At 41.3% G+C, this 126244-nt stretch overlaps 2 protein-coding genes across 4 annotated transcripts; one reads left to right on the top strand and one right to left on the bottom strand.

Moving 5' to 3' along the window:
- Positions 1-8484: 8484 nt before the first annotated feature.
- dus3l (dihydrouridine synthase 3-like (S. cerevisiae)) lies at positions 8485-55965 on the top strand. 2 transcript variants are annotated; one of them, XM_078538464.1, is made up of 14 exons: positions 8485-8529; positions 9283-9393; positions 19725-20058; positions 28059-28754; positions 34743-34784; positions 38556-38708; positions 39315-39431; positions 39892-39957; positions 40054-40164; positions 45424-45520; positions 47905-47983; positions 54876-55064; positions 55168-55296; positions 55657-55965. In XM_078538464.1, exons 2-14 carry the CDS (start codon positions 9317-9319, stop codon positions 55727-55729), a joined length of 2163 nt encoding a protein of 720 aa, XP_078394590.1. In that variant the 5' UTR covers positions 8485-8529; positions 9283-9316; the 3' UTR covers positions 55730-55965. The 2 variants fall into 2 exon arrangements, with proteins under 2 accessions (XP_078394590.1, XP_078394589.1); XM_078538463.1 differs by having other exon boundaries at positions 8517-8737.
- A 14748-nt stretch (positions 55966-70713) lies between these two features.
- sri (sorcin) lies at positions 70714-115885 on the bottom strand. 2 transcript variants are annotated; one of them, XM_078538461.1, is made up of 9 exons: positions 115733-115801; positions 98878-98967; positions 96596-96760; positions 86789-86858; positions 84945-84988; positions 77888-78035; positions 75666-75779; positions 72682-72740; positions 70714-71096 (listed from the first exon to the last, which is right to left on the bottom strand). In XM_078538461.1, the coding sequence occupies exons 1-9, from the start codon at positions 115754-115756 to the stop codon at positions 71070-71072; spliced, it is 741 nt and encodes a 246-aa protein (XP_078394587.1). In that variant the 5' UTR covers positions 115757-115801; the 3' UTR covers positions 70714-71069. The 2 variants fall into 2 exon arrangements, with proteins under 2 accessions (XP_078394587.1, XP_078394588.1); XM_078538462.1 differs by lacking the exon at positions 98878-98967 and having other exon boundaries at positions 115733-115885.
- Between the last annotated feature and the right edge of the window lie 10359 nt (positions 115886-126244).

Genomic DNA, 126244 nt, shown 5'->3' with positions numbered 1-126244 from the left:
GAAGTATCTGGTTTCACAGACTCATAGAGTTATATAGCACGGAAACCGGCCCTTAGGCCCATCATGTCCGTGCCAGCCATCATGCACTTATCTATTCTAATCCCATTTTCCAGGACTTGGCCCGAATCCCTGTATGCTATGGCATTTCAAGTGCTCATCTAAATACTTCTCAAATGTTGTGAGGGTTCTTGACTCTACAGTCCCTCAGGCAGTGTGTTCCAGATCCCAAACACCCTCGGTGTGAAAAATTTTTTCCTCAAATCCCCTCTAAACCTCCTGCCCCTTACTTTAAATCTAGGCCCCCTGGTTATTGACACCTTCGCTAAGGGGAAAAGCTTCTTCCTATCTACCATATCTATGCCCCTCATAATTTTGTATGCCTCTATCAGGTGCCCCCTCAGCCTTATCTGCTCTAAGGAAAACAACCCTAGCCTATCTAGTCTCTCTTCATAGCTGAAATGCTCCAGCCCAGGCAACATCCTGGTGAATCTCCTCTGCACCCTCTCTATAGTGTGGTGACCAGAACTGCACACAGTACTCCAGTTGTGGCCTAACTAGCGTATTATACAGCTTCAACATAACCTCCCTTCTCTTATATTCTATGCCTCGGCTAATAAAGGCAAGTATCCCATATGCTTTCTTAAACACCTTATCTAACTATGCTGTTGCTTTCAGAGATCTATGGACATGTACATCAAGGTCCCTCTGATCCTCTGTACTTCCTAGAGTTCTACCATTCATTGTGTATTTCCTTGCCAAGTTAATCCTCCCAAAATGCATCACCTCACACTTCTCAGGATTAAATTACATTTGCCACTGCTCTGCCCATCTTACCGTCCTGTAATTTAAGGCTTTCCTCCTCAACTATTTACGACACTACCAATTTTTGTGTCATCTGCAAACTTATTGATCATACCTCCTATATTCATGTCTAAATCATTAATGTACACCACAAACAGCATGGGTTCCAGCACTGATCCCTGCAGTACACCATTCGTCACAGGCTTCCAATTGCAAAAACAATCTTCAACCATCACCCTCTGCCTCTTGCTACTAAGCCAATTTTGGATCCAATTTGCCAAATTGTCCTGGATCCCATGGACCCTTACTTTCTTGACCATTCTCCCACACGGGACCTTGTCAAAAGCCTTACTGAAGTCCATGTAGACTACATCAACTGCACTACCCAAATCTACACAACTAGTCACCTCCTCGAAAAATTCAATCAAATTTGTTAGACATGATCTCTCCCTGGCAAAGTCATGCTGACTATCCCTGATTAATCCCTGCCTCTAAATGGAGATTAATCCTGTCCCTCGGAATTTTTTCCAATAGTTTCCCTACCACTGATGTTAGACTCACTGGCCTGTAATTGCCTGGTTTATCCCTACTACCCTGAATGAATAATGGTACCACATTTGCTGTCCTCCAGTCCTCTGGCACCTTTCCTGTGGCCAGAGAGGATTTGAAAATTAGTGTCAGAGCCCCTGCAATCCCTCACCTTGCCTCCCATATTAGCCAGGGATACATCTCATCTGGGGCTGGGAATTTATCCACTTTTAAGCCTGCTAAAACCGCTAATATCTCCTCTCTTTCAATTCTTATTTGTTCAAGTATATCACAGTTCCCCTCCCTGATTTCTACACCTACACTGTCCTTCTCCATCATGAACATAGATGAAAAGTAATCATTTAAAACCTCACCTACATCCTCCAGCTCCACGCACAGATTGCCACTTTGGTCCCTAATGGGCTCTACTCTTTTCCTGGTTATCCTTCTGTTCTTAATATATTTATAAAATGCCTTGGGATTTTCCTTTATCTTGCCTGCCAGTGTTTTCTCATGCCCTCTCTTCACTCTCCTAAATACTATTTTAAGTACCTCCTTACACTTTCTATACTCCTCTAGGGCTTCCACTGTCTTCAGCCCTCTGAATCTGCCATAAGCCTCTTTTTTTTTCCTTATCTAACCCTCTATATCCCTTGACAGCCAGGGTTCCCTGGACTTGTTGGTTCTACCCTTCACCTTCATGGGAATATGATGGCTCTGAACTCTCACTATTTCCTTTTTGAATGACTCCCACTGGTCTGATGTAGATTTTCCTACAAGTAGCTGCTCCCAGTCCACTTTGGCCAGATCCTGTCTCATCATATTGAAATCAGCCTTCCCCCAGTTCATTTATTTCCGGTCCATATTTGTCCTTTTCCATAACATAAATGCTCCCCGACTGACACTCTACCAATTGCCCAGCTTCATTCCCTAAGATTAAGTCCAGTACCGTCCCTTCTCTTGTAGGATTTTCTACGTGCTGGCTCATAAAGCTCTTCTGGATACACTTTAAGAATTCTGCCCCCTCTAAGCCTTTCACACTAAGACTGCCCCAGTTAATATTGGAGAAGTTGAAATCCCCTACTGTTATTACACTATTATTTTTACACTTCTCTGAGCTTTGTCTATTTATCTGCTCCTCTATCTCCCCCTGACTATTTGGGGGTCTACAGTACACTCCCAACAATATGATTGTCCCCTTTTTGTTTTTAAGTTCTACCCATATGGCCTCATTTGAGGAACCTTCTAAGATACCATCCCTCTTTACTGCAGTAATTGACTCCTTGATCAATAGTGCAATGCCACCTCCTCTTTTACACACCCCCCTGTCAGGCCTGAAGGTTCTATACCCTGGAATATTGAGCCGTCAGCCCTGCCCTTCCCTCAACCATGTCTCTGTGATAGCAACAATATCATATTCCCAAATGTTAATCAATGCCTTCAATTCATCTGTGTTACTTGTAAGACTGCTTGAATTAAAATAGATGTAATCTAGCCTTTGCATTATTCCCTTGTGCTCTAACAGGTCTATATTTGCTCTGCCTTCCAGACTGACTTAGTTTCTCTTCTAGATTTGGCTGTGCATCGCCCCCGCCAACACTGTACCTCCACTCTGTACCCATCCCCCTGCCAAATTAGTTTAAACCACCCCCACCCCCCCCCCCCCACACCCCCCCCCCCCCCCCCCCCCCCCCCCCCACCCCACCTATCCCCCCCAAACAGCACTAGCAAATCTCCCCACAAGGATGTTGGTCCCATTCCAGTTGAGGCAACCCGTCCGACTTGCGCAGGCACCACCTTCGCCAGAAACAGACCCAGTGATCCAAGAAACTAAAGCCCTTCCTCCTGCAACATCTCTTCAGCCACCCATTCATCCTCTCTCTCTTCCTATTCCTGTACTCACTAGCACATGGCACAGGGAGTAATCTAGAGATTATGACCTTTGAGGTCCTGCCTTTTAATCTGCTACCTAGCTCCCTAAATTCTTGTTGCAGGACCTCATCCCTACCCATGTCGTTGGTACCAATGTGAACCATGACCTCTGACTTTTTGCCCTCCCCCTTCACAATGCCCTGCAGCCATTCTGTGACATCCTTGACTCTGGCACCAGGGAGGCAACACAACATCCTGGAGTCATGTCTACAGCCGCAGAATCACAGCTCCTTATTCACACTGTGCATGGTAATATCCGGCCTCACAACTCCTTATTCACACTGTGCATGTCAGTATCTGGCCTCACACACCTTACTCACACTGTACATGGCAGTATCTGGCCTCACAGCTCCTTATCCACATTGTGCATGGCAGTATCCAGTCTCACAGCTCCTTATTCACACTGTGCATGGCAGTATCTGGCCTCACGGCTCCTTATCCACATTGTGCATGGCAGTATCCAGCCTCATAGCTCCTTATCCACATTGTGCATGGCAGTATCCGGCCTCACAGCTCCTTATCCACATTGTGCATGACAGTATCCAGCCTCATAGCTCCTTATTCACACTGTGCATGGCAGTATCCGGCCTCACAGCTCCTTATCCACATTGTGCATGACAGTATCTGGCTGCACAGCTCCTTATTCACACTGTGCATGGCAGTATCCGGCCTCACAGCTCCTTATTCACACTGTGCATGGCAGTATCCGGCCTCACAGCTCTTTATTCACACTGTGCATGGCAGTATCCGGCCTCACAGCTCCTTATTCACACTGTGCATGGCAGTATCCGGCCTCACAGCTCTTTATTCACACTGTGCATGACAGTATCCAGCCTCACAGCTCTTTATTCACACTGCGCATGGCAGTATCTGGCTTCACATGCCTTATTAACAGTGTGTGTGGCAGTATCCGACCTCACAACTTATTCAAACTGTGCATGGCTACATCTGGCCTCACAGCTCCTTATTCGCACTGTGCATGGCTGCAGATAGTCAGCAGGTCAGACAGAATCTGTGGAGACATGTAATCAAAGTTAACATTTCAGATCCATGACCTTTCCTCAGAACCCAGGCCTAATGTGTAAACAGCATCATCAGCTGTTTCTCTCTTCACAGATGCTGTCTGACCTGCTGAGTACGTGCAGCATTTTAATACTGAGGTCCTGCTTTCCCATTGGCACCCACACTTCAGTTGATTGTAACATTAACTGATAGCACTGTACTGGTCATACCAGGTACAGGCAGAGACCCAAGAATCAGATTCTGACTATTGGACGGTATAATAGTCCAGCATGGTGGACTGGGATAGGGTGCACAGGATTCTTTGCAATTCCTACGAAGGTGTGGGCGGATCAAAACCAAACCTCCCATATATTTAGCCCTGATCATGGTGATATTCATTTGTTTTGCTCGACTCCAAGGCCATCAGCACCTATCTCTGAGACAATCCTTATATTCTGTTGCCCATACGCTCACCTATTTATGTTTGGCAGCTTAATGATTTGAATGATCAAAGATAAAACAAAAGAACTGGCTATTGATGGAAAATTTTGAACTAGTCTGAACTGGTCTCCTATTCCTCAATATGGAACTCTGGCAATATTGGTTTCCCATAAATAATTTTGACCTGGTCTGAACTGACTTTTCCTCCTTCATCATAAATCGGGCCACAAACTGTTAATCCTTGCCTCTTCCAGATTGGCTCAGGCTTTTGATTGATCGCGATTCAGAGTCAGGAACTGGCAGGATCTATTGTCCTAATAATAGTGAGCCAGAAACTGTTTTTCCTGCCTCAAGTGACCATTTGAAAAGAATCCGAATCATTCTGAAGATTTTTATATTGTCCTTTTCTGGTGGGGAATTAAATTGTATGTGATATCCAAAGTATTTATATTTTCCAATCTATTGTTCACTTAAGGTCTGCTGCCTAACCGGGCTATGGGCAGCCATTTCAGGTTAACACCCTGCTTTGATTTACAACTTGATAGGAGAACATGGAATGGATAGCAGTTTGAGGATGTTGGTAGGCCAGAGGGTGGCCCTAGTATCAGGGTGCATGCACTGCATGTGTACTGTAGTTAGGAAAACAGGAAAAAATCTGGTCAGTGCCTACATGCCAATCAGTAGCAGTGTCCACACAAACTTGAAAACAAATGTAACTATTTCTTCACACATTGATTTGCATCTAACAACTGACATGATTTGGGGTCATTGTAAAACTGATGCCAATACACCAATACTGAATATAGCAATACAATAAAACAATGGATGGAAATACATCTAAAAATAATGGAAATAGGTGGGAAAAGAAAAATCTATATAAATTATTGGAAAAAAGGGGGATCGGAAAGGGAGTGGGGATGGAGGAGAGAATTCATGATCTAAAATTGTTGAACTCAATATTCAGTCCGGAAGGCTGTAAAGTGCCTAGTTGGAAGATGAGGTGCTGTTCCTCCAGTTTGCGTTGAGCTTCACTGGAACATTGCAGCAGGCCAAGGACGGACATGTGGGCATGAGAGCAGGGTGGTGTGTTGAAATGGCAAGCGACAGGAAGCTCTGGGTCATGCTTGCGGACAGACCAAAGGTGTTCTGCAAAGTGGTCACCCAGTCTGCGTTTGGTCTCTCTAATGTAGATGAAACCGCATTGGGAGCAGCGAATGCAGTAGACTAAATTGAGGGAAGTGCAAGTGAAATGCCGATTCACTTGAAAAGAGTGTTTGGGCCCTTGGATGGTGAGGAGAGGGGAAGTAAAGGGGCAGGTGTTGCACCTTCTGCGGTTGCATGGGAAAGTGCCGTGGGAGGGGGTTGAGGTGTAGAGGGTGATGGAGGAATGGACCAGGGTGTCCCGGAGGGAATGATCCCTGCGGAATGCCGCCGGGGGGGTGAAAGGAAGATGTGTTTGGTGGTGGCATCATGCTGGAGTTGGCAGAAATGGCGGAGGATGATCCTTTGGATGCTGAGGCTGGTGGGGTGATAAGAGAGGACAAGGAGGAACCTATCATGGTTCTGGGAGGGAGAGGAAGGTGTGCGGGCGGATGCGCCGGAGATGGGCCAGACATGGTTGAGGGCCCTGTCAACCACCGTGGGTGGAAAACCTCAGTTAAGGAAGAAGGAAGACATGTCAGAGGAACTGTTTTTGAAAGTGGCATCAACAGATCAGATGCAACGGAGGCGAAGGAACTGAGAGAATGGGATGGAGCCCTTACAGGAAGCGGGGTGTGAGGAGCTGTAGTCGAGGTAGCTGTGGGAGTCGGTAGGCTTGTAATGAATATTGGTGGACAGTGTATCACCAGAAATTGAGACAGAGAAGTCAACGAAGGGAAGGGAAGTATCAAAGATGGACATGTGAAAATGATGGAGGGGTGGAAATTGGAAGCAAAATTAATACATTTTTCTAGGTCCAGACGAGAGCATGAAGCAGCACCGGAGAAAGAGTTGTGGGAGGGGGCCGGAGTAGGACTGGAACAAGGAATGTTCCACATACCCCATAAAGAGACAGGCATAACTGGGGCCCATGCGGGTACCCATAGTCACACCTTTTATTTGGAGGAAGTAAGAGGAGTTTAAGGAGAAATTGTTCAGTGAGAGAACAAGTTCAGCCAGACGGAGAAGAGTAGTGGTGGATGGGGATTGTTCGGGCTTCTGTTCGAGGAAGAACCCTCAGACCATCCTGTTGGGGGATGGAGAGCCCTCAGACCATCCTGTTGGGGGATGGAGGTGTAGAGGGATTGGACATTCATTATTTTTAAATGTATTTCCATCCATTGTTTTATCTCTACCTTTTAGCCTATTTTGATCCCTTCCCCCACCCTGCCCCCACTAGGGCTATCTGTACCTTGCTCGTCCTGCTTTCTACCTTTAACGTCATCTATTAGCTCATTCCTTAGATAATATCACCACCTTCAACACCTCTTTGTCTTTTTGTCTATGACATCTTTTGGCTATCTCCACCTATCACTGGCCCTCTATCCAGCTCTACTTGTCCCACCCCTCCCTTAAACCAGCTTATATTTCACCTCTCTTCTTTTTTTCCTTAGTTCTGTTGAAGAGTCATACAGACTCGAAACGTTAACTGTGTTCCTCTCCGCAGATGCTGTCAGACCTGCTGAGATTTTCCAGGTATTTTTATTTTAAGTTTACTTACAATGTTGTTTCTATTACTGACAACATTTGTTTCCATATTGAAACACGTAAAGACTTTTGCGAGATTCAAGCATTTTTGTGAAACAAAAATCTTATTGGGACAGTTTAGTTTTGGCTGCCTCAATATTTTTTTTAACAGTCCTGGACCTCATGGATAGGATGTTAAACTGAGGCCTTGTGTGCTTTCCCAGGCGGATATTGTAGAGACGTGCTGTGGGAGGCTTCTTAGTCAAACAAAACAAACTTTATTTACATGAAAGCTTCTGTGGCTACTTGTATCTAGCCAGCCCCTCATACAACAATTTTCTAAGAAACTCCACCCCTAGAATTTATTCCTCCTGCGCTAGCTACACATTGGTTGAACAAATCAGGTGACCCTCTACTCAGTCCAACTGATCTTAAAGTGACAGTCATCACAGATATAAAAGTTTTGTGGCATTATTTGTAGAATAGCAGAGAAGTTGTCATTGTGTTCTGAACAAGAGTTATTTCAAATCGCATAAAAGCAGATTAGCTGGTCATTTATTTCAATGCCGTTTGTGAAACATGATAGCAGCATTCTTCCCTGCTAAAATTCAATGAGATTCTCAGAGTTTCAGGTTTTTATTTGTACAGCAATGCGTAATGAAAGTTTATTATAACTAGTGGCTAGAGTGAAACTAACCTTGAAATACCGAAGATACACACCCAGAATAAAAAGGACAATTTTTAGAGAGTTAACAAAGGAATGGTATATGAGATAATAAACTCCTGGGGATCTCTTGGTTGTTACATTTTGAATAATAACTGTTGTTGGAGCGACTGTTAATCATGTTGGTTCAAAAAGTGCTGAATGTCAATGAAGTGATCCAAGTGTTTGGATCTTTACTGATTAAAATTATCATCCCAGACATTCATCATTAAACTGTGACACTAACATTTTTCGAAATGTTTTAACACACACACAAAAAAAATCTCCTAAAGAAACAAAGTAAATGAATGGAGAAGCTGCGGTCTCTGCTCTGGTGAGAAGTTCAGCAATGCGACATGTCTGCGGAACGGGAGTAACGCTCCGGAGTTGCAGCGGGAACCTTTGGTGCTGCACCCGGAGAGTGAGTGCAACACGTGTGCCTCCCGGGCTGGAAGGTTTGTCTCTGTTCGGATTGCTCCCTTCAACTTCTTGTAAATGTTTCCTACCCCCCCCCCCCCCCCCACCTCGCGAAAATAAAACAACACGAAGCATAATATTTAAGCAGCTGATGGTTTCTTCTCACCGCCTCTTCGGACGAGTCGGTGTTTGATTTATGTCATTTGGTTCGAACACTCAGTCAGTGTTCGGCTGCTGAGGGAGGAGGTGAAGCTGCTTTCTGGTGAAGGCCGTTTGACTGCGAGGGGCAGAATACCTCTGGCGATTTAAATTCGGCTCTCCGCCGCCTGCCACAGGATTTTGTGTTCGCTTTCAGAATGCGGAAATAATATTTAAAACGCATTAATGGTTAAAACCTGCGCCTTCATGCGGCGCTGAAGAATGGGCTGGTGTTTTTTTTTTGCAAATTGTGCTTATGGGATAAAGATCACATTTTAGAAAATTCCGGTTAGTGGGCCTGTAGTGTGTGTTGGTCTCTTTCCATCCATCAGAGATGATGGACACGCAGCAAACAATCCATTTAGTTGGGGGTGTTTTCATGAGGTGCACCTTTGCTGATGGCTGTGAAGGCCCAACCTTGAGGGGCAGGTTCTGCCACAAGCGCTGCACATGGAGTTGTCAAGCGACATTGCGGGTGGTTGCTTTTGGAGTTGGTGCCTGCTGCCAAGCTGCCGTAGGGCCAGTAGGAAGTCTGATTTAAATGCTGGTGTGATGTCAAAAGGTTGTTGTTAATACTACTTTTTGTTCCCTAGCATTTACAAGCCTAAAACTTTAACCCGGTTAACTATGGCTGAAGGAGGAGATGCCAATAATTCTACCAATTATGGTGTGACTGGCCCAGGAGTAGCAGCCATCAAGCCTCAGTAAGTCTGGTTCTTGTAGCCACATTAATTATGTGGCTGGTCCAGTTCAGTTTCTGGATGTTGATAGTGGGGGGATTCAGTGATGGTAATGCCATTGAATGTTAAGGGGAGATGGTTGGATAACCTGAGGAACTCTTGCAGTGATGTCTTGGGGTTGAGATGATTGACTTCCAACATCCACAACCATCTTCCTTTGTGCTGGGTATGACTTGGAGGGGAACTTGCAGGTGTTGGCGTTTCCATGTGTCCGCTGTCCTTGTTCTCCTAGGCAGCAGAGATCACTGGTTTGGAAGGTGCTGTTGAAGAAGCACCTTATAGGTGGTACACACTGCAGCCACAGAGCCTGAGTGTTGGACTGTGAGACGTAGGAGCAGAAATAGACCATTCGGCCTATCGAATCTGCTCCACCATTCAATGAGATCATGGCTGATCAGATAATCCTCAACTCCACTTTCCTGCTTTTTCCCCATAACCCTTAATTCCCTTACTGATTAAAAATCGGTCTATCTCAGCCTTGAATATACTTAATGACCCAGCCTTTACAGCCTTCTGTGGTAAAGAATTCCACAGATTGACTACCCTCTGAGAGAAGAAATTCCTCTTCATCAGTGTTTTAACTGGGTGCTGTTTTGATAGGGTGAATGCTCAAGGTGCTAGATGGGCTGGCCATCAAGTGGGCTGTTTTATCTTGGATGGAAGTATAGTGAACTGAGTAGGATAGTGATAGACTTCAAGAGGACATAGGCTGGTAGAACGAGTGGATATGTGACAGATGAAATTTAATGCTAAGAAATGGGAAGTGATACATTTTGGTAGGATAAAAGGCGAGGAAACATGAAACTAAAGGATACAATTGTAAAGAGTGTGCTGGAATAGAGAGACCCGAGCTGTGTGTGCACAAATCATGGACGGTGGTAGGTGGTTGAGAAAGTGGTTAAAAGGAAATATGGGATCTTGGGCTTTAAAGAGAGGCATAGATTATAAAAGCAAGGAGGTTATGATGTATCTTAATAAAACACAGGTTAGACCTCAGCTGCAGTGCTGTGTCCACTTCTGGACACGGCATTTAAGGGAGGGTGCAGAAAAAGTTTAAAATAATTATTCCAGGATGATGGACTTCAGTTATGTAGGTGCACAAGAAGTAGGAGTTGGCTATTTGGCCCCTCGAGTCTGGTCGGCCATTTGATAAGATCATGGCTGATCTGATTGTGGCCTCAACTCCACTTTCCTGTCTGCTTCACCTCCACCTGATGCTTGACACCTTGCTGATCAAAAACATAACTAACTCAGCCTTGAACATATTCAATGACCCAGCCTCTACTGCTGTCTGGGGAAGAGAATTCCACAGACTAATGATCCTCAGAGAAAATATATATATTTTTTATTCATTCATTGGAAGTGGGCAACACTGGATAGGGTAGCATTTATTGCCCATCCCTGATTGCTTGAGAAGGTGGTGGTGTGCTGCCTTCTTGAACTGCTGTAGTCCATGTGTTGAAGGAACACCCACAATGCTGTTAGGTAGGGAATTCCAGGATTTTGGCCCAGTGACTGTGCAGGAGCAGCAATATTGTTCCAAGTCAGGATGGTGAATGGTTTGATGGGGAACTTGCTGGTGGTGGTGTTCCCATCTGTCTGCTTAGGTGGTGGAGGTGGAGGTTGTGGGTTTGGAAGGTGCTGTTGTAGGAGCCTTGGTGAGTTTCTCCTTATCTTAGTCTTAAATGGGAGATCCATAATTTTTAAACTGTGTCCCGTAGTTCATGACTTTCCCACAAGGGTAAACGTCCTCTCAGCATCTACCCTGTTAAGTACATTTAGGATCTTGTATGTTTCAATAAGATCACACCTTAATCTCCTAAACTCCAGTGGGTATAGGCTAAATCTGCTCAACCTTTCCTCATAAAATAGATTGCAGAAGCTGGGATTGTTCTTCTCAGAGTAGATAAGATTGAGAGGAGATTTGATAGAGGTACTCAAAATCAAGAGGGGTCTAGACAATGTAAATGAGAGAGATTATTCCCGTTGACAAAAGGATTGAGAACCAGAGGTAACAAATTTAAAGTGATTGGCAAAAGAATCAAAAACAACAGGAAAAACTTTATGTAATCAGCAGTTATGATCTGGAATGCACTGTCTGTAAGGATGGTGGAGGCAGATTCAGTCCAGGTTCCAAATGGAATTGGTAAGCACCTGAAGGAAAAAAATACAGGGCTATGGGGAAAGGACGGATGAGTGGGACTAGCTAATTGCTCTTGTATAGAGCTGATACAGGCTCAACGGGCTGAATGTCTGCCTCCTGTCTTGTAACCGTTCGATAATTCAGACATGCAGTTTAGGGCTTTGATCTATTTTCATTACCTTAATTTCTATGAAACGTGCTTCTTGGTCTGTTTCATTTTTTTGGCTCTGTTCTTGACTTTAAATTGTGTTCCTATCTTATGTTGCAGAGTTATACATTCAGGTAAATTTTATTAAGGTTGTTTAAAGGGATAGGGCAGGTGCATGGAGAGGAGATGCTAGGGTCTTTTTAAGATTGTGATGGCTCCAAGTATCAGTAAATCCATACCTGAACCAGAGAGATCTACAGTATTCCAGCAATCACTCAACAATCCAAGTGCAACTGGTACACAGTGGAATTACTGCAAGTTTGAGCCCAGGCAGGTGGAAGGCGAATCAGTAAGGGAGCATTTTGGAGATAGTGACCATAACTCAGTTAGATTTAGGATAGCTATGGAAAAGGATAAGGTTGAGCCAGGAATAAAAGTTCTAAACTGGGGAAAGGCTAATATTACTAAGATGAGATACGATTTGGCCCAAGTGGACTGTCAGCAGTGGGAGGCATTCAAGAAGGTAATAGCGAGAGTACAAGGCAAATATGTTCCCGTAAAAACAAAGGGAGAGGACCAAGTCTGGAGAATCCTGGATGTCAAGGGACAGAAAGGTTAGGATTAAGAAGAAAAAAGAAGCTTATGATAGATACCAAGGACTCAATACACCAGAGTCCCCAGAGGAGTATAAAAAGGTGCAGGGGGGCAAATTTAAATAGGAAATTAGGAAAGCTAAGAGAGAGAGTGCATGAGAAAGTATTAGTGGGCAGAATAAAGAAAAACCCAAAGGGTTTTAAAAAAACTATATAAAGGGCAAGAGAATAATTAGGGAAAGAGTAGGGCCAATTAGGGACCATAGAGATAATCTGTGTGTGGGTACAGTCCTCAATGAACACTTTGCGTCGGTCTTCACAATGGAAAAGGACAGTGCAGGTATAGACATCAGGGTGGAGGACAATGAAATATTAGAGGAAATTAACAGAGAGAGAGACAGAGAAAACTAGCAGGTTTAGCGGCCTTAAAAGTGGATAAATCCGCAGGCCCAGATGAGATGTATCCCAGGCTGTTGGGGGAGGCAAGGGAAGAGATATCAGGGGCCCTGGCAGTAATTTTCAAATCCTCTCTGGCCACAGATGAGGTGCCAGAGGACTGCTAATGTTGTCCCATTATTAAAAAAGGGAGGAAGGGATAGACCAGGAAATTATAGGCCAGTCAGTCTAACCTCGGTACTAGAAAGAATTCTGAGGGACAGAATATATCTGCACTTGAAGAGACAGGGATTAATCAGGGATAGTCAGCACGGATTTGTTAAGGGAAGATCATGTTTGACAAATTTGAGGAGGTAACCAGGAGTGTTGATGAGGGTAATGCATTTGATGTCTTTAGCAAGGATTTTGATAAGGTCCCTCATGGCAAACTGGTCAAGAAAGTAAGAGCCCATGACATCCAAGGCAGAGTGGCACATTGGATCCAAAATTGGCTGAGAGGTAGGAAGCAGAGGGTGATGGTAGAGGGATGTTTCTGTGATTGGAAGTCTGTTTCCAGTGGGGTTCCGCAGGGCTCAGTGGTGGGGCCCTTGCTTTTTGTGGTGTACATAAATGATTTGGCCTTAAATATAGTGGGTATGATCAAAAAGTTCACGGATGACACGAAAATTGGCAGGGTGGTAAATAGTGAGGATAGCCGTAAACTGCAGGAGGATATCAATGGATTGGTCAGGTGGGCAGAGCAGTGGCAAATGGAATTCAACCCAGAAAAATGTGAGGTAATGCACTTGGAGGGCTAACAAGGTAAGAGATTACCCTATGAATGGTAGGATCTTGGAAAATACTGGAGACCAGAGGGACCTTGGTGTGCATATCCACAGATCCCTGAAGTAGCAGGGCAGGTAGATAAGGTGGTTAAGAAGGCATATGGGATACTTGCCTTTATTAACTGAGGCATAGAATACAAGAGCAGGGAGGTTATGCTGGAATCGTATAAAAGGCTAGTTAGGCTACAACTGGAGTACTGCGTGCAGTTCTGGTCACCACATTATAGGAAGGATGTGATTGCACTGGAGAGGGTGCAGAGGAGATTTACCAGGATGCTGCCTGGGCTGGAGGGTCTGAGCTATATGAGGAAAGATTGGATAGGGGTTGTTTTCATTGGAGCAGCAAAGGTTGAGCGGGGAGCTGATAGAGGTGAGTAAGATTATGAGGGATATAGAAAGGGTGGAGAGGAAGGCGCTTTTTCCATTAGTAGAGGGGTCAATAACCAGGGGGCATAGATTTAAGGTAAAGTGTAGAAGGATAAGAGGGGAGTTGAGGATATTCTTTTTTCACCCAGAGGGTGGTGGGAGTCTGGAACTCACTGCCTGAAAGGGTGGTTGAGTCAGAAACTCTCATAACATTTAAGAAGTATTTAGATATTCACTTGTGTTGGCATAGCTTCCAGGGCAATGGGCCAAGTGCTGGAAAATGGGATTAGTGTGGTCAGATCTTTGTTGACTGGCACGGACAAGATGGGCTGAATGGCCTCCTTCTGTGCTGTAAACGTCTGAGTCTATGAGTCCCTGGTGCCAGGGTCAAGGATGCAGGACATTCTTCTGGGAGAGGTTATGGTCCACTTTGGTACCAATGACTTAGGTAGGAAAGGGGATGAGGTCCTGAAAGCAGATTTTAGGGAGCTAGGAAGGAGATTGAAAAGCAGGTCCTCTAAAGCAGTAATTTCAGGATTACTTCCAGTCCCACGTGCAAGTGAGTATAGAAATAGGAGAATCGAGCGATTGGACACGTGGTTGGAAAGCTGGTGTAGGAGGGAGGGCATCGGATTTCTGAAGCATTGGGACCGGTTCTGGGGAAGGTGGGACCTGTACAAGCTGGACGGTCTGCACCTGAACAAGACAGGGTTGAATATTCTCCCAGGGAAATTTGTTAGTGCTGTTGGGGCAGCGGGGGTGGTGGGCGGATGTAAACTAGATTAGCAGGTGGGTGGGAATCTGAAGGCAAATTCAGAGCAGGGAATGAGAGATGGAGAATTAGTGCATGACTCTGAAAGACAGAAGCAGCACAGATGTTAGTAAGTGTACAGCACAGGAATTTGATAATGTTAAAAGATGTATATGTAAATGCAAGGAGTATAGCAAATAAAGCCGATGAGCTGAGGGCACAGATAGATACATGGCAGCATGATATCATTGCTATAACTGAAACTTGGCTAAAAGGGTGAAAATGGCAGCTCAACATCCTTGGATATAGTGTTTTCAAGCAGGATAGAGAGGGAGGTTAAAGAGGTGGGGGTGTAGAATGAAAGCAAAATGCAGATGCTGGAAATCTAAAATAAAAACAAAATATACTGGAAGAACTCAGCAGGTCTGGCAGCATCTGTGGAGAGAGGGTGATGGTGTTAATGTTCTGAGACAGTAGCATCGTTGGTTAAAGAATCAATTACAGCTGTGAGGAGGGATGATATACTAAATGAAGCGTCAAATGAGGCTATATGGATTGAGCTCAGAAATAAAGAGGCAGCCACATTGTTCGGAGTGCACTATAGACCCCCAAATAGTAGGAGGGAGGTGGAAGAGCAAACATGTAGGCAAATTTCTGAATGAAGTTGTTAGAATCCATCATTAGGGAGGTTATATGTTTAACCAATTTGTTGGAGTTTTTTTGAAGGAGTAACGTGCAGTGGGTAAAGGGGAGCATGTAGACGTACTGTATTTGGATTTCCAGAAGGCATTTGATAAGGTGCCACACCAAAGGTTATTACGGAAAATAAAAGTGCATGGTGTAGGGGTAACATATTAGCATGGATAGAAGATTGGCTGGCTGGCAGAAAGCAGAGAGTATGCATAAATGGGTCTTTTTCTGATTGGCAGGATGTGACGAGTGGAGTCCCACAAGGGCCTATGTTGGGGCGTCAACTTTTTACAATTTACATCAATGACTTAGATGAGGGGAGTGAAGACATGGTAGCTAAATTTGCAGTTGACACAAAGATAGGTAGGAAACTATGTTGTGAGAAGGACATGAGGAGGTTGCAGATGGATATAGATTGAGTGAGTGGACAAAGATCTGGCAAATGGAGTTTAATGTGGGAAAATGTGAAAAGTTGTTCATTATGGCAGGAAGAACAAAAAAAGATTATTACTTAAAAGGGGAACAGCTACATAATTCTGAGGTGCAGAGGAATCTAGGTGTTCTAGTACATGAGTCACAAAAAGTTAGTATGCAGGTACAGCAAGTAATTAAGAAGGCTAATGGAATGCTATCCTTTATTACGAGAAGGATTGAACATAAAAGGAAGGATGTTATGCTTCAGTTATACAGGGCATTGGTGAGACCGCACCTCGAATAGTGTGTGTAGTTTTGGTCTCCTTATTTAAGGAAGGATGTTAATGCATTAGAGGCGGTTCAAAGGAGGTTTACTAGATTGATACTTGGAATGAGTGGGTTGTCTTATGAGGAAAGGTTGGACACACTGTGCTTGTTTCCACTGGAGTTTAGAAGAGTGACAGGTGATTTGAATGAAGTATACAAGATTCTGAACGGCCTTGACAAGGTGGATATCGAAAGGATATTTCCTTTTGTGGGTGACTCCAGAGCTAGGACACTGTTTTAAAATTAGGGGTTGCCCCTTTAGGACAGAGATGAGGAGAATTTTTTTCTGAGTGTTGTGAGACTTTGGAACACTTTGCCTCAGAAGGTGGTGGAGGCGGGGTCATTGAATATTTTTAAGACAGGAGGTAGATAGATTCTTGTTAAGCAAGGGAATCAAAGGTTATCGGGTTAGATGAGAATATAGAAATCGCAACACAAGATGATCAGCCATGATCTTATTGAATGGCGGAGCAGGCTTGAGGGACGAATGGTCTACTCCTGTTCCTATTTCTTATGTTCTTATATTAATAGAGCAGTAATAGTTGAGGACTTCAACTAACCTAATATGAATTCAGATATGAAGAGTATGAAGGGTACCAAGGGCACAAAATTCTTTAACTGCATTCAAGAGAACCTTTTCAGCTAACGCGTAACAAGCCCAATGAGAGGGGGTGCAATTCTATATTTAGTCTTAGGAAATGAAGCTGGCCAAGTGGATGAAGGAGCAGTGGAGGACCATTTTGGAGGTAGTGATCATAATTCAGTTATATTTTGCACCATTGTGGAAAAGTAAAAAGATAGAACAGGAGTAAAAGTTCTAAATTGGGGGAAGACAAATTTTACAAAGCTGAGGGGTGAAAGTGGACAGCTACTAGAAGGGGAAACGGTGTCAAATCATTATGAGGCATTCGAAAGAGATTCCATGGGCAAAGCGTAGACATGTTCCCACAAAGAAAGAGGGTTGTACTGCCAATCTAGAGCCCCCTGGTTATCCAGAAGCATAGAGGGTAAAATAAAGCAGAAAAGGAAAGCTTATGACAGTCACAAAAAGCTTAATACTGTAGAAAGCCCAGAGGGAGTATAAGAAAGTACGGGGTCAAGCAAAGAGGATGTGAAAAAATATGACCGGATGGATTATTTCTCTTTCTCTGTCTTCACTAAGGAGAGGGATGACACAGACATTCTAGTTAAAGAGGAGAAGTGTGAAATATAAGATACAGTAAGCATAACCAGAGAGGAAGTACAGGAGCTTCTGACATCCTTGAAGGTGGATAAATCACAAGGACCGGATGGATTATATCCTAGGTTGTTAAAGGAAGCTAGGGATGAAATAGCAGATGCTTTGAGGATCATTTTCCAATCCTCACTAGATACAGGCGAGGTAATAGAGGATTGGAGGTCTGCAAACGTTGTACCATTATTTAAAAAAGGGTGTGCAGGATTGTCCAGAAAATTAGAGGCCAGTCTGTCTGACTTTGGTGGTGGGCAAATCATTGGAATCAATTGAGACACAGGATAAACTGTCACTTGGAAAGGAACTGATTGATCAGGGATAGTCAGCATGGTTTTATTAGGGGAAGATAGTGTCTTACTAAATTAATATTTTTTGAGGAAGTAATGAGGATTGATGAGGGTAGTGCAGTGAATGTTGTTTACATGGATTTTAGTAAGAGCATTTGACAAGGTCCCACATGGCAGACTGGTCAGGAAAGTGAGATCCCATGGGATACAGGGGAAGGTGGCAATTTGGATCCGAAATTGGCTCAGCAACAGGAAGTAAAGGGTAATGGTCGATGGATGTTTTTGCGAATGGAAAGCATTTTCCAGTGGCGTCCCACGGGGCTCAATGTTGAGGCCCTTGCTGTTGTTTGTACATAATGATTTGGACTTAAATGTGGGAGGCATGATTGGGAAATTTGCAGATGCCACAAAAATTGGCCATGTAGTTGATAGTGAAGAGGATAGCTGTTGTCTCCAGACTGATATCAATGTTTTTGTTGAGTGGGTGGAAAAGTGGCAAATGGAATTCATCTGGAGAAGTGCAAGGCAATGCATTTGGGGAGGGCAAACAAAGCAAGGGAATACTCAATGAACAGGAGGATATAGAGAGGGGTTGAGGAAGTGAGTTGGAGTGCATGTCCACAGGTCCCTGAAGGTGGCAGGACAGGTGGAAACAGCGGTAAAGAAAGCATATGGAATGCTTTCCTTTACTGGACAAGGTATTGAATAGAAAAGCAGGGATGTAATGATGGAACTGTGTAAAATGCTGGTTAGGCCACAGGTGGAATTTTGTATACAGTTCTGGCAATCACATTACGGAAAGTGCAGAGGAGATTTGCAAGAATGTTGTCAGGGCTTAAAAATTGCAGCTATGAGGAAAGATTGGATAGGCGAGGGTTGTTTTCCTTAGAACAGAAGAGGCTAAGGGGTGACCTAATTGAGGTGTACAAAATTACGAGGGACCTAGTTAGGGTAGACAGGGAATATCTGTTTTCCCCTAGCGGGGGTGGGGGGGTACCATTACCAGGGGGCATGGATTTAAGGTGATTGGTGGAAGGATTAAAGGGGACGTGAAGAACTTTTTCACCCAGAGGAGAGTGGGCATCTGGAATTCACTGCCTAAATTGGTGGTTGAGGCTGAAACGCTCAACTCATTTGAAAGGTAACTATATCTGCACCTGAAGAGCTGTAACCTGCAAGGCTACGGACCAGGTGCTTAAATGGGTTTAAAAATGAGTGGCTAGATGGCCTCTTTCTGCGCTATAACTTTTCTATGGTTCTATGCTCTGCCTTATTTCTGGAACCTGAAGCAATAGATTTGTCACTGGGAGCTGGAATTCTTCTCTCTCGCTTCCTGGTAACCCAATATCCAGATGTTTCCTGGCTTCTTCCCATTTGCTTCCAGTTATTTCTTCTTCATAACAGGTAGGATGCTCCCATTTGAATGAGCAGTGGGAAATTTTACCAGTGCTGTGTTAATAAGCTGTATGATTTAGTCAGTTAAATTTTAGCAACCACTGTGCATGCTCTACAGTTGCTAAACCTTAGCTCATGGCAACGTGTGCCTAAAATCTCTATTTGTATAAATGAAATGTGTCCATTTGGGAGGGAGTACACACTGCATATTGGGCAAACAGATTCAACTGACATGGGTTTTTCATGAGCTTAATTTGGAGACTCTTGCACATGGTTTTCAACACATTTTAGGCAACTTGCTCACAAAAGTGCTTTTCAAACTTTGGCATGCGTTTACAAAGAATACAGCACAACAGGCCACGAGGCACAGCCTGTCAATGCCAGTGTTTATGCTCCATTCAAACCTCTCCTGATCCTTCCTCATCTAACTATCAGTATAACCCTTTATTCCTTTCTCCCTCATGCATATCTAGCTTCACATTAGATGTATCTATATGACTTGTCCCGACCACTCCCTGTGTTAGCGTGTTCCACATTTTTGCTACTTTCTGGGTGAAAGAGGCTCTTCTGAATTCCCTATTTTGGTTTCTTGGTGACTATCTTGCCTTTGCTTCTAGTTTTGTTCTTTCCCACAAGCAGAAACACTGTTGTCTAGTTTATCAAAATATTTCATAATTTCAAAGACTGCTGTTACATAATTTAATCTGTGAGGAATTTTTTCTTTTAGATATTGTGCTACCAAAGATCATTTTCATGAATACCTTAATAGTGGAACGGATAAAGACCTGAAAGCTACTGACAAAGATCATCTGAAAGATGGAGAAGCTATTGAAGGTGCTGCAGACTGTGACTTCCCAGAGCATAAAGCAAAGAGAATTAAACTGGATGAAAGTGATGAAAATGTTAAAAATGAATCTAAAAAGGATAAAGGTGAATTATTTCAGAAAGAAGGGGAACACAAACAAAGTAATAAGAAAGCAAGGGGCCAAAATAAAAACAGGCCTCATATGAAGCCCAAGCACTATGAACATGATCAAAAGTTATGTACCTCAGTATGCCAGGTAAGCATTTGAATTTAATCTATTTAAGAACATCAATCGGAGTAGGAGTAAACCATACAGCCCCTTGAGTCTGCCTTGCCACTCAAAAAGATAACAGCCGATTTTCTGCCTCAACTCTTCAGGGTAGTGCTCTAAGCCCAACATTCTTCAACTGCTTCATCAATGACCTTCCTTCCATTATAAGGTCAGAAGTGGGGATGTTCACTGATGATTGCACAATGTTCTGTACCATTTGTGACTCATACTGAAGCAGTCTATGTCCATATGTAGCATGACCTGGACATCAGTAAGGTTTGGGCTGATGTGCGGCACAAATGTTACTTGCCAATTAAGTGCCAGGCAATGGCTATCTCCAACAAGAGAGCATCTAACCATCACTCCTTGATACTCAATGGTATTACCATTGCTGAATCCCCCACTATCAATATCCTGGGGGTTGCCATTGACCAGAAACTAAACTGGACCAGTCAGTGGCTACAAGAGCAGTTCAAAGGCTGGGAATTCTGCGGTGAGTAACTCACCACCTGACTCCCCAAAGTCTGTCCACCATCTATAGGGCACAAGTCAGGAGCGTGACGAAATACCTTATACTTGCCTGGATGAGTGCAGCTCCAATAACACTCATGAAGATTGACCCTATCCAGGACAAAGTGGCCTGCATGATCGACACCCCATCTGCCACCTTAAATATTCACTCTCCCACCACCAATGCACAGTGGCAGCAGTGTGCACCAGATAAAAGATGCACTGCAGCAAAACACCAAGGCTCCTTTGACAGCACCTTCCAAATTCTAGACCTCTACCACCTAGAAGGACAAAGGCAGTAGGTGCATGGAAACACCACCTGCAAGATTCCTACCAAGACAGGCACCATCCTGACTTGGACTATATGGCCATCCCTTCACTGGGTCAAAATACTGGAACTGCCTTCAGAACAGCACTGGGGTGGGGAGGGGGTATGGTGAATTGGGGATGTGGTGAATTGAGGGAGGAGGGGTGGTTAGCTATGCACATGGACTGCACCGCTTCAAGAAGGTGGCTCATTACCAATTTTCTCAAGGGCCAATGTGAACATATAAATTACGAGCAGGAGTAGGCCACTCGGCTCCTTGAGCCTGCTCTGCCATTCAGTAAGATCGTGGCTGGTCTGATTGTAAACTCAATTCCACATCCTCCACTGAAGACCTTTCACCCCTTTGCTTATCAAGGATCTATCTAGCTCTGCCTTAAAGATATTCAAGGACTCTGCTTCCACTGCCTTTTGAGGAAGAGAGTTCCAAATACTCATGACTCTCAGGAAATTTTTTTTCCCCCTCAACTGTCTTAAATGGGCAGCCCCTTATTTTTAAACCGTGCCCTTTAGTTCTCTGGATGAGGCAAATGTTGTTCTTGCCAGTGATATTCATCCCATGAAGTGTTTTGTCACTTCTTAACAATTAAGAATACACACACAGCTGTCTGCTTCTGAACTCCAACAGAAGGTTCCTTTATTCCTTCTTCTCCACCAGAAGGCAATACATCCAGGACTTAGCACACCCTACTGGTAGGTTTTATATAACATTCTTTTTAACTTAAATGTTCTTTTACAAAAAAAAGGATAAATATTAAATACAAACATCACATCTCCTCCCCCTTTAGCCAGGAACAAATTGGTCAGGTGGCATGCAGATTTGTTTTGGTCTGGAGAGGAGTGTTGGCTTAGGTATCTCAGTTGTTTGCTTAGAATTGAAAGGTTCTGCTGTTCCACTGGTTTCTGTTCAGGTTCAACAGTTGCAGCTACAGGATTGTCAGTTGAATCAAATTGGGTTTCACCAACTGGGGATGATGCTTCTCAGAAATTTGGTGACTGGAGACCCCTGGAAATTTGGTTCCTTGGATTTGGCTTCTCTAATCTGGTCAGTGTGTTTCTTCCAGATCCCACAGGAAGATTCAATATCATAGGTCAGTGGTCCTCGATGCTTGATGATCCTTCCCAGGACCCACTTTGGTGTCCCACAGTAATTTCAGACCCAAACAGACTAATCCAGATTAAACTCACGAGCTGGTTTACTTGTGTCATGTGACCTTTCCTGATCAAATTGCCACGAACCAATCTTTGCTTTCAAATCCGGACACAGCAAATCCATCCTGGTACGCTGTTGTCTTCCAAACATCAGCTCAGCAGGGGATATGCCTATTGTTGAATGTGGAGTGTTACGAAACATCATCAAAAAGTTCTTCAGCTTCAACTTCCAATCTGTTTGCGTCCTCCCCTTCAATATGGCAGCTTTGAATGTCTGGACAAAATGCTCTGCTTCACCATTTGAGGATGGGTCATAAGGTGAGATGAGAATCTGCTTGATCCCTTTGTTTTTCAGGAATGTTCAAAATTTACATGTGAACTGTGTGCCATTGTCAGATGTAATCTGATCCGGCAATCCAAAAGTAGTGAACACGTTCCAGAGAGCATCAATGGTCTTTGCTGAAGTAGTCGACTTCACGGAAATAACATGAGGCCACTTTGTGCGGGCATCCACCATAATCATAAGATCTAGGAGCAGGAGTCGACAATTCAGCCCCTCGAGCCTTCCCGCCATTCATTACGATCAAGGCTGATCTCATTTTGGCCTCAACTACAATTTCCCGCCCTCTCCCCATAACCTTTCAACCCATTGCTAATTAAAAATCTGTATCTCCTCAAATTTATTCAGTGTCCCGGCATCCACTGCACTCTGAGGTAGTGAATTCCACAGATTCACGACCCTTTGAGAAAAGTAATTCCTTCTCATCTCTGATTTAAATCTACCACCCCTTAGCCTAAAACTGTGGCCTCTCATTCTCAAATGCCCCACAAGGGGAAACATCCCACTCCACGTTTACTTTGTCTATTCCCTTTAGCATCTTATGTACCTCAATTAGATCTCAATCAGGAACATATGTCCAAAAAGTGGTCCAGCAAAGTCCACATGAAGTCTCTGCCATGGGTGGTCAGGCCAAGCCCACGGATGCAATGGGGCAGGTGCAGGGGAAGACATCATTTCTTGGCATGGAAGGCAATCACTGACCATGCCTTCAATGTCTTTATCCAGGTGTGGCCACCATACATGGAGACGAGCTAATGCTTTCATTTTGATGATTCCCATGTGACTTAGGTGAAGTTCTTCTAACACACCGTGTTTGGAATTTGAGGAATAACAACTCTGAAACCCCATAACAAACAACCGTCTTGCGGAGTCAGCTCAAATCTATGCATGTAGTAAGGGTTTAAGCTCGGTAGTCACTTCTTGAGGTACACACCAATGCCACAGCATCCCTCTGCATTTCAAGTCGCATTTGATCCGCTTTAACAGGCATTGTGGAGTTGTGATGTAACAGAAGTCTGGAAAGTATGTTTGCATTTCCATGCTTCTCAGTAGAGTGAAATGTAATCTTGTACTGGTAAGCAGATACGATCAGTGCCCACCTTTGTAGGCATGCAGTGGCAAGTGTCGGGGTTTGAGACTTCTGGCTAAGCAACCAAGTTAAAGGCTTGTGGTCTGTAATTAACATGAATTTACGCCCATAGAAATATTGGTGGGGCTTATTGACTCCATAGATTAGTACAAGAGCTTCCTTCTCAATTTTTGCATAATTTTGTTCTGCCTTGGACAATGTGCGTGAGGTGCATGCAGTGGTCTTTTCACTGCCATCAGGAAATGTGTGGGAGATGCAAAAATGCCTGATAGATCAAGCTTTGTGACTAATTCCCCTTCATTCAGAGCAGCGAACAGGTCCTCAATTTTTGGTAGCAGGTACTGATGCACTTCCAGGGAAGGATTAATGGTGATTTTGTAGTCACCGCAATCTGATAGACCCGTCATCCTTCACCACTGGGACTATTGGAGCTGCCCACTCTGCATAATCAACTTTCTCAATTATCTGAAAGTTTTCACGTCTTTCTAGTTCCTGCTCAATTTTGTGTCACATTGAGTAGGGAACTGAACTATCAAGGCTATGGGCCAAGTGCTGGTAAATGGGATTAGGTAGGTAGGTCAGGTGTTTCTGTCATGTCGGTGCAGACTTGATGGGCCGAAGGGCCTCTTCTGCACTGTGTGATTCTGTGAATGTGATTTGAAGAGCCTTGGAGAAGCTTCGGCCTTCAAGTTTGGCTTCAATATCTTTAATAACTCCAAAACCTTCTTTGAAGACATCAGTATGCTTGTCTAACAAGGACTGCAACATGGGATTGCAATGCGCTTTATTTATTTCATTCCAGTGCAGCCAAATTTCTTATAGCTAGTTTCTGTCCATAAGCGACGGACGATCCCCTTTCACAAAGGGTGGCAACCTATTTGATCTCCATATTTAGCCTGAACGGACATTTTTCCAAGATTATTCACATGCTCACCAGTGTTAATGTTAAGCTGAAGGAGGGTTTTCTCCAATGGGCATTTCTTGAAAATTTTCTCCCATGTCTTCTCTGAAGCAATAGAAACAGATGCTCCAGTGTCAACCTCCATTTCAACCATTTTACCATTTAAGGCAATGCCAACTTTTGGTCCTTCATCTTGTTTCAGATCAAATTGAATGCAATACAATTGCTCTTCCTCATTGTCGCTGTTATTTTCATTTTCTGTCTCGTCTGGACTCGTATTACTTTTGCATTTTGTTTCCAAGTAATGCATCTTTTTAAACTGCCTCTTTATTTCAGGTGCGACTTGTCTGTGCTCCTTGTGATGCCCTTTCTTGACAGTACTGGTCTACTGTGATCAGCCTTTGATCGACATACACGCTCTATGTGTCCTTTTTTCCACAGTAGCGACAATCAGCGATTTTTCACTTACAGACTTCTGCATTATGCCCTATTCCATTACAGCAGTAACATGTTTGAAAGCGAGTATACCCTGACTTTACTATTTTAACTTTGGCATTATTAGAATGTGTTTTGAAATCTCCAATTTATTTCTCTGCCATTGCTATGCTTTGTGCAATCTCGAACACTCTCTTCAGTGTCAACTCTTGCTCTGCTGAAAATCTAGGCTGAATTCTTTCATTTCTTAGTCCACAAACCAAGTGATCACGCAATGCTTCTTCCAGGTAACTTTTAAATTTTCTCAACAGAGCCAGGAACTGGGAAACTGATTCACTTTCATGCTGTTCACTTCGGTGAAACTTGAATCTCTCGGTAATAATTGCTGGTCTGGGATCGAAGTGCTTTTTCAAAATGTCCACAAGCTCTTTAAAGCTTTTATCTGCTGGCTTGTCAGGAGCAATGAGATTTCTCAGTAAAGTGAAATTTTTAATTCCGATAACTAAGAAACACCGAGGCCTGCTTTCCGTCTTCAATCTTATTCGCAATTAAAAACTGTTCCATTTGCTCAAAATAAAACTACAAACATAAGAACATAAGAAATAGGAGCAGGAGTAAGTGATTCACCCCCTCAAGTCTGCCCGCCATTCAATAAGATCATGGCTGATCTGCCCCAGGCCTCAACTCCTCTTTCGTGCCAGCACCTCATAGCCCTCAACTCCCTGATATTTTAAAAATCTATCCACCTCATCTTTAAATCCTTTGTGATCTAGCCTCCACAATGCTCTGGGATAGAGAATTCCAGATATTCACTACCCTCAGAGAAGAAATTCCTTTGCATCTCAGTTTTAAATGAGTTTTCCCATATTCTGTAACTATGTCCCCAGTTCAAGATTCCCCCACTAGTGGAAACATCTTCTCAACATCTACCCTGTCAAGCCCCCTCAGAATCTTGTACGTTTCAATAAGATCACCCGTCATTCTTCTAAGCTATAATGAATAAAGGTCTAACCTGTTTAGCCGTTCTTGATAAGCCAACCCTTCATCCCAGAAATCAGCCTAGTGAATCTCTTTTGAATTGCCTCCAATGCTAATGTATCCTTTCTTAAATATGGGGACCAAAACTGTACATAGTACTCCAGGTGCAGCTTCACCAGCACCCTGTAAAGTTGCAATAAGACTTCCCTATTTTTAAACACCAACCCCCTAGCAATTAAGGCCAAAATTCTATTTTCCTTCTTAATTACTTGTTGCACCTGCATGCTAACTTATTGCGTTTCATGCACAAGAACATCCAGATCCCTCTGTGCTGCACTTTTTTGGATTCTCTCTCTATTTAAATAATAGTCTGCCTTTTGATTCTTCCTACCAAAGTGCATGACCTCACACTTTCCTACATTAAACTCCATCTGCCCAAGTTTTTTGCTCATTCATGCTACCTGTGTATATCCCCTTGCAGATTCCTTATGTCCTTATCACAACATGAGAATTAATAGGCAGGTCCTTAAAAGGTATATTCAGCAACCCTTTTCACCACGAGCATAATTTTATAGTTCATCCAAAAATTTTGCAAATACCACTAAAAGCCACAGAGACAGACAACAAGGCCATTACACATTGAATAGTGTTGAAACCCACAAGTTCTACCAACTTTTTTGTTCAGCCATGCAGTATATGCAGACAAGCAAGCAGAGAGCCTGGTCTCTTTTTAATTAACGCAGCTCTTCATTTGGTCACAAGGAAGCATGTACCAGGATAAATGAGTAATAAAGGTAAAAAGTCAAAGATTAAGGCTCTTTATCTGAATGCACGCAGCATTTGTAACAAGATCGATGAGTTGATGGATGAACTATAAAATTATGCTCGTGGTGAAAAGGGTTGCTGAATATACCTTTTAAGGACCTGCCTATTAATTCTTATGAAATCTTGAAGTGCAAACTTTTAGGCAAAAATTGCGCATTATGCCTTTATGAAGAAGAATTAACTGGAAGCATCATGCCAATGGAGGACACTGTGGGAGGAAGAGAGTGTACAAATATGGAGCTAAACAAAGTATGACACTGAGCCACATAAGGACCACATTAGGTTAGATGACCAAAAGGTTGGTCAATGAGTTTGGTTTTAAGGAGCACCTTAAAGAAGGAAAATGAGGTGGAGAGTTGTAGGGAGGAAATTCTTTTGGGAGCCTAGACGACTGAAGGCATGGCCACCAATGGTGACCACCATTGGGAATGCACAAGGTAACACAATTAGAGAGACAGATATCTTGGAGGTTGTGGAGTTGGAGGAATTACAAAGGGAGAGGCAAGGTCATGGAGGGATTTGAAGATGAGGATGAGAATTTTAAAATCAAGATGTTGCTTAACTGGGAGGCAGTGTAGGTCACGGAACACGGGCGTGATGGGGAATGTGATTTGCTGTGAGTTAAGACACAAATGTACAGCTCTTTTCTAACATCTGTCAACTACTGTCTAAACTTTCAAGCTAAAATTAAGGCTGATGCTTTGTTTCATGTTTTAATGAAATGCTTTGTTCAGAACCTAGCTGATTTTAACATTCAAAACACCTCAACCCAGATAAAGATGTCAAATGGGATAAAGAATTGAAGCTTTCAAAAATTCTGTTGAAAAGGAATTGTGTACAAAATGAAGTGGAAGAATGCACCTTGAGTAGGATGCATCTTGAGAACCATTTAATCATTTGGAAAATAGCTGGGATTTTGTTGAGGCTTCTGAGATATTGGCACTGAAGCCTTCTATGCCACCTTAATGATGAAAACAGAGGTCTAAATAATCAGCCGACACATTGATCAGTAGATCCACCAATATAGAAAGGCTCTATGTAGCTCGTTGATAATGCACAAGGAACCCCATGGGTCTATTTACAGTAAAATCTTCTGAACTAAACACAAGGACATAAACATATGTCCAATTACAGTTTATAGACATATTGCATTATTAGGTTTTACTGCTTTCACAAAAATACATTGTTTAAATAATTATGGTTATTTTCTACTGTTACACCATGGTGACTTGCTTTTAAGAGTTTGCAGGCATGTTCTATTTTTAGTTTGTAGTGTTTCACAACTTGAGATTGCTAGACTGCCCTGTTGGTTTTCAGTCTTTTTGTTCTCATAACACTGTTGTAACCCTTTATACTGTTTGTAAACATGCTTAATAAATATGCTGAAGCATACATTAATTTTTGTTTTTCCTTCCCCCATCCCACGAAGGAACCTCCGAGGAAATGTTACTTTGGTGACAAGTGCAGATTTTTGCATGATGTTTCAAAGTATCTGGAATCTAAGCCTTCTGATCTTGGTGACCATTGTTACATATATGACACATATGGGAAGTGTCAATACGGCATTACCTGCCGGTATGCAAAATCTCACATTGGACCAGATAACAAGAACTTGGTTAATGAGGATCTTATGAAGACATGGGAGAAGACAGTGATTGTGAAAAATAGTCTCAGCAAAGAACTGCAGCAGGTCCTACGCAAAAAAAAGTTCTACTTTGGCAAATCTGAGCAATACTTGAGCAAAGATAACAAATTTGAAAACCAAGGCGATGCAGAAAAGAAAATTACCCAATCAAAATGTGTTGAAGATAATGCAGTGGAAATGAAGTTGCCTATTGGTGGCTCAAGTACCGCAGTGGAAGAAAATTGTTCTTCTGTAGGATCACAGGGTAATATAACGACAGGACCACAGAGTGTATCTTGTACAGAAAACACATTGGATAATGGTCATGTATCTGAAGAAAAACAGAAGATTGTTGAAATAAAAGAGACAGCTGTTAGTTCTGGAACCGATACAGTCATAGCCAAATCTGTTAAAAATAACAAACAAGTAACTTCTGCAAAAACACTGGGAGTTGTGACTGATGAAGATATTATAAAACTTCGATCCTGTGAGAAGAAACAAGTAAGTCTCCTTATTAATGTGTATTTAGGAAAATAACCAGAATTTGTTTCCTTAGCATTGTATAAAATATTCCATGATGAGATATAACTGATCGTTTTCCTGACGAAATATGAAATGTGTTGAATCATTCTGCTCCACCATCTCACTCATATAATTCTTGTGATGTTCTCTGCATTTTATTTCTACTTATCCCAATGCAGCCCATGCACCTTTTTTCAATAGTTTCTTCTCCCTTCCCTGACTGGTCACTTACACTGTGTTCCAAGGCATCATCCCTTTCTATTCCTCATCCACATGGTACCCTTCAGTGACATTTGCATACATGAGACCAGCTTCCATACCTGCACTATTGACGTCCAAGTGCACCCCTCCGCTAGCATGTTTGATTCCACATCTGATATGCTGTCTGACATCAGGTACTGGATAGACTGAACTTTCTGGGGATAGGCATGCCTCACATTATAATGTTATAGTGCACATTGGTGAAATTTGGTGATCATTTAAATCATGCCATTAAAATTAATGCACTGAATACAATAATTGCAGTTCATAATTTGTGCTGCAAAATTCAAATTCAGCATCAACTATTCAATTTCAGTCAGACTGGGAAAAAAATTCTTGTTCACCCTACAATGACATTAATATGCAACTTACATTTTAGCAGCTAATGTTTTAATACCTCGTCTGTTCACAAAAACAATGTATGTATTTTTCTGCTAAAATAGCTTGATCATACATTATATTTGGAATTGTTACTGAGGCCTATCTGAACTTGATGAAAATGATGGGTTGTCATTTCACTTAGCTATGAGCCTTTTGCTTGTTTTCTTGTGGTTATTAAAGTTTAGGATAAAAATTGATCTGTAATCGCTGCTTTGATTATACAGGATTTTTGGGCTCTAGTTGTTACTCCTGTTCTTTTACAATTTTGATGCTAAAATAAAAAATAAAAACCTATGGTTTTTATTGGGCAATAAAATTTATTTCAAAATTCCTTATGGCTGTAATAGACTGATATGGTGATGGTGTAAAGGGCAGAAAGGGGAAAGAGTTTCTGACGTGTTCAGGAGAATTCCCTTGATTAGTTTGTATCTGACCCAATAAGGAAGGAGAAATTGCTGCATCTGTTTCTATGTCAAGTCCAACAAGAAAGGATGCACTGTTGGACCTGGTTCTTGGAAATGAAGTGGGCCAAGTAAATCAAGTGTCAGCGGGGAAACATTTAGGAGACCAAGATCATTGTATCGTAAGGTTTTGGAAGATGGTAGCAAAGGATAATATGCAATCCAGAGTAGGAATAATTAACTGGGGGAGAGCCGACTTCAGTGGGGCAAGAATGGAGCTGGACCGGAAAGGCTGGAACCAAAGGTTGGTAGGAAAAACTAGCTGAACAGTGGGCTACCTTTAAATACTAAATGGTTTGGGCACTGTCAAGGTATATTCCCTCAAAAGGGAAAGGTAGGGCAAACAAATCCTGAGCTCCCTGGATGAGAAAGGAGATAGAAATTAAGATAAAAAAGAAAAAGTACACTTATGATAGGTGTCAGTGGAAAATACAACTGAGAACCAAGCGGAATACAGAAGGTTCAGAGAGGAAGTGAAAAAGCGAGTAAGAGAAGCAAAGCAGGATCATGAGAAAAGACTAGCAGCCAACATAAAAGGGAATCCCGAAGTTTTCTATCGGCACTTAAAAAAATAAGAGGGTGGTAAAAGGAGGAGTAGAGCCGATTAGGGGCCAAAAAGGGGATTTACATATGGAGGCGGGGGCATGGCTGAGGTGTTAAATTAATACTTTGCATCTCTCTTTACCAAGGAAGCAGATGCTACCGAGGCCATGGTGAGGAGGAAACTCTGAAACTAGAAAGGTTCAAAATTGTTGAGGAAGTGTTGGATAAACTGTCAGTATTTAAGATTGACAGGGCACCGGGACCGGATGAGATCCATCCAAGGATATTGAAGGAAGAGAGATAGGAAATTGCAGGGACATTGGCCATAATCTTTCAGTTTTCCCTAGACTCAGGAGGTGCCAGAGGACTGGAGAATTGCAAACATTGTTGCAAGGATAAGCCCAGCAATTACAGACCAGTCAGTTTAACTTCAGTGTTGGAGAAGCTTCCAGAGAAAATTAGTCAGGATAGAATTACTCACATTTTATTTCTTTTTTCACTTTCTCCATTCAGCCTGGTTGTTGCTTGTGTTATCAGCTGGATGTGTATCATATGTGCCCTTCTCTCTCTCTTGACATCCAGGGAGCTCTGGTTTTCTTTGTCCTACCTTTCTTGCTTATGGGAATGTACCTCAACTGTAGTTGAACCATCTTCTCTTTATAGACAATCCATTGGCATGTTGGAATGAGGTGGCGGCGGGGGAGTGGGGTGTCAAGTAGATCGGTATTGGTAGGGGAACGTTTATGGGACAGTGATCATATCATAAGACTTAAGTTAGCTGTGGAAAGGGCCAAAGAACAATCCAGAATAAAAATAATGGATTTGGGGAGGGCCAACTTCAGTGGGGTGGAAACGGATTTGGTTCAGGTAAATTGGAAGCATAGATTGGCAGTAAAAACTGCAATTTAACAATGGATTGTCTATAAAGAGGGGATGGTTCAACTACAGTTGAGGTACATTCCCATAAGGGGGAAAGGTAGGACAAAGAAAACTAGAGCTCCCTGGATGACAGAGCGAGAGAGTAAGATGGAGATGATAAAGGGTATATGTGTTATCAGCTGGATGTGTATCATAAGCAAGAACCAGGCTGAATGGGGAAAGTGAAAAAGAAATAAAAGATGCAAAAAGAGAGTCTGAGAAGAGATTGAAAGCTAGGATTAAGGGGATCCAAAAGTCTTCTATAGGCATATAAACAGGAAAAAGGTAGTAAATGATGGAATGGGGTCGATTAGTGACCAAAAAGGGGACTTGCACATGAAGACAGAGGGATTGGCTGAAGTACTGAATGAGTACTTTGCATCTGTCTTTACCAAGGAAGATGCTGCCCAAGTCATAGTGAGAGAGGAGGTAGCTGAGACATTGGATGAGCTTAAAATTGATCGATATGAGGTATTAGAAAACTGGCTGTCTTTCATGCTGATAAAGTGAAGACGACTGGATGGAGAAGCATTTTAGAGCAGTAAGGGTAAAAAGTGTAGAAGCAGCGGTCATGATCTTCCAATTCTCTTTTGATACAGGAGTGGTGCCAGAGAACTGGAGAATTGCAAATGTTACACGCTTATTTAAAAAAAAGTGTAAGGATAAGCAAAGCAACTATAGGCTAGTCGGTTAAACCTGGTGTGGGAAAGCTTTTAGAAACAAAAATCTGGGACAAACAGTGACTTGGACAAATGTGGATTGGTTAAGGAAAACCAGCAAGGATTTGTTAAAGGCAAATCATGTTTAACTAATTAGCTGGAGTTTTTTTTTGAGGTAACAGAAACTTGATGAAGGTAATGCTGTTGATATGGTGTACTTGGACTTCCAGAAGGAATTTGATAGGGTGCCACATAACAGGCTTGTCAGCAAAGTTAAAGCTTAAGGAATAAAAGGAACAGTAGCAACATGAATACGAAATTGACTGAGTGACAGAAATCAGAGTAGTGGTGAGCGGTTGTTTTTCAGACTGGAGGAAGGCATCTTGGGATCCCCAGAGATCAGTATTAGTACCACTGCTTTTCTTGATCCATATTAATAACCTTGACTTGGATGTGCAAGGCACAGTTTCAAAATTTACAGATGACACAAACTTGGAAGCATTGTGAGGGGGATAGTGATGGATTTCAAGAGGACAAAGACAGGCTGGGGGAATGGGCGAACACGTGGCAGATGAAATTTAATGAAGAGAAGTGCAAAGTGAGACAATTTGGTAGGAAGAACGAGCAGGATCAAAATAAAAAAAGGATTCAATTCTGAGCGGGTACGGGAGCAGAGGATCCTGGGCACATATGTGCACAAATGGTTGAAGGTGGAAGGGCAGGTTGAGTGTGGTTAATAAGGTACACAGGATCCTGGAATTTATAAATGGAAGCATAGTGGGTTTTTTTTTTAAAAGCAAGGAAATTATAGTGAACCTTCATAAGTATTGTATCCAGTTCTGAATGTGAAGGCATTACTGAGGGTACAGAAGAGATTTCAGGGAGTAATTCCTAGGGATGAGGGGCTTCACTTCTGTGGATTGGGGAAGCTCGGATTGTTATCCGTAGAGGAAATTTAATAGGCATGCTCAAAATCATGAGGGGTTTAGACAGGATAGATAGGAAGAAACTGTTCTCATTGGTGGAAGGGTTGAGAAGCACAGGACACCAACTTGAGGTGAATGGCAAAAGAGCCAAAGCGGAACAAGGAAAATTTTTTTTATACAGCAAGTGGTTAGGATCTGGAATGCACAGCTTTGAGTGTGATAGAGGCAGATTCAATTGAGGCCTTAATGATAATTGGATAATTATCTGAAGAAGAAAAAATTGCAGGGAAAAGGTGGAGGTAATATTGTGATTGTGGAAAAGCAGAACTGGTTTTAAAGGAAGAGTGCTATCATTTAAGAGTTGATTAAATTTGTAATTGTTTAACACATTGCTTCTCATTAAATTCTGAAAATTAAAAAGTATACTTAATTTTCATTTTGTATAATATATTCAGCTTATACCCAGTTCCCAAGCTTGTCAGGACTTTTATATTCATTCTTAATGCATCCTTGAAGCACTTGGAATTTTGGCCCCCAAGTGGATAAAACTTTTAGACTGGAAGCCACAATTTCATGGTTTTAATTCCAGTTCATTTAAGAAAATATATTATGTAGAAGGAATAGTGATGAACTCCAACACAAAACATCCAATAAGAAATGTTTCAGCAAACTGGCCTGATTATCCTTTTGCAAAATGTTGTTTTGCTGTGATTATCTTAAAACAATGAAAAAGTGATCCTAAACATTTTCAAAGATGTTGTGCTACTGTGCAATTGAGAGAATTCTGTTCAGCAAAATGTCATCACATTGAAATCTGTCAGAAACACAGCTGTGATAGATTGTGCTTTTAACCCAGTCAGATATTAGCAGCTCCTGAAATCTACTTGCACATGAATTCAGAAGCAAACATAGCTTTTTTTTCTGAAATAGTATTCTTTTTGCAGAAACAGTGGATTATATTGTGCTGCATTGCATGTCAGAGCCCGAATGACCCATTCCTGCATTGTTTAAATTTCCTATCTGCATCCACATTTTAAAATCTCTGCAGCTTGAGTTGTTCCCAAACTTGAGTTATGATTATGATGATCAGAGTTATGTTCTCTAACCTTAATACAAAAGAAAGACTGATCAAAAATGTTTCAGTTTTTTTCTTTATCTACCAGACAAGGAATTTGGTAGGAAAATTTTGAGGTGTATTAGTCAGCATTTGGTACAAAAGAGCCATCAGGCAATAGCTGGAGTGAGGGAGGATCAAAATGTAGAAGGAAATTCCACTTTAAGGAGATATAAAGTTGTGTAAACTGTGGTGGTGCTGGGGGCGGTCTAAGTAAAGCTGTAGGATGATGGAGAAAGAAAGAGAGTGAGGAAATGTGAACATAAAATGAAGTATAAATATTATTTTTAAAAATCTTCTTGTATACACAGAGACTCAAAAAAAATTAAGGACTTGTTTCATTACTTACGCACTTCCTTGTTCTTTTCTCACCTGTGCATTCATAGAAAAATAGATTTACACGCAATACACTTTAATCTGTAAAATATTTGTAAAAAAGCCTTTAACTTCAAACCAAAATGTAAAATAAATATACTTTGTCTGTGTTGGGGGTGGGTGAGTAGGCAGGAGGGGTTTTATAAATCATTGTCTACACTGATCAACATTCTAGCATTACCACAAAAATCACTATTTCTGCAAAGTTAACAGTCGGTAGTTGAAATTTGCAATGTAACAGCACTGCTATGCATTATCTTGTTTCTTTTGTATATATTTAATCTTCAAGTATTTTTGTGGTAAGTAAATATTTTATTTTTATTTTGCAGCTGAACTTCAGGGATAAGCTCTACCTGGCCCCACTAACAACAGTAAGTAGGATGTTGTAATTGTTGTTGATGCCAGATAAATCAAAAGAACTAAAATTCTAGACAGGGATCACAACTGGCGTTATTACCATCAACTAGGCTTTCATACCAAGGCATGAGTAAGTTTGCCAGACCTTGTCCATCCCTGAAGGGAGCATAGTGGTAACGTTATTGGACTAGTAATCCAGAGGCCCAGACGATGTTTATTCAGATCCCACCATAGCAGCAGGGTAAGGTATGCCTTTTGTAGTTTCTGGTGCCTAGCTCAATGTTGGGTGGCCTGTTATTCTTACTTGACTTTTCTGTTGATACAACTGTGGCTTTCTAGACCATCTCACGGGACAGTTGAGAATCAACCACATTGCCAAGGGTCTGGTGTCACATGTAGTTCCAACTTGGTAAGGACATAGATTTCCTTCCCTGAAGGAAACCAGAACCGGATGGGATTTTACAATAATTTCATAACCATTACTGAGACAAGCTTTTACTCCATTAATTGAATTTAAATTCCACCAGCTGCTATGGTGGGATTTGAGCCATGTTTCTAAAGAATTAGTCTGAGTCTCTGGATTATTAGTCTAATAATATTACCACTATGCTACCGTTTCCCTGCATTGTTCTGCATATCAGGGATGGACAGCGTCAGGCAAACTTAGCTATGCCTTGGTATGTTGAACGCTACTTGGAAGAAGCACTGGGTGTAACAAGGGCACAGCATGTACTCTGGGTGGGGGACTCCAATGTCAATCATCAAGAGTGGCTCAGCTCACTGAGTCCCGAGGACCTATCTGCCAGACTGAGCCTGTGGCAGGTGATGAACGAACCAATAGGAGGGAAAAACCTAATTGGTTTCCCTTTCCAATATATCTGTTGCAGATGCTTCTGTCCTTGACCATTATTGGTAGGAGTGACCACTGTACAGTCCTTGTGGAGACCAAGTCACATTTTCACACTGAGATACCCTTCAATGTCTCCTGTGGGTCATTAACAGCAGCAGGATTGTATTCAACCACAATCTGTAACCTCATGTCCCAGCATATTTCTCAATGTATCAATACAGGGATCAACCCTGGTTCAATGAAGGGTATGAAAGAGCATGCCAGGAGCAGCACCAGGCATTCCAAAAAAATGAGGTGCCAATCTGGTGAAACTAAACAACTACATGCATGCTATAGACAGCTAAGTGACTCTACAACCAACAGATCAGACCAAAACTCTGCAGTCCTGCCACATCCGGTCATGGACAATTAAACAACTAAAATGAAACAACTAAAACATCCCTACCCTCAATTGATGGCAGAGCCCAGCACATCAGTGGAAAATATGAGGTTAGCCTTTGCAACCATCTTCAGCCGAGAAATGACAATGGATGATGCATCTCAGCCTGCTCCGGTGGTCCCCAGCATCACAAGTGCCAAGCTTTAACCAGTTCAATTCACTCCATGTGATATCAAGAAGCTGCTGAAAACATTAGATACAGCAAAGGCTATGAGCCCTGACAATATTCCAGCTGTACTACTAAAGACTTGTGCTCCAGTGCAGCTACAACACTGGCATCTGCCTGACAAAGTGTAAAATTATTCAAGTATGGCCTGTCGCAAAAAGCAGGACAGATCTAACCCGGCCAGTTACCACCAGACCTATCTACTGTCAATTATCAGCAAAGTGATTGAAGGTGTAATTGACAGTGCTGTCAGGGGGCACTTGTTCAGCAATAACCTGCTCACCAGTGCTCATTTTGGGGCCACTGGGCCCCCAGACCTTGTTACCCTTTATCAAAATATGGACAAAAGAGCTGATCTGAAGAGGTGAGGTGAGAGTGACTGCTCTTCACATGAGGGCAGCATTTGATCATGTGTGGCATCAAGAAACCCTAGCAAAATTGAAGGCAGTTGGAATCAGGGAAAAGTCTCCTCTGGTTGGAGTCATACCTAGTACGAAGGAAGATGGTTATGGTTGTTGGAGGCCAATCAGCTCAACCCAAAGACATTGTTGTAGGAGTTCCTCAAGATAGTGTCCTAGGTCCAACCATCTTCAGTTGATTCATCAGTGATCTTCCCTCCATAATAAGGTCAGAAGTGGGGATGTTTGCTGATGATTGCATAATGTTCAGCACCATTCGCAACTCCTCAGATACTGAAGCAGTCCATGTCTAAATGCAGCAAGACCTGGGCAATATCCAAGCTTAGGCTGACAAGTGGCGAGTAACATTCATACCACACAAGTGCCAGGCAATGACCAACTCCAACAATAGAGTATCTAACCATAACCCCATGACATTCAATGGCATCACCATTGCTGAATCCCCCACTGCCAACATGCTGGAGGTTACCATTGACCAGAAACTGAACTGGGCCAGCCATATAAATAATGTGGCTACAAGAACAGGTTGGAGGCTGATGGTGTGTAACTCACTTTCTGACACCCCAAAGCCTGTCCACCACCTGCAAGGCACAAGTCAGGAGTGTGATGGAATACTCTCCACTTGCCTGGTTGAGTGCAGCTCTCTCAACCATCCAGGACAAAGCAGTCCCTTGATCAGCACCCATCCACCAACTTTATTGTTCACTCCCTCCACCATCAATGCACAGTGGCAGCAGTGTGTACTAAATAAAGATGCAGTGCAGCAACTCGCCAAAGCTCATTTGACAGCACCTTTCAAACCTGCAACCTCTACCACCTAGAAGGACAAGGACAAGTAACTCACCTCCTGACTCCCCAAAGCCTGTCCACCATCTACAAGGCACAAGTCAGGAATGTGATGGAATACTCCCCACTTGCTTGGATGAGTGCAGCTCCTACAACACTGAGGAAGCTGGACACATCCAGGACAAAGCTGTCTGTTCGATTGGCACCACATCCACAAACATTCACTCCCTCCACCACTGACGCACAGTAGCAGCAATGTGTACCATCTACAAGATGCACTGCAGGAATTCACCAAGGTTCCTTAGACAGCACCTTCCATCCCACGACCACTGCCACCTAGAAGGACAACGGCAGCAGATACATGGGAACACCAGCATCTGGAAGTTCCCCTCCAAGTCACTTTCCATCCTGACTTGGAAATATATCGCCGTTCCTTCACTGTTGCCGGGTCAAAACCCTGGAACTCCCTTCCTAACAGCACTGTGGGTGTAACTGCACCACATGGACTGCAGTGGTTCAAGAAGGCAACTCACCACCACCTTCTCAAGGGTAACTAGGGATGGGCAATAAATGCTGGCCTGGCCAGCGAAGCCCACATCCTGTTAATGAATATAAAAAAAATATGGGAACACCTATCACCTGTAAGATTCCCCTCCAAATCACACACTATCTTGTATTGGAACTAAATCATTGTTCCTTCACTGTCATTGGGTTAAAATCCTGAAACTCCCTTCCTAACAGCACTGTGGGTGTACGTGCACCAAGTGGACTGTAGCAGTTCAAGAAGGTGGCTCACCACCACCTCGATGAAGGCAATTGGGGATGGACAACAGATGTTAGCCTTGCAAGCAATTTCCACATCCCATGAAAAAAAATTGTTTCATGGAACTGTTACAAAGGAACGCTTTGAGTTAAGAACTGGTTTGTTGGTTTATCTAATTTTTGGATTAGTAGAAGTATATGTTTTCGGCTCTTCATATGTTATTCCTGTTACATTGTATTTGCAGCATTACAACACTGACTCAACTCACAAGAAGTACCTCATTAGCTTTCAAGTGAGTGCTTTGGGGCATCCCTAGACTGTGAAAGGCATTATGTAAATGCAAGTCTTTTGTTTCATTACAGTGTGGAAATCTCCCTTTCCGTCGAATATGTAAAAGGTTTGGAGCTGACATTACTTGCGGAGAGATGGCAATGTGTATAAAGCTTTTGCAAGGTCAGTCTTCAGAATGGGCATTGTTGAAACGCCATTACACAGAAGACTTCTTCGGAGTGCAGGTCTGTTCTCATAAGTTCCTTATCTTGAAGCATCTTAAATAATGGTATTTAAGACTAGGATTCATTATCTAGCATTATGATTTACATCTGCACCATCTGAGGCAAGGGCTATCGCTTAAGAGTTGAGCTCTTCAGCTACTTACAGTGCTTTGGTACAGCAAAGCAACTGAACTGCTTTAGCACTTAGACAATTGTTGTACTACTTGTCCAAATGGAGATAGACCATTTTGCACCTGTAATTCTCTTAAGTGTGCGAAATACATCCACACCCGTTTGTAATGTCATTTTACTGGGAAGTGTCAAGTGGAGAAAAAGCAATTCAATTTTGTTTCAAGCACTTTACAGGTGAGGTGCCTCGACCAATTTCCCAGATCTTAATGCCATCCATTTTTATAAAAAGGCTTCAGGAATAGTTATCTTGATCATTTATTTAATTAATTATTTAATTTAAATTAATTTAATTAAAACTTTATTTAAAGTCATCTTATGTTTATTGTAAAAATCAAATACATTTTTAGTAAGATCTGTTGGAATATCCTTTTGTTCCAACAAAAGTATATGGAATAAATATCTTTACTTGCAGTTAAAGTGTATTACATTTTACAGCTAGAGGGAGCGTTTCCTGACACCATGACAAAATGTGCTGAGCTTCTGAACCAGAACATAGATGTAGACTTTGTTGACATTAATGTGGGTTGCCCAATAGATCTAGTATATCACAAGGTGAGTTGTTTTACTCCTCCCTGAGATATTTTGACATGAGGGATGTTTTATATAAATATACATTTCTTCATTTTTGTTTTCACAAAATATGTAGGTAACCTGTAATCTGGCAAAGCAGAATGTCTGCTCAAAACACAACACATTCAATTTTCATGCATCCATTTTGGAAGTGAAGATGTACATTTTATCTCTTTTAGTTTGCAAAATTATTCTGCAACTTTTTTTTAACAAACCTAATATTGTTCAATAGATGTAAATTTTAAATCTTAAGTGATCATCTGTGCAAGTAGAGTTGAGTTTTAGATTAATGTTTCCAGTTTGTTTTTTTTAATCTAACCTGTAAACATGCACCATGCTTTAGAAATTATGGATAAATTTTGCTTCTGACCTCAAGTTTGTGAATATTTTAAAAATAGTTTTAAAATATTCTTCAAATTATCCACTTTTAAAAATCATCCAGGGAGGTGGTTGTGGTCTAATGAATCGTTTGAACAAGTTGGAACATATTGTGAAAGGAATGGATTCTGTAAGTAGCTTCTATAGACCTACAATTCATTAATATCAATATGCTTCCCACTTTGTTACATGAAACTAAAGTTAATTGTGCCTTAACTTGCTGTAGGTATTGGATGTTCCATTGACTGCAAAAATAAGGACTGGTGTACATGAAAAGGTCAACATTGCCCACAAAATAATACCTAACCTTAGGGATTGTGGGCTTTCCCTCATTACAGTAAGTGTTATCAAGCACTCTATTCTTTTGCCAGTTATTTTGTATCTTCTGTTTACTAGTTAGCAGCAAGACTTTTAAAGCAGAAGATCAAGTACACAACATAATGGCCCAGATCTTCTGGTCAGCAGCAATGTTGGGGTGATTGGCACTGCGAAGATTGCATCCTATCTTTTTTGGTGCCCTTCCAGCTGGGTGGTCTTGTCCTGGCTATGGCAGCAATGCTTCAGTACAGCCATCCACGGGGAGCGCTGGTGAAGAGGAGCAGCGCAGAAGGCATGCCCCCTTTTAATGATATCAGCTGCTGTATTTGGTTAAGTGTTTAAAGATCTCAAAGGTTATCAGTGAGTGGGTGGGGTGCGGGAAATTGGAGTGAGCTGTCGGGTTGGAGGCTAGGTAGTCTGGTTGGGCAGTAGGTTGGATTGTGTTATGACCCGGATAGGAGGAGTGCGCAGTTGATCTAGCCCCACTACTCCACAGTTGCAATGTTAGTTTAAATATTCAATTCACTCACCAAAATGGCCAGAATAAAAGAGACTTTAACCAGGCTTCTTTCAATAAACAACAAACTTATTCGTTTATTCTAAAACCAGTCTTGACAAATAGAAAGGCAAAGCTTACCAACCGAGAGTATGGAATATGAAATTTTACTAATTACTCTTTGAGATACCGTAAGTCTCTCTCTGTCTCTCACACAGGCACAAACAGACACACATACTAAAGCAATGAAATAAAAATAGAAATGGAGGAATTCTGCCAAAAGGTTAGAAGTCAGTGGTGTAAAGGCTAGATGGTGGAGATCTTGAAATGGCATCCAGTTTGTATGGTTGGTCTCTCAGCAGTGCTCCATGAAACAGTCAATGACTTGGACTGCTTTTCAGGTGGGCTCGAGGAACACTCGCAGGTGCTCTAACCCAGCATGTGGCAACTTAGGAGCAGCTTACATTCACTTTCAGCTGTGGACTGGCTCTGGACTGCAAAAAAGCTGCTGCCATCCTTCTTAAGCAATTGGTCCTTCTCTTAAAGCAAAACCAAAGCTCACTTTTTAAAAACACCGTTCCAGGCATTGTTCTTTTTCAGAGCCATAAAACCAATATGACCCCCAGGGTCAAGAGGTTTACCTTTTTTTTTACAACTGCTTAATTACCCTTTCTTATAAAAGGATGCTTTTTCCAGGAATAGCAATCGGAGTCCTGCATTAACCCTTCAAGGGACAGTGTCTTTTAAAACACACATTACAGATCACGTCAGGACTTCGTTGGGTTGTAAAGTTTAACAGTGATGGACACATCAATATTTGCTGCTGTTGGCTTCGGAAGATCTGACCCAACATCTCAATTTGCCATGTGGTTATTAGTAAATTTACAGTTTGAGGCTGTGAAGTCAATTACTTTGTTAAAACCTGATTAACAGTGGCCATAAATATAATTAGATAATTTATCATTTGCAAAGAGCAGTGTTACTAATTTACTATTGCAGATCACAGTCTCAACCAAATATTTCGCTTAAGGGTCGTGCTGAAGAATGCTGCACCATGAGCGATAGAATGCAGTGATATAGTTTAGGCTGCTTTTGCTGGCAATGACATGCATGTGAAGTTGTGCTGTTTTACTCATTGCAAGCGACAGAGTTGTCAGTGGTCAGGAGCAGAGATGCTTATCAAACAGCTGGTGGGGCGGAAAGGAGGCAGGGATTGGGATGGGGAGGTTTCTGATCCACCCGGTGACGGCCGCAATCCCAGATTACAACCTTCATATCCCATGTTTGCAGCTCTGGGGCTTCTTCTGGTTGGATCTTATTTGGATTCTGAAACCGTTCATCCAGTTTCTGAACCCCACGGCGACCAAGCAGTTGGGGCGCAGCCTCCCTGCAGTTTCGGAATCTCCAACTCTGGAGCCTCTTCCCCTTAATCCAGGCCTGTCACCGGGAAGAAGCCCAGGAGCTGCAAACGCTGGATATGGAAGTTGTCATCCGAAATTGTGCCCATCACGGGGTGGCAGAGAAGCCTCTCCCCCTCCCCATTCTGCTCTCTGAAAACTGTGGGAAGGCAGAGCCTGGACTGTCTGGCTGCAGCGGGGCTCAAACTGGGTGAACGGCTTCAGGATCCAAATAAGATCTAACCGCCACTGTGTCTCCTCCAAATGATGTCATTGGTTTTCTGCGCATGTGCAGATGGGTATCGGCAGCCATCTTGCATTAGCAAAAGACATCCTGTGTAGTTTGTTCACGCAGTAAATTCTGGATTTCAGTCATTTCAGTATGGACAGCTGCCTGGCATTTTCACACACGCAAAAAAGAGGGTAAAACAAAACCTGTGGGGCTATTAATTTATTCTAATAGGGTCCTTCTACTTGCTGTGTGGAAGCAAAACTAACCCTGATCTTTGGAGAATTCTTCTGCTATTTTCCACTGGAGAGAAAGAAAGCTATAGGGAATCCTTCTAAATCTCAGTTCAGCTAACATCTCTCAGACAAGCTATGAATGCAGCCCAGAGGCACATGGTATAGCCAGTCTACTGAGAACCTCAGCTGGCGAAGGAAAGCTGCAAATAGCCCCCTAAATTGGATTGTGAGGTCAAATGACCGGTTTAATTTGGATTTTTTTTTTCCCCTTAGCTTATTGGCTTGTCGATTTGGAGTGAATTGGCTTGTTGATTTGTCCTAAATTTGTAAAATTAGTTATTTTTTCCTAAACAAAAATTGCATTAACTGTTAGAATCTCCAGTGTGTTCCTCCCATTCATTAGCATTTTACTTTTAATCAAGAACCTATTTAAACTGCTAATGTTGTCCATTTCCTAGCTATCTTGAGCATGGAAGAAGTTACCACAATCGGTCCTGCAGTCAACATATACTCTGCTCACTGACCCTTGAACTCAGGCTTTAATTTCACAAGTGCCAGGGAGCCAAGCAGGGGATATATTGACAGAAATTTGGGAATTGCAATTCTAACTAATGTTTAGCTTGAGGGCAACTTATTCAACAGCTAGGCAGGGAAGAGACTCATGATAAAAGTGCCAGAGAGATACTTAAACACAATTGGAAGATTATAACTTGATATTACATGATATTACTTGCATGACCAGAGACTCCAGGCTGAAACAAGGTTAAAACAAAGCAACTTGTGTGCTTTCACTGCTTGGTTCCTTAAAATACTACAGATGTAAACATTTCCAACTGTTCAGTAAATTACATAAAAATTACATTGTCAAATAATATTTCCATTACCCAACATTAGTAAAGCCCAGATGCTAATAAGCTACTGAGGCCCTACTACTCTATTCTTATTGGTGTATACTGTAGTGAACCATTTAAATTATATTCATTATGTGATTGGTGTTCAGTGAATTGAAAGTTTAAAAGCTGCAACTAGAAAAAATATAAGTAGTTTTGGTTTCCTCATTGCAGAGAAGCTATATAATCAGTACTTAAGATGGTGAACTAATAGCTTTTGCTTAATTGTACACTGTAATCATTAGGCAAAGTTTGCCTCCATCCAAATTGGAAATGAGTTGAAGGCCTATAATTGCTCCCTGTATACCCTCATTTTCAAATGAAGGAAGTATCCTCTACATGAATAACAGAAGGTAGGATTAGTGAAGAGAAGAAAAGTGAACTTTTGTTTGTAGGATCACCTACAATTGATGCCTTCCTTAACACTATAAAGTGATTTTAAATCTAAGCTGGATAGGCCCTGAAAATGGGGGCAGCGATCGCGATATGCAATTGACTATTGTCTGTTGATTGCAGTGCAAACAGCATTTCAGCTTTGTGCTGCCTGCTTGTTTTAATGATTCCTGCCTCTAGCCAGCACTATCCACACTGGTCATGGGTGGATGCATCATGCAGAGGTCAATATCGTGAGTTACTAGCACTGCTTAGAACTACCTTGCACTTCTTAAAGAGGAGGCGCATTGTGGCTGGAGCAGGCATCGAAGTCATGGTGGAAGAGAATCTGATCTGCAAGGAATGGCACAGCAGGGTGGAGAGTGGGCTCCAAGAGGTTTTCGGACATTGGACTGAAGGGAAAAGGGGCCTTGAAGACTTAGTCAAAAGGCAGTGGGAGCTGATAGCAATGGAGGTCAATGCTAGGAGTCAGGCTGAAAGTACCTGCATGGAGTGCTGCAAGAAGTTAAATGATCTTACAGAAGTAGCCAAGGCAGTGGATACATCGTCAAATGCCATATCCTACCAACTGTAACAGTAGCCTCAGTCATTGCCCAAATCAGCACACCCCACTCAGTTACCAACAATCTCTAGCAAACAGGATTCTTATTTAATATGCATTTGCTTCACTTCAGCCTCATGCACTGCTGCAAATTTAACACACTTATATCTCACACAAGGTGCTAGCTATTCAGTCATGATGGGCATAACAGCTAAACTGTTTGCACTGACACACTTCTGTCTCCTGCAGGAGAAGTGGCACAACTGGGGTAGGAGGAGGATTTGAGTGCTTGCATGTTCTAACACCCATGGAGAAGATGGAGCTGGGCGAATATGATCTCCTCTGGAGAGCAACTTGTTTTGCTTTGCATTGTTCTGTTCATCCAACAAGCCATGCAGTTTTCCAAGGGAAATGCCTGCTAGTGCACCTATACCTGGGAGCAACTGGTGCAGAATCCTTTTAAGTCAGAAAAATTTCCTTCAGCACCTGACATACCTCTCATTGTAGAATTTTATAAATTGAAGCAACTCTAGAAAGCCCTAAATACTTGTAGAATTGTAGCAACAGCCATAAGAAGTCAACTAGCAACAATTACTGTAAGTAGTTGTTGATCTCTTCCACCTGAGTCACTGCCCTCGGTTGCGGTTTCCTCACTGCCCTTGGATGTGGTTTCCTGGAGTTAAGACACAACGTGGACGAGCCACGTAAACACTCAGATTGGACGCTACAAAAATTTGTGCGTACTAAATTAGCACTGGTGGGATTGGTGGGTCCATCTTGCATGTTCTGTTGTGTGATGTTGGGAGGGCATTAGCTGGTGTGTTGAACGTCAAAATGATACCACTGCCTTCAAATCAGTGTTGCACACTAATTGCTGTCATGACCTAACTGCTCTACATTCTTCCAGTGGATGTTCACTGCGTGTGTACAGATTTACCCCATAACTATGCGCACATGCGGATTTTGGAGCTTTGACAGCATTTGTAATGCCCAAAAACATTTTTGCACAATGTGATTAAAATAGTTGCTTACTGTGCATCAGAAGTATGATTATGGCATTTCCTATTGTTAAGATCTTCTGTTCACGTTCCTTTAGCTCCATGGCAGATCTAGAGAGCAGCGTTACACTAAATTATCAGACTGGGAGTACATAGATTACTGCGCTCAGTTGGCTAATCCAATGCCATTGTTTGGTAAGTTTAGATAATTTTTTTTAATTGTCTAGTTTTTACAGTTCCTGTGGTCAAACTGCATTTGTTCCTGAAATGACAAATATAAGAGCAGTCCAGAGTGACACTTCCTTTTCACTTGTAAATAATTGAGATGAGGAACATCTCGTATAGGGAACTACAATAAAGGTAGGCATCTATCCCTGGATAGGGGTCTGTGATCTGACATGCAGACTCCAGATGACATCCTCTAGTAACTGTCATTGCAATGTTTAAGAATTTCTTCATTAACTGTACAATGAACACCTGCCTTCAAAATGGTGGAAGGACCTACATAGCACTTGTAGAATTGTAGGAACAGCCATAAGAAGTCAACTAGCAACAATTACTGTAAGTAGTTGTTGATCCCTTTAAATAGCACTGGTGGGATTGGATAGCTTGCATTGTCCCCCCTGCCTTTGATTTTGATGTCTAAGTTTACTGCTGCAACCAGCCTTGCTCATCACCAACTGTTTAATCCATAGCTATTTTGGTAAATGGGCTTGCCCATTGACTCTCTCTGTGGAGTACTTAGTGGCATGTTGGTGTAGGCTGCAGCCCTTTTTTCTCTGCAGCTGCTGCCCCCTTAGTACCATATCTCACACACATGCTTGAGAATGCCCTAGCATGGCATGTGTTGGAGTTCTAAAGTATGAAGGAGAACTATTTGGGCATGTCTTGTATGCCACAAAGTGACTTGTTCTGCTGGTGCTAAATAAACATCAAAGAACTCTTTTTTTCCTCCTTTTTAGTGTGGTGCCAAAGGACTGTGTTGAGATTTAATTTATGACACCCAGGTTCAAATGTGAATCAACAACTGCATCAGAGCTCCCTTGTATCTTCTGATCAATAATTTGGATGTCAATTCTTGATCTACCAAGCTGTTATATGCTTTGGAGCATCCGCTGCCAATTTCCACACCAAGGCTGCTTAGACAGCACCTTCCAAACCCACGACCACTACCATCTAGAAAGACAAGGGCAGGAGAAACATGGGGACACCACCACCTGCAAGTTCTCCTCCAAGCCACTCGCCATTCTGACTTACGAGCATATGAATTAGGAGCAGGCCTTTCAGCCCCTCGAGCCTGCTCTCTCATTCAAGATGATCATGGCTGATCTGATTGTAACCTCAATCCCACATTCCTGCCTACCCCCGATAATCTTTCACCCCCTTTTTAAATCAAGGATATATCTAGCTCTGCCTTAAAAATATTCAAAGACTCTGTTTCCACCACCTTTTGAGGAAGAGAATTGCAAAGACTCACGACCCTCAAAAAATTTCTCCTCATCTCTGGCTTAAATGACTGACCCCTTGTTAAACAGTGACCCCCTAGTTCTAGGTTCTCCCACAAGAGGAACATCCTTTCCACATCCACCCTGTCAACATTCCTCAGGATCTTAAAAGTTTCAATCACATCACCTCTTATGCTTCTAAACTCCACTGGATACAAGCCTAACCTGTCCAACCTTCCCTTACAAGACAACCTGCCCATTACTGGCATTAGTCTTGGAAACATATTGCTGTTTCTTCACTGTCACTGGGTCAAAATCCTGGAACTTCCTCCCTAACAGCACTGTGGGTGTACCTACACCACATAGACTACAGGAGTTCAAGAAGGCAGCTCACCGCCACCACCTTCCCAAGGGTAATTGGGGATGTGTAATAAATGCTGGCCTAACCAGCAATGCCCACACCCCATGAGTGAATAAAAAAAAGTTAATTGTTTAAGTTAATAGTGCACCAGCTCGTCTGAGTTTGCCAAAAGCACAATGTAATTTATGTAAAGGAGCACTGAGTACTTTCAGAAATGCCTCAATCAAAATCTGATCCTTGTGATGCTCTCCAGACACAATTAATGAACCTTAACTCAGATGACTGGCAATGTGCAACATGCTTTATTCAGCTTTCAATAGATTCAATTTAGTTTTCCAAATATCCTTGCATAGATCAGCGTGTCCACCTCTTCATAGCTGAGACTCTATAATTTAGTATAGTCCCTGATTTTTAGAAATTTTCAGCCCTCAGATGTACAATTGTCTCCTCCAAACCTTCATTTAACAAATGAACAAAATACTAATTCAGTAGTATGTGTATATTCTGTTTAAGATGGTGACATGGCATCAAGAGTATACCTATATGGGAGCTTTATCTGAATGGTGAGGGGAAAAAATAATTTTATGCCAGTGTTTATAGATTTCTGGTTGCAAAATTAAGTTCTTTATAGGTGACAGTAGTGGTTCCATCAGGCTTGCAATCTGCTGTAGCAGTTACTACAGTACTTTGCCAGTGCAAACTAATTAAAAAGCTTGCATTACTTGTTTATAGATCAGTTCTCTGTATGTAACCAAAATATTAATTTTTCACAGGAAATGGCGATATACTGTCATTCGAAGATGCCAACAGAGCTAAGGCAACAACTAATGTTTCTGGAGTTATGATTGCAAGGTGTGTAATCTATGCAGAAATAGAATGTGTCACTTTTCTGCATTAGAATTTCAACTAAAGTTCAGATGCACGTTATTTCCCTTGCCCTTCTGAAAGTACCATTTCACCACTTTCATTAAGTGTGTGCGCATGCATTACAGAAACTATGCTCATCCATTTAGTGTGTTTGGAATTCAGAAGTTTCTGTATGTAGAACACAAAGTACCAGGCCACATGATTTGGTTTATTTACAAGTTGGGAATAAAGTTGAAAGCTTTCAAACACCTACTTCTGACAGGGGAAATTAATTGAAGTTATCAGAAAAATATCAAATAAATTGAGTAGGAGGTTATCCAAGATGGTTAACCTTATTAGGAGCTGTAAGGAAGAGTTAGGCTGCCTTGTTAAATTATTGTAAGGCTGTTCATGCAATTTTGAAATTAGAAGAGCTTCTTTCCCATTAAAATCACCCCAAATAAAGGTGCCCATCTTCCTCCACACTGGCAGTTCTGAGTGAGCAAGATTTGATGCCAGAACCTAGTTAGGAGCTGAGATTGTTGTTGTGTCTCATAGTTGAAAGGACTAGACTATTATTTTCCTCTGGGTATGTGGGTTAGAGGAAATACACAAGTACTAGCTACTTTAAGATTTTTTTTGTGATATCAATGAGCCTGGTCCCTTATACATGAACTCGAAAGCCTGGCAGAAGAGTTTTGATGGCAGATAAGAGCATGAGTCCCTGCTCTAATTGATCCAATTAGTATGTTGGCAGGTCAACTCCTGGTTTGTATAGTTCTTATGATGGCTACATTGACTTGTTGGACCTCAGATGGAATTGCTTTCTGTTCTCAACTATATAATGCATGCATTTTTATTAGTACACAGAAATATTCCACTCTTTTAAGGTGAGAGCAGAGGCCAGAAGAAGTGATGATATTTTAACATAAAATAGGAGCTGAGTAGGCTGTACATCCCCTAAGCCTGCTCCATCATACAGTAAAAATAAAAACAAAATGCTGTAAATACTCAGCAGATCATGCAGCATCTGTAGAGAGAAACAGAGTTAACATTTCAGATTGATGGCTTTTCATCAGTACATCAACCTGAAACGCTAACTCTTTATTGCAGATTTCTAGCAAATGTTATTTTGCTTTTAGGATTAAAAAAATGTCTTGGGCAGCTGCATCACTTTCTTTCCCACCCCACCCCACCCCACCCCCTTTATCCCATGTTTCCTTTGGAGTCCAAAAATGTATCAATCTCAGCCTTGATATTACTGAATGACTGAACATCCATAGCTCTCTGGGATAGAGAATTCTAAGGATTCACAACCCTCTGAGTGAAGAAAGTTCTCATCATCTCAGTCCTAAGTGACTAATTCCTTATCTTCAGACTGTGACCCCTAGTTCTAGGTTCCCCAGCCAGGGTAAACAGCCTCTCTGCATATTCTGTTGTTGTTTTCCTACAATCACCCGTGACTCACTTAGTAACGTCTTCAATCAGAAGGTTATGGCTTCAAGTCCCATTCTAGGGACTTGAATGTGAAAATCTAGGCTGACACTCCAGCAAAGTTATTCCGGGAGTGCTGCACTGTTGGAGATATCATCTTTTGGATGAGATGTTAAATAAGATTTTGCTCCTTTTAAATGGTTTGTGGACTTTAGGATTTATAAAAAAAACAAAATTACATAGACAGTGTTTAGAAATATAGAAAATAGGAGCAGGAGTAGGTCATTCGGCCCTTCAAGCCTGCTCTGCCATTCAGTATGTTCATGGCTGATCCTCTATCTTAATGCTGTACTCCTGCACTCTCCCCATACCCCTTAATGCCTTTGGAGTCCAGAAATCTGTCTGTTTCCTTCCTAAATACGTTGTGACTTGGCCTCCACAGCCTTCTGTGGTAGAGAATTCCGCAGGTTCACCATCCTCTGAGTGAAGAAGCTTCTCCTCGTTTGTCTTAAATGGTCTACCCCGTATCCTCAGACTGTGACCCCTTGTTCTAGACACCCCAGCCAGAGGAAATATTATCCCTGCATCTAGTCTGTCCATCCCTGTCAGAATTTTAACACTTTCAATGAGATCTCCTCTCATTCTTCTGAACTCCAGTGAATACAGGCCTAGTCGGCCCAGTCTCTCCTCATATGATAATCCTGCCAACCCAAGAATCAGTCTGGTGAACCTTTGCTGCAGTCCCTTTATGGCAAGTATATCCTTTCTTAGGTAAGGAGATGAAAACTGTACACAGTACTCCAGGTTAACTCAACCAAGGTTTTTATATTTTATTGAACCCACTATTGTCCCTAATACAGATACTTTTATGATTAATTAAAATAACACAAGCACAGAAAAAATCCCCAAAGTTAAAACAACGTGCCCTCAGTACAAAGCTGCCTGCGGCTGATTGAAATTGACACCCCAATTCCCAGCTAACCCACCATGAAGTCACTACGACTCGGTTTAAAACTTACAAAATACAGGCAAAGCACTACGTCTTGTCCTGAAACCCTCAGACCAATATCACTACGATTTGGCTGAAACCACGTAGAATCCACAACACGGCTGGTCTGTCCAGAGCTGATTGTAGATCCTGAGTCGAGGTGACCAACCCTGACCCTCCTTTCGACTGCAGCAAAAAACTCTGATATGCCCTCCTTTTTATAATAATTCAGCTCCGATGTATCAAACATATTTCCAATGTCCTGTAGTTAGCACTCTTAGTTTATTCCATGCATAGTTTCGACGAATGTGATCAAATCTTGCTAGTTGAAACAATACAGGGTTTTTCCATGGGAGATATATCCCAGATGAACATTACCAGTTCTCATTGTATGAACAATTCTGCTGCTGCTTGAGGTAACACAGCAATAGCACCTGGCTCCAGGGTTGATGAAGGTTTGAATGACCCTATTCCTCGTCTTGGGAGGAACCAATCGTAGTTGCAATGCCAGATTCCAGTATTATTGTTTGTTTGTGGTGCAGACCTTATTGGCACCATCATTCCCTGTGTATATTGTATTGATGACATGTTCCTTGTGCCATTGTATTGGGTAATCAGACTCTTAATTGCTTGAGTCAATGGCAGGTAATGGCATTTCCCTGGTACTATAAACACTCTGATAGCAATCAGTCAATGTCCAAACCCTTTTGATGAGCCACTGGTTTTACTAAATGACTGAATTAACCCCTAAATTCTGCCCAGCCCTGTGCTGGTGGCTGCAGCTGGGCTTTTGTACTTTAGATTTCCAAACATGAGGTCAAAACATGTCCGTGTGTCTGGATTTGTTATTCCATAAATTTCCCAGTTGGATGGGATTCCGATCCTACTCAAGAGGACGTAAAAGATCAAATAATACTTTTGAAGAAGAGCAAGGAAGTTCTTCCTAATGCTCTGGCACATTTATTTCTGAGTCAACATCAGTAAAAACAGATGATCGTGATCACATTGCTATTTGTGGAAGCTTTCTGTGTGCAAATTGGCTGCCACATTTCCTGTAACAGTGATTACATTACAAAAGTGCTTCATTGTTTGTAAAGCACTTTTACAGTGTGCTGGGGACACACAAGGTGCTGGATAAATGCAAGTCTTTTCTCCCCCTCCATCAATCCCCAGCCAGGGGAAATAACCTCCGTGTCAACCCTGTCAAGATCCTCAATCTTATATGTTTCAATGAGATCACCTTTCAACTTTTAAACTTCAGAGAGTATAGGTCCAATGTAGTCAGCCACTCATCCCAGAAACCAATCTAGTGATCCTTCACTGTACTGCCTCCAAGACAATTCTATCCTTCCTTAAATAGGGAGACCCAAAACTGCACACAGTACTCTAGGTGTGATCTGAATTGTGGCAAGACTTCCTTATTCTTGTACTTCAATCCACTTGCAATAAAGGTCAGCATGCCATTTACCCAATTGCTTGCTGTACCTGCCTCTTAACTTTGTGTGAGTGCACTCAATTCCCTCTGAACACCAATATTCACAAGTTTCACACCTTCTAAAACTACTTGGTTTTTCTATTCTTACTACCAAAGAGAGAATAACCTCACACTTCCCCACATCATGTTCCATCTACCACCTGTTGCAAGCTTACTTGATCTGTCTATGTCTCTTTGCAGCCTCTTTGGGTCCTTTTTATGGCTTACATTGCCACCTAGTTCTGTATCATCAGCAAACTTAGATACATTACTCTCTGCATCTTCATCTAAGTTAGTAATATAGACTGTAAATAGCTAAGGGCCCAACCCCACTTCTTGCAGCTCTCCACTAGTTACAACATGCCAACTTGAAAATACCCCATTTATCACTACTCTTTGCTTCCTGTCCATTACCTAATCCTCTATCCATGCACACATTACCCCAACTCCATGAGCCCTTATCTTGCATATTAACCTTATTTTTGTGGCACCTTTTGGAAATCCAAGTATGCTACTGGTTCCCCTTTATCTACTCTACTAGTTACATCCTCAAAAAAAACTCTAAACATGAGTTTGTCTTTCTCAAAACCATGTTGACTTTTTGTGAACATATATGACTTTAAGAGCAATTGGGGATCAGTGTCAAATGCTAGCATTGCCAGTGACACTCGCATCCCATTAAAGAATGGGAAAAGAGCATTTTTAAGACTTCCTTAATAAATTAGAGCATTTTCCAGATAACTAACGTTAGGCCAACTGGTCTATAGTTCCCTGTTTCTCTCTCCCTCCTTTCTCAAATAGCAATGTTACATTTTCTAACTTCAAATCCACTAGGACCATTCTAGGATCTAGAAAATTCCACAAAATCATAACCAATAAATCGACTATTGCCTCTTTTCAAGCCCTAAAATGTAGGCTATCAGTTCCTGAGGAATTGTTGGATTTTAGTCCCTTAAGTTTTTCCAATACTTTTTCTCTGCTAATATTAATGACCTTAAGTCCATCACTCTTTTTAGACTTTGGTTAGCCCCTATTTCCCCTATGCAACTTGTGTCCTCTACTGTGAAGATGCCCCTGCCATTTCCTCATTCGCAGTGATAATTTTTGCCCCATAGGGATGACCTTTTTATATACCTGTAAATGTTCTTACAATTTGTTTTAATATTTCTGGCTAGTTTACTCTCTATTATCCTTTTTTTAAAAATCAACCTTTTGGTCACTGTTTGGTTTCTAAAATACTCCCAATCCTCAAGTTTATGACTAATCTTTGCCAAATTATAAGCCTTGTCTTTTAATTTAATACTATCTTTAACTACTCTAGTAAACCATGGATGAATACTTCATGCTGAGTTTTTGTTTTTTAATGGAATGTATTTTTGTTGAACATTTTGAAACATTTTGTTAAATGTTTCCTACTGTTTATTTTTCACCATAACTTTTAGTCTGTTTTCCCAATCAACCTTAGCCAGGTCTCCCTTCATACCTATGTGATTGGCTTTAACTTCAGGATTCTGGTTTGGGATTGGAGTATGCCTCTTTCAGACTTAATTCAATTGTATTATGAACTCCATTTCCCAGTGGATCTTTTACTGAGAGATTACTAACTAACCCTGCATCGTTGCACAATACTAGATCAAAAATACTTTTAAAATACTTTTAGTTCCACAACATATTATTCCAGGCAACTGTCACAAAAGCATTCTACAAACTCATTTTCAAGACCATCTTTGCCAATTTGACTGGTTCAGTCTGTATGAAGATTAAAGACCCCACAATTATTACATTGCCATTGTGCTAAGCTCCAATTATTTCTTGCTTAATACTCAGCCTAGTGGCATCAGTACTATTGGGGGATCTATAAACTATTCCTATCAGTATTTTGTGCCCTTTGCTGTTTCTAATCTCCAGCCATACTGATTCTTCTTTCTGATTTTTTGAGTCAAGTGTTATTCACAATAAGAGTATGTGGTGAAAGAATTAATCCAGGCATATCTCTTGGTTAAAGCTGGTTTTTTCCAAGACAACTCCTCAGTGCTAGTAACTTACACACGAAGTGTTCCAGCTGTACCTTTTTATTCTATTCAGTTGGGATAATTAATGCCCATCACCTGTTTAACTACCAATTGGTTTGAATAAGATGATTGCCATATTAACACCAAGATCCTTTCTCAATACTTTCCTTATGTCATCCTTTACAGAATAGGATTCCATCATTGTTGTGGTGATTGATGTCAGACTAATTGGCCTTCAGTGCCATTTCCTCTCTCCCCTCCTTTGTGGATAACACTATTACATTGTTATCTTTCAACCCACTGGGACCTTGCCAGGATCTAGATCACAACCAATGTATCCACTTTTTCTACAGCCGTTAGTGAATAGAATGGAGCTTTTAAATGAAAAATCCATGAATGAGGATTTTTTCAATTTATTGATTTCAATTCTGAGCACAGAATACATTGCAGTAAAATGTCACACAGTCGTAGACAGTAGCAGATACTGTGAAACTGGATTTTTATCCAGTTAACTATTCGCTACCGCTAAAAATATTATTGAAGGACCCTTGAGGTGCAGTACAATTGGCTGAAAATCTTTTTATTCACTTATTCAAAAGTTTACTATTTTGGTATCTAACATTCCCAAACTTTTGTCAAAATTCAACCCCAAATCAAGTATTTTGGGCTGAATTTTAATTTGGTGAATGAAAAACAAATGTCAAACTTCGAACAATATGCCACTTTTACACGTGAGGACAGCTTGGCATTATCTAACATCGATTATAAAAACAAAGCTGATTTTAGTTTAAACATTAGTTTTGACAGATTCTGAACTTATTTTTTCTAAATTACAATAGACCATAATAGGTAGCTTGCATAAATGATGGAATGGAGATAAAATATCTGCTGATCATGAATTTTCTTTCCTGCTGCATAAGTGAATTTCTATGAGATGCAAAAGAAGCAAATGCTATAAAATTCACATGATGTTTGACTTTTGAATTACAGAGGGGCACTGATTAAACCTTGGATATTCACTGAGATCAAAGAGCAACGGCACTGGGATATTTCCTCTCGAGAAAGATTTGAAATTCTACAGGATTTTAGGAATTATGGGCTAGAGCATTGGGGATCTGATACTCAGGGAGTGGAAAAGAGTAGAAAGTTCCTCCTTGAGTGGCTGTCATTCTTATGCAGGTAAAAGGAAAGTCTGCAGAATTGAAACATTGCCTTCAATTGTAGTATGTTGGGCATTAACAAATATACCACAATTTTCTTCTTGGTTTATTGTTTGTTCCAGGTATATTCCAATAGGTCTTCTAGAACATATACCACAGAGAATTAATGAAAGGCCTCCTTATTATTTAGGCAGAGATTATTTGGAAACTCTAATGGCTAGCCAAAATGTGTCTGATTGGATCAAAATAAGGTAAGCTCGTATGCTCTTTAAATGTTAAAGACTTAATCAGTTACCTTTTTATAATGACTTTTTGACATGTAAAGTCCTTGCCTGGATCATTTTAGGTTGTGATCTAATTATAAATGCTTACTATAGAAGTGGAGTATATCAATATATTGCTTAGCTCCAGGTAATTTTTTTTTTTAAACTAGTTGTCTCAACAGTAGCCTGTCATCTTAAAAAAAAAGTGGCACTGTAATTTTTCTCATTTGGCTCTTGCGGAATTATCATTTTATAGAAGATGCTTGAACGTTTGTGTTTTTAAAAGCATGAACTTAACAGCTACATAATCACTTATTCTAAATGTTGTGTATTTTACCCTGATTTTAGTGAAATGCTGTTGGGACCAGTTCCTCCTAATTTCACTTTCCTGCCTAAACATAAAGCAAATTCCTACAAGTGAAAATGATGCTCAAGAGCAGAAGCTGCAAGAAACTTGATTTTTTTTCCTAACAACTTCTATATTGAATTCATATTGTAATTATTTATAAAGCCATGTGAAAATAAAATGCACCAAATTTGGACTGGAGGGATTGGACAACCACTGACAAGGTATGGGGTCTATTACTCTTTGGCCTGTTGTAAAATCTATGTATTCTTGGCAATTTTTAATAAATATTGATTTTTAGAACTTCTCCATATTTTTGTTTTCCAGAATTCTGCTCATGATTTACTTAGTGTTTATGGCTATTTTATATTCTTTTTGTACTGCACAATCCATTGAATTTTATATTTTGCTTCTTTGAGTGGGCGTGGAATGAAGATCTCCTGCTTCCAGTATGGCGTCAGGGGTGGTTCAAAATTGACACACTTGTAGTCATTTATGAGGAATGGAGATGGAGTTACCTTCTGTGTTTTTGTTTGAACAATGTTGGTACACTTGTAAGGTGTGGAAATTGTTAAAATTGGAGGAACTGATATGCAGTTGCTGCTGCTTCCTTTAATGTTCATTTCATTTCCTGGAGAACTTTGTTCAGGGGACCTAGGAACTTCTTTGCTCGTGAGAACATCCCAGAAAGAGGGATAGAGTGGTACTGGCAATTCATAATGGAACCATTCTAAATGTCCGTAAGTTCTCATACCAGGGAGCATCTGGGTTGGATGTCTTTCAACATGAGCTGAACATATTAATGATGAATTTGCAGATACTCTTTCTTCATGAAGATTGCTGGTGTTAATGCTGTCATCTGGAAACTTTGGAGAATTAAATTCTTGTTCAGACACAGAGGGATCTCTGTGTTTCACCAGTGTTGATAGACCAAATGCACTATTTGTTTCCTTCAGTAAAATTGGTAAGAAACCCACCTTAACTTGTTTGTGAAGAAATCTTCTGGTTTGTGAATAGGAGTGATTCAAGAGCATTCTTCTTGTGTCCATATTTCTTTTCCACAAATGCTTTACGACTTCATGAAAGGATGGTGGAAGTTGATGATGTCTAGCTTATTTTTTTTCCAGGCATTCATTTCTTAGATTTTCTCTGGATATTTATTTCTGTTTCTGCAGAGGTGGCTGCAGAATCAGTTCTGGAATATAGAATGGTTACTGCAGAATTTTGTTCATGTTCTTTACAGCTATTATGTCATAGAAGTTGTGATTCTGTATTGAATCAAACTGTAGCCATTCTTTAAGTCTAAGTTAAGAGGGTGGTACCTGATGAAGTTGACTAGGTTTTGGGTTCCTCCATCATCTGGTAATTACAATCGACTGTTTTACACTAGTAGAATTATTGAGAGAAGGATGTGTTTTTTTTAAGTCATTTTGTTTTCCCCAGCTGGATTTAAACTAACTAGTTCTGTGAATCTGTATTAAGCTAGGTCCACACTATGCCATTTACCTACAGAGATCAGAACCTAATAGCTTAAATAGCGGGAGCCTGAAATACATTTTTTTGTTGTTCATTCATAGGATGTGGGCCTCGCTGGCCAGGCCAGTATTTATTGCCCATCGCTAATTGCCCTTGAGAAGGTGGTTATAATAGTGACTTTAATACAGACCTGTTAATGCATACTTTAGAACAAGAATAAAACATGGACAGTGGAAAATACAGCATGGCAAGTGTATTTGGAGCACCCCTGTTCAACCATGAGTTCTCACTGAAGGATCTAAACATAACGGGCCAGATCTTCTGGTATTGGCAGTGGCATGTTGCTGGTTCTCATTGTGGCCCATCGGAGCTCCTGAGGCGCGCATAGACACTGTAATTGCCTGGGAAATTTAAACTTCCAATTGGCTGATTTCCGCTGCCCTGGTCCTTCTGTAAATGTCTCTTACATTGATCTCCGTGTTGGAAACTTGGGCTAAATACGCCCTACTTACTCTCGATACTTACCCTAGAATTGTTATACTGTTCAGGTGGCTGCTGAGGGTCAGGTGACTTTTGCAATTTTGGCACAGACTACCCTAAGTCTCTGGAAAGTTCCTAATTGAATGACTATCCTTCCCCTTGAATGGACAAACCAAGACAAAAGTATTTGTGGATTTATACATTGTATTATCTGTGAACTTAGCCAAAACGCCAGCTCAGACTTCATATCTCCGAATTTGAAATGTAACAAGAAGGAGCTCATGGCAAGGTTCCTCATGGCAGACTGGTACAGAAGGTAAAGTCACACGGGATCAGAGGTGAGCTGGCAAGATGGATACAGAATTGGCTTGGTCATAGAAGACAGAGGGTAGCAGTGGAAGGGTGCTTTTCTGAGTGGAGAGCTGTGACTAGTGGAGTTCCGCAGAGATCAGTGCTGGGACCTTTGCTGTTTGTAGTATACATAAATGATTTGGAGGAAAATGTAACTCGGCTAATTAGTAAGTTTGCAGACGACACTAATGTTGAAGGAGTTGCATATAGTGAAGAGGATTGTCAAATGATACAACGGGATATAGATCGGTTGGAGACTTGGGCGGAGAAATGGCAGATGGAGTTTAATCCGGACAAATGCGAGGTAATGCATTTTGGAAGGTCTAATACAGGCAGGAATTATACAGTAAATTGCAGAACCCTTAAGTGCATTGATGGGCAGAGGGATCTGGGTGTACAGGTGCACAGGTCACTGAAAGTGGCAACGCAGGTGGATAAGGTAGTCAGGAAGGCATATGGCATGCTTGCCTTCATTGACAGGGGTATTGAGTATAAAAGCTGGGAAGTCATGCTGCAGCTGTATAGAACCTTGGTTTGGCCACACTTGGAATATTGTGTGCAATTCTGGTCGCCACATTATCAGAAGGATATGGAGGTGTTGGAGAGGGTGCAGAGGAGGTTTACTAGGATGCTGCCTGGTCTGGAGGTTATTAGCTATGAGGAGAGGTTGGAGAAACTCGGATTGTTCTCACTAGAGCAACGGAGATTGAGGGGCGACTTGATAGTTTACAAAATTATGAGTGGCACGGACAGAGTAGATAGAAGCTTTTTCCCAGGGTGGAAGAGTCAATTACTAGGGGACGTAGATTTAAGGTGAGAGGAGAAAACTGTAGAGGAGATGTGCGGGGCAAGTTTTTTAAGCAGAGGGTAGTGAGTGTCTGGAATTCGCTGCCAGAGGAGGTGGTGGAAGCAGGTACGATATTGGTGTTCAAGAGGCAGCTTGACAAATACATGAATAGGATGGGAATAGAGGGATACGGACCCCGGAAGTGCAAAATGTTTTAGTTGATGGGCAATATGATTGGCGCAGGCTTGGAGGGCCGAAGGGTCTGTTCCTGCGCTGTACTGTTCTTTGTTCTTTAAGCTGCAGAAACCAGTTAATCATAAGGTGGTGTGAATGCCCACCCTCCATCTTCCATTGTGTAGCAATGTCTTCTAGCTTCAATCATTCTGGGTGGACAATAGAAGGATTGATCATACCATCGAAATTGTCTTCCAATAACAAACCTTATTACCCCAAGAACCAGGAAGAAACCAGTCAGTCTGCGAACAACAACTGCAGAGACAGCAGCACCTTTGCTTTTTAAAAACTTGGAGACTACAAGATCTTAAAGGCTCCCAACTTGTTCCTTTTTCAGTCTGATATATGACTCTGACTGTTTGAATCCATCCAGACTACCCTTCAGGAGTGAAAATACTTTATTCAGGGGGCCTGCAATATATGCTTCTTTCCCAGGATGAGTTATGCACATGAATTACTAACTGTTTCTTTGTTAGTAATTGGTAAAAATGTACTATCCTTTTTAACTGTATTCTTCCATCTGTGTTGTAGCATTAGACTCTAGCATAAATCCTCTATATTTAAACCCATGGTAGCTTGCTGCTGTTTATTCCAATTACCTTCACACTCCAGAGCTGAGAAACACACACCTTTGTTTTCAAGAACAACACTGATTACCAACAGAAAGGAAATGAAATTGGGGTTTTACTTCTCTCTCGTAGCTGACCCTAACAGTCGTAGCACAAACAGCCCCTCGCAAAAAACTTGTCTACTGACCTAGTCTCTTCCTACTCTTTTTGAAGCAATCCTAAGTATGTATCTAAACTTTTCCCCCTTATTCCATTCCACAAAAATAAGAAATTAATGAGCAGAAGACAACTAGCTGGTCCATCAGATTTACTCATAATTCATGATGGCTGGAGCATCATGACTAATACTTCCCACCCGTTACTGCAGCCATGTAATCTGGAAGAAGCAAAATCAGGAAAAGCCATGTTCACAAAGGGAAAAAATACTTCCTAAAATTCCTCCCTGAACCCCTCATGTGATTGAATCCAGTCTAGGAGATTAGATGTTTACCTATAAAGCCACTTCCCCAGTTAAGAACCCGTCTAGATCTCCCTTGAAAGCAGCCAGTGTTCATAGGCTTGTTAATAAATCTGTTCATTATGCTGTACTCAAATGAACTGCAGCAATTTCCTTTTTAAATCTGGTTGATTTGTCTGCACCTCTAGTAATTGAACGGTCATCTTGACCTCAAGCATTGGCCCCAGATCTTCCATTCCCCATAGGGCTGTACACTGGCAGATGCACTGGGGGACCCCTTGGAAGTCCCCAGGCAAGCACTGCATGGGAATTGTCTGGGAAGTTGGGCAATTACCCTGCATCTGGAACCCTCCAACTTACTTAGCAGAATAGTTACCAGTTCTAACTTCTGAGTAACTATGCTACTGACCGACACCCCACTGGTACTCCGCCTACTACCCCGACCACCTGACATCCTACCAACTTACCTTACACACTTATTTTTTCTCATGTCAAAGTGCCTGGTACATTTAAACGATTTGGCAGCTAGTGCTGTAAAAAGGGGGACAAAAACAGTTCTGATGAAGTCATACGGACTCGAAACGTTAACTGTCTTCCTCTCCGTAGATGCTGTCAGACCTGCTGAGTTTTCCCAGCTATTTTTGTTTTTGTTTCAGATTTCCATCATCCGCAGTATTTTGCTTTTATCTTACTGTAAAAAGGGGCCGTGGCTTCACTTCCCCCCCAACGCTGCTACACTGCAGTGAAGCCCTCCAGGAGTGGCAATGCCGCACATTTCTCAGCAGGCTGGGGTAAGAAGTCCATGTGAGAGATGTGCAGTTCCAGTCTAAGGTAAGTTAAAAGGAGTGGAATGGCAATCCAAAGGTGATTGCCATGCCACAGAAGATTCGGCGTGTTAACTGATTGTCCCCACAGGTGCTGCCTGACCTGCTGAGTACTTGCAGCATTTTTTGTTTTTATTCCAACCTCTTTCCCCATTGGTTTGTCAAAAAATTATCATGGGGAACCTGAAGCAGTTTGCTATATTTGTTTGAAAGTGTCAAAGAACATGACAAACATCATCAAAAGAAACAGATGAAGCTGTAGTTACCTAGCTGGTGGCAGACTCGGGAGATCTTGTTTTGAAATGAGTGTTATTTTGTAACTGGAATACTCGACTCATAGAAACAAAAATAAAGTGCAATCATCACTCTCTGACAATTTTTATTCATTCTTGGGATGAGTATCACTGGCAAGGCAAGCATTTATTTCCCGTCTCTTATTACCCTTGAGGTGGTGATTATGGGTTACCTTCTTGAACCACTGCATCCAAATGGTGGGTAGTGCTTTTTTTATGTTGTGTTTTGATACAACTGAGTATCTTGCTAGGCCATTTCAGAGGACAGATGAGAGTTGACCACGTTGCTGTGGATCTGGTCAATGTAGGCCAGACCAGGTATGGATGACAGTTTTCCTCTTCTGAAGGACATTAGTGAGCAAGATTTTTTTTACAAGAAACAAGTATTTGCATGATCATTATTAATGAGACTAACATTTTATTCCAAATTTTATTAATTGAATTTAAATTCCTCCCAGTGGGACTTGAACTCTTGCCTCTGGAGCATAAGTCAAGGTTGAGAGATTATTAGTGCAGTAACATTACCACTATGCTACAATGAAACACTGATGACCTTGATATGCAGTTCAGCCAAGCAAACAGCCAATAAATTAATAACACGAGCATGGGCTACTACTAATTCAGTAAACTGATGGTGAGGGAACTGGCAGTTGGCATGGCAAAGTACATTAATACAGCAGCAGGCACAAGTGAATTAATGGTGGTGGGTACAGTGCAAATAAATTAATCAAATAGTACGTGCTCTAGAAAAAAATATCAGTAACTAATGAATCACAATGTAGTAAGCACCATGGAATTAATACACCATTGCTACTTCCCTTGGCCAAAATCTGCTTTAATAGCAAGGGTACTTTTCAAAACACTGAATATTAATATTGTTTTTGGCTATGAATGCAAGCTTTTAAAAAGAATGCACAATAGCAAAAGCTAGAAGTATTCAAGTCCAGCAGCATCTGTAGAGAGAGAAAATGGGCTGTATTTTCCTCTTCTGATGCTGAGCAAACCTATGTTGGGAGGACCAAACGGGAGATGTGTGGGGCCACAGTTTAATACTTGCTAGCTCATTCCTGCCACCTGACATTTTCCTTGGGTCAGGAAATGTGGCAGGTCATGTAAAGTGATGTCAGGTTTGCTATTTAAACACCTGCTCCAAATACAATTTTCTCTTAGGTTGCTATTTTCATCGAGGTGGATGGGTTCCTGAAGGCTGTGGGAACTACACCAGGTAAGTCAGTTCATGAACCCTGGGGGAAGCCTCCTGTGGAGTCAAAAATCTTGATAGGTAAGCTTAAAAGCTCTTGCCAACTTCAACTGTCATAATTAGATACTGTTTGATAAGTTAAATATGTTAATAATGCAGTAATTGATCATAGGGTTCTGTCCTTAAAAGGTAAGTGACTATTAAATTGACCAGCACTGTGTAAGGGTTCAGATGCATTAGAGTATATTTCCTAGTGGATAAAGTCCTTTTCTGCATTCAATAATATGGAGAATCAAATACTAATGTATGTAGGGGACCCCGTGATTTCTTTTTCACATAGATTTAATATTCTGACTCTGCTGAGCCTTTGAAGCACTCTTCCCGTTTCCAGTAGGTACAGAACTAATGAATCATATAATAACACTGACAAGTCTTTGAAATGCTCATAAAATTAAAAAAAAATCAGCCTTTCAAAATCCCTTTTTGAAAAAAATTTACCCCCCTACAAACTCACAAAACTGTCAATCAAATAAAGCTAGCGGTCCCCATTGCAATTGTGTAAACCCCTTGCAGGGCTGAATCAATTAGTGAGCTCTGCCAGGTATTCATAATGAAGCCATCTGGCAAAACAGGTGTCTTATCATCTGTTCAGCCAGCTTTGTTGATACTGCTGCCAGATGGCCTCGTTATGAATGCTTGGCTGATTTTTTAATTTAATGAGCATTTCAAAGACTTACCAGTGTTGTTATATGCCACATGAGTTCTATACATAGTAGATGCTTGGTGAGTGGGCAAGGAGAATAAAACATAGAAACTAGGAGCAGGAGTAGGCCATTCGGCCCTTTGAGCCTGCTCCACCATTCAATGTGATCATGGCTGATCCTTTATCTCAACGCTTTCTCTCCATACCCCTTGATGCCCCTAATATCCAAAAACTTATAAATCTCTTTCTTGAATATACTCTGGGACCTAGCCTCCACAGCCTTCTGTGGCAGAGAATTCCACAGGTTGACCACCCTCCTGAGTGAAGAAATGTTTCCTCATCTCAGTCCTAAATGACCTGCCCCGTATCCTGAGACTGTGGCCGCTGTTTCTAGACTCCCCAACCAGGAGAAACATCCTCCCTGCATCCAGTGAATTTTATAATTTTCAATCATATCCCCTCTCATTCTTCTAAACTCTAGTCAATACAGGCACAGTCGAACCAATCTCTCCTCATACAGCAGTCCTGCCATCGTCAGTATCAGCCTAGTGCACTCCCTCTATGGCAAGTATATCCTTTCTTAGGTAGGGAGACCAAAACTGCATGTAATACGCCAGGTATGGTCTCACCAAGGACCTGTATAAGTGCAGTAAGACATCCCTATTTCTGAACTTCAATCCTCTTGCAATTAAGGCCAACATACCATTTGCCTTCCTGATTGCTTGCTGCACCTGTCTATTTAGTTCCATTGACTGGTGTACAAGAACACCCAGATCCTTTTGTACATCCACATTTCCCAATATATCACCATTTAAACAAAACTCTGCCTTTGTTTTTCACACTGAAGCGTATAACTTCACATTTATCCATGTTATACTACACCTGCAATGTGTTTGCCCACACACACAAATTGTCTAAACCGCCCTGTAGCCTCCTTGCATCCTCCTCACAACCCCGCCCAGTTTTGTATCATCAGCAAACTTGGAAATACTGAATTTGGCTCCCTCATCCAAGTCATTTATATATATCGTGAATAGCTGGGGCCCAAGCACTGATCCCTGCGGTACGCCACTATTCACTGCCTGCCACCCGGAAAACGACCCATTTATTCCCACACTCTGTTTCCAGTCTGTCAACCAACTCTCAATCCATGCCAGTATATTACCTACAATCCAATGTGCTTTAATTTTTCCCACTAGCCTTTTAGGTGGGACCTTATCAAAAGCCTTATTGAAGTACAAATACACCACATCCACTGGTTCTCCCTTATCTATTCTATTAGTTACATCCTCAAAAAACTCCAGTAGATTAATTAAGCATGACTTCCCTTTCATAAAGCTATGCCGCTTGCCTAATCCCATTAATGCTTTCCAAGTGTTCTGTTACCATGTCTTTTATAATAGACTCTAGCATTTTCCCCACGACTGATGTTGGGCTAACTTGTCTGTAATTCTGTTTTTTCTCTCCCTCCTATTTTAAATAGAATGCATGGACATAGGAGATATGAGAAGATCTGGAGAGTGCACGGGGGTAGGGTGTGATGGTTGATTGCTAATGGGCCTAAAAAGCATGAATAGAACTGGGCCCATGTCCCAGTATACAGAGGCGGGCCTTCTAACCTGCCAGTCAGCAGTGGCTTATGCCACTGGCTGCACTTTAAATTGCATTCATAGCAGTAGGAATGTTGATGAGAAACGCTAGGCCTAGTGGCAAGGTGTAGTTGAAGCAAATCCAGACCCCCTTTGTCATCATGCATTGATGGCACGCATCTTGAGGTCTGCCTTCAGTTCAGGGTTTTTAAGTTAATTGCTTTTACATTCCAGCTCCCCCTGCCACATCAGAGAGAGAGCCATGGATGCCAGTGGGGTGGGGGGTGAGCAGCACTGGGGTGATATGTGTGTGAAGACACTCCTGATTTAAAGGTCTGTTGCTAGCAGGGTCTATGCCTGCGAGGAACAGCATAAACAAACAGGTTTATGCACTGACAGGTCCTGGAGGGATTATCAACGTGGACTCCCATGGAGCCATTTCTTATGAACCAAAACTTCCAATTCCATTACAGTCCTCAATAGCAGCTCAGCATTCACTGCTATTGGGACCAGAAGATCTCGGCTAAAGTGAAGGAAATAAATGAGAGAAAAAGCCAGCAAAAACGGTGGCAGAGGGTATCATCTAAAATCGCTGAACTCTATGTTGAGTACAGAAGACTGTAAAGTGCCCGGTCAAAATTTGAAGTGCTGTCCCTTGAGCTCGAGTTGAGCTTCATTGGAACAGTGCAGCAGGCCAGGGGCAAAAAGGTTAAGAGTAAGAGCAAGGTAGAGAATTGAAACGATAAGTGACTGGAAGCTTAGGGTCAAGCTTGTGAATTGATCAGGGGCGTTCTGCAGTGCAATCACTGAGTTGGTGTTTGGTCTTGGAAGGAGTGTTGGAATGTTGGATGGTGAGAAGGGGAGAGGTTAAAAGGCTAAGTGGTTGCATCTCCTGTGCTTGCATAGAAAGATGCCGTGGGATGGGGAAGGGGTGTTGGCGGCAATTTGAGAGTGAACCAAGGTGTTGCATGGAGAATGATCCCTTCAGATTGTTGAAAGGAGAGCGGAGAGAAAGATGGTGTTTGGTGGTGGCATCATGCTTGAGGTGGCAGAAAGGGCAGTGGATGATACAGTGAACATGGAGGCTGGTTGGTGGAAGGTGAGAACAAGGGGAACCCAATTGCGGTCCTGGGAGGGAGGTCCTCTGCAAAAGTTGATTATGCGCCTTCAATGGATTTAGTTTCTGCGTTTAGTTTCTTCAGTTTGGCTTAGTAGCCAAACCAGTGGTCCCTAAAGGGAGCACTGGAGGCTGCTGCCTGAAAGGTAGGTTTGAAAGCTTTTGCTTACCTTCTCACACTGGATTCACATGGTTTCACAGGCTGTGGACAACCACTGCATCCCCTCCCTGAACTCACCAGGGGCCCTTGACTGACTGCAACTGGAGTTCGTACAAACAAACGAGATCCATTTTCTGTGATCCTGCCTCCAACCTCTAAGTTCTACAGTGTGAGCTACACCAGCAGCATGACGTGATTCGGACACAATTCTAATTTCTTAGGTTACTGCCTAAATTTATATCTCATCTGAAAGATGTCTAACAATATCAGTGAGCTTGCACATGAGCAGGGGAGAGACCTCATCCTGAGTGAGACGTAGCCAGAGTGAGTGCGGGTATTGGCAATTTGGTGCACAGTGGGAATTTGGTGCAGAGCGGAAGAGGTGCTCTTTGCATTTTTTCTTTGCTATCCAACTTCTTAAACCTTCAGAGAGTGGTCTTGCCCTGCTGCAGTAGAGGCTACAAGGGAGAGAAATGACTGGTAAGTAGTGGGTAAGGTCGGTAAGTATTTACTACTTTTATCTCTTATAGTTTAAGGTCTTTTTTGTGGTTTATAGTTTGTATATTCTGTAGTAACGAGGATCAGGAAAGAAGGCCCCTAGAGTAATTTGATTTAAAACGTTTAATTTAAAGGGATAAGTCATGGCAGGAGAGCTGAAAGCCGTGGTGTGCTCCATGTGGGAAGCCGTGAACATTTCCAGTGCCCGGGACCAGCATGTGTGCAGGAAGTGTGTCCAGCTGCAACTCCTGGAAACTCAAGTTTCAAAGCTGGAACGGCGGCTGGGGACACTGTGGAGCATCCACAAGTCTGACAGCACTGTGGATAGCACGTTTACAGAGGTGGTCACACCGCAGCTGAAGGGACTTGAGGAAGGAAGGGAATGGGTGACCACCAGGCAGTCCAAGAGAAACAGTTCAGGAGTCCCCTGGGGTCCCACTCGCAAATCGGTATTCCATTTTGGAGGCTGAAGAGGTTCCTCCAGGGAGTGCAGACAAGGCCAAGCTTCTGGCACCACAAGCAGCTTGTCTGTACAGGAGGGGAGGAAGAGCAATAGTAATAGGGGATTCTATAGTCAGGGGAACAGATAGGCACTACTGTGGCCGTCAATGTGACTCCAGGATGGTGTGTTGCCTCCCTGGTGCCAGGGTCCAGGATGTCACTGAACGGCTGCAGGGCATCCTGAAGGGGGAGGGTGATAAGGCAGAGATCATGGTACAAGTTGGTACCAATGACATAGGTAGAAAGAGGGATGAGGTCTTGCATCAAGAATTCAGGGAGTTAGGTAGTAGACTGAAAAGCAGGACCTCTCGGGTTGTAATCTCTGGATTACTCCCAGTGCCACGTGCTAGCGAGCTCAGAAATAGGAGAATAGTGCAGATGAATACGTGGCTTAAGAGTTGGTGCAGGAGGGAGGATTTTAGATTCCTGGATCACTGGGACTGTTTCTGGGGAAGGTGGGACCTGTACATGCGGGGACAGTCTACATGAACCAGAGCAGGACTAACTTCCTTGTGGGTGGGTTTTCTAGTGCTGTTGGGAGGAATTTAAACTAATTCGGCAGGGGGACGGGACACAGAACGTTAGCAGAATAGGGACACATCATAATACAGTAAAACAGAATAGGGACACATCATAATACAGTAAAACAATCAAGTCAAAAGGAGTACAGCTGCATTAAGTTTCAAGGGAGTAAGGCAAGGCTGGATGGCCTCTACTTTAATGCCAGGAGCATTACAGGTAAAACGGATGAGTTAAGGGTAAGGATTGACATGTGGAATTGTGATATAGTAGCCATCACCGAGACGTGGTTGAGGGAGGGCAGGATTGACAGCTCAACATTCCGGGATATAGAATCTTCAGGTGAGACGGGGAGGGGGTAAAAGAGGAGGAGGCATTGCATTATTAGTTAAGGAGTCAGTTACTGCAGTAAGGAGAGATGATATCTTGGAGGGGGCATCGAATGAAGCTTTGCGGGTAGAGCTTAGGAATAAAAAAAGGAGCAGCCACATTGTTAGGTGTTTATTATAGACCCCCGGATAGTCAGTGGGAAATTGAAGAGCAAATATGTGAACAATTTGTGGAGGTGTGTAAAAGCAATAACAATATGGTAATTATATTAGGTGATTTCAACTTTCCCAATGTTAATTGGTATAGACATAGTATTAAGGGCTTGGATGGAGTGGATTTCTTGAAATGTGCACAGGAGAATTTTTTAGGTCAATATGTAGAGGGTCCAACAAGGGACAGCACAGCGCTGGACCTAATTCTGGGGAATGAAGCCGGACAGTTGGCTGAGGTGGTGGTGGGGGAGCATTTTAGTGATAGCGACCACAACATGGTACACTTTAAGCTTGTTATGGACAAAGAAATAGACAAGTTGCAAAAAAATGTTTTGGATTGGGGGAAAGGGTAAAATAAGGCAGGATCTGGCCAAGATAGACTAGGAACAGCTACATGTGGGGAAATCTACAGAAGAGCAGTGGGGGGCATTCAAAAAGGAAATAGGGAGGGTACAGGCTCAACATGTTCCCTCTAGGGTGTTAGGAAGGAGTAACAAGCCCAGAGAACCTTGGATGACCAGAGATATTCAGGATATGATGAGAAGGAAAAGAGAGGCTTTTAGCAGGTACAAGGGCAGCAAATCAGCGGAGGCATTAGTGGAGTACAGGAAGTGCAGGGTGGTGCTTAAAGCAATTAGGAGAGCAAAGTGGGGATATGAGAAAGCTCTGGCTGGTAAAAGTAGGGAAAATCCCAAGATATTCTATAAGTATATCAATGGGAAGAGGATAACCAGGGAAAGAGTTGGGCCCATAAGGGACCAAGGGGTCAATCTATGAGTGGAGCCAGAGGACATCGGTAGAGTGTTGAATGAATACTTCACATCCGTCTTCACCCAAGAGAACGAGGATGAAGGTATGGAACTCTGGGAGAGAGACTGCGAGGTTCTTGAGCAAATTGATATAGTAAGTGACAAGGTATTGGAGGTGTTGGCAGGCTTAAAAGTGGACAAATCTCTAGGTCTGGATGATTTGTGTCCCAGACTACTGAGGGAAGCAAGGGAGGAGATCGCAGGGGCTCTGACCCAAATTTTTAATTCCTCTCTGGCCACCGGGGTGGGGGGGGGGGTGCCAGAGGACTGGAGAACAGCAAATGTGGTTCCGTTATTTAAGAAGGGTTGTAGAGATAAGCCAGGGACCTACAGACCAGTGAGTCTCACGTCAGTGGTAGGGAAACTATTGGAGAAAATTCTGATTGAGAGAAGGCAAGGTTTGATCAGGGATAGTCAGCATGGCTTTGTCAGAGGGAGGTCATGCCTAACAAATTTGATTGAATTTTTTGAGGAGGTGACCAGGTGTGTAGAGGAGGGTAGTGCAGTTGTTATAGTTTGTATGGATTTCAGCAAAACCTTTGACAAGGTCCCACATGGGAGACTTATAAAGAAGGCAAAGGCACATGGGATACAGGGTAATTTGACAAGGTGGATTCAAAATTGGCTTAGTTGTAGGAGACAGAGGATGATGACAGAAGGATGCTTTAGTGGCTGGAAGCCAATGTCCGGTGGTGTACCACAGGGATCCGTGCTGGGTCCCCTATTATTTGTCATTTATATAAACGACGTAGATGGCTATGTGGGGGGTAGGACTACTAAGTTTGTGGATGAGACAAAGATTGGCTGGGTGGTTAACAGTGAGGTTGAGTGTCTTGGGCTACAGGAAGATACAGACGGGATGGTCAAATGGGCAGATAAGTAGCAGATGGAATTTAACCCTGAAAAGTGTGAGGTGATACACTTTGGAAGGAGTAATTTGACAAGGAAGTATTCAATGAACGGCTTAACACTAGGATGTTCTGAGGAACAAAGGGACCTTGGCGTGTGTGTCCATAGATCTCTGAAGGCATTTTAGTGGGGTGGTGAAAAAGGCATATGGGACACTTGCCTTTATCAATTGAGGCATAGATTACAAAAGTAGGGAGGTCATGTTGGAGTTGTATAGAACCTTGGTGAGGCCACAGCTGGAGTATTGTGTGCAGTTCTGGCCACTACATTATAGGAAGAATGTGATTGCACTGGAGAGGGTGCAGAGGAGATTCATCAAGATGTTGCCTGGGATGAAACATTTACGTTATGAAGAGAGGTTGGATAGTCTTGGGTTGTTTTCATTGGAGCAGAGAAGACTGAGGGGTGACCTGATCGAAGTGTACAAGATTATGAGGGGCATGGACAGGGTGGATGGGGAGCAGCTGTTCCCCTAAGGGTCAGTCACGAGCGGACACAAGTTCAAGGTGAGGGGCAGGAGGTTTAGGGGGGATGTGAGGAAAATCTTTTTTTACCCAGAGGGTGGTGACAGTCTGGAATGCGCTATCTGGGAGGGTGGTGGAGGTGGGTTGCCTCGCATCCTTTAAAAAGCACCTGGATGAGCACTTGGCACATCATAACATTCATGGCTGTGGGCCAAGTGCTGGTAAATGGGATTAGGTAGGTAGGTCAGGTGTTTCTCACGTGTCAGTGCAGACTTGATGGGCTGAAGGGCCTCTTCTGTACTGCATGATTCTGTGAATGCAGCCATCCCTTGGTAATACAATGTAGGCTCACACTTCAAGTGTGTTCCAGTTCTGCAGTGGGGCTCAAGCCTACAATCTTCTGACCCAAAGACAAGATCACCACCCCCGAGCCAAGCACCTACCGAGCCAGAGTATGTGCAGAGTGAAGGATACCCTACACATACTCACTTTTCCAAATAGATTAGGAAAATCATTAACTTAAATGTTATCATATTACCCCTACTTCAAATAATATAAACCAAACATTTGCAACTATAGAGTTTGTGCAACTTATGTATTTGAATTCAATACCCTCATTATGGAAGCTACATTGTTTTTTGTTGCTTATATAAGCTTTCAAAATGTCCACTATCAAACCAAGCATTATTTGGCAAATTCAGTACAAAAATCAATGTCCATCATTATTAAAAAGTTAACTGATTTCACAGCAGTTATCTAGTGCAGCATTATATAATCAGCCAAAACTCATATATTCCATATCATGCACATCTCTTTACATATATACTGTGTAACATTTGCATAATGTTGCAGCTGGCTATTAGACTGGGCACTCAAATAGAAGAGCTTAGGTTCTTTTGGAAAGTATAGTTTCCTTTTCGATCTTGCTTCAGTTAAATAGTCATGGTGCACATGATGAACTGAAAAAGAAATGGTAAAATGTTTATCAATTGTTTATGACTCTCACTAGCAAATCGAACAAAATTAAGCAACCGTAATTCTTTACTTCTAATGTTTATCCATCTCCCAAAGATGTTAACTCCTGTTTGTGTTGCCGTTCAGTACCTCACTCAAATGACAATTATAAACCATGACAGTGGATGGTGATAGTCTATTCAATCATAGGAGGATGACAGCAGTGTCCAGTTCTGTCCACATGTCTGGCAGCGATTGCTAGATAGCAAGCAGGAACAGAAATCATGGTTGTTTGCAATGTCTCTAGCACTACTCTAGACCGAGAAGATGATTCAGCAGAACGGGGACCCAACTTCGGACTTACATGTGTTACTCATATACTCTTTTCACAGAGTCGAAATGTTTAAGTAATTGTGAAAGACCTCTTCTCACTTGAATTCTGATTTAGGGAATTTTCAAGGTAATGAACTAGTGCTTCTGCTGAAGGTTGGAATTTGCCTCAAACCATTTAGAGTACTGAAGTACACTAATTCCTGACACTCCCAAGCGGGGAAAAAAATACTGAACTTTGTAAAAATGGCATTTCTGGACTTTAATTATAATCGTAAGTCTCCCCAAACTTTCTCAAGTGGGATGAAAACATTTCAGTGTTGGTCATTAAATATTCTGTTTATACTTCCCTTTTTTCTTAAAAAAAAAACTTAGATTAGATCTTCTCTCTCATTTGTGCATTAAAAACAGAGCAAGATCCTTCATTCTGCCATTTGCAGCTTGTGGGAGATGCAGTCAAGCCCAGTTATTGCTTATCCCTGGTTGTCATAACTCTCTGACTTATTAGGGCATTTCAAGAGGAATTATCAACTGTAACATTTGGTTGAGTCACAGAATACGTTCCAGGATAGGGTGCCAGTTTCTCTTCCCCAAATGCGTAACGTGAAATAGTTTTGTTTTTAATGACAATTCAGCAGCTATTATAGGGTGGGTCGTTGAGTAGTAACCAATGACTGAAGGAGATAGAGAGGACGGTCAGATATGGAATGGGAAGCAAATGGCAGCTGAGAGCGGAGACTTGTTGTTCCTGGTTTTCTATTTGACATGATAGACAAAGTAGAGAAGGTGCCTGATGACAGGTGGTGTTACTTGCCACAGGTTTGAAAATGTGCTGAAAAACACAGCAGTAAGTTGCAGCTTGCCAGTTTCTATGTTTGGCAGGTAGCTATGCAAATTTAAGTGGTGATTGTAATGGCAACTAAAAGGGAGCTCAATTTCACCTTTTCATATTAGAAACACAATCAATTAATCAGAAAACTGGGGCACAATTGTATACTGAACCAATCAAAGCTTGAAACAGATAATAATAATTATTGTACATTAGATTTCAATTAGTAATGAGTTGCATCGCCGTATTTGAAGAAGGTAAATGTTCTCCAAGAAGCATTGAGGAATCCCTGAGGAGCTGAAAATGACATTCTTGAGTACTGGAGTTGAACATAAGTCAAGTTAACAATTCTTCCCCTCAGTTAGATTAGTATAGAGATTCAGCTATTAAAATGATTCTGCAAGTATAAATAAGTACTCATCTATACTCACATCATCATATGCAAAATTAACAACTCCTTGTTGGGATGCATCTCTTCTTCTGAAGGCCTCTGATGGGAAACAGACCAAGAGCAAAACATTAGAATAACATATTAGACAAAACCGGATTTACAAAGAATGTAACGAAGCTATGTATATGCTAGCAAACATGAATGCCTAACCTAGAATAGAAGTTTCCAAACTTAAGATATAAACTGAGCTCACTGTTCAAAGAGTCACGTCCCATGTATGCCTCCCCTCTTTTTTGCATAGATCAAAATGATTTTATTTTCTCACCAAACAATGCATTATTAAAAGCAGAAAGCAACATAAACAGCATGGTGCCACTACTTAACCGAAACATGTTTCTGTGGCCGTACCCAATAGTGCTTATGATAGAGTACAGCCAAACAATGATATAGGCACGGAGACGAGGATTCAAGTTCCAAAATAACCCCCACAGAAAATTGATCTTATTTCTACGCCCATTTAAAATATACAAATTCAGTTTAAATTAGTATTAGATTTTCTTTGTTGTGTCTACTTTTTCAAATGAAAATGGTTTTGAAGATGAAGCTTTGTTTCAAAATCAAGAAAACATGAAAACACCCAAACTTAAAGACCACAATGTAATAATCTAAAGAGCAGAAACATTTTTTAACTAAAGCACACAGAGAAAGTATATCTGAAGGAATTGTTAATTAATTTCAGAACAAATGAATGAAAATGCACAATGTAGACAGAGACTAGCAATCATCTTGAAAGGAAGTGGCTCAACAGTAAGAAACTCTTCCATAAATGCTAAATGTATTCAATTGTGTTCTTCTTTCAGTGCAAGGCAGGTAGGTCACAATTAAAGTACTAGACAAAAAAAGGTAAGTGGATGTAATCATTTTTGATTTTTACTTTCTTTAAATAAAGACCAGCAAAAAAATCCACAAATAGTTAAAAGTTACAAACTTATTTTGCACTTTAGAACTTATATTTAACAAAACATAGTTGTTGCGAATGTTCAAACAGAGAAAGAAAGAAAGGGTGTGTCGCAAAATAATCTAATCACTGCTTTACTTTGAGCGTCATGACTGCAACATGAATCAAAACAATGAAATGCTATTTACTCTCCACACAAATTTACGGTGTAAAATTTTTGGGCTGTGTAAATAATTCCTTGTACAGTGCATACTGTGGATTCTGCAAGGACCACTCGGCTCTAGACCTCATTACAGACTTGGTCCAAACTAGTACCAACCAGCTGAACTCAAGAAATGAGGTGAGAGTGACTGCCCTTGACATCAAGACAGCATTTGACCGTGTGACATCAGGAGCTCCAGCAAATTTGAAGTCAATGGGAATCAGGGAGAAAAACTCCACTGGTTGGAGTCATACCTAGCACAAAGGAAGATGGTTGTGGCTGTAGGATGGCCATCATCTCAGCCAAGGACATCACTGCAGGAGTATGTTAGGGTAATGTCCTGGACCTAACCATCTTCAGCTGCTTCGTTAATGACCTTCCCTCTAATATAAGGTCAGAAGTGGGGATCTTCGCTGATGATGATATGATCTTCAGGAATATTCACAAGCCCTCAGATACTGAAGCAATCCTTCCCCACAGGCAACAAGACCTGGACAACATTCAGGCTTAGGCTGATAAGTGGCAAGTAGTATTCTTGCCATGTAAGTGCCAGGCAATGACCATCGTAAACAAGAGAGACTCTAACTCTCTCCCCTTATTGTTTAATGGCATTACCATCCCTGAATCCCTCACCGTCAACAGCCTGGGGGCTACCATTGACCAGAAACTGAACTAGACCAGCCATATAAATACTATAGCTACAAGAGCAGATCAAAGGCTGGGAATTCTGCAGTAAGTACCTTACCTCCTGACTCCCTAAGCCCCGTCCACCACCTACAAGACACAAGTCAGGTGTGTGATGGAATACTTTCCACTTGCCTGGATGAATGCAGCTCCAACAACACTTAAGAAGCTCTCACCAGCTCTCACAAAGCCCACAACCTTTATCACCTAGAAGAACAAGGCCATCAGGCAAATGGGAACACCACCACCTACGAGATCCCCTACAAGTCACACATCATCATGACTTGGAACTCTATTGTCATTCCTTCACTGTCACTGGGTCAAAATCCTTAGACCATCTCTGTAACTGCACTGTGGGTGTATCTACACTACGGACTGCAGTAGTTCAAGAAGACAGTTCACCACACCATCTCAAGGGCAGTAGGGGTGGACAATAAATACCGGCATTGCCAGTGAAATTCACATCATGTGAACAAATACAAGAAAAGATGTGATTGCCAAATTGCTAACATATGATAAAATAAAAATCACCATTTACCCTGCTAAAATTATTCCGCATAGTACAATTTGTATTATTCTATATCTTTATGGAGTTGATGCTGCAGCAAAGAATGGTCTGCTGGTGGAGTCTTCAAAGCAGAAACCATTGCATCTTTTAAAGGCCAATTAGATAAATATTCCCAGGGCAACTACAGCTTTGTTAATGACACCCATATCCCAATAATGAATTTTCAAAATCATCTGAAGGTTACAGATACAAGATTAAAATGTCTGAATATCACATCAACATGGAAGACTGGAAAAACCTGAAATCTTAGTGTCACTTAGTGTCCCATTGTACATAAGCAAAAAAATTCAGTTCAAAAACATTTTTCCTGACCAATTAATCAGTGGCTATAGCTTTTATTGTTAAAAGGTATTGATTTTTCAAATACAAGATCAAAGTACTGCCGATGCTGGAAATCTCAAATAACAACAGAAAACGCTGGAAATACTCAGCAGCTCTTGCAGCATCAGTGCAGAGGTGAAGGGTCATCGTCCTGTATGTTAACTTTATTTCTCTCTCCACAGATGCTACCAGACAGACTAGTGTATTTCTATCATTTTCTGTTTTGATATCTCCAACCTAGCCTATTCAGTATGCAGTACAATGTACTACATACACAGAGGAGATACATACCTGTCAGAGCCCGGAGTCTCACACAACAGGCTACATAATCATCAAATGAGATCTTCCCATGGGTGCTATATCGTTTTATTATTCCGTTCAAACCTTGAGGGGACAATCTGTACCCTAGTCAATGAAATGGTTAGAAAATAATTCAGAATGTTACATAATCTTTATACATCTCTGAAGATATGAAACAACACTTTGTGCATGAACATTCAGGTGTCAACTGGATAATTTAACTAGATTTTTTTGGGGGGATGGGGATCTTGTGGTGACAGAAAATTGAAACTCACAGGTATATCTTGAAGTGGTTTGCAGAATTTATATGATTACCATCAAGGACAGGCTGTTTATAAATCCTTAGAAGAAATACAGTAATGTATCAGTTCTTGGATATTTTAAAGCAGCTGAGCTTTTAGAATTGTGATCTTGGAGTGTTTTTTGTTAAATATAGAATCAAAAATGTTGCCAGTGAGACATCCCTGGGTATTTTGTGCTTTTTTAGAAAGTAAAATGTATCACGCTATAGTGCTATACTAAAATGGCTAATGGGATAGCCTCGCTCTTTGCAATCCAGATTGTAAAATGGGCGGTCTGGCATTTTCACAGACAAAATTACATCTGGATTTCCTTTTTAAAGCAAAAGAAAGTTGTTGATGCAAGGCCTAGAAAAGTAATGGCGAATTAGTGAAGTAATGGAACACAGTCAGTCAAATAATTTAGGGTTTATATTTGACAATTTAAAATATCACTAAAACATGATGACAGTTCAAAAGCTAACCAGAATTTAGTAATACATGTAATAATCCATTTTGTCATAAATATTCAGTAACATTTTCAAAGAAAATTTAAAATTTATGAAATTTTGATTTTTTTTTTTAAACAATTCACCCCTTGGGGACTTAGTTTCACGTAGCTTTTCAAACTTCACAAGAAAGTTTAGTTGAGCAGGTCATACTTATATAGTTTTGCAACCTTAAATAAAATTCACAATTTTCACTACAGCATGTTAAAGATGGTTACACTTATGATACATAAAAGAACTATGGCTGCAACAATCAAAGGATCAGTACTAGAACAGTGAAAAATATTACATTTCAAGCACATTCTTGACCGCTCAATCTAAATAAGGAGAAAATAATAGCGCTGTTACACATTGCTATCAATGGATACTGATCTCAAATTGATACTTAATGTAGAGCTTACACTAATTTGTTAATGGCTGCAAAACATTGTTCAAGCAACCCAAGTTCTTAGCTTGCACAGAGCTCTCCACTAGACCGCAGTTACATTTACATTACCTTAGATTTTATTTTGCTATGTATCCTAATTTTTTTAAATAGTATTTAAAAAAAAATTCAGTTAGATCTTCTTTTAGTGCCCTGCTTTCCAAATAAAACAAGGCCAACATTTTCCTCATAGTTTCAAGTCTGATCTCCATGTCCTTAAAAAGAAATAACATCTTTCTTTTATTAACTGACCAGATCTGCCTATTGTACTACAGAGCCATCATTAAGTAAAAGCTGTTGGGGTCACTGCCCATAGATTTTCTTCCTTTTAGCAGGGAAACAATCTACAGAATTCGAGCAATTATTAATTTCTGTACAGATAGTTACTAACTAATTCTGAAGGTACTGAATTTAAGGTCATCTGAAGTACAGAGACCTTATGAAAATTATTTTAGATAAATTTTGGAAATAGTAATATTTTATTATTGAAAGAAAGACTTCCATTTATATTGCACTTTTCATGACCACTGAATGTCTCAAAGTATTTTACAGCTGATGAAGTACTTTTTGAAGCGTAGTTATTGTTGTAATGTAGGAAACACAGCACTCATTATGCACACAGCAAACTCTCACAAACAACAATGTGATCTGTTTATGTGATGTTGAGTAATAAATATTGGCCAGGATACTGGCGATTAAAATCTGTTCTCTGAAACAAATCCACACAAGCAGGCAGATGGGGCCTCAGTTTAATATCTCATCCAAAAGACGGCATCTCCCACAGTGCAGCACTCCCTCAGCACTGCACTAGTGTGTCAGTCTTGATTTTTCTAATCAAGCCCTGGAATGGGACTTGAACGTGGAACCTCATGAGTCAGAGGTGAGAGTGCTATCAACTGCGCTACTGCTGACACGTTAGGCAATTGTCATGTTTCTGCAGTGGTTGGGGAGGTTAGAATAGAAATCAATAAATTAATGTAATGCATCATATCTGTCACTTACCCATAGCACTAATAGCTTGTTGTAGTTCCTGGGGCTCTACAGTTCCACTCCGGTCTCGGTCAAAAGTAGAAAAGTTCTGCCGCCAGTTACTCAAAACTGTCCACAACTCTTTGAATTCTGGAAAACCCATCGTGCCGGACATATCTCGCTGAAAATTATCATTAAGGGACAAAAAGTCTTTGATAGTGATCATTACTGCTAAACAAATATTGAAGTCAACAGTTAACTGTAATATGGTACTAAGCAATGAATGCAAAGCTTAAAGAAGTAACTTGAAAAGGAGCCTACAAAAAATGTCAATTGTATAGCTAATTAAAAGAAAACTTTACCAAGCACCAATTGTACAGTATGCAACCTATCTTGAATCAGTTTTTCCTGCACTAAGTACATGAAGAAGAAAGAAATAGAAATATATGTTGATTGGGTTAGATGAAGTAGGGTGGATAGAGACTTGTGTGTAGCATAAACACCAGTATAGACATTGGACAGAATGGCCCATTTCTGTGCTGTAAATTTTATGCAGCACCCAATGCAGACACACAGGGCAGAATTTTTCCTTTGGCGAGCTGGGGGCGAGCTGGGGGCGAGCTGGGGGCACTCGCCGACACGAAAATAATGGGGGATGACGTCGAGAGGAACCAATTGAGGCCATTGACAGGGTAGTTAAATCAATTAAAGGCCCTGCCCGTCCAACCTTAAGGTTGGTGGGCAGGCCAGGAGCCCCAGCGGGCTTCTGAAAAAACATGAAACCTCATCCACCGGCGGGATGAGGTTTCATGTCGGTTTTAAAAAACTTTAGTAAAGTTTCTGTGATATTTATTAACATGTCGCATCTTGTGTGACATTGTCACATGAGGGGGACATGTTAATAATTTTTAAATTTTTCTATTTTTAAACTTTCAAAAACTTTCAGTGATCTCCCTTTGGCAGCACTTAGTCTCAGGGAGATGTGCGCTCTTTCGCGTGCATGCGCGAAAGAGCGCACTCTCGCATTTGGGGAATCCACACACACCCCCCCACCACAGGAAGCGCATAGCGCTTCCCATTGGGTGGCCCGCTGGGTGGGCCTTAATTGGCCCGCCCACTTAAAATGGCAGTGGGGCCTGGTTCCTGCCGCCGAGCCGGTGGAGCCCGCCCTCCCATCAAGGACAAAATTCTGCCCACAGGCTCTGACATTTTTTAAAAAGAGACTTCTATTTAAATTTATTTTTGCTTCATATTTTCTGCCACAATGATGGAACAAACTTCCATAACAATTGCATGTGATGAGTTTCAGTAAACATGGATGAAAAGGTTACTTTGACCAACACAATGTCAAGATACTGTTGCATTATTGTAAACAAAGGATGGTATTTATTTTTCTCCATCAAGTTACCAAGCCATAGGCCAGAATTTTCTGTTCAGTGTGCAGGGGCGGGCCCTGCATGCCGACGCGTAAAATGACGTGCAGTGACGTCGGGCGTGCATCCCGACTTCACTGTGCATCATTCTGATCTTTCACTCGGCGGGCGCGCACCGGTCAAACTGTCAAAGGCCTATTAAGGCCACTAATAAACTAATTAACCTAATTATCAGGGCTACCTGTCCAACCTTAAAGTTGTCAGGCAGGCGAAGAGCCCAGGTGGCCTTCGCACTTTTCATGAAACCTCATCCACGGGCAGGATGAGGTTTCATGAAGAGCGTATTAAATTATTAAATTTTTTTAAACATTTGATAGAAATGTCCCAGCTCATGTGACGCTGTCACATGAGGGGACATGTATGAATGATTTTTAACTTTTTTTATTTTGATGTTTCAAATTGAATATAATCTCCCTGAGGCACAGAACTGCCTCAGGGAGATTTCTGTGCTCTTTCACGAATGTGGGGGAAAGAGCGCAGGCCCCAACTCTCCCTCCCCCCACTTGCACAGGTAGTTTTGGGCGCTACTGGGCACACGTTACACTGGGTAGGCTTTAATTGGCCCGCCCACATAAAATGGTGGCGCGCAGCCGTTCGCGGGCAGTGATCAGCTACATGCCCGCTCCCGACTGGCCTGCCCGATGAGGAGAAAATTCTCCCCATAAACTCTGATTGCTTTATGAGTCATAGATCTAAATGGGAGCTTCCTAAATTCTAAGGTTCCTGTTTGATGGAGGTGAAGCAGGGAAACAGTGGAAATTCTGAGGTTAACAGCATGTCGTTGTGAAAGCACTTGAGTTTACTTGATACCATGAAAAGACTGTACAGGATCTAATTTTAAGTCTAGTAATGGTCAAAATGTGCTTCAGATTATAAGTCAGGTAGAGAACGAATTATTTATTTTGACATCTACATCATGGTACATTTAATCACCAAGCTATTTTTCAGATGGCATCAATATACTGTCTTGAGCTTCATTCTAAGTTAATTATCATGACTACCTCAATACGTTACTGCCTTGCACAAGTACCTGTTGTTTCCTCCAAGTTATTTTGAAACATGGGGCAGAATCTTGTAGCGCCACATGTCCTACAATGGGACTGTGAGTGGGACTTCCACTGGCAGGTGGGAAGGCTAGCCATGTGTAATCATATGGCGGCCAGCCAATTAATTAGCTATACACGGTCAAGGGGCGCAGGCAGGAAGTCACTAACCACCACCCCACCCCGCTGTTACCAAAGGTTTGGGCAATATATTTAAACAGCACCTAGACAAGCATTCACTTCCTGCAAGCCAGCAGCATCACTCTCTTTGTGAACCTGATGATCCATTTTGGACTCCACCCAGCACCAAAGACACTAGTCTTCGGCCAAGTGAATTCATTCCATGTGATATTAAGGAACAGTTGAACGCAGTGAATACAGCAAAGCCTATGGGACCCAATAACATCCTGGTTGTAATACTGAAGATTTGTGCTCAGAACTAGCCGTGCTCTGAGCCAAGCTGTTTACAACACTGGTATCTACTTGACAATGTACAAATTTGCCCAGGTATGTCCTGTCCACAAAATGCAGGACAAATCCAATTTGGCAATTACTGCACAATGAGTCTATTCCCGATCATCAAAGTGACAGATGGAGCCATTCTAAAGTGCTATCAAACTGCACTTACTCCCAATGCTCAGTTGGGTTTCCATCAGGCTTGGTGGCTTCAGACCTCATTCCAGCCTCAGTCCACACATGGATAAGAAAAGTTGAATTCCAGAGGCAAGGCCAAAGTGAAGCCCTAGACATCAATACAAAATTTGGCTGAGTGGCATCAAGAAGCCCTGGTAAAATTGAAGTCATTAAAACACAAGAAATAGAAGCCAAGAGTAGGTCATTTGAGCCTGCTTTGCCATTCATCAAAATCATGGCTAATCTACCTCAACTTCACCTTCCCACACTATCTCCATATTCTTTAATTCCCTAGTAACCAAAAATCTATCAACCCCTGTCTTGAATGTATTTGACAATTAAGCATCCACAGCCCTCTGAGGTAAAGAATTCCAAAGATTCAAAACCCTTTGAATGAAGAAATTTCTCCTTATCCAAGTCCTAATTGGTCAACCCCTTTTTCTGAACCCATGTTCTAGATTCTCCAACCAGGGGAACACTTACTCAGCATCTACCCTATCTATCCCCTTAAGAATTTTATAAGTTTTTATTAGACCACCTCTTATTCTTCTAAACTCCAGGGAATATAGGCCTCAAATACTTAATCTCCCATCACAGCACAATCCCCTCAACACAGGAATCAATCTAGGGCAAGTATAACATTCCTTAGATGAAGAGACTAAATCTGCACACAGTAGTCCAGATTGTGTGGCCTCACCAATACTGTATAACTGCAGTAAGAATTCTTTGGTCTTACATTCAATCTTTTTATAACAAAAGCTAACATACTAATTGCTTGCTGTAACTGCATTTTAACTTTGTCATTTATGTGATCCAGGTCCCTCTGAATGCAAACATTTCTCTGTCTCTCACCATAAAAATTTTCTTTTTTATTTTTCTCACACGTTACCATATTGTATTCCATCTGCCATACTCTTGTCCACTTACCCAACCTGTCTAGCTCCTTCTGCAGACTCTTTGCATCCTCCTCAATGTTTACTTTCCCAATTAACTTTATATCTTGAGCAAACTTGAGTGCATTGCACTCAGTCTCCTCATCTAAGTCAATAATGTAGATTGTGTATTGCTGAAAAGAGACATGTCTAAGCTTTTCGTCTTGCATTCATCAGGATACTTCGCAAGAATACCAATACAAGGACAAGGTACATTCCAACAAGGGCGAAAGGAAGGGGAACTAAAGCCAGTGCTCCTTGGATGATGAGAGAGATAAAGTGATGAAACAAAAAAAAGAGGGTGTATGATGAATGTCAGGTGAATTCTTCAAGTGAGAACCAGGCGAAATATAATAAGTTGGAGAAGTGAAGTGGAAAATAAGACTGGCAAAGAGAGTGTATGACAATGGAATGGCAATTAACATAAAAGGGAGACCAACAACCTACTACCGGCATATAAATTAGTAAGTTGGTAGTAAGAGGCTGGGTGAGTCCTATTAGGGTCAAAGGATGATATATGTTTAGAGATGAAGGGCAAGCTAGAATGTGTAATGCATACTTTGTATCTGTGTTTACTAAGGAAGAGGATATTGACAAAATATCAGTAGTAGCAGAGATGGTACAGGTAATGGATAGAGTGAAAATTGATAGGATGTACTGGAAAGACTGGCTATGCTTAGAATGGATCAATTGCCTGGTCCAGATGGTTTACGTGCCAGGTTGCTGAAGGATGTTGAAGTGAAGATAGTGGAAGGGCTTGTCAAAATCTTTCCACCTTCTCTACATACTGCAGAGGATTTAAGAGTGGTAAATGTGACACCCTTGTTCAAGAAAAGGTGCAAGGACATTCCTACTAAGTACAGATTGGTCAGATTGGTTTGTAAGGTTTCAGCAATAATCAGGAAAAACAAAATCAGGCACTTGGTGATGAATTTAGTTAAATAAAGGAGAACCAGCCGCTGCTCCTCTCTCAGATTTTCTTCATTCTTTTCTGTGTGACATTATTATATAGCTCCTAAAGCACATGCTCAGTAGCTATTGTTAGAGTAATATAAAAGCAAAAAACTGTGGATGCTGGAAATCCAAAACAAAAATAAAAATACCTGGAAAAATTCAGCAGGTCTGGCAGCATCTGCGGAGAGGAACACAGTTAACGTTTCGAGTCCGTATGACTCTTCAACAGAACTAAGTAAAAATAGAAGAGAGGTGAAATATAAGCTGGTTTAGTTGGGGTGGGGGGGTAGAGCTGGATAGAGGGCCAGTGATCCTTCTTGTTCATCAAAATCAAGGCACTTTTATTTCTTCAGATGATAACCAGTTTCTATCTGGACAAAATATGATCTTGGTTGTTGCAACCTCTCCGTTAAGTTATCTTCCCACAGCTGACCCCTTTCGAGTGTGGGATGATCATGAGCCCTGTGTCATTGATTGAAAAGTGCAGGCTTGGCTTGCTCTACAACCTTCTTCCTTCTTATGGGCACGGTCATCGTCCTGTACTATGATGCTTGGCGTTAATGTATAAAGAAAGAAAGCTGTTCTGCAATGATGTAGAGTAGTAGCTGGGCAGGGCTAACTCAAAATCTTCATTTTTCTGAGGAGGCCTTTAATGGTACGTACCCGTCTCTCAGCCTCTCTGTTGGCCTGAGGATACCTTGGCGAACTTGTGATGTGGATAGATCCATGTGATGCTACAAAGGATTGGAAACAATTGTTGGCGAATCGTGGCCTACTCTTAGAGACAGCAATGCCTGGAATGCTGCGCGTGGAAAAACCCCCTTCAGAGGCGCTATAACGGCTTCAGATCTGAGCCCATGTAGCTTTTGCACCTCAATCCAGCAGGAATAATAATCCACAACAATGAGAAATACTTTTCCTTTGAGTTCAAATAGGTCCATACCAAAGCACTCCCATGGCCAGGATGGTAAAGATCAGGGCAGAAGTGGCTCCAGTCTGTGAATGGCACAGGTAATGTAGTTGAAGACCATGTATTCCAGACAGCGTGAGATAACTGACCACCATACCTGGCCTGACACTTGGTAATACCAAGATGTCCCTGGTGAATTTTCTGGAGGACCTCCAGGCAGACAGCTCGTGGGACCACCAACTGCTCATCATAGACCAAGAGGTCATCAATGATATTGATGTGGCGACATAGTTCAAAGTACTGCCTCAGGACAGGTTGATTGGGAACATACTCTGGCCATCCATCAAGCAGTATGTGCGAATCTGCACACATTCCTCATCTCACATTTAAGCCTCCTGAAATTCCTGTAAATCTGTGCTGTTCAGTTGAAGTTGACAGTAGAATATGTTCCATGGGAAGTCCTTATTGAGTGGTGCATTGAATTTAATTCTAAATCAATACATTTAAGGATTGCCTGTGAAAATGATTCTCCCCCTCACCCTGTTCCAGACTCAAAGTCCAGAAATTCCTCACAATTTAGAAATTCAAAAATATTTCCTGAAAATAACAAGATAAAAATGATTATAACCAAGTTTTTATTTGGTTACTGAGCTCTTTTAGAAATATGCATTTTAGTTTTAACTTAATTTATTGTCATGTGCTGAACAGGTGAAGTCTATGAGCCAACAGTTATCATTGACCAGGTTCATGGAGTATTACAATCATTACAGCACAGGAGGTTGTCATTTGGTCCATTGAGTCCATGCCAGCCCTCTGTGGAACAATCCAGTCAGTCCCATTCCCCCACTCTATCCCTGTAGCCCTTCAAGTTTACCTCCCTCAAGTGCCCATCCAATTTCCTTTTGAAATCTCTCATTGTCTCTGCTTCCACTGCCTTCGTACGTAGCGAGTTCCAGGTCATTACCCTTTGCTGCGCATAAAATTGCTTCCTCACATTTCCCCATTTCTCCTGCCCAAAACCTTAAATCTGTGTCCCCTAGTTCTTGTACCATCAACCAAAGGGAACAGTCTGCCGTTGTTTTCATCAGAAGATTCAACTGGTTGATCTCATGGCAAACATGACTGCTCATGCTTAAAATCTGTATAATTCTGCAGTAAATGAATACTTTTGTAATTAAAGGATACATCTAACATCGAAATCATTAGCCTGCAGGTCTCCATGCTGAATGCTGTAGAAAAACAACTAGGTTAGAAAACCACACAAAATTCATGGCATAATCATCTTTCAAAATGTATGTTCTATAGTGAAAACTAATTAACTGCCTACACCAGAACTATTGATCACACACACTTATTAACCAATTCATTATTTTGCTCCTCCATGCCCAATCGACATTACAGCATTTCTTGACCTAGGGCCATCTAAGTTTTCATCATTAGAAAAACTTTCATTTATCTAGCAGCTTTCACTTTAGGTCATCCCAAAGTGCATAACAGCCAATGAAGTACTTGTTACTATTGTAATGTAGGAAGCATGGCAACCAATTTGTATACAACAAACTCCCTGAAACAGTGATCAGATGATTTTCAGATAATCTGTTTAAGTGATTTTGGTTGAGAGAAAAATATTGGGCAGGACTCAGGTGAGGTTCACAAGATCCAAATTCAGCTAATGGATGTGCATTAAAAAAAAATGTAATTAGAGTGCTCATTGTTAGGGCATGGGAGAGAAATGGCGATGGAAGCTGTTTGGAGAGAACCATAGCCAGTAGTTAAAAATAAATGTAATGCAAAGAAATTTGAAATGCAAACTTTGCACTAAGGGTAATATACACTTTTTTGTATATATTAAATATTAACGTCATTGAACTGTTACCAATATGCAACCAAGGTATCCTAAATATTAATTGTTATAAAATGTTTCTTGGGTGTCCTTACCCCACTGAATGCAGAATGACCAGAACATATTTCAAAAATTGCATGTTTTGTGCTCATCCCAATTGACAGTTATGATTTTAATGTCATAAAATAAATTTTAAAACAGCCGTAGCAATTTAAACTCAAAAGTGGCTAGTTGATACAAAGAAGTAGGAAGGATAAATCATCAGATAATTTAAAATTGGAAATTTATAAGTGAATGAGTGAGTGATGTGGGATTTTTAATTGTATAATGCAGTTTAGATGTAGACAGACTTTCATTTAAATAGTGCCTTATTAAATCTCAAACATTTCAAAAAAGTATTTCACAAGTCACTGCACTTCAAAATGTAATTCAGTGCAAGTAATGAAATTGTAGAAGGTATTTTGCTTTTGGCAAGACCCCATAAACAGCAATGCAATTAATGGTCTAAATTAATCTACTCTTTGGGTGGCATTGGTTGAGGAAGGAATGTTTACCCTTTAGCAATGAGGCGCTGCCTCAGTTTTGACTGGATGGTGGCCTCTGATTACATGCTCAAATTCTGGAATGAGGCATAAACTGCCTTCTGACTGCAGAATTATACTCAAATGAGTAAGATGACAGAGTGAATTTAGATTATAGAGCAAGTTTGGTTGACAAATGTGAAGTGAATGCAAAGGAGAGAACTTAAAAAAGACAATTAGCCCATTTGCAAAAGATAATGCTTGAAAGACGTTCATTTTATAGTGTGCACATTTTCCTTCGTATATTAGACTGTATACAAAAGGACAGGCAGAGCCAATTAGAACAAGCACAGATGTTACACAAAACTTGTCACTTGTCGTTACTGAGAGCACTAGAAGATGATTTCTGCTGCAAGGACCACAAGCAAACTGAAGCTTTGCACAGTCCATTGCAATGCTCTTCAGCTCGAGATTTTGTGAGTGATTCATAGTCCTGCAGAACAGGGACCCAGCCAATTTAGTGTCCAACAATTAGTTCCACAAATAAAAGTGGCTGACAATGCTTCCAATTTATTTTCCCCCACAGACTTTTGGATTGGATGAGTATATTACAGAATACTGAAATAATAATCTTAGTCAGTGTATTATAAACATTTACAACTTACGTTTGTAGTTGCCACTGATGCCAGATTGAGTAAGACATCTCTGAAGTTCCTCAGCATCTATCTGACCATCCTACAAAAAAAAAAGGCCAAATATCCACATGAAGGATGCCATTGGTACAAGGCCCAGGGCCTACTGTTAGGTTCAGATTCATGGAAAATATTCATGAGGAACTTGACACATTATTAGGGCCATAGGTTAAATTTAACAGTCTCTAAGTATGACTTAAAATTATAGCTCTAAAAAGAGAAAGAAAAAAGAGAAAGAACAAAAGAGATAAAATTAAAAAATTAGAATGTGGGAGGGGTAAATTATTGCTTCACGCATAACTACAGAATCAACTGATGCTAAATCAATAAGGAAAGTATATTTGAAAATAAATAAAACATATCATGCAGTAACACAATCAGACAGGAATAATGTTTGTTAGCAAACATTAAGCCACCGACCAAGGTCAATTTTACAATGAACAACCATATAAGAAGTTACTCCTTATATTAATTCTCCACCATTTGAACTATCAGAATAGTCAAAATTCTAAATCACAATAAACACCAACAGGGAGAAATTGGACTTGTGCCCAAAACAGGCAGTAAATCAGTGGAGTAGTCAGCCTGTACCAATCTGTACTGATGCAAGACCAATGCCAATTATGGCACCATGCCACTTCTGTATTTAACCAATGAGCTGTAGGTGCCAATCAGGTATTCAGAAGCTGCTCATCAAACATCCAGCATTGGATGAGCAGAAATTTCCTCCAATTAAAATGCTGAAGAACTAAAGTGATTGCGGTGGGCTCAGAAGACAAACTCCTTTCCCTAGCTATTGGTTATATCACCCTCCCTGGCTGCTGAACCAGACCATTTGCAGCCAAGGCTTCCTATCTGATCATGAGCTGAGTTTCTGATCCCATATCCTCTCTATCCCTATGACTACTAATGCTCACTTCTGTGACATCTTCCAGTTTCACCCCTTCCTCAGCTCATCTGTTGCTGAAACTCTCATCTGTGCCTTTGTTATTGCTAGACTCAACTATTCAAATGCTATCCTTGCTGTTTTCCCACCTTGCAACCCCCATAAACTGGAGCTCATCCAAAACTCTGCTGCCTGTATCCTATCTGACAACAAGTCCCATTTAACCATCACCCATGCTCACGGACCTACATTGGCTCCTTGTCCAGCAATACCTCAAGTTTTAAAAAATGTTTACACTTGTTTTCAAATTGCTCCATGCCCTTACTCCTCCCTATCTCAGTGATCTCCTGCAGCCATACAACCTACGGAGCCTACGCTCCTCTAATTGTGGCCTCTCTTGCATCTTCACTGCTCCACCATTAATGGCCGGGCCTCTAGCTGCCTCAGCTGCAATCTTTGAAATCCCTTCCCTGAACCTCTCCATCTCTTTTTCTTCCTTTAAGACACTCCTTAAAATCCCTCTTTGATTTTATTTCACGTAGCCTAGTATCTCATGTGGTTTGATGTCAAATTTTGTTTGACAATGCTTGTGTGAAACACCTTGGGACTTTTTAAACTACATTAAAAGGCACTATATAAATGCAAGGTGTTGTTTCCAGTAGCAACTGCCTTCAGTTAGTGGGGCAGCCACAGTAGTTTTGTAAAGTCAATAGGGACAGTGCTGACTCCTAAATGTTACAAATTTTTGTATTTTTATGGGTCTTTTCTCAGAAGCCTCCAGCGGTCCATTTAACTCTGCTGGTTGCTATCCAGTTTTACATCCATCTTTTGCACCCTAGTTTGCAGAAACAAAATCAACCTGCTACCTATTTCAAACAAGCCAAAGTTATCTGATTCAATTTTATACAGGGACAACTTCTGGAATCAATTGGGTGGAAGAAATGGCCTATTTCGCACCCAGAAAACATGCAGATTGATGTCCAATTTCTCTCAGTGTCACACAACACCCCCACCTCCAACCAACCCTCATCCACCATTCCTTTCAGCTTATGAATAAGGTAAAAGTTAATTGAATAGGAGTACGAAAACTTTTTTAAAAAAGTCTTGAAATAGGAACTTAAAAGTTATTTTGGCAAATTGTTCCTTTGTTTTAAGTTTTATTTTAAAGAAGATTGCATTCATATTTATTCATTCAAATATTTCCCCCTGTTTTAAAACTGTTTTCAGTTGATCTTAAAAATAACAAAATCTGGGCAAAAGAAGCTGTATTCCCTCATATTGTCAGAAACATTCAAGAGTTTTATTTTTCACAATAAATACAAGATGCACATACTATTTTTCAGTTAATGAATATGCAATGGCACAGTGTTATGTAATTTAATAACATTCAACGGTAAAATCTCCAAAAGAGATACAGGAGCAAATAAACTTTGGGGTTATGGTCCAAAGATCTTTAAGCTGAAAAACAAGTGAATGAATTTATGAAAAAAGCTCACTAAATCCTAGGTTTTACAAATTGGGGTACTGAATATAAAAGCAAAGAAGCAATGCTAAATTCCTGCTGGTCAGTATACGGTTTCCAGTTTGAGCATCCTGCTTTAGGAAGGATGTCAGGCCATGCAGTGGAACACAGGAACAAAGATGATAACAGGGAAGGAAGACTACAGTTATGAGGAGCGATGAGAAAAACTGGGGTTTGTCTGTTTATGATAGAAAATTTAGAGAACTGATGGGATCTTTCAAAATGATGAAGGGTTTTGACAAGGCAAATAGGGAAAGATATTCCAGTGGTCCATTAGTCAGTAACTAGAGGGCATGAATGCAAGATCAGCATATAAAGAATGAAGGGATAGGATCAGAGAAGTTATTTTTGCAAATGCTTACTAGGGCATGAAACATCCTACTGGAAACAGCATTGGAAGCAGAATTCATAACACATTTCAAGAATCCACTGTAGATTTATTAGAGTTCACGGTTGAATATTTGCAAGTGGATAATTTAAAACACTATTGAGAAAGGCCAAGGGAATGGAACTCCTTCAAAATAGCCATAAGTGCAATGAACCAAATGTCTTCTCTGTTGAAAAATGCTCTGATCGTACAAAAGGAACACAAATACACACACCCTAAGGCAATACTGATAGCCACAAAATTAGTCCACATATTATAGCAGCTAAACCCACAGATAAGGAGAATGATCACAACGAAAGTCATCAGTTTACCAGCTGAGAACTCTGACACCTGGCTGCATGCAATTTCTGGTTCTATCAGGTTTACTCATGTGGGTGCAGAATTACAGACGAAGCTTCTAGTGATTGACACTTCAGCCTGGTTCTGTTCTTCTATTAGCTATGGATCATCTATACCTCAACTTTATTTATCTACCTTTTCTCCATATCCCTTAATATTCTTACCTAATAAAAATCTGTAAATCATTAAATCTCTGTATGCTTTTTGTGAAAAAAATGCTACTTGACTTCATATCCTGACTGGTCTTGCTCTAATTTTAAGATTATGTCCTCTTGTTCTGGATTCCTCCAGAGATAATAGTTTCTCTGAATCTACCATATCAAGTCTCTATCATTTTAAATACCCTGATCAGACTCGTCAAATTTCTAAACTAAAGGAAATACAATCTAAATTTATGCAACTTTTACTCATAATTTAATCATTTATGTACCAAATGTTTCTGATGAAACTGGACTGTAACCCCCAAAGGCCAATAGATCCTTCCTGAGGTGTGATGCCCAAAACTAAACTCATTACTCTAAATAGGTCTGACAAAGACTTGAAGCATCAGTTCCTCAACTTTTGTATTCTAGCTTGCTTGAACTAAAAGACAACATTCCATAAGCTGTTTCAATCAAATTTTCTACCTGGGCCCTTGCTTTTAGTGGTCTGTTCACATAAATCCATTTGTTTTTCCACAGTTCCCAGTCTCTCTCCATTAAGTAAATATTCCTATTTGGCTTAAATCTAAAATGGATTACCTCTATGATGGTCATGTTATGCCCATAAAGATAATAGGGCAGTGGACACTGTACTTTTAAAAAGAAAGCAACATGGAATAACGGACACTGTACCTTCACAAAATGGATTCTGGAAAGTCAGATGACTTCAGCTTGTGGTTTCTGGACAGAGGCAACGTGCCTGGGAAACTACTTAAATATGCAAATAAATTTGCGAGGTGCATTTTGACTATCCCTCACCGTTTCAATGGAAGAGCCCCATGAAGATGGGACTTCAAATAAAGCAAATGAGGATGGTCATACCTGGAATGTTGATGGGATATCAATCATCCCCCCATTGTGTTCCAGTTACATCAGCTTCAGCCCATTGCGTGGACAATGGGATACTTCAATACTGCCATTACATGACCGAAACTAGTTGGGGAGGGAGTTGACACCTTATTAATCCACAAGGGAAATCAATGAGGCACTCTTGGACCAGCACCATGGCGAGAGATCACAGCCAGCAAAAAAAAGAGAACCCTACCTTGAAAAAAAAAGTCAACTCAAGTAGTGGAAGGGGGCTAATTCATTTTATCTGCAAGATTATGCTTCTTCATTACAGAAGCTCGGCCACAATTCCACTTGAAACAGACAGAAACTTCCAACCTCCATTTGTTTTCAAGGAACCATGAGGGAATCCTTCAAGCCTGCAAAATTTTTCAACCTCCATCTTAAGGACTGGTTAAATAAGTGACTCGTTTCTTATTACTCTATTCATAATCTAAGTGCATGCTACATCTCTAGAAATAATCTTTCCACGTGTATATGGGTGTCTGATGTTTGGGGAGTGGATATTTGTTGCGTATGTTTCGAGTGTTGTTAAAATAAACATTTATACTTTTGATTTAAACTTACAAGAAAGCCTGCTCATGTCTGTTCTTTAACATAACAGCACTCAAAAGGGTTAAAACATTCCTTCTGAAAAATATATCTTGTTGCCGTCAGCCGAGGTGAGAAAAGGGGGAAAGCTATCGGAAACATCGCTCCGTCTGTAACATCTCACACTCCTTCACATTGAACTCCATTTGTTATGGTTTTTCCCACTCAGTCTATCCACGTCCCTTTGCAACATCCTCCTCCCACCTACACAACTTGTTGTCTCCTAATTTAGCATCATCTGCACACTTGGATATAGAACTGTCAATCCTTCATTCAAATTATAAATTATAAAAAATATAGTAATGGGGAGGCAGTGGCGTAGTGGTATTGTCACTGGACTAGTACTCCAGATGCCAGGTTAATGCTCTGGGGACCTGGGTTCAAATCCTACCACAGCAGATGGTGAAATCTGAATTCAATAAAAAATCTGGAATTAAAAGTCTAATGATGACCATAAAAGTCTAATGATGACCATGAAACCATTATCGATTGTCGTAAAAATCCATCTGGTTCACTCATGTACTTTAGGAAAGGAAATCTGCCATCCTTACCTGGTCTGGCCTACATGTGACTCCAGGCTCCAATGTTGTTGCCTCTTTAATGCCCTCTGAAATGGCCTAGCAAGCCACTTAGTTCTCAAGGGCAATTAGGGATGGGCAATAAATGCTGGCCCAGCCAGTGACGCCCACATCTCATGGACGAAGAAGAAAAAAAAAAAAAAATATATATATATATATATATATATATATATATATATATAGTGAAAAGCTGAAGCCTCAGTACATACCCCGGGAAAGATTTGTCATTTATTGCCAATCAGAGATTGTTCCCTTGATCCTTACTGTCTCCTACCAATTACTGACTCATGCCACAAAGTTACCTCCAATTCCATGTGCTTTCATTTTTGATAATCGCTTTGATGGAACCTTATCAAATGTCTTCAGTAAATTCATGCAGAGAAGGTCCACGGAACACCCAATGACCGCCAAAGAAATTCAACCATGTTAGTCAGACATACCATTCACAAACCCATTCTGACTCTCTAATCAGCTCTAATCAGTCCATGGCTCAGTCAATCCTGTCCCCAATAACAGATTCCAGTAATTTCCACAGAACTAACGATAAACTGGGTTAGCTAGTCATAGGATCATAAGAAATAGGAGCAGAGATAGGCCCTTAATCCTGCTCTGCCTTTCAATAAAATCATGACTGATCTGATTGTGGCCTTAACTCTACTTTCCTGCCTGTCCCCCATAAGTCTTGACTACCTTGTCATCACAAGTGTGTCTAACTCAGCCTTGAATATATTCAACAACCCAGCCTCCATTGCTCTCTGGGGAAGAGAATTCCAAAGACTAACAACCCTCTGAGAAAAGAAATTTATTCTCATCTGTCTTAAGTGGGAGACCCCTTATTTTTAAACTGAGTCCCCAATTCTAGATTCACCCAGGATAGGAAACACCCTTTCAACATTTATCCTGCCAAGTTCCTTCTAGATCACCTCTCATTCTTCTAAATTCTAGTGAATATAGCACCATCCTCCTTAACCTTTCCTCATTAGACAACTCTTTCATCCCAAAAATCAGCCTGCTGAACCTTCTATGAACTGCTTCCAACGTAAGTATATTCTTCCTTAAATAAGGAAATCAAAACTGTACACAGTACTTCAGGTGTAGTCTTACCAATGTCTTGTTGCAAGACTTCCCTACTTTTATACTCCATCCCCCTTGCAACAAGGCCAACACTCCATTTGCCTTCTTAATTACTTGCTGTATCTGCATGCTAACTTTTTGTGATTCATGTGCAAATACACCCAGATCCCTTTGCACTGTAGCGTTCTGCAGTCTCTCTCCATTTAAATAATATTCTACTTTTTTATTCTTCCTGCCAAAGTGGACAACCTCATATTTTCCCCACATTATACTGCATCTGCCCAATCACTTAACCTATTTATATCCCTTTGCAGGTTCTTTGTATTCCTCCTCACAACTTGCTTTCACACTTATCCTTGTATCAGTAGCAAATTTGGCGACAATGCAGTTGGTTAATGGCCTCTCACAACCAACACTTCCCCTCCCACCCTCAACCCCACCCTTCTGAAAAACAGACGGCATTTGCAATGTTTCAATCTATAGGCAGAATTTCTGAATCTAATGCACTTTGGAAAATTCCGACTAAAACATCTGCAATTTCCCCACCCCCATTTCTATTAACACTCTAAGTGGAGACATCAGGTCTCATGTAACATTTATCTTAATTCGCATCTATGATTCTACAATTGGGCAGCACTTGTTGAACAATCCTGAGTGTACATTAACAACCAATTTAAGATAATCAGTCAAGCTCTTAATGTGGTTCACTTACACTTGCTAGAAGTGACATACATTCATTTGCAGGAACACATTCTCTGCAAAGAAACAGAATATGTTCAACCCTTGCACCTTTTTCTGGATTACCCGGGAGCTTGGGAAGCCTATAGTGCCCTGTTGCTTTCTCCATGGCAATGCCTCGACTAATCAGATAAAAGCAAAATACTGCGGATGCTGGAAATCTGAAACAGGCTAATCAGAGTCAGCTTGCCAATCAATTTACACCCTTTACTCCTGTAGTATAAATAGTTGTGATTGTTTGAAATTTGGCAGTGTGTTTGTCCTAATGAATGCAAAATGAAAAGCTTCAGCAACATGTCTTTCTTTTCAGCAAAATTAAAGTTCTGTACTACTAAACAAGTGCCAATTTGATTTATTTTTAGTTTCCCTTATAGCAATGGTGCTTAACCCTCTTTCTCCATTGTAAAAAAATTAACCAGATGCAGTTTGTTCATTTCACAAGTCTACTATTTCTTTACTTTCCATTATAATTTCACCTCCATCTTTAATGGGTCCACATTCTCCTTTAGCACTCTTAATATTTATAAAAACTTTTGCAGTTAGCTTCAGTGTCACTGTTATACATGTTTTCCCACATTCGCTTTTCGCATTTCTTATGACATTATTTGTATCTCTTTGAAGCTTCTTATAGCTCTCCCAGTCTGCTGGATTGACATCTTTCTTTGAATTTGAAAAGCCTTTTCTTTTAAGCTTGATTTACAGTTTCCTTGTTTGTTGACCATGGTTGCTTAACTGCACAACTGGAACCTTTACTTTGTTTGGATTTGTACTGGGCTTGTACTATGCCAAACACTTTTTTCAATACTTCCCCTGTTTGATTTCATGTTTAATTATTAATAGTTGAGCTAAATTTACTCTGTCGACTTATTTCTTATCCCTGCAAAGTTTGCCTCACTTAAATTGAAAATCTTGATTTATGACCCTTCCTTCTTCCTCTCAAAGCCAATATCAAATTCACTATTCCCAAGGTATTTCCTGACAGCCAGATTGGAAACCAATTCTGGTTTGTTACTCATTACTTTATGTAATATGGCCTGTTCCCTTGTCAGTTCTAAACCATAATTGTTCTAGAATACTGTTGTTAGGAACTAGAGATAGTTTTAAGTAAGTTATATGTGCATTTGTATGTGTTAAACTTAAAGCTATAGCTTATTCCTAAATTTAAAAATTTATCTGTTGTTATGCATTAAGAAGGGGGAAACATGGGTTTTGGTCACTTTAGAATGTTGCCTGCAAGTCTGAGTGTTTGTTTGTATACCTATATTTTAATGAGGTTCTACAACCCTTGGATTTAAAACAAAGTATAAAAAAACTGAGCTGTTGCCCAGCAACAGGGGGCCCATAGAGACAGGGAAAAATAGAAAAGCAGTTTGATTTCAGTTGGTAGGAGCATTCCACAGAAACTGCCAGAGCAGGCAGGAAGGGAGCTGCAGGGAACAGGTCCCAAAGAAAAGAAGAAAGTCCCAAAAACCAGGGAATTTGGCAGAAGATTGTCCCAGGAAGACAGTGAAGTCAAGGGAAAAGAACAGGAATCTAAACCGGTCCTGTTCAGTGAAATTGAAAGTAAAGAGCAGAGGAAAAAGCTCCCAAGTTAAAAGACAAAGCTGTGGGGATCAGAATCAAGGTAAAGTGGGCTTGGAGAGGGCAGAAGATCTGAGGAGACAGCCAAAGGTGGGTGACTCCTTACTACGGGCCTGTGAAGCAGTGGTGTCCAGCTTGGCTAAGCTGAATACCCGAGGGTGTATGTGGCTGGTAAAGCCTGAATGAAGGCTCCTTCCCTGGATCTAGGGAGGAGAACATTGGAAGGAGGGTTCAAACCCTTCGAGGTGGATCATGTTGAAGACGTTTAAGTGAAAGCGTCACTTGGGAGAAAATTCCAAGGCGAGTTCTTTAAGAGTGGAGATTGGAAGCCCTCATGTGAAAGACAGAGTTCAGTGTGGCCGTTGGCTCACTGTGTGACAAGCGTATGCGGGGAGTTGATGAGAAATTCATAGCATCTGCTTTGGGTGGCATCTGTCACTTGGTTTCACAGTGTGGTGTGTTTGACCACTATTGGTTTACATGGACTGTGTATTTACTGTGAACATTAGAGTATAAGATATATTTTGTAACTTGTGTTATCCTTACTATATCTATATATAACTGTAAAGGTATAGTTGTGGGTGAAGCAGTAGTGTAATATAGTTCATCTTTTCTTGTTTAATAAATGTTTTATTCTCTTGTTCAAAGTTCATCAGCAGACTCCGTGACTCTGTTCAGTAGCCACTCTCCACGTTTTTAAACAAAAATAAAAGTTAGGGTCTATCAAGCCAGGTTCCAACTTGAGATCTGACTTGCCCAGTAGTAACATCAGCTGGGATCATAACACTGTCTTGTTTATATTCTAGAAATTCACTGCCTTTACTACTTGAGCTGTTCTGCTTATTCCAGTTTCTCTGAAATAAATTCTCCCCTTTGTCGTGTAATTATAGTAATTCATGAAGGGATTGGGATCTGATGGCAATTACCTACAAAGTTTTTTTTACACTGTGCGATCCACATTAAAAAAAGCCAATGGTTCCAGTAGGTTTATACTTCACAAGCTTACAAATCCTAGTTTAATGAAAGTAACTTACTTGACCAGCCACTGCAGCAAAGTATCCATAGAGTGGGTCCTGCTGTTGGCCTTGGAACGCTCCATAACCTCCAGCTCCAGGAGCCCCTGGATACCCTTGACCACCAGCCCCGGGATATCCTGCACCACCTGGAGCTCCCGGTGCACCACCATACTGAGAAAATTGCTAAAGAGATCAAAATAAACAAAATTATATAAGCCACAACACATCAGCTAACATTATGTCAAAAGAATTTAACTGCAAAATTAAGCATGATTCATAAATGTAGCATTTTTATGTGAGGATTTTAAGTGTCAGTGTTTCCCTGTACTTAGTTGCAGCAAAGTCTAATGTATTATTTCCAATTTTAGGAACAATGACAAACAAAACCAACTCTCCTGTTCTCATCAACTTGTAAGTTCAAGACCTCGAGTCCAGTCCCTGCGGAGGCCAGAGAATGTTGCCACTTATCCACTCCCCAAATCAGGCCATTGGGTGGGAACACAAACTATATCATTTGTTAAAGAGATTTTATGACATTACAAAAATATGGAGCACAAAAAAACCTCAGATTTTCTTAGTTGTGAGGGAAAAGGTGTCAAAATCTCACCGTGCTGCATGTTTCTACTGACTGTGGCACAATCAAGAGGATTTAATAAGGCTGCACCTCACACAGTTAATCAAATTTGGCACAAAAAACATGCCACATTTTTTTCTGGCTAGGCGTAAACCAATGGTTATAATTTAACCTCGCTTTTTGTCAACTCAGATTCTCCTTTATGAAATTGGAATTTGCAAATCACTTCTTAGATTTTGTTTTGCAAAGTTTAGTAAAAAGGCACTTTATTTTTGTCCTTTTCTCTCAAAGTCTCCTCATGCGCCTCACCATCCCTGGCAACAGGTCTAACATTACATCTGGTCCTTGGACTCCCAAAAAATGGGTTAAGTGGTTAAGCACCTCTCAGTCTGTGGTCTGTTCACCATATGTTGTGCAACACAACAGCTTACAGCTCCCACCCTTTTGTTAAATAGATACGCACACTTGTGGAACTCACATACTGTAGTTTGTGACGTGGCTGCATTAACCCTTTCCATATCAAGAGCCTGTGAAAATCTACTGTTAATTCTTCGCAATGTGATTGACTGTTCACTCACATTTTCAGCTAGAATTTGTGAGAAGCATCATCGGCAGTTAATTGGATGCCTCCCTGATCAGTGGGCACTGCTCAAATCCTTTTTCTCTGACTACCCCAACCTCTAAGTTCTAATTCCATTTGTTTATTTTCAGCATATTTGGGCCAGAAACTCCTTAATTTTTCATGTCATTTCTCCTCGAAGGGAATACATGTTTGAATCCCAGTGAGGTTAGATTTTCCTAATTCCAGAATTCTACTGGTCCACTTTAATAAATAGGCCCCATTTTTTGAGTGCAGCCACAGACATGTTAGAGGAGAAATCATGGAAAACGTTTACCTGCTGAGAGATCAATGCAGAAATGTGTTGTCCACTGGCAGAAATTGAAAGAAATAACTGGTGTGGCCTGAATATCTTCTAGAAAACACATATTACTGGTAGCTCAAGTCTAACCAACAACTGTCACCGCTTCCCTTTGGTAGCTACTTTTAATCCCCAATCAAATCTTTTGCCTTATTTCTTCTGCGCTCATGTGGAATTCCTCTTTTCCCTTACAATTTTCAGACACTTTAAAAAGAAACATATATAGCAACTCCTAAGCATTACGTCCTGATTTACCGTCTCCTTTTACTAATTTCCTTCTTGGTGCTGGCCTGCGCCACGGCTCATACTCCCTCACATTGGCTCAAGAATAAAACAAAAACACCAAATGCTTCACCCTCCACCTTCCGATCTCATCTTATCCCTGCAGAAATGATTTTTACGTGGGTGCCCTTCATCTTCAGTGACCTATACTTGGCATGTTATGTAGGAGATTTTGTTTTCAAACAGCGAGTTATGATCTAGAATGCACTGCCTGAGAAGATTTGATAGCAATATTCAAAAGGAGATTAGATAAATACTTGAAGGGGAAAATTTTGCTCTATTGGGAGTGGGACTAACTAGATGGCTCTTTCAAAGGTTCGGCATTGGTACATGGGCCAAATGGCCTCCTTTGTGCTGTAAGATTCTGTGCATATATTGATTTATGTTAGACAGGATTCCATAGCTAATGGCAGCCCCTACTACATTGCTCAAGTGGCTACTCTGCATGTCTAAGTCCAGATGATGACAATAGTATCAGGCTATTTGGTGCTGGCTACTGTAGCCATGCCCGATCTCACCATTACCAGATGTAGGGCATTGAAATGTTGGAGCCAACCGTAGACTCTAGAGCATCCAGGGCCATAAGACTTACAATAGCAAACTTTATAGGACATCTGTAAGAAATGGTATTTTTTAGAATTGGATAGAATTCTCATTGAACCAGCTGGTACAGCATCTAATTCTCTAAGAAAATATATAAACAATTCTAAAGAGTCAGGGACCAAGACAAGATAGACATAAAGGTCACAAAGATTGTGCTCCCTGCATCGAGGTCTCTAGACTCTACAAACATTCCTGAACTGATAGCAGAAAGCCTGCTGGCGCCCTGTGTACTGCAGTGACCTCAAGCCAAGGTGACAAACAGCAGGCGAAGTGACCGCTCTGACATCTTGGATACCTGTCCTGTATCCATTGGTTTGAAGGGTCTGAAACAGGTGATTGATACTGGGTAAGTTACCAGCCGCTAGAAATAAAGTATATTAACAAGTGCTCGTCAAGGGACATTCTCATCAGGTGGCGGTATTCGTCAGGCAGCTGCCTTCTTCAGTTGGAAGATGGGCCACGGAAGATGGAGGAAGACTGAGGGAAGAGTTCCCTAAAACTTTGACTAGGCTGCAGAATGCTGCTATTACAAGCTACTGAGATCAACGCATTCTGTGCCAACCGTCCGTTTGTCCTCGAGATCAGTGAACACTCTCACCTATCACAGGTCATATACTTAGATAAAAGCAAAAAACTGCGGATGCTGGAAATCCAAAACAAAAACAAAAATACCTGGAAAAACTTAGCAGGTCTGGCAGCATCTGCGGAGAGGAACACAGTTAACGTTTCGAGTCCGAATGACCCTTCAACAGAACTAAGTAAAAATAGAAGAGAGATGAAATATAAGCTGGTTTAAGAGGGGGTGGGACAAGTAGAACTGGATAGAGGGCCAGTGATTCAACACCTCTTTGTCCTTTTGTCTGCGACATCTTTTGGTTATCTCTACCTATCACTGGCCCTCTATCCAGCTCTACTTGTCCCACCCCCCCTTAAACCAGCTAATATTTCACCTCTCTTCTATTTTTACTTTGTTCTGTTGAAGGGTCATTCGGACTGTTAACTGTGCTCCTCTCCGCAGATGCTGCCAGACCTGCTGAGTTTTTCCAGGTATCTTTGTTTTTGTACAGGTCATATACTTTTTTTTGTCTAATTAATTAATGCATCATATCCAAACTGTTGATTCTTAATAATCTATCTTAAAATTACTTACGAATAGTTGACTAACAAACTTAGGAATCTGTGGCTCCCCTGAATCTAAAATCTTACACATCTGCCTTTCTGAGCCAGAGCGCTAGAACTAAGCTGGTTTCAACAATGCAATTTTGATGCTAGTGTGAAAGGTAATGCTGGTGGTGCAGATAAACAAGGGCATCAACAGGAAGTAGTTTCGCTTCATTTTTGCTTTGTGACTACAATAATGTATCTGCTTCTGCTGTGAAAGCAAGCTTAACCAGTTTTAAAGCTTAACTGTACAACAAGTTACTTTACACAGTATCCACTAACTGAAAAAGACCTGACTGCCACCATTTTAACTGATTATGATTGTACAGTCAGCTAGTCACTCCGAGTTCTGTTCATGAGTGAAGCTCATGTTTGCATCACTACAGGCAGTTCTGCACCTATAGGCATAGTAAATAATGACAGCTTAAATAAAAGGGGATATCCTACAGGACTGATTGGATGATCTAATGTCCAGACTAAAAGCAATTCCCTTTCATAAGCTAACTGATTGACAAATTTCACGTCTAAAATATGTTTTATTTTATATAAATATATAAAAATATAAAATATGCTCTATGTTTCATCTTATTCTTCCTTTATAGCTTTTAGGTCAGTAAGCATGTACTGGCTTATTTGTGAATTAAAATGCATGTGCATCATTTAAATAGTGTTTAAATTGCATTTTGTTATAGGTACCCTTTGACCCCCCATTGTTAATCAAGAATTTATCTACTTCTGCCTTAAAAGTATTCAATGACGCTGCCTCCACCGCTCTCCAGGGAAGAGAGTTCAAAAGGGTGGAATCGTCCCAGATTTGCACTAAGTGCAGTAGCGAGAGGGAAACAGGGTGTTTTACCCGCCGGCCGCAATGGTAGCTTTTTACGCCATATTGTCTGCTTCCAGCCTCATTAATTATGCAGCCACAGAAAAGACACTGTCTCACTGGCGGGTGGCCTCTGAATGGCCCATCACGCTGTTATCACACCATATCCTCACGTTGGGTGCCATAACTAAACTGCCAGGCATACAGTTCTCAATGCTTGTAGCCCAGGACTGCTCCAGTGAAGGCATGGCCCTGAAAGCCAAAAAGAGTTCCATGACCCGTCACTGGAATGCCACTTGGAGGCCCGCATGGATGTCCTCCACCCCCGTTCTGGCTGCAGGAAGTCCAGCAATCTCACCACTCCGGATTGGGAGGCAGGGGCAGTGGTGGTCAGTGCCAACACTACACAGAAGAGGTTGGCCAGCCAGTGCACAAAGAGCATGAATGATCTCATCCGTGCCTCCAGGGTAAGGCAACCATCTCATCACTCTGAACTCACAGTCAAGTCCATCACACATTCACTGGTACCTCACTCACTGCCAGCTCAAAGGACATCACCACTCACTCTCTCACACAAACCCTCACATCTCCATCTGGCCTCATCTCCTCTGCAGACTGCCTCCTCAGCCCTCAACATCTTGAGGCCACTTGCACAGATCAACATGTGCCCCCACACATACCCTGGGATTCCCCCCTTCCTCAGTACAGCCCTCACCCTGCAGCCTGTTCCCTTGCCTGAGGCCTCTTCTCCCCCTTCCCCAAACAAGCCCTAGGCCTGTAGATGTTGAAAAGCCGTCCCCGCCTTACAGCTGATCTGGTAGGTAGAGACCTGCCCGTGAGCCACCCTAAAAGTGATGTGGTGCTGCCTGCGAAGCCTGGCGCTGATGACCATGAGTGCTGCCCAAAGCAAGGTCGGCAAAGAAACCGCGAAGTCCCGAGCGAAGTGCAGCTCACCAGATGCATGTCGCTCATGTACAGTTGTGAAACACTTCGGTGTGTTTGCCCGGATGATCAAGGGTGGGGGGTTGATTCCGGTGGGCAGGGATTATAATTATATGCAGATGTATTACAATGAGGTTCCCGATGTCTGGTGGTGGGAAACGTGGCCCATCATTGATGGGTGGAGTGGACGATTGCCTTCCCACCATATTGTCCGCTCATGCCCACCATAACGCCTGACACCAGAGGGGATGGAAAATTCTGGCCACAGACTCACAGCCCTCAGAGAAAAAAATTCTCCTCTTCTCCTTCTTCCATGGGTGACCCCTTATTTTAATACTGTCTCTCCTTGTCCTAGTCTCTCCCTCAAGGAGAGACATCCTTTCAGCACCAACCCTGTCAAGTCTCCTCAGGATCTAATATGTTTCAATAAGATCACCTCTCATTCTTCTAAATTCCAATGGATACAGGCCCAGCCTGTCCAACCTTTCTTCATAAGATAACCCTCCCATCCCAGCTGTCAATCGAGTGAACCTTCTCTGAACTGCCTCTAACTAACTGGCCAGTAGTTTCCTGCTTTCTGTCTCCTTCCTTTCTTGAATAGAGAAGTCACATTTGCTATTTTCAGAATAATTGACAGAATAGGTCAGAGATCCAGAGCTGTCAATCAAGCAATGTTTTCCCTGGGGTATAGCAGTTACAGCACTCTATTGGGCTCTCAGCCAAGAATGCTGTTCTGATGAAGAGTCACATGGACTCGAAACGTTAACCGTGTTCCTCTCCGTAGATGCTGTCAGACCTGCTGAGTTTTTCCAGCTATTTTTGTTTTTGTTTCAGATTTCCAGCATCCGCAGTATTTTGCTTTTATCTTAATGCATAATGGAGCTTGGCTGAGAGACAAGGCATCCATTAGGGTTTTGAAACAGCTGCACCCCAGGGAAAACATTTCTTGATTGACAGCTCTGGCTCGCTGATTGATTCTGTCAATTGCACAATGTTTATTTACACAAGATAGAGGTTTCACGTGCTTGCAGTTTCTGCCATTGATAGTTTAAAGGATCTGCATGATTGACACTTCTATTGGGCTGTAGTGAAAGGAGCTTATTAAGAAAGTGTAAAATTATGAATGAATGAATTTTTAAAAGCATTTTAAACACATCCTATTGTCACTAAACGGTTCATTGGTTCTATACAGAGTGTACTGTGAGTGAATATGCACGGAAGTGCCGTAGCTTGGCATGGAGGGTATAAGAGGACACGGGGGTGAGTGGGGGGGCATGAGGTGACATGGATAGGGCATGAAGAGTGGGGGGGGGGGGGCGGTGAAGGGGTGAGGGCTAGAGGGCCTGTTTTTATTATAACTGGGGCAAATTCCCAGATCACCAAGGCAGGCAGGCCCGTGGCTGCCTCCGAACTCTTTCTGGAGATGGTGGGCCCGACTTCTGTTAGCATCCATACCCCCCATCCCCACAACTAAAATCCGGTCTTTACTAGAACTCCCTCGCTGCCCCCCGCCAAGGCAAACTTGCCGTTCCGGGAAATGTCCTAACTCCCGCTACCCACCTCAAAGATGATAAGCCAGGCCAATATTTCCAATTACAACATTCAAATTTAAAATGTAACAAAAACGCAGAACCCCTAGTTACTAATAAACCTTGAATTCTAACATTTGCATTTCTAGCTGCTGTTAGGTTGTTGTACATTTATGAAGAACATAAGAAATAGGAGCTGGAGTAGGCCATTTGGCTCTTCAAGCCTGTTTCACCATTTAATAAGATAATAGCTGTTCTTCCATATCATTTCCACTTTCCCACACTATCCTTATATCCCTTAATTCCCCGAGACACAATTCCTGGCAATCTGGATTACAAGAAGTCCTACTTCATTTGGTATTCAAATTGCTTTTCTCCCCTTTAAAGTGGATAAAAATTTTACCCAATTTAAAATTCAGCTTTTTCCTACAAAAGTCACAATTTCAAAATAAAGTGATTCCGACTTTTCACTTTGTACATTCCTGTCTAGCCCATTTTTACGCACATATCAATATACTGTATAAATGATGTAAACTCCACATCTGCTTAAAATTATTGGGTTTGTGTTTTTGAAATTTCTCAAACATATTTAAAATGGAGGATGCCACCCATAAACACTTCTTATAAAATCAAAATTCAAGGTAAAGATATGCTCACAGCAACAATAGAAAAAATTGAATCTACCTCGTGGACTAACTAATCGCTCATGGTACAGCAATATGCAAATCTATATATTAACATGGAAAATATGTAAATATTTAGCTACCATAAGTTGCTATTGTGAGTTTTTTAGACCAAGGATATGGTTATCAAGATGAAGGGTAAACACTCTTGCAATACAAGTATGTATTTGTACATACAAACTGTGAGGCACCATTCAGCTTTTTGCTCCAAATAAAGAAAGAACCTCAGCTGCTTCATAGCATTCCTCACATGCAGCAGCATGGAGGACTTGGCTATGGGCCCAGGTATAGATAAATGATGTGTCATTTCCCTTCAAGGAGGGAGACTTAATCATGTGTGCCACCTGAATAGCCAACTACCCTATACAGATGTAGCACTACAGCAAGCACCAACTCAGCTAGGATAATGCATCTGTGCAAGTAACCTTAGGAAAAACATTTTTTTTTCAGCTGATAAGCCCTGAAATCTGTATTTAGAGCCACAAAACACTGAAGGAGAAACGTGTTCAAATGTTAAAATCCTTTGTTTTATAAGGTTAACACTGGGGCAAAATAGTATTGTCCAAGCAATCATTAATTGTGATGTCTATGAATCTCCTAAACTTTTTGGATCAATATTTGCATGTAGATGCAACTTGCACATTGTAGGACATTTTTCTCCAATGTTAGTGTTCAAAACAAAAGATTTTCTGGTCCTCTAGCAGTAGATGTTCCTGATAGAAGAACTTAAGTGAAACATAAAAAAACATTTTACAGATTTTGTTTTGTTTGGGAATTTTCTTTTCATTATTATACATATCCAGGTGCTAGGGGGTAGCATTAAGCATTCAGAGCACAGCACAGCCAGATGCAGAATAAAGCTCCACTTACAACAGGCCTCAACCTCCCGACCTCAAAATCACCTCCTTCTGCATCAGTTACATTTCTCACATCAGCCACCCTGCGGCCTTGTGTAGTGAGAATGTCAAATTAATGCCAAATTCATGCCAATATTCTGCTGTAAGCCCTTGCCAGTAAGAAAGGGGTTGAAACTGTTTAAACTCCTCTCACGTAAGATCCCTTCATTCCATTAGTCTAGACTTGATTTCAACCAAGGTGTCTATGATGAAAGACCAGTTTCAAACCCCTGCACCATCCAACATACCCCCACCAGCGAATTTGGCTTTAAAAAAAATTCCAATCCTCCTTGTTAACACAGTTGGTAAATATGCTGCTTAGGGTGGTTCTAAGTCATGCAAAAGAAAAAGATCCCTGCTTTAACCTGTGCTGCTGGTCAATGACAGTGGTGGCAGCACTATAATTGTTCTTACTAAGTAGGTAAGGAGGGAAATATCCTGGTTGCTATTAGGTAGCCAGTACTGCAATGTTCTTGTCTATTACCACACTGGCACAATAATGAGCTGTGCGGTACCAGATCCATTGTCAAGTAACCAAGACTGCCTGTCCAGGCTCACACATGGAAAATGGTCAATCACATGAGGTAGTAAAATACCGCAGCCTTTCCTTACCTGGTCTGGCCTACACGTGACTCCAGACCCACAGCAATAAGATTTGATTCTTAATTGCCCTCTGCAATGGCCTACCAAGTCACTCAGTTCAAGGACAGTTAGGGATGGGCAACAAATGCTGGCCTTGCCAGCGATGCCCAAGCCCCATGAAAGAATAAAAAAATAAGAGTTATCTCAAGGGCTGGAAACTTGGAGCATGATTAATTGGAAAATTAATTCTCAATGCTATTGTGATCAAACTAATCTCAGTCTGTTCTTTAACTAATTCAAACTATTATTCCAGTGCAGCTACAATACCCGACAATGTAGAAAATTGCCCAGGTATGTTCTATCCACAAAAAGCAGGGCAAATCCAATCCAGTCAGTTACCACCCAATCAGTCTAATCTCAATCATCAGCAAAGTGATGATAGCAGTGTCAACGAATCCTTTCAAGTGAAACTTATTCAGTAATAACCTCCTCACTGATTCTCAGCTTGGGTGCCGCCAAAGACACACAGCTCCAGATCTCATTGCAGCCCTGATCCAAACTTGGACAAAACAACTGGTTTCAGAGGTGAGGTGAGAGTGTTCTTGACATCAAGGCAGCATTTTACTGTGTGTGGCATTAAGAACCATTAATAAAATTGAAGTCAAAGGAAACTATAGAGAAAACTCTCCGCTGGATGGAGTTATACCTACACAAAAGAAGATGGTGTCGGAAGCCAATTATCTTAGTCCCAAGATATCACTGCAGGAGTTCCCTAGGATAGTGTCTTAGGCCCAAACATCTTCAGCTGCTTCTATTACCTTCTCTCCATCATAAGGACATAACTGGGATGTTCACTGCTGATTGCAGTGTTCAGTAACATTTGTGACTCCTCAGATACTGAAGTAGTCCATGCCTGCATGCAGGAAGGGCTGGACAACTTTCAAGCAAGGGCTGATAACTGGCAAGTAACATTCATGCTATACAAGTGCCCGCAGTGACCATCCCCAACAATAGAGAATCTAGCCATCTCCCTTCGATGCTCAATGGCATTACCATCGCTGAATAGCCCACTATCAACATCCTCGGGGTTACTATTGACCAGAAACTAAACTGGACCAGCCACACAAATTCTGAGAAAACAATAGCAGGTCAGAGGCTGGGAATTCCACAGGCAAGTAACCACCCCCTGACTTCCCAAAGCCTGTCCAGCATCTACAATGCACTAGTCAGGAGTGCGATGGAATACTCTCCACTTGCCTGGGAGACTGTAGCTCATACAACTCTCAGGAAGCTTGATACCATCCAGGGCAAAGCAGCCCACTTGACTGGCACCCCATCCACCAGCTTAAACATTCACTCCCTCCATCATTGACGCACTGCAGCAGCAGTGGGCATCATAGGCAAAGTGCACTGCAGCAACTCACTAGCCTCCTTTGACAGCACCTTCCAAACCCTCAACGTTTACCATCTAGAAGGAGAAAGACAAGAGATGCATGGGAATACTACTAACTGTAAGCTCCTCTCCAAGCAACACCATCCTGACTTGGAACTAGATTGCCGTTCCTTCACTGTCACTGGGTCAAAATCCTGGAACTCCCTTCCTAGCAGCACTGCGAGTGTATCTCCACCACATGGACTGCAGCGGTTCAAGGCAACAGTTCACCACAACCTTCTCAAGAGAAATTAGGGATGACAACAAATGCTGCCTTTGCCAGAGGTGCTTACATCCCATGACCAAATCAAAAATTAGTCAGTTTTTCAAATTTGTTCACATACTAACCTGCACCACAACCCAATTCAGCCTGTAGAAGTGCATTTTTCAGATGATTGGTACAGGTTATTGTTTCTTGTCAGGACTTTACACCTCAACAATACCAACTTCCTTACACACCTAAGCTTGATGGAGATGCAAAGCAGTTTGGAGATTTCCCCACCGCCTTATATGGGCAGGCATGATGGAATGTGAGCGCAAAAAAAAAAGTCAAGTCATGTAAATCAGGAGAACATGGTCTCTGTCTGTTTCCTGTCATTTGCATTCCTTGGTTGCTAATGCCATGGAGTCCAGAGGCTGAGTCCATGCCAAACAAAGAGGGGCCCATGTAAACAACCTCCCCCTTATTTCCTTGGGTCTTTTACATCAAAATTGTGCCCCAAGGCTAGCTTCACTCTGTAATAGCTGGGGAAGACTTGCTCCAGAATATTCAGAGATGCGCCCCATTTGGAGGGAGGCAGAAAGCATTGGTTCCACTATGGATGTTGTATAAAAGAGGTATTTGACAAATTTACATAAATATGTAGGCTTGCTCTATGGAGTTTGACATTTTATTGGATACATTTGGGGTAATTTTAAGCTAACCTGCCTGTCGAGACACTGATGGGAACGGACGCAATGCTGGTTTCACATCCCACCTGATAATGACTCTTCATTGAAATCAAGGGCCAGGTGTAGAATCACCAAGTCCTGTAGATTTCTCGCCCAGCAAGTTAGATTAAAATTATCATTGAACCCACAGCTAGCCTTTGATCTGTGAGCTTTTTAAGTAGAGCCAGAGTTGGCATCGGGCTGATGGAATCCTATTGTAAATATGGGAAACTAAATAATATGAAAGATTATTCAATCCGGGTATTTCAGAAATATTACAATATAGTGACAAATTAAAATATAACACTTTTCCATTATTTTTAAATTAAAATATTATACTTGGACAACTATGCTGATTTATATTAGAACACTTGTGGAGCAGATGCAACTTTACATAAAAATCAAGTGTTCATGTGTATAAGGGTGTAACTGTTTGCTGAAGTCACTAACTACCATTTTCTATTTGAAAACCATACTTTTACAGCTTTTATGTTTCGATTTGTATTTAGGCTTTCATTATTACACACCAAATGTAAATATAGAAGGTTCACAGTATTTTTAAACATAATTATGAATTAGAGATTTGAAACAGATGTGGACTCTTCCAAAAATAAGGCTGTATACTGGTTCAGCCTCAAGGACTGTCAAAACATACATGCATATTGCAAAATATTAAACTTGGTTTTTAAAATAGTGTGTGCGGACATCAACATTGTGAAAGAACAAATTTATCATCCTGGGTACAGGGTTGCCAAACCTCCAGGATTGTCTTCAGCAATTAAAGACATCGATGTGAGCAACTCAGGAGAAAAATTATAAGAACATTAAGAAGAATCTCACCCACATTTTTCAAAGACATTTGTCTCGTGATAAAAGTGTTGAGGAACGCAGGAACGCAGGAGGAATAAGGCTATTTGACTGGCCGGGGGTAATAGGCCATGCGATGAAACCTCCAGCCATACGTCCAATTAAAGTTGGCTTTTTCCGGCACCCAGTGCCACAACCAATGTTTCCAGATTAGGTGTTGTGCTCTCTTCTACCCCAATATCAGAACACCAGGTAATGCATTGTTTCGTTTTCCACGGCAGCCATTCAATGGCTTTCACAAGTAAAATTTTAATTTAGTTTAAAATTTTGCACAACCTGGTGCTCAAAACTTACTTTCCTTTGGGCAGAAGTTGACGAATATTTTATGCCAGAACCCTTAAAACTGACAGAGAAGACTTACAGCCAGTCAGTACTACATTGAAACCTAGCTTCCTGAGATGAAAGAGCAGCTTCTAACCCATGTAACTGCCTAACCTGAACTGTTTGATTAATCATTTAGTTCCTTTCTTCACGATGAAAAGCACACACTTCCCCTTATCTAGTAATCTTTCGCAGAATGTGGGTATCACTGGTAAGGCCAACATTTGTTGCCCATCCCTAATTGCCTAGGACTGAGTGGACATTTCAGAGGGCAGTTAAGAGTCAACCACATTGCTGTGGTCTGGATTCACATATCAGCCAGACCAGGTAAGGATGGCAATTTTTTCTTCTCTAAAGAGCATTAGTGAACCAGATGGGTTTTTACAATAATCATTGATAATTTTGTAAGGTTGGAATCCCCTCCAACTGGGAAATTTATGGAACATAATTTCAAACCCACAGACATGTTTTGACGTCATGATTGGAACTATAAATTACAAAAGCCAAGCTGCAGCGCTGGGCAGCAAGAGGTTAATTCAAACATTTAGGGCAGAATTTTACATTCAGTGTGTGGGCGTGCGCCCGACACGCCGGAACATAAAAAGACACGTGATGACGTCGGGCGTGTGTCCCAATGTCATCATGAACTCGCGCGATATTTCGTTCAACTTGCGCGCACTGGAGTCGGCTGCGTGCCCGCCGATAATTGAAAGGCCTATTAAGGACCTAATTAACCTGAATTTTATGCTGCCCATCCAACCTTATGGTTGGCGGGCAGGCAAAAAGGCCAAGCGGCCTTAATGTTTTTTTAGGAAACCTCATCCATGAGCAGGATGAGGTTTTCCTAAAGCTACTACAAATTAAATAAACACTTTCCTTTGAAATTAAAAACATGTCCCATCTCATGTGACACAGTCACATGAGGGGACATGTTTCTTTGAATTTTTATTGTATTTAATAATTTTTTTAACAAGTGCTTCAATCTCCCTGAGGCAGCTCCGTGCTTCAGGGAGATTGAAGCGCTCTTTCAATCGCATGCGCGAACTGCGCGCCAGGCCCACTCTCCCTCCTCCCCTCGCCTGCACAGGTAGCGCTACTGCTAGTGATCCACACAGGGTGGGCCTTAATTGGCCCGCCCGTGTGAAATCGCGGTGCGGAGCCGATCGCGGGCGGTGGTCGGCTCCGCGACTGCCCACTCCCGCCTAGCCCGCCCGACGAATGGAAAATCCTGGCCTTAGTAAAAACACAGTACTCATCAAAAGGGTTTGGACATTGACTAATGTAATCAAGAAGTCTGATTACCCAATAAAATGGCACAAAGGACACATCATCAGTACAATACACTCAAGGAATTATGCAACTAAGGTCTGCACCACTGACAATAGTACTGGAATAGAGCCATTCAAATTCTCATTAACTTTGGAGCCAGGTGTCGTTATTGTGCTGACACTGCGCTACCTCAAACAACAGGAGAATTGCTCATACAATGAGAACTGATAATATTCGTCTGGATACAACTTCCATGGAAAAACCAGCATTGTTTCAACCAGCAGCAACTGATGACATTTGTCTGGACTTTGCGTGGAATCAACTAAATGGGCATTGGAACAACAGGAAATATGTTTTGACATGTCTGAGTTGAACTATTATAAAAGAAGAGCAGATCTGAGTATCTGGGATGCAATTGAAAGGAGGGTCAGGGCTGGTCAACTTGATTCAGGCCTACATACAATCCCCAACATGGCTGGCCTGTCTGGTGTTGAAAGTGTTTCCAGCCATATCGTGGTGATATTGGGCTAAAGGTTTTGGGCTGCAGTCTGAAGAAAGGTCAGGCTTGGTCACCTTGACTCAGGCCTACTGTCAACACCGGACAGACCAGCCGTGTTGGGGATTGTAAGTTTCAGCCAAATCGTAGTGATGGTTTTGTGAAGGTTTGGCGTGAAAACCTGTTTTTTTTTTGCCGGTACCTTGTAACTTGTTTCAGCAATATCTTGGTGATATTGGTCTGAGGGTTTTTTCTTAAGGTTTCAGGACAAGATGTGATGTTTTGCCTGTGTTTTTGTAAGTTTAAACCAAGTCCCACTTCTGGTTCCCTGCCTTTCCTATCTAAACTAAAATGCCAGTAGTCCACAAATGGCCTCGGCATTCCTAGATTGTAGAGCATGGAGGAGCAGCCAGGTTCTTCATTCCTGATCGTTATTCAGAATCCCCTGCTGGATGTGCACATTTGGTCATCAGATGGGGGACAGCATAAGACTCAGCTGTGTGTCATGCCCAGTACAGACATGTCATATTATGAACTTTCAGTCCATACTTTTAAAAATTGGACACAAACACGCTGTTAAGATGGCTACTGCAAATCATGTGTCTTTTGGCATTGGACTACAGACAGTATCGAGTCTCTGGCAAACACCGAATTAAAAATTGACATGGGGAGGGTACCTCACAGCTATTTGTAGAATTCACACTTCTCATTTTTTAAGGATGGGCTAACACCTAAAGCTATAGAGTTTCCAGACTGCCTGTCTCCGTGTTTCATACTGAACAAAAAGGAAGATCAAAACTCAATGGCCATTCTCAACTTCCCACTGTATCATGATAACCTCCCCCATCCAAACTAGACTGGGTAGGTCTCAGAAGTGTTAAGCAGTCATGTGATCGAAACTAGTTTCAGAGACTGTATCTCTATTATTGCAGGAACTAGCAGATCCATGAGACCTATCAGTCATCAGCCAGTTTGAGAACCAGTTTCTGAAACCAGCTGCAAGCAGCCGAAGTAGTTAAAATGTCCCTGTTTCAAAATTCACCTGAGAACCAAACTCCTGTATATTTGACAAGAAACCTCGCAACCTGCTGTGAACCCTTCATTTTACAAGGCCCCAACTTTAACTTTAAATCATTGAATCCATTCAAGAAACCACAGGCCTGTCACATGGGAATCCTGAAATAACCACTTTTATTTTAAACTCACAAAAGTTTGTTGCTGAATTATATAATTGGAATACACACTCCAAGGGTAAGTTAGAGAAGACGAGCTTCTTTCCATACAAATCATACTGACTACGGGCATAAGAGAGCAGATAAATTCTGTCCGTGACATGTGACTTTCTCATTTCTCAGTAGCCTACCAATGCTTACACAAGAATCAACGTGAATTAAGATGACGCATTGGAGGATATCTGATGCCTATGGAACTTAATTTCAGTAACGAAATGCTGCCTTCACAATAGTAGAGAATTGTAGAAAGACAAATGAAGATTAACTGATTAATTTTCAATACAGCTTTAGCCCAGAGCTTCTCCACTGATTATACAAGCTACATATCTCACCAGTCATTCAAGTCAGGAAGGCAATAATTGGTCTAAGTGTCACTAAACAACTGATTAATTTATACATTCTTGTGATGGTTTGATTCCTGCAATTGTGTTAGAGGAGTGTTTTATACCCAGTACTGCTGGGAAACATTTATTGCTGGTCATAAGATGAGTATCACAATTGGGCTCAGTTTATTCAATCCACGATGGCAGATTAATAGGGCCACCCATTTTTTTCTCTGGAAAACAGCACTATTCTACATTGAGTTTAATGAGTTAAATTGTTCCTGCCTTTTTCATGTACATCAGTAAACAAATTTTAACAAAGGAAAACTGCCAAACAGATAGAAACAAAATCCTCCATATTGCGCATGCACACCTAGGTTCTCAAAAAGTATATGGATTACAGAGTACACAGTACTTAGCATCATCTGTCACCAGCAAGCTAGCATCTGTTCAAACTTGGATCAGCATCTAACCAATCGTTGAGGTCAGTTTAACTTGATGCTACTTCTAACTCAGTATTCATGATTGTGCTAGATTATAGTGTGCAGCTGAAATCAGACTGCAGCTTTTTTCAGAATTAGTCTGACTGCAATATAATGGTATGTCCAGCAGATATTGCAAAGTTCACTAGAGTTACTCATCAGATTTCAAGATTACAAGCATGAACTTGTCCATCTCTAGTTACTACAAAAAATGTTTCCCTTCCTTTTGAACATTTCTTTTATCATAACTCTCAGCTTTGAGAAGCTAAACGAAAAGTGAAATAAAGAAAATAAACAAAAAACATTACAAATCAGAGGTCAACATTTCAGGGGGCAACAGAAGCAAAGAAAATCTTTCAATTACATTTAATCATGACTGACAGGCCAAAGAGGAACCCAGAAATCAAAAAGCTACAGACGCTACAGACAACAGCAAGGCTTTTTGTCCCTATAGAACAGTAGGAAAGCAATCAGAACACGCTAAAAGATGATAATGTGCTGAAACCAAGCATGAACATTCTTCCATCTATTCATTAGGGAAAACAGAAATAGGCCTTTTGCATTCAAAGGAGAATGAACAATTTTGACGTCAATGAGGTACAGTTGCTCGGCATGGTAAAAAAGCTTAAAGAAATCTTCAGAAATGGATGATATTTATCCTAAGGAACAGAGAGGGAGAGAGAGAGGGGAATTAGGTCTGTGGGATTCTGTTGATCACCATAAACACTGGGGAGATCACCCTAATTTAACAAGTTAATGTGGTGTCCAACTTAAAATGGATGACAAAAAGCACTCAAGAAATTGCAAATTCATTAATTTTGCATTGCCATGAATGGAATCAGTAGGCAGTATACTTCAAGATTTTCTCTATAATAGCCTAGTAAATAGCATTACTAGGTGAGGACGCTGCCAATTCCTTTACTCTTTCAATGGATGGCATCTTAAGGGGACCATGGGAAGCATTGTTAACTGTAAGCTTACACTTCTAAAAAACGGCTTTGACAAAGTTCCGCAGCAAAGGTGTGATAACCTGCAGTTAGACTGCAGAACTACACTGCAGGTCACAGATCAACTTGCAAGATAGCAAGTGCTATAGGAGAGTTGAATTCAGCACACTACTGACAGTGAGTGAAAGAAGCCCATCTTCAAAACCACAAGATTGAAATTTAAGACTGATATGCTGAGTTTTTTTTTAAAAGAAACACATACAGAACAGGCCTCCAGTTGGGATAAGTCAAGTCCCTGGATTTATTTTAGCAATTGTGTAATGCGATGGGGGAGTAGACATTTGCTAGACAGAAAGGCCAGGTAGTCTTTCTCTGCTCGACTGACCCAACTACCCATCCACTCACCCACGCTCATTTGTCAAAAGACTCGAGACCTTTAAAAACTTACCTGAATACAGCAGCTACTGTCAGTAAAAGGGGGCATGTCCTCTTCTTCCCCCTGACTCTTCTATGCACACTGATTAAGCTGTAATGCCTGGGCTGCCCATTTCTACTTCAGCTGGGATTGGAAGATCCAGGAAGAAATGGACAGTATTGTTGGTTTGGAAAATGCTCTGCAGGCAGCAGCAATACACCTAGCATTGCCACTGACTGGAATATCTAGGCCATTCAGTACAAAAGCAGGGAAGTTACACTAAATCCCTATAAAGTCTGGTTAGGCCACAACTTGAGTATGGCATCCAGTTCTGGACACCACACTTCAGAAAGGATGTGAGGGTTCTTGAGGGGCAGAGATTTACCAGAATGATTCCAGTGGTGAGCGATTTTAACTACAAGGTTAGGTTGAAAAAGCTGGGGTTGTTCTCCTTGGAGCAAAAGAGATTGCGGGGAGATTTGATAGGGGTGTATGAGATTATGACAGCTTTAGGTAAGGTGGGCAAAAATAGCTGTTCACATTGGGTGATGGTGCAAGGACGAGGGAACACAGATTTAAGGTCTTAGGCAAGGAGGATGTGAAGAACTTTTTTTTATGCAGCGAGTGGTAACAACCTGAAACTCGCTGCCTTATGAGGATGGCCAGAAGTAGAGATCAATGATTTCAAAATGAAATTGTATGAGTACTTGAGAGAAATAAACTTTCAGGGCTACAAGGATAGAGCAGGCGAGTGGGATGGGCTGGATTGCTCTCCAGAGAGCCAGAATGGACGAAATGGACATAATGACCTCTTCTGTGCAGTTATGACCCTCATGTCTATGACTCCAGATCTTGGTATATGAGTCAAGGTTAAGTCCAGAAGGCACAATACAATAGAATGCTGGTTGTGCCATAAAGCAGTGAGTTCTACGGGTGAAATCTCAATGGGGGGAAGCTAGGCCAAGCTGGAAATAACAGTGGAAGCGGCCCCATTGCTTCACACACCAGCAATACACACATGAACCAGTCTTGCACACACATGCAGCAGTCACTCTCACACACATTCACAAACACCCAAGCTCCAGTCACACACACATACCAGTCACACCCACACACCAGTCACAGTTAGGCCAAATTGCCAGAAGCATTTGAAAGATGCTCTGCCCCTGGCCAGCTGCACACTAACTGACTATCTGGGGAGGTATCCAACGTGGTTAACTTATGTATAAAATCGTTTAAGTGTGAACTTATACAGCGAGTAAAACCAAAAAAAAAAGAAAATATCGTTGCTTAATGCTCGCCACACAAACGGAAAAGAATCCAACTTCTGGTTGAAAGTCCAAGTGCCGACAGTCTCCTTTTACACAATTTACCCCCTTCAGTTGTAACAAGGTCCCTTCGGTGTATCGAACGAGCGCGATCTAGCTCCTGGTACCTAATACATACCGCTCCGTATCCAGGATAAGCCATTGTCTGAGTGAGTCAGTATCAGCCTCTGGATGCAGTTATAGCTCCACTTCCTCTTCCCCAACTGGCAACACACAAACCGCTTTCACTCTCCACAGGGGAGGACAACTCCTCCAATCAAACAGCGCACACATGCAGAAAAAAAATCTACCTCGTATTTTTGTAGCAATAGAGTTTAATTATTTTAATCCATATTTGGGAGTATAGTTACTTGATCTCGGCCTGTCCTATTTTTCTGTCTGTAGGTTTCCCTCTTCAGTCCCTCCCCACCATCTCCCACAATGGTATCTCCCACAATGTATCCGCTTGGGGTGCGGTTTCCATTGAAAAGCTGAAAGCTGCTGTCTGTCTTAGTTTAGGGACTGGGGGTAGGTTTCAAGGGTGTAGCCCTTGGACATGTTTGGTCTGAATTGTTGATTCTGTTGTATTCCTTTAGGCAGTTGCATAGAACAGACGAGGTTTTAATTAAAAAAAGAAAATGATGAAAACAGGAGGTCAGCCAGCTTCGTCGACAGAGACAGCGCAAATACATGTGTTGCAGCCCTTCCATCAGAATACCATCGACATCTGTTCTGAGGAAGGGCTAAATGCCGGAAGCGTTAACTTGTCTGTTGACTGAGTTGCTGAGCATTTCCAGCTGTTTTTCTCTTTTTTGGATTTTCACCATTCTAAGTTTTTGGCTTTTATATGAATTTTAATTAAACTAAGTATTTCCTAGGATCTGCAAAGGCTACAAGGCCTTAAGGAGCAGAAGTGGACCATTTGGCCCATTGAATCCACTCCTCCAATCAATGAGATCATGGCTGATCTGATAATCCTCAACTCCACTTTCCTGCCTTTTCCCCATAACCCTTGATTCCCTTACTGATTAAAAATCTGTCTGTCTCAGACTTAAATATGTTTAATGACCCAGCTTTTACGGACCTCTGCAGTAAAGAATTCCACAGATTCACTCTGAGAGAAGAAATTCCTCCTCATCCCTGTTTCAAATGGGTGTCCCCTTACTCTGAGATTATGCCTTCTGGTCCTAGACTCTCCCACGAGGGGCAACAACCTCTCAGCATCTACCCTGTTAAGCCCCCTAAGAATCTTATATGTTTCAATAAGGTCACCTCTCATTCTTCTAAACTCCAATGAGTACAGGCCCAACCTACTCAACCTCTCCTCATAAGACAATCCCTCCATACCTGGAATCAACCTAGTGAACCTTCTCTGGTCTGCCTCCAATGCCAGTATATCTTTCCTTAGGTAAGGGGACCAATACTGTTCATAGTATTCTAGGTGTGGTCTAGCTAATGCCTTGTATAGTTTTAACAAAACTTCCCTATTTTTATACTCCATTTCCTTTGAAATAAAGGCCAACATTCCATTTGCCTTTCCTATTACCTGTTGAACTTGTATGTTAGCTTTTTGGGATTCGTGCACAAGGATGCCCAAATCCCTCTGTGCTGCAGCCTTCTGCAGTCTTTCTTCATTTAAATAATATTCAACTCCTCTGTTCTTCCTGCCAAAGTGCATAACCTCACATTTTCCCACATTATATTCCATCTGCCACTTCTTTAACCGGTCTATATCCCTCTGTAGACTCCTTGTGTCATCCTCACCTCTTGCCTTCCCACCTATTTTTGAATCATCTGCAAATTTGGTGATAGTACATTCACTTCCCTCACCTAAGTCATTAATGTAAGTTGTATATAATTGAGGCCCCAGCACTGATCCCTGTGTTACAGGTTGCCATCCTGAAAATGCCACTCACCCACCCCCCCCAACTCTCAGTCTTCTATTAGTTAGCCAATCCTCTATCCATGCTAATATATTACCCCCAACACCATTGGCTCTTATCTTATTAAGTAGCCTTACGTGTGGTAGCTTACTGAACGCCTTTTGGAAATCCAAATATATTACATCTACTGGTTCCCCTTTATCCTGCTTGTTACCTCCTCAAAGAATTTTAATAAGTTTGTCAGGCATGATTTTCCCCTTCATGAAGCCATGCTGACTCTGCTTGATTAGATTATGTAATTCTAAATGCTCTGCTATTACATCCTTTATAATAGACTCTAACATTTTCCCAATGACATGTTAAGCTAAATGGCTTATAGTTATTTGTTTTTTGTCTCCCTCCATTTTTGAATAAGGTGTTCCATTGGCAATTTCCAATACTCTGGGACTTTTCCAGAATTTAAGGATTTTTGAAAGATTACTATCAGTGCATCCACTATCTCTGTAGCTACTTCCTTTAATATCCTAGGATGCAACCCATCATTTCCAGGGGACTTATCGGCCTTTAGCCCCATCAGTTTTCCTAGAACTTTTTCTCTAGCGATAGTTATTGTATTTTTTTCCTCCCCCTTTTTTGCCCCTTGATTATTTAGTATTGTAATGCTATTAGTATCTTCGATTGTGAAGACTGAAGCAAAGTATTTATTCAACTCCTTTGCCATTCCCTGGTTCCCCATTATCATGTTTCTCAGTCTAGAACTCTATTGTCTGAATAAAAGAGCAAAGTTAGGCCACTCAGCCACTCCAGCCTATCTTGTATTTAGTTGGATCATGGCTGAGCTGTACCTCAGTTCCATTTACCTGCTTTATGTTCCTTAGTACCCTTACACATCAAATATCTATCAATTTCCATCTTGGAAATTTCACTGGTTATGACAGGATAGGAGAGATAAGAGTGAAACCAAGTTAATGCAGTACTGCTCAACTGGTTAATGCAGCTCAGGCAGATATTGGAGGAGGACAGTGTGGTTAACGTCAGAAACACCACAACCTGCAAACACTCTCCAAGTTACACATAAAAACATAGAAAATAGGAGTAGGTCATTCAGCCCATTGAGCCTGCTCCACTATTCCATATAATCACGGCTGATCCTCTATCTCAACGTCATACTCGCACTCTCTCCCCATGCCCCTTGACGCCTTTAGTGTCTAGGAATTTATCTATTTCCTTCTTAAATATATATAGACTTGGCTTCCACAGCCTTCTGTGATAGAGAATTCCACTGGTTGACCACCCTCTGAGTGAAGAAATTTCTCATCTCAGCCCTAAATGGCCTATCCTGTACCCTGAGACTGTGACCCCTTGTTCTAGAGACTCCTCTCAGAGGAACCATCCTCCCTGTATCCAGTCTGTCTCGTCCTGTCAGAATTTTATACGTTTCAATGAGATCCCCTCTCATTCTTCTGAATTCCAGTGAATATAGGCCTAGTCGACCCAATCTCTCCTCATACAACAATCCTGCCATCCCAGGAATCAGTCTGGTGAACCTTCACTGCACTCCCTTTATGGCAAATATATCCTTTCTTCGGTAAAGAGACCAAAACTGCCACAATACTCCAGGTGTGGCCTCATCAAGGTCATGTACAGCTGCAGTAAGACATCCTTGCTCAAGTATTCAAATCCTCTTGCAATAAAGGCCAACATACCATTTGCCTTTCTAGCTGCTTGCTGCACCTGTATGCTTGCTTTCAGTGACTTGTGTACAAGGATACCCATGTCCCTTTGTACATCAACATTTCCCAATCTTTCACCACTTAAATTATATTCTGCCACTCTGTTTTTCCTACCAAAGTGGATAACTTCACATTATCCATGTTATACTGCATCTGCCATGTATTTGCCCACTCACTCAACTTGTTTAAATCATCTTGAAGCCTCTTTACATCCTCCTCACCATTCACATTCCCACCTAGTTTTGTGTCATCAACAAACTTGGAAATATTACATTTGGTTCCCTCAACCAAATCATTGATATATATTGTGAATAGCTGGAGCTCAAGCACTGATCCCTGCAGTACCCCATTAGTCACCCCCTGCCACTCCGATAAAGACCCATTTATTCCTACTCTCTGTTTCCTGTCTGCTAACCAATTCTCAATCCATGCCAATATATTACCCCCAATCCCACTTGCTTTAATTTTACACACTAACCTCTTATGTGGGACTTTATCAAAAGCTTTCTGAAAATCCGAATACTCCACATCCACTGGATCTCCCTTATCTATTCTATGAGTTAGATCCTCAAAAACGTCCAGCAGGTTTGTCATACATGATTTCCCTTTCATAAATCCATGTTGTCTTTGTCTAATCCCATTGATATTTTCTAAGTGTCCTATTATCACATCCTTTATAATAGAATCTAGTATTTTCCCTACTACTGATGTTAGGCTAACCAGTCTATAATTCCCTGTTTTCTCCCTCCTTTTTTAAATAGTGGGGTTACATTTGCCACCCTCCAATCTGCTGGGACTGTTCCAGAATCTACAGAATTTCAGAAGATGACAACCAACACATCCACTATTTCCATGATCACCTCCTTTTGTACCCTGAGATGTAGATTATCAGGCCCTGGGGAGTTATTGGCTTTCAGCCTCATTAATTTCTCCAGCTGTGGTAATCTGACGTGTAATATACCTTTAAAAAGAATGTGATGATGGAAGATCACATGATCTTAGTATCCAATAGCAGAGTAGTGCAGGCTACCTCTGTAGTTAGTAGCCTGTAGTCAGTAGTTAGTAGCAGAGTAGTGTAGAGATAGAGTCTGAAGAGTAAGCACATGCTTAGTTGCTGCTGAGTACCTTTGTAAAAAAATGTAGAATTTTTAACTATGCAGTGTTTGCTACTCAACTCTATCATCAGTACCAAACCGGCCATCACTTATAGCAAGCATGAGAACAGGGTCCTATAAACTGGCATTTAGGATCTAACAAACTGGCGAAAAGAAATAAACAAGTTAAACAGAAGAAAACAAGAGAAACAAATCGGCACTATACCTCGCACAATGGTTGTAAGTAGAAGTTCCATTCAAATCGTCAAAGTAACCCCCTCACAGCATACTGCAATTCAGAAGAATTGATCCTTTCAATCCAGCAACGGACGATTGGTCCCACTATATTGAGCGTCTCTCATTCTTTTTCCAAGCAAATGAGATTACGGGAGTAGAGAAGCAGCGGATGTTCCTCTTAAATACATGTGGGAATAAGACTTATGGCTTGATTCAAAGTTTGACGGCACCCAGTGCACTGGACTCAAGAAATTTTGATGAATTAGTGAACCTGGTGAAGGGCCATTACCAACCAAAGCCATCAGTAACAATGCAAAGGTTCAAGCTTCATTCAAGAATTTGAGCCAGGGGGAGACAGTTGCAAGTTATGTGGCAAGTTTGAAGCAATTAACGGAGCATTACGAGTTTGGTACATCCTTAAACGATATGCTTAGACATTGTTTAGTGTGCAGTGTGAATGAGGACATGATTCAGAAGTGATTGTTATCCAAAACAAGCTTGGATTTCAAGAAGGCGCTAGAGATAGCACTGGCCATGGAAAGCGCAGTAAGAAATTTGAAAGCCATACAGGGCGTGCAAAATGGCATCATCCTCCACATCGGGCGGGAAGCCCCAGCCAAAAAGGGAGCGAAAGTACAAGACTCTGCCGAGAGATGGGAAACAGCCCCTGCTACAGGAAAATGAGAAAAAATGACTTAGCAGCGAAAACAAGAAGTAATATCAATAGAAGTGGAAACAAACAGTCTTTTCGCGATTGGCACTTTAAAAAAATAGAATGTTTTTATTGTCATAAAAATGGACATATAATGAGCCAGTGTAAGGAAAAAGTCAAACAGACTTTTAACCAAAAGAAAAAAGCCACTGAGACCTAGAAGCAACAGATTCCGATATTTATTTGTTGTATAACTTGAAGGTTGGAAGAACAGAACCAATCTATGTAACAGTGAAAGTGAACGGCAGTCCTGTTCGAATGGAAGTGGACACAGGAGCTTCCACTACAGTAGTTGGGGAACATACCTTCAAATATCTGAATAGTTGTGAACATCAATTAAATTTGGAAGAAACAACTGCCCAATTAAAAACATACACAGTTGAAGACATCCAAGTCAAAGGCATAAATAGAGTAACGGTCCATTATGGGAGCCAATCATTAATGCTACCCTTGATGGAAGTAGCAGGCGAGGGGTCAAGCCTCCTAGGGCGAAACTGGCTAAAGGAGATTAAGTTGGAATGGGCTGAAATTTTCCAATTAAGAGCATGTGAGTTACTAGAGCTACTACAAAAGTGCCCTACAGCCTTCAAGGGCGAATCCAGGGGCTGCAGGCAAAAATTCATATGGAACCAGAAGCAATCCCCTGATTCATGAAGGCCAAACCAGTACCTTATGCATTAAGAGAAAAAGTTGATGCCGAACTGGACAGACTAGAAAATCTGGGCGTCGTACATTCTGTGCAGTTCTCAGAATGGGCAGTGCCCATAGTCCCTGTCCTTATACTTTATCAGAGGGTTTGAATTTGTGGAGACTACAAATTGACAGTTAATAAAGTGGCTAAGCTAGAGAGACACCCAATACTAAAAATTGATGACTTGTATGCCAAGCTGGCAGGTGGAACAATCTACACAAAGCTTGATATGAGTCATGCTGATCAACAATTAGAGTTAGATAATGCATCCCAGGAATTTGTCACAATCAATACCCACAAAGGGGTTGTACCAATATACGCGATTACCTTTTGGCGTCTCCTCAGCTTGTGCCATCTTCCAGAGAACAATGGAAATTCTACTGCAGAGACTGCCTCAGGTTGTAGTCTATTTAGATGATGTTTTGGTGACAAGATTCACTGAAAAAGAGCATATGGCAAACTTAGAAGAAGTCTTAAAATGTTTCTTGTAGGCTGGAGTGCATTTAAAAAAAGAAAAGTGCATGTTCCAAGCAAGGAAGATAACCTATTTGGGTCACTGGATAGATTCACAGGGCCTCCACTTGGTTGAGGAGAAAGTGAGAGCCATAGGAGAGGCACCTGCGTCAAAGAACCTCTCAGAACTCAAATAATTCCTTGGAATGATCAATTATTATGGGCAGTTCTTACCAAATGTGTCTACAGAACTGGCACCCCTACATTATCTACTAAAAAAGAACCAAAGTTGGTCTTGGGAGGCGGCCTAAGAAGAAGCTTTCAAGAAGGTCAAACAATTGTTGCACTCGTGCAACACTTAGCACATTATGACTAGAGAAAAGAATTGGTGTTGACTTGTGATGCATCCCCTATGGAGTGGGAGCATTGCTTTCCCAGTGGATGGATGATGGCGTGAAATGGCCTATTGGTTACATATCAAGAATGCTGTCAGGAAGATATAATAATGTTACTGGAATTTATTGTGTGTGTGTGTGTATGTGCGTGCGCGCGTGTGTGTGTGTGTGACTTAATTGGATTAAAGGCAGCTGGTCTGAAGGCTTTGATGTAAACATGGTAAACATGTGGAAAATTTAGAATGTAAGGAGTTAAAGAACATTTGCATTTTTAAATTAACTATACTAGATTGTTTTCAAAGGAGGAGTGAGATGTGTCACCGAGCCAGGTGAAGTTCAGAAACAGTGTGTTTATTTTTCCCAAAGATTAGTACAATGATATTTTTTTATGATCAGGAAGGTAAAGTCCAAAAACATAGTGAAACAATGGGAATTTTCATTCAAATATTTATAAAGGAGTGAAGGCTGTGTGTACGGGGAGGCATTTTGAGATCTACCAAGTGTGAAAAGCCTTCAGCCTCTATGCCTCAAGCTGCTGTCTACAACGAACTGAAGTTAAGGAAACTCACTTTGAATTGGATTGTTCAGGGTATCATGTTTCTTTGCCTGGGTTTTTTCAAAATCTATGTGTCTTACTGTTGCCTTAATGAAAGTGTAACTGGAAGTTAGATTAATTAGGGAATTTAGAAGTTATCATAGTAGTAATTTGTGGATCCACATATGTATTTAAAATCATTTCTTCTATTAATAAAGGTTCAATTTAGTTTGGTAAGAAAGCTCTGAGACTTGGTGGTCTTAATACTATTGAATTGAAGGCATACATCTCGAAATTTATAAAAATTGCAAAACAAGTTGTGGCAGTTGTTTCAAGTTTCCCTCTGGGATTTGAAAAACTCAGCATTTACCATCGGCTGTGCCATAACACAGTTGGGTGCTTTTTGCAGGATATATTTGAAATTCCTTGATTGGGTTGGAGTTGGTGAATCTTAAGGTTACAAGTATGAAAAGCGCTTTGAATTCAGGAGTTGGTGTGAGGTTTTTTTTTTAAGTGGTGAGACTGCAATATGGTTTTAGCAGTTGCTCAGACTTGTTTGGGATTGAAGTTATAACTTTGGATGGTTTACAAAAGGTAAATAAAGTTATGTTAATGGAATTGGCAGATAAATTACAGTTGGGGTTACCTGCAGGGGCTAAGAAAGCAGATATAATTGAAGGTATAACAGCACTTAAAGTTGGAAGTGCTACCTTACACTAGTGAGTAACAGCTGAAGGTAGTGAGATTTCAGTTAGAAATGAAAATGTTTGAATTTGAACAAGCAAAGGAACTGAAAAAAACTTGAATTGGAGGCAAACGAAAAGGACAAAGAATTGGAAATGCAAAAACTGGAACTGGAGGCAGCAGAAAAAGAAAGGGAAAAAGAAGATTATTTTAAAAAGAAATAGAAATGTGAAAACTTGATTCCCAGGGGGAAAGCTAGCAATGGAAGAGAGAATGAATTAAATAGACCGAGAGTATTGGCTTAAAAAGCTGGATTTTAAAAAGGAGACATCAGATGCCGAGGAAAGTTCTGATGACGAAAAAACCTTTAGCCTAAAACCCAGTGGGGAGATGTTTAAATTTTTACAAGTTCTCCCAAAGTTTGAGGAAAGAGATGTAGAAGCATTCTTTATTTCATTTGAGAAGGTAGCTAAACAAATGAAATGGCCACAGAAAAACTGGACATTGTTGCTACAATCCAGGTTGGTGGGTAGAGCACATGAGGTTTATGCTTCACTGTCAGAAGAAATATCAATGAACTATGATATGGTAAAAAAGGCTATTTTGAGTGCATATGAGTTGGTTCATGAGGCATACAGGCAGTAATTTAGGAATATGAGAAAACAGCCTGGGCAAACTTATATTGAGTTTGAAAGAGTAAAACAAAATAATTTTAACCGGTGGATGCGGGCATTAAAGGTAAAAACAACATATGCAGCTCTCAGGGAGGTAATTATTTTGGAAGAATTTAAAGATTCAATTCCTTCGGTAGTGAGAACTCATATGGAGGAACAGAGGGTTCAAGGTAAAACAAGAAGCAGAGATGGCTGATGATTATGAGTTAGTTCATAGAGCTGAACCTTTTTTCCATCATCCTTTTAAATCAGAAAAAGAAAGAAAGTGAGAAGGTGAAAGGAAGGTGAGTAGTCAGCGAAGAGGAGTAGGTGGAGATTTCCAGGAAGTTTTTTCACAGAATAAAAAGGAATGTGCTGAGGGTAGAAGTGACACTTGAGAATTGAGGCGTTTTCATTGTAATAAAGTTGGACATGTGAAATCTGTGTGCTGGAAATTGCAGGGAAATTCTGTTGGAATTATAGGGGGCAGAAAAGTATTGGAAGTAAAAGTATTGTAGGTTCTGAGGTTCAGGCACAGGAAAAACCAATGGTTTGTGTACAGGTAAAACAGGGAGAATCAGTGATATGTAAAGAAGTGGGAATGTGTTCACAGTTTACCCAAGAGAATTCTGAGGAGCAGGTTGCAGAAATGTTTAAAGATTTTGTGTGTGAAGGGAAAGTCTTTCCATGTGTACAGGGTGGGGTAGGTAAAGATGTTAACATTTTAAGAGACACAGGGGCTAGTCAATCCTTCATGTTGTGGGATAGTGACATTTGTTGTTCAGAGGGAGTATTGCAAGCACAGGTGATAATAAGCGGGGTTCATGGAGATGCTAAACCTATCCCATTGCGGAAGGTAAATTTAAAAGAGTAAGTGGGAAACAGGTGAGATGATTGTTGGAGTAATGGAAAAATTACATATTGTAGGGGTTCAATTTATTCTGGGTAATGATACAGCTGCATCATAGATGTGAGTGATGCTTATGATAGTTGAGCAGCCTGTATAAGTGTTTTCAACAGAAGTGATACAGAGAGAGCATCCTGGATTTTTTCCAGATTGTGTGATAATGAGATCACAGGCTTTTCGGTTGAAATAAGATGAACAGGGGGTTCAAAGGCAGAGAGAAGTTGTGGAAATCCAATTAGCTGACAGTGTGTTTGATAAAGTTGTTCAGGAAGAAAGACTGGAAGACAATTCAGCTGATGTGTTTAACTCAAGGAGGTTAGCAGAGTTACAGAAAAAGAATTTGCAAATACAACATTTATATCAGACAACTTACTCAGAAACAGAGGCAAAATGTATTACAGGATGTTATTACCTTAAGGGTAATGTTTTAATGAGAAAATGGAAGCCTTATCATGCTTCAGCAAATGAAAGTTGGAGGGAGGTGCATCAGATTGTAATACCATTTGGATATAGAAATGAGATTCTGAGGATAGCTCATGAAATTCCAATGAGGGAACATTTGGGAATTAAAAAGACACAGGCGAAGATACAAATGCATTTTTATTGACCTGAGTTGCATAGAGATGTAGTTCAATTTTGTGGAACATGTTACACATGTCAGGTGATAGGGAAAC

This window comes from Cetorhinus maximus, chromosome 3 (assembly GCF_964194155.1).
Source record: "Cetorhinus maximus chromosome 3, sCetMax3.hap1.1, whole genome shotgun sequence".
Classification (NCBI taxonomy): domain Eukaryota; kingdom Metazoa; phylum Chordata; class Chondrichthyes; order Lamniformes; family Cetorhinidae; genus Cetorhinus; species Cetorhinus maximus.
Note: the sequence above shows the minus strand (reverse complement) of the source record. Positions and strands in the feature narration are given on the sequence as shown.

Bases quoted from the DNA above. Each gene is read 5' to 3' on its own strand.
- dus3l (XM_078538464.1), top strand. From the start codon at position 9,317: ATGGCTGAAGGAGGAGATGCCAATAATTCTACCAATTATGGTGTGACT. The intron at 40,165-45,423 runs GTAAGTGTTATC...ACGTTCCTTTAG, and splicing joins GTGGGCTTTCCCTCATTACA to CTCCATGGCAGATCTAGAGA. The intron at 47,984-54,875 runs GTGTGTAATCTA...TTTGAATTACAG, and splicing joins TCTGGAGTTATGATTGCAAG to AGGGGCACTGATTAAACCTT.
- sri (XM_078538461.1), bottom strand. From the start codon at position 115,756: ATGGCTTATCCTGGATACGGAGCG. The intron at 98,968-115,732 runs GTATGTATTAGG...CATTTCTTACAG, and splicing joins CTTATCCTGGATACGGAGCG to ATGTCCTATAAAGTTTGCTA. The intron at 96,761-98,877 runs GTAATGGTGAGA...TGATCTCTTTAG, and splicing joins ATTTCAATGCCCTACATCTG to CAATTTTCTCAGTATGGTGG.